We start from the raw sequence: 144179 nt of genomic DNA, 5'->3' as shown, positions 1-144179 counted from the left end.
TCAAATTGTCTTTATGTTCCATCATTATCACATAAACTGCTCTCAATTAGCCATATTACCAAAGAGCTAAATTGCACCGTACTAATGCATCCTACTTTATGCCTTCTACAGGATATCAGGCCGGGTGTGATTATTGGACGTGGTACTGAGTGCCAAGGATTGTACTATGTGGATGAAGTGGCTCAACAGGGTACTGTGATGTTGGCTCATGGAACTGATAACCGGGAAGCCTGGCTATGGCATAGACGTTTGGGACATCCATCCCATGGTTATTCGCACCTTTTGTTTCCAAAACTCTTCCCTTCAAATGGGAAAATAGATTGTGAAACCTGTCTTCGCGCTAAAAGCCATCGACAATCGTTCAAACCTAGCAATACGAAAGTGGCCTCACCTTTCTCACTTATCCATTCCGATGTGTGGGGTCCTGCTCCTGTGATAGGGGGCAGGGTCTTCGGTACTTTATATTATTCGTGGATGATTGCACTCGCATAACATGGGTATATTTTTTAAAAAATAAAGCCGAAGTGTACGAAAAATTTGTCATGTTTTATGCTATGATTCAAACTCAATTTCAAACTCAAATTCAAATTCTTCGATCTGACAATGGGGGGAATTTGTCAATACATCTATGAAACAGTTCTTTAAAACCAAAGGATTAATTCATCAAACCTCTTGTGCTCATACCCTGGAACAAAACGGTGTTTCCGAACGGAAAAACCGTATTATTCTTAAAATGACTCGAGCCCTTTTGATCGAATCTCAGGTCCCTAAATCTTTCTGGCCGGAGGCAGTTGCAACCTCCGTGTATCTGCTGAATCGGCTTCCCACAAAAGCTCTTAAATTTAAGACTCCCTTAGATTGTCTGTCTGAGTCTGCCAGTATTCCTCATCCTCTTACACTTGAACCTCGAATCTTCGGGTGTACCGCATTCGTTCATATACCCAAAACCAATCGAAACAAGCTTGGCCCATGTGCTGAAAAATGTGTATTTGTCGGCTATGGGATCGATCAAATAGGTTACCGATGTTATAATCCAACAACTCGTCAAATATTCACCACAATGAATGTTGACTTTCTTGAAACAAAATACTTTTATAACATCCAACTCAGTGGTCAGGGGGAGAATGACAGTATAGACACTCTGAGCTGGTTAACCCAAATTCCCTCATCTGAAGAAGTCACAACAGAAAACTATCACAGTACTGCGAGTCCTTCAAACACAGACACACAATCCGCGGAGCACAGTAACACTGAAGAAAGTCCATCCAACGTGATGCCTGAGGTAAGAAATACTGAGAACCCTGAATGTTCTACGTCTTATAACTATGAGACAACAGGGGAACACATAGAACCGACAACTACAGAACATGTTGATCAAGTTGTTGAACATGTTGAACCAGTTGCAGCAGAGACTACCGGAAGATACTCTCTTCCACCTAGAGCCAATAGAGGGGTTCCTCCAAAACGGTACTCCCCAGAGAGGGAGACCAGAAATTCAAGATATCCCGTAGCTAATATGGTCAACGGGAACTTATCTAACAGTGCGAAAGCATTTGTTACTTCTCTATACACTAAACAGATACCTAATTCCGTAAAGGAGGCTCAAGGTAAGAAGAACTGGGAAGAAGCAATGGAAGTGGAGATGCGGGCTCTTATGAAAAACAACACATGGGAGAAGTGCATTCTTCCTAAAGGAAAGAAAACAGTTGGATGCCGGTGGGTGTATTCGATTAAGTATAAACCAGATGGCTCTATTGGAAGATACAAGGCCCGGCTTGTAGCCAAAGGGTACACTCAGACGTATGGGATCGATTACTCTGAGACATTTTCTCCGGTTGCAAAAATGGATACCATAAGAGTTCTTTTTTCCGTGACAGCTAATAAGGATTGGCCCCTTCATCAATTTGATGTTACAAATGCATTTCTTCATGGAGACCTAACTGAAGAAGTTTACATGGAAGCACCTCCAGGTTTTTCAGGGGGTTTTAAAGATGGGGAAGTTTGTAGGTTGAAAAAATCTCTATACGGGCTAAAACAGTCTCCTCGGGCATGGTTTGGAAAGTTCACCTTGGCCATGAAAGAATACGGGTATCACCAAAGTAACGCTGATCATACCTTGTTCCTCAAAAGGAGGAACGACCTCGTAACTTGCTTAATCATATATGTGGTGTTGGTGCACTTTCGTCTGTTGACTACGTCTTTCATCGAGTCTTAGGATTGCATAGATTAGTCATGACACAAAATCCTAGAAACATATGTTTATATAGGTTCGCTTATGTGTCAGTGGCTTAGGTCCGCTTATTAGTCAAATGCATAGGTTCGCTTATATGGTTTGATGTAGGTCCGCTTATACGTACATGTACGTATAAGCGGAACCTGTTGGCTATATAAGGGGTCTTTGAAGCGGATCTAGAACACATAGTTAAGGGTGTTTTTCTTCCGGTGAGCCACGAAGTGCTGCCGAGGTGCTGTCAGTACGTGTACTCGTGTTATTGATCAATAAAACAACAATTAATAGTTAATCCAGCCGAAATAGCACCAAATCATTAGTTTCCGCCTCTTGATTTGGATAGGAATTTCTCTGATCGAGTCAAACAGGGCCGAACACGATCCTACAAGTGGTATCAGAGCTCAGGAGGAGGAGTTCTTGCCATTTTAGCTGCATTTCATCTATTTTTCTACATTTTCTTCAAATTCTCAAAATTTTTTATGGTAAAACCAGCTCAAAATCACACACTACACTCGGAATCATGTATTAGTAAACCCTTGAAATTTTCAGATCTAAAATCGACCTAGAAAGTAGATTTTTAGGGGGTTCGCTTATACAGATTTGGGTAAAAAGTGACATCAGCATACTGGTTCGCTTGAAGATACAGGGTTAGTTCCGCTTTTGTTGACATTTTTGAGTAGGTTCGCTTGAAATTAATTGGTAGATCCGCTTATAGGGACCAAATCGTTGAGGTCCGCTTTTCTGAACAAGATAGTTCCGCTTCAAAGGTTCGCTTGAACAGACACTTGGAGGGTTCGCTTATTTGAACATATCTGGTTCTCTCCAAGTTACAACTTAGTGGTTTCGCTTATAAAACACTTGGTTGGTTCGCTTATTTGGACAGTTATAGTCTCATTTGTTGTGACATTTTCGCTTTTGTGAACAATTTGCCTAAGCTTGAAAATTTGTGAACTTTAAATACTGAAAATGGACAACGAATTTTATAACGCCTTTGCTAGCCCAATCTCGATTACTCAGAATGCATTGATTGACAATGAAACCGGAACGTCTCAAAAACCGCCTAAACTCATGGATATTGATGATTATAACGTGTGGTCTGAACGATTTGGAAATTGGGTCGAGGCTTATCACCTAGATGCGTGGGAACACACTGAGGAACAATATGTTAGACCCACAAGAAACAATGTTACAAATGGTGAGCCGTTAACACTTAGAGAAATGAGTTTGGAAGACAAAAAGAAATATCGAGATGAGAAACTCATGGTAAGTCTGCTTCAGCAAGCTATAAAAGAAGATATTTTGATACTGCTTCAACATGATGGAACTGCATATTCAATTTGGACAGAATTGGAAGCAAAGTTTATTGGAAGTGATGATATGCTCAAAAATAAGAAGTCTCTCATAAAAAAGGAATTTGACTTATTCCGTGGTTTGAAATCTGAAAACACCAAGCAAATAATTGATAGATATTGTAACTTGGTGAGAAACATGTCAAAACTTGGAATTAAGAAAGATACTGATGAATTGGTAGAAAAACTTGCAGATGCGCTACCACATGAAACATGGGGAACGTTTCTGATGATGCTGTGATCCAACAGGAAAGATTAAAAGCTGAAGCTAAAGCTGAAATGAAGAGAAGAGCTGAGTTTTTACGATCAAGCAGGACAGTCAAAGAGGTTCCTGAATTTGAAGTAAAAATTGATGCAGAACCAGTCCAAGTTCCAGAAAAGTGCATGAACTGTGATTCTCTAATCAAGCAGAACAATGAGTTGTTGCACAATATAAACAGATTGAAAGAATCCTATGATACAATGAAGAGAGAAATCAACAAATATACGGATTCAGATGGTGAACAAGTTGTGGCAATGAATACTTTGAAGATAGCGTATCTGAGACAGCTTGATGATGCAACTTTTCACATAAAGAAATGTGCTGATCTGGAGTTGGAGTTAGCAACACAAAAGATAGAAACTGAGAAAGTTAAAAAATTATTAGAGAGTTACTCATGTTCTACTTTTGTTGTTGACATGATCTATCCAGTTGTGAAAGATTTGAAGACATTTGAAGAAGTAAAGACATCTGAAGAAGAGAAATTTGTGACAAAAGACGAAGAAAAGTTGAAGACTTCTGGTAAGAAATCAAGTGTGGTCTATAACAGATGTCCGCCTCAGGTCGAAAATGGATATTTACCTCGAAATCCAAATTCCGAAAGAGTCAATAAGGCAATCAATTTACAATGGGAGTCTGGGCCGTCGGATAACTTGCCAGAAAGTATTGATGTCACGTACACGTCATCCGACACTGATCATGAGTCAAAGTTGATAAAAAGTGTGGTCGATCAGGTGTTAGATAAAGATGACAGTGAGGAGTCAAAACCGGAGTCTAAACTCGAGTCAAAGTCTGGGTCCAATACGTCAAAGCCGACATTCAAAAAGGACAAACGGGTTTATGATAAAGAGTTTTTGATGTCAAAATCTAATTTGAATGATGAATCATTCAAAGTAGTATATACTTTGAAAGATTCTGACAAATTATATTCTGATGAAGTTTTTCCAATAAGAAGTGTCAGAATTGAAATGATTCAAAAGGTTTTCAAAATAACAGAAATTAATATTTCTAAAATTAATGATTTGAGTCTTATCGGAAAACCTAAACAATACACTTCAAGAGATCAACAAAGAATCAACAAGAAAATGGGTTACAATTGTGGTTATAGTTTCCAAAAGAAACCAAACCATAGTCGTAATTTCAAAAAGAAAGGTCTTGGTTTTGTTCCACCGAAAAACTATAAAAATGAGAAAATTTATAAACCATATACTATATTTGTTTCAGGAAAAACAACAGAGGCTGAGAAAGAACAATCATTCAGAAAACAGACGAATCAAGAAATCCTTGCGAAGAAGCAAGATGACATGAAGAAGAATGATGTGCCAAAGAAGATTGAAAAGAGAACATGTTTTCAATGCAAGATTGCTGGTCATGTTGGTAAAGATTGTCCGAAGACATTCAGATGAAAACAGGAAGTCTCTGGTAAATTAAAAGAGAAAGTCGTTGAGAAAACTGAACTTTCAAACCGAAAATTCACAGGCTTTGAAAATTCAACTTTTGAAAAAGGAGAATGTTCAAAGAGTGTTTTGAAAAGAAAAGAAAATATGATAAATCAAAAATGGGTTGTGAAAGGTTCAGTTAACAAGCCTGGTGATGAATCTGATTCCATAAAATCAGAGGAGCCACATGTCGAGAAAAAGGTTGAAAGAAAAGTTCCAACTATGAACGATGAAAATTTTCCACCATTGTGTGCTGAAAATTTTATGAAGAAAGTTGGAAAAGTCGAAATTTCAAATCAATTTTATTCTGATAAGAAGAAATTTGATGTTAAAAAGACTTTCAATGGAAATGTGAAAAACATTTTTGGCTTAATGGTAAATGGTAAGGCCAAAGATGTTAAAGCTTTTTATGCTGCCAAAAGAGGAGTTCACAATTCTGTTGAAAGTAAAGATGAACAAGAAAAGGTTTCACCCAAGGCTGGTCAGGCTTGGGTGGACATATTTTTCATTGAATAGACACCTGACTTGCTGGAGATCCCAAGTTGGTAATCGTGGATCATGAATCGGCATTTTTCTGAATCTATATTTGAGTAGTTGCAGGAATTGCCGGAACTCCCAGGTTTGTAAGCGAGGAGTAGGAATCGGCACTTTGAGAATTCAACCAACAAATGGTAATTGGTTGAAAAACATGTTTGAAATGCTTAATTGCTAAACCTACAAGTGGTTGTATGTTTTTGGTTGTTATAAGTGGTTCAGAATGAGAACCAGTTGCTTCTACAAGTGGTTAATCAAGGTCATTAAATTGAACTTGAGTTAACTATCATTCATAAGATTGGTAAACAAAGTGATGATCTTGCCCCAATTTTACAAGTAGTAAAATCAACAAAACATATTTTCCGGAAAAACCATTTTGATTAATACAAACTTGAGTGTTTTGAAATCATTATGGGAAAATAGTTTGTTGTGAGGGGGAGTTCTGATTGTTTAAGCCAGACGGATGTAGAATTGAAGCATTTCGATATCAGTTGTCATGTTCTGTATAGTTTGTTTTTAATGTTCATTAGATGTATTAGAATTTTAGGGGGAGTAAGAAATAGAAATTGTCAGAAAATCAAATCCAAAAACATCAGAAAATTTGAAAAAGCCAAAAACATGATAAAACTGAAAAATGAGTTTCGTTGCATAAAAGAGGAAATGATAGTACATCAGTAAACTATCACAACACGCTAAAGAAATGTAATGTTTAAAAGTGATAAACAATCTTACTGTGGATGTGTCAGTAGATTTTCGCACACTTAGTAAATTGAAACGAGATATAAACCTAAAAGTCAAACTTGACTAATTCGTGGGTAACCATTCCTGGATATATAGGTAACCCCTGAAATCTCGTTTGAAAGGTTTCTTTTTCTGATATACTAGGTTTTTATACTCTGTGATATCTGGGGTATTATCCCGGGACTTCTGCTGAATGGAAGTTCTGACCTAGTCCCCGGATAATACTTGCTGCAAAATGCTTGAAACATAGCATAAAACCCTCAGCTGATTAGACAATAAAATTGATAATCAGTTGTTGTAGCTAAAAGATCTCCTAAAGGGGACACACCGAAAAGTCGAAGCTGATATCTCTCTGCGCATACGGAAGTATCGACCTGAGATCCCTCAGCCCTCGCATATCCCCTAATTTATAGACAGATATCAGTTGTAGTATATTTACCTGTAAATCTGAACATTGAAATCTGGATACGGGAGTATATTCAAGTGGAGTGATACACAATTAAGTTCAAGTCTCTAAAACATTAAATATCATATCTCGAATCAATTGAAATTTGTGTGAAAATTTAGAATGGATCATTATACTGACAATCTAGGTAAATTGTTTTGAACTAAGGATGTTTAAAGCTTAACGGTGTTGGTAATATGTTTCATAACTGATATGATCCTCTTGCATGAACTCACAAAAATATTGTCTTTAAATATTTCTTTTTTTCATTTACTTTTATTAAAAAAAATACAAAAAGATTTTTGGTGTGTTTTAGCATAAATTTTGTAAAATCCAAAAAGATTTTCGACGACTGAATTTGAGAAGCTGATTTTCGAAGTTCTTATTGCTAAACATGAAGAACAGGTTTGGGAGAGAGTATGTGATGTTGTTAAGTGAGTTTGAAAAGAGTCAGTAATTGATCCTGAATGCAAAATCATTTCTGTAGTTTACCAACATAGTTTCTAAAATGGTTGAAAAAAAATATAATTGTTGAAGAAACTTATGTTTGGGTAGAGATTGTGCAGGTTAATGTGTGCCAGGTGATGATCCTGTGCTAGTTTGAAGCCAGGTTACGATCTTGAACCTGATGATAGCCTGTTCACAATTTTAAGATTGAAGATGTGAATTCCAGACTGCGATCCCAGCTATTTGAGAGGGGGAGTCTGAAGACACCGTGTCAACATTCAAAGAGAGAGGATTTTGTTGCTGATTGAAGATAGAGGTTGAGGATTCTTGAAATGAAAAATATTTCAGAGGAAGATTGAAGATTGATAATGAATGAAGATTGGCAATCGAGAAGACTCGAAGACTCTGTCAACATTCGAGGGGGGAGTTTGTTGGTGCACTTTCGTCTGTTGACTACGTCTTTCATCGAGTCTTAGGATTGTATAGATTAGTCATGACACAAAATCCTAGAAACATATGTTTATATAGGTTCGCTTATGTGTCAGTGGCTTAGGTCCGCTTATTAGTCAAATGCATAGGTTCGCTTATATGGTTTGATGTAGGTCCGCTTATACGTACATGTACGTATAAGCGGAACCTGTTGGCTATATAAGGGGTCTTTGAAGCGGATCTAGAACACATAGTTAAGGGTGTTTTTCTTCCGGTGAGCCACGAAGTGCTGCCGAGGTGCTGTCAGTACGTGTACTCGTGTTATTGATCAATAAAACAGCAATTAATAGTGAATCCAGCTGAAATAGCACCAAATCATTAGTTTCCGCCTCTTGATTTGGATAGGAATTTCTCTGATCGACTCAAACAGGGCCGAACACGATCCTACATGTGGACGGCATGATTATCATCGGAGATGATGTAGAAGAAATAGCACAGCTGAAGAGAAATTTGTTTTCAAAGTTTGAAATGAAAGACCTTGGGAATCTCAAGTATTTCCTTGGAATATGTCACAACCCCCGCCCCCTAACTACCTGGGAACGGGCGGCCGTGAGCCAGGTTGAGGTGGGTCTTACGCGGCCCGCCTCAACTTAATATTTATTGTTTTTAATTTATTTTAAATACTATAACGTAATTCGGGCTCGGTTTTAACATACGGGTTGTATTTAAAAACATATAGGAGTATTTCTAAATATATTAGGGATGTCAGAAATATTTTGGGAGTGTTGGCAATATTTTGGGTATAGCTCCTGGATTATTTAATAAAATATATAGTGCATTCACACTTAATTATAGTAACCCAATTCCACTTTATCCCTACGCCATGAGACAGAACCCCAATGAATTTAGGCAGAGCCTTGACATACATTACGGGGCCCTACGTCACTTGGACAGGGTATCAGTGATAGGGGTTACAATACTTAAAACGGGTAGGGCTTTATTATTATTAAAAAATAATAATTAGAATAGAATAATAGAGATGGAAATTTGGCGACACCAGAGGGAAGAAAGAAAGGAATGAAAAGGGCAATTGTAAATGATCTTCTGTGTTCCTATTTATAGTGAATTTCTTCCAAGAGGACACCTATTCCTACATTAATTGAATTCAAGTTCTTATACTTACACGTAGCCATGTAGCTTTAATGTTAGTTTTGATTTATTCAATTATTTTATAATGTACACGTAGAAGTTGAATGTTGTTGGTTTTGGTTTTCAATTTTATAATTATTTTATTATTATAATTAATTTAGTTGCTTCACTTATTTGGCGCACATAACTTCCAAAATATGACGTTTTATAAAACAATGAATATGTTTTTAGAACGAGAATAATCTAATCTACATTTTGAACCAAGTTTCATTAAAATAGAATAGGTTCAAATATAATGTATTTTTATAATTAAATTATTAAATGGTTCCTACGCTTGCCCAGAATACCTCATATTTCCATTGGTCAACTTACCCATGATGCATCCTTTTAATAACATAAGTTTTATATATTTTATATAAATAAAAATTTTGGGAATGTTACATCCTCCCCACCTTGATAGGTATATTCTGGTCTTTATTTTGAATTTCACTTTACTTTGACCAGAACTATTCTCTATGCGATTCTAATCTTTGACTAAAATTTGTTTTGTATTTTAACACTGCTTTTAGTTGCAGGTTTCCTAATGCGTTAATAATTGCAAGTGAAATTTTTATACTTTTGAGGTTTTTTTTTAAAGAGTTCCTGTTGTTCATCTTGTCGCACGAACTATGAAACGGATGATCAAACGAAATAATGTTTGATATCGAAATTATAGACGTATACGAGAGATTCCTAATAAATAAGTCTAAAGTTATCATTGACACACTTGTTCGTGGTTTATTCCTAATTGCCAATCAATATAGTCTTTGGATTTCCTTATAGACATACATGTCTATATAATATTTCATATACTGTAGTATGCACATTATCCATAATGTAAATAGATTCACAAGTCAAACATCAGGTCATGGTACTATTTAGGGAATTCCATTATTATAGCACACACCCCATCTTACCCGGTTTCGCCGGAGAGGTAGTTATCATTGTATTTCCCATAAATAGAATTTTCTCAATTAATGATTTCAGAAGTACATCATTTATCATGGCTTGTATCAAGGAACAAGGAAATTAGTATCCTCAAGATGGATCATATTCTAGAACCGAGTAGTATCAATAAACAAGAAATAACAGTGGCCAGTTGTTATTGCTTATTTATCATACAGGCACTGTTCTAGTCATCATCCTCACGGAATACTAATAACCATCATACTTTATCTACGCAAGTAATTGGCTTATCTCAAAGCTTTATACTAAGGCATTTTTCTTAGATTCAAGTCTAAATACTGTTCTGGTTGTTACCAGTGAATATCAATATCCTAACTCTTTCATTTAAGCATAGATATTATTGGGGTTTTCTTTTTGGAGAATGGAATTTCAAATATATCATTGTCTCCATTGATATTATAGCTAGGTTTAATGTAATAAGTATGCTTACAACTAACTTTGTTTATGCTTATATATTGTTAGATTCCGTCGCAAGGAATATTTTATTGAGATAGATGGTTTTTTAAAATATAATAGGTTTCATGTCTTCATAAGAATTACTAGTGCTATTTTCTCTTATGTTTATCTTTAAAAGATATTTAATTATTATATTGTGTATACCATCAAGAGATTCTATCATGTATATACATGTGTATATTTATTATTTAGAAACAAACGAAATTTTCAAATCTCTAGTTTAATATTTAAACTTATGTAATACACGCATATAAGAATAACTATACATCCGATAGTACCAATCATTAAGCTTATTTCTATGACTTTATTTTATCCTTTTATCAAAGTAGTATATTGAAATAAATTTCTGTCGAATATAAGATTTTGGAATTAAAAGTTTAGGGAAATAAATTACTCAAAATATAAATTTTCTGGATTCATAAGAACAATTTCATTTTTAACTAATGAGTTAAACTATAACAGGCTCACTATTTATATTACCTTAATAATTTCTTCTCAAGTAATCATCTATATATTTATTCTAATTATCACACTCCTACCTTTTTCCTTTTGAATCAATCATAATATACATTTAAGATTGAGGGGCATTATTTAGAAGAATATGTGCATAGGTGATCCATAACATTGTAATTATGGGTTACCAAGATATATATATATATATATACTATACATAAATCACTTTCTGTAATTGAAACTTTAGTTATAAAATATTAATATATAGTATAAGCTTACATAACATTAATTTACGATTTTTACCCTCTGTTCAAAAATGTGATTCTTTTTTTTTTTTTTTTTAGAAATTACACTTGGAAAGGGTAGACAATTAGCTAGAGCAGCGGGTAAACTTTTTGTAGCGTACTTCATCCCATATTATCAAAGTATGTCTATTTTATATTCAAAATATGTTAAGATTAATACTTTATTTCGTACATTTTTTAGATCTATTTTTCAAGTATTTAATTAAATAGATCTTTTATAGATTCACGTAACCGACTTTATTTGTGTCACGGTTACATCACTGGTATTTTATTACTACAGTTATTTTATGAGAACCTTCATCTTTATTATTATTCTTTTAGTATTAAATTTAACCAATCACAATTTAATCTCATTTCTTTTATTATTATCTTTTTAAAGTATGAGAACTTCAAAACTACTTAAGATAAATTTAACATCCAATTTATCAACTCAACCCATTTAAAAGTATTGTATTATTTAACTATTATATATCAACCAACTGATTTGAATACTTTTCTTTATAATTTAGGATACACAATTCTATAACTAATATGACTAGTTAATCTTATAGTTAATTTTATAATCTTATATTAACTATTTTCATGCATAAGACCTAGTCTGGACATACCTTAATATTAAAGAAATGCTTTCAACGTTCAGTTAGGCCTTTCTACGTAGTCCAACCAACCCAAATCTTAAAAAAATTTAAATGATTTTATTAAATCATGAATACCCATCATATTCTTTTAACCATCTATTTTATTACTAAGTATTTTAATAGAAATCTTTAAGTAATCTCAACATTAATTATTTCACAAAATTATGAAAGTATGAAGTCTTATGGTCAACTAGTTATAAACCAAAAAAGATAAAATGGAGTGGTAAATTAGAACACCTGGGCTTCAAAACTTGCTTTGGCTAGATCCACTAACGCAATCTTTTAAAATTTTTATTATTTCTTAAAATCCTTTCGGTTAATTTAAAAGCTTCAGTTTTATTTATTGGAATATAAATTATTTTGAAACAATATTATTAAAACTACAAAGTTTTAAAGCTTTATACCATATATTTCAATATGTATTTTAAACCAAAGTAAATGATTGGTTCCAAAAGAGAGTCATAAACATGACTGTTTTGTTAACAACTAATTTAGTTTGATGAATATTAAAATATTATTTGAGTAGGTGATATTAATTATCATAGACAAATTTCTAGTATAAACATTTTGGTACAATCATAAAATAGATTGATTAGAATGGTGAACATTGCAACTTATATATTTATTACAACTACACTGGAATTTAAAATATATTAGTGATTGTGCCTCAATAACTTATTTTAGTCTATCTAGGTTATAGGAGTATTATGCTCAACATGCCTTTATGTAAGGTTTATTCTATCTCCTGTCTCTACTAAGTTGTTTATTTAATGGGCAAAGTTTCTTTAAAGTTTCTAGCTCATAGGTGGCATGGGTGCTGGTACTGGTTTGGCGGTTCAATTATTTACTATAACTTAGAATTTACTGTTGTAGTGGCTAACATATGGAGATTTACCCATTGTTTATCTAATTCATCTTTCCATAGTAGGTCATAATGAATAATGGTACCTTTGATCATGAGGAGTATTCAACACTGTATCATATAATTATATGCCATAATAAAATTTTGGGTTTACCTACTATAGCTATAATTAAGGGATGTAATTTAATATTAACATCAAGTATCTATATGAGGGATATACCATTTTTATTTTGTATAACTGCAATATAGTGCGCTTAAAATAGTCACAAATAATTAAATAGTTTATATTGAAATAAAACTATATTCCATTTCTGTTTATGTTTTGTGTTAACTATTTATAAATTACAGATAGCTGTAACACTTCTATTTGATATCAAATAATTTAAGTTTGTATTCATTGTCTTATAAAGTTTCAAATCCCTAAACTGTGATATTTGAAATGTGGCTTTGACAGTATATATATATATATATATATATATATATATATTCTAAAATATGGAATAAATGGTTTCTTATTAATTATTATTCCCTTTGGTTGTGACTTTTTTATTTTCTCTTAACTTTTTCTAATAATTCTACTTCTCTTTTTAGTGGCAAACGGTTTCTTAGACTGTGCCTTACTAATGAATATTCCTTTCTCAATCTCTGCTGAGTATCCTGAGGGATTTGGTTGAAATGAGGTTCCCTTATCTTTTGGTGAACTATCTAGATGACGATAGATGTCCAAAATTCTTTGCTTACCCATACTGTAGACTAACAAATAGTCAAATAATATAAAACACATAATCACATAAGTTATTTCCTAACACAGAATCTAAAATTTAAGTGTCAGCAGAACACTTCTTTGGCTTGAACCAGTTGCTAGGCTCTGATACCACCTTCTGTCACAACCCCCGCCCCCTAACTACCTGGGAACGGGCGGCCGTGAGCCAGTGTCGGTGGTATCAATATTAATTAATTATTTTGGCAGTGGAAATTTCATCAGGACCGTAGTTAGGAAATATTTTATCAGAGTAAAACCACCATATTTTATTTTTTTATAATCACACGGGTAAAACCCAAGATTCTTATTACAACATGTTTATAGGGATAACCCTTATTTTATTGAATTTAAAACATCGTCTTTTAGGTAACTTTTATAGCCACATTTTTCCAAGCCGTCAGTGCTCTCGAGCTGGCTTTATTCTAATTGGCTTTCACATTGTGTTACCTGAAACGCGTTTTAAAAACATTTTATCAGCAAGAAATACTGGTGAGTGAATCCCAGTTTAATCAAGAAAAATGTTATCAATTTAAACAGTATTGAGGGCGATTACAATGTTTATATCTACACAATTACTCATTCAGTACTTGCCACTCGACCGTATCTGTGGCTATGGTCATATCACACATTGGCTAACTCTTCGTCCAATTGTGAAGATTATCAAGTAATGTATACAAAACCCCGTAATACCGGCAGTAATTGAAGAATTACAAAGACTCAATCACTGCTAAATTGCATTGTAAAACATTTAAGGTTTTGTAACAACAGTTGTTAAAAAGGAGATTACTCACATTGCTATTATAGGGCTTTCCTTCGTGACTTCCTGGTTATAATCTAGTTAAATAAACAATGCACACGTGTTAGTATAATAACCCATTTTAACATTAGTAATACCCTCCCCGAGACGGCATTCCAACGACTACTTCGGGCAGAACCACGACAGCCGTTACGGAACCCTAGATCAATCGGGCGGCATATCTAATACGTATCCAGGGGTTATGATACTTACAACGAGGCAGAGCTTCGCTAATTAGGGGGTATAATACCCGCTTATTATCTCTACTATCAGAAATTGAGATTGAGAATCGAAGAATGAACGAATTCTAGTTCAACCCGATGGCTCCTTTATATAGTGCTGATACTGGACTCTCTCGCGGCCCGCGTCAAATGAGAGCAGGTCTTACGCGGCCCGCGTTGACCCAAAGTCAACGTATAGCTATGCTGAGTTGATGTGTAGGCTTGACGGGTATTGTGCCACGTGGCGGCCCAGGGCTGTGCCACCTTTCTAACCTCTCGCGGCCCGCGTAAGGTTGAGGTGGGTCTTACGCGGCCCGCCTCAACTTAATATTTATTGTTTTTAATTTATTTTAAATACTATAACGTAATTCGGGCTCGGTTTTAACATACGGGTTGTATTTAAAAACATATAGGAGTATTTCTAAATATATTAGGGATGTCAGAAATATTTTGGGAGTGTTGGCAATATTTTGGGTATAGCTCCTGGATTATTTAATAAAATATATAGTGCATTCACACTTAATTATAGTAACCCAATTCCACTTTATCCCTACGCCATGAGACAGAACCCCAATGAATTTAGGCAGAGCCTTGACATACATTACGGGGCCCTACGTCACTTGGACAGGGTATCAGTGATAGGGGTTACAATACTTAAAACGGGTAGGGCTTTATTATTATTAAAAATAATAATTAAAATAGAATAATAGAGATGGAAATTTGGCGACACCAGAGGGAAGAAAGAAAGGAATGAAAAGGGCAATTGTAAATGATCTTCTGTGTTCCTATTTATAGTGAATTTCTTCCAAGAGGACACCTATCCCTACATTAATTGAATTCAAGTTCTTATACTTACACGTAGCCATGTAGCTTTAATGTTAGTTTTGATTTATTCAATTATTTTATAATGTACACGTAGAAGTTGAATGTTGTTGGTTTTGGTTTTCAATTTTATAATTATTTTATTATTATAATTAATTTAGTTGCTTCACTTATTTGGCGCACATAACTTCCAAAATATAACGTTTTATAAAACAATGAATATGTTTTTAGAACGAGAATAATCTAATCTACATTTTGAACCAAGTTTCATTAAAATAGATAGGTTCAAATATAATGTATTTTTATAATTAAATTATTAAATGGTTCCTACGCTTGCCCAGAATACCTCATATTTCCATTGGTCAACTTACCCATGATGCATCCTTTTAATAACATAAGTTTTATATATTTTATATAAATAAAATTTTTGGGAATGTTACATCCTCCCCACCTTGTTTTTAAATCTCGTCCTCGAACTGCTGGGATCATAGACTGGAATTTACAGCTTCAAGATTCATTCCAAGATCATTACCAGGCTCTCCTCTGGTTTAGGATCATCACCTGGCTCAAATTTTCCTGCACAACCTCTACCCAACACATAAGTTTCTCTTAAAGATTAAACCTTTAAACTTTTAGAAACTATTGTAAGAGATACGCAATTAGTGTCTTATTTACTTAAACTTATTCGTGTGTCCCACCACTTGAATATACTCCCGTATCCAGATCCCAATATTCAGTCTTACAGGTGAGTATACCACAGATGATATCTGTAAAGGGGTTATGTGCGAGGGCCGTGAGAGCTCAGGTTGATACTTCCGTATACGCAGAGAGATGACGGCTTCGACTTTTGGTGTGTCCCCTTTAGAGGATCTTTTTGTTACAACAGTAGTGACTATCAATTTTATTGTTTCATCAACTTGCTGAGGGTGATGCTATTTTTCAAGCATTTGCAGAAAGTATTATACGAGGACTAGGTCAGTATTTCCATACAGCAGAAGTCCTGAGATAATACCCCAGATATCACTGAGTATAAAGACCTAGTATCTCAGAAAGAGGGACCTTTCAAACGAGATTTCAGGGGTTACCTATATATCCAAGAAGTGTTCCCCACAAGATAAGCAAGTTTTGAATTTAGGTTTATATCTCGAAAACAATTTACTAAATGTGTAAAAACCTACTGACACATCCGCAGTGAGATTGTTATCACATTTTTAACTTTACATTTCTTTAGCGTGTTGTGATAGTCCACTGATGTACTATCATTTCCTAACTCATTTTTTTCAATTTTATCATGTTTTTGGCTTTTTTCAAATTTTCTATTGTTTTTGGATTTTCTGAAAATTCTTACTCCCCCTAAAATTCAAAAACATCTAAAGAAAATTGAAAACAAACTGTACCGAATATGACAACTGATATCGAATTGCCTCAATTCTCCATTCTCTTGGCATAAACAATCAGAACTCCCCCTCACAACAAACTATTTTCCCATTAAGATTTCAAAACATTTAAGTTTGTTTTAATCAGAATAGTTTTTTCCGGAAAATAAGTTTGTTTATCAACCATTTGTAGGTTTTGGGGTCATTTCATCACATTGCTTACCAATCTTATGAATGATAGTTAATTCAAGTTCAAATTAATGACCTTGAATAACCACTTGTAGAAACAGTGATTGGACCACTTGTAGGATTATCAATTAAACATTTCAAACCTGTTTTTCAACCAATTACCATCTGTTGGTTGAATTCTCAAGGTGCTGATTCCTACTCCACGCTTGCAAACCTGGGAGTTCCGGCAATTCCTGCTTTTCAAAACAAATTATTCAAACATTACAAATTTTACAAACATGTTAAAGAATGATGCCGATTCATGCTCCGCGATTACCAACTTGGGAGCTCCGGCAAGTCAGGTATCTATTCAACGAAGAATATGTCCACCCAAGCCTGACCAGCCTTGGGTGTAACCTTTTCAGTCTCATTTGGGGTTACATCTTTTCGTTTAGCTCGATAAAACTCTTTCACCCCTTTAGCCTTCTCCTGAATCATTTTTCCAAAAATACTTTTCACAGCAGGGTTAAAGGCTTTTTCAACATCTAATTCTTTCTTTTTAGGAAAGAATTGATTTGAAATTTCAACTTTTCCGATTTTAGATTTAAAGTTTTTAGCATTTAGTAGCGGAAAATTCACATCGTCCACTATCGAAACTTTCTTCTCATCTTTTACAACCACCTGTGGCTCCTCTGTCTTTGTGGAGACAGATTCATCACCAGAACTGTTACCTGAACCTTTAACAACCCATTTTTGATTTTTCAAATTATCTTTCCTTTTTATCACATTCTTTGAACATTCACCTATTTCAAAGGTTGAATTTTCAAAGCCTGTAAAATTCTTGGTTGTTAGTTCAGTTTTCTCAACAATCTTTTCTTTCAGTTTTTGAGAAACTTCATGTTTTGGTCTGAATGATTTCGGACAGTTTCTAGCAATGTGGCCCACATTTTTGCACTGAAAGCAAGTTCTTGATTCAATATTCTTTTGAACAACATTCTTCTTTAAATCTTCTTGCTTCTTGGCAAGGAATTCCTGATTTGTCTGCTTTCTGAATGCTTGTTCTTTCTCGGCTTCTGATGTTTTTCCTGAAACAAACACAGTTTTTGGTTTATAAACTTTTTCATTTTTATAATTTTTCAATTGATTAAAACCAAGACCTTTCTTTTTGAAATTACGATTATGGTTTGGTTTCTTTTGAAAACTATAACCACAATTGTAACCCATTTTCTTGTTAATTCTTTGTTGGTCTCTTGAAGTGTATTGTTTAGGTTTTCCAATAAGATTTAAATCTTTTATTTCAGAAATATTAATTTCTGTAATTTTGAAAACCTTTTGAATCATTTCAAATCTGACACTTCTAATTGGAAAAGTCTCATCAGAATATAATTTGTCAGAACCTTTCAAAGTATATGCAACTTTGACCAATTCATCATTCAAATTAGATTTTGATAGCAAAAACTGTTTGTCATAAACCCGTTTGTCCTTTTTGATTGTTGGCTTTTACGCATCGGAACCAGACTTTGACTCGGGTTTGGACTCCGGTTTTGATTCCTCACTGTCATTTTTATCTAAAACCTGATCGATCACTCTTTTTATCAACTCGGACTCATGATCAGTATCAGATGACGTATACGTGACATCAATATTTTCTGGAAAGTTATCCGATGGCCCAGATTCCCATTGTAAGTTAATTGCCTTTTTGACTCTTTCGGAATTTGGATTTCGAGGCGAATATCCATTTTTGATCGGGGGCGGACATCTATTGTAAGCAACTCTTGGTTTCTTACCAGAAATCTTTTCATCATCAGTGTTTTCTTTTGCAGCAAACTTCTTTTCTTCTGAAGTATTCTTTTCTTCAAAGGTCTTCAAACTCTCCACAATCGGATAGATCCTGTCAACAACAAAAGTAGAACATGAGTAACTTTCTAATAACTGGTTGACCCTTTCAGTTTCGATTCTTTGTGTTTCCAACTTTAATTCCAACTCAGCACACTTCTTTATGTGAAAATTGACATCATCAAGCTGTCTTATATAAGCTCTCTTTAGTGTATCCATTGCCACAGCTTGTTCACAATTCGACTCGGTGTACTTGTTCATCTCTCTGTTCATCGTATCATATGATTCTTTCAATCTATTTATGTTATGCAGTAGCTCATTGTTCTGCTTGATTAAAGAATCATAGTTCATGCACTTTTCTGGAACTTTGACAGGTTCTGTATCAACTTTGATTTCAAATTCAGAAACATCTTTGACTGTTCTGTTTGATCGTAAAAATTCAGCTCTTCTTTTTTTCTTGGCTTCAGCTTCAGCTTTTAATCTTTCTTCTTCTTCTTCCTCTTCTTCAATCTTTCTCTGTCTTTCTTCAGCAGCTTCTCTGACTTTTCTGTATTTTTCTGCCCATTTCAGATCGTAGGCATTTTCAATGAAAGCTTTAACATTTGAAGTTTCTTTGGACATCTCTTTGGCCATGTATTCTTGATCTGGGCAGAAATTGTCCCAACTAAAACCTTCAGCCAACTTTTCATCTTCTTGGTCTGCCAAACACACTTTGCTGTTTGTTGGAAGATATTTATCCCAGCTGAAACTATCATATTTGCCCTGATTAACTAGATATGCTCTTTTTGAATCTTCAATCGCTCCTCTCCCATGTGCAGTTTGTGCCTGATGTTGTGCTTGTTGTTGTGGTGCGATTTGATGATATATAGCCTTTTTGTGATAATCATTGTTTCCGAAGGGATTTTGAGCTCCACTCGCTTCTCGATTTGTGCATTCTCTCTTGAAACGCCCCTTCTCCCTGCAACGAAAACACGTAACTTTAGACTTATCAAAACCTAAAGTTGAAACATGAGCTTCACGAAAATCATCTCGGCCTGTAATTTGTTTAAACTTTTCGGCTCGTCTCAACACACTGGCCATGCACCATTTAATATCCATAAGTTCCATTTCTTCAGCATCGATTTGATCGTAATCCTCTTTCGTAAGCATTGGATTACCGATCTTTCCGGCCACAAAACTACTATAGGATTCCAATACCATTCCCTACAAAGACATTTGATTTTTAGCAACTTCCTCAGAATAATCTTGATCACTCTCAAGATTTAATACAATATTGCACTAAAGTTTTCTCCCATTCTTTGTTGCAGAAATGTTTGGATCGAATGATGAAAATCTTGTGCTGCTTGATCCCTGGGATTTCTTTTCAGAAAGAGTCTTTTGCACTGAAAGCAGTTTCAACTTTTGAAGAATGATTTGTCGTTCCAGTAACACCACTCTTGTAATACAAGCTGATATCCTGTTCTCCATCGTAGTTCTTCATCCTGGCGATCTTCCTCTGCTCCATCTCTTGAGCTTCCAGGTGTTTGATGAAATCTCCCAGTGTCATATTTTTATAATCTTTTCTGTTGGATCTCAGCATCATCAGAAATGTTCCCCAGATTTCATGAGGTAGCGCATCTGCAAGTTTTTCAATCAATTCATCAGTATCCTTTTTAATACCAAGTTTCGACATATTTCTCACCAAGTTACAATATCTCTCGATAATTTGCTTAGTGTTCTCAGATTTCAAACCACGAAACAAATCAAATTCTTTCTTCATGAGAGACATTTTGTTTTTGAGCATATCATCACTTCCAACAAATTTTGCTTCCAATTCTGTCCAAATTGAATAAGCAGTTCCATCATGTTGAAGCAGTATCAAAATATCTTCTTTTATCACTTGCTGAAGCAGACTCACCATCAATTTCTCATCCCTATATTTCTTTTTATCTTCAGTACTCATTTCTCTAATTGTTAACTGCACACCATTTGTTGTGGGTCTAACATATGGTTCTTCAGTGTGTTCCCAAGCATCCAAATGATAAGCTTCAACCCAATTTCCAAACCGTTCGGACCATGCATTGTAATCATCAATATCCATGAGCTTAGGCGGTTTCTGAGATGTCCCGGTTTCATTTTCAAGTAAAGCATTCTGAGTGATTGTAATCGGACTAGCAAAGGCATTATAGAATTCGTTGTCCATTGTTCAAATGTCTAAAAGTTCACAAATTTCCAAGTTTAGGCAAAATTTAATTTTGAGCGATATCTCAAATTGACCTTGGAGCGAAATCAGCAATATTCAGCTTTGGAGCGAAATCAAGATTTGATGTCAGCAGGAGCGAAATCAGACTGAATGACCTGCTGGAGCAAAATCACAATACACCCTTGAAACGAAATCAGATGGTAACTATAAGCGAAATTATATCTTTATGTCAACAAGAGCGAAATTAGCTTGAACTCTGGAGCGAAATACCAACTAATTCGTGATTTCGAGCGAAATCAGGTGTCAATTATGAGCGAAATCACCATGACGTCATCATTTTCACGAGTCACCACGAGCGAAACCTCAAAAATACTAAGTTTTAGGTCGATTTTAGCTTTGAAACTTTCAAGGGTTTATTAATACATGATTACGAGTGCTGTGTGTGAAATTGAACTAGTTTTACTGAGAAAATTTTTCAAAAATGACAAAGAAGATGTAGAAAATCAGAAAATGCAGCTGAAATGGCAAGAACTCTTCCTCCTGAGCTCTGATACCACTTGTAGGATCGTTTTCGGCCCTATTTGAGTCGATAAGAAGAATTCCTATCCAAAACAAGAGGCGGAAACTAATGCTTTGGTGCGATCTTAGCCTTATTCACTTTTAACTTTTGTATTATTGCTAAATTGATCAATTACAAGCTCCGACAACACTTTGGCAGCACTCCGTGACTACCAGAATGACAATGACCTTCACACCTAACTGATTTCGCTCTAAACACAACTATTTATAGCCTCTCTGATTTCGCTCCTATATACCATGTTCACATGGGCGAAATCAGAAAGTTACCATATGAGCGAAATCAGCTCTTATAGACACATATGAGCGAAATCAGCATCATGAGATTTCGCTCCAAATGACCACATGTCATTTGGGGCGAAATCACTTCTAAAACATGTTTCTCGGATTTCGTGTCCTGTTCAATTCTAAACAACGCAAGACTCGATACTGTAGGTCCCGTTTTTTCAGTGGATCGATAACGAAAACCTATCCTTGTTTATCACAAACACGGTAACGGGTGCGGAATCCCCGTGACGGTGCAAACCAAACACAGTTAATAGGAACACATGCGTAACCAAAAGATTCAATATCTATTGATTAGGGATGAGTACAACCATAAACATATACAAACAATGTTTTAACGACTCTCACCAAGTCTCTCTGTGCTCATCTGTTTCACACAGAAACTGTGAGGGGTATTTATACTAGACAGACACAGACTATGACGAAACGCATAAAGGACACGGCGAAACAATAAAGTCGAAGAAACACGTTTTGTTTCGTCGACATACATATTAAACTTATCCTTTGTTTCGTCGATTGTATTTTTGGCCCATATGAAGTTACGACCCAACATCAAAGCCCAATGACGACGAATCACATGCACGTAATGAATCTGTATTCATCAATTTGTGAAGTTTAGTCATCCTAGTGACATCATCATGATGATGTCATGATGATGTGTCATCAGGAATTGGTTCGCGGCTATCCGTGCTTCGCGTGTCGAACTCTGGGGCGCACGACGAAGGAATGTCGTGACGTCGGGCTTGAGCCGGACCTAACCGTGTCGAAACCAAGTCGTACCGATCCGAGTCGAACCGAGCCGAGTCGCGTCCACACAAAGTGTATCAACAAACTCCCCCTTGGACGCTACTCGTGATGGTTCGTCTTCTGTGTCTTTCATGTCGGAGGATCTTCAAAGTCTTCACGCGTCGTAAGAAGAAAGTGTATCAACAAACTCCCCTTTTCATTTAGAAAGTGTGTTAACAAACTCCCCCTTAGAATGAACTCTCCATTGAGTTATGCTCATGAATCTTTTGACTTGTCAATTCTTCAGATCCTTGTGGTGTTGATGAAGGGTCAGCTGCAACTCGATCATTTTTATCTTTTGAGTGCCTTCACGGTGTTAGTGCAGTGATGTCTATCGCCTGCGTCAATCAGAACCGTAGCTGAAACTGTAGTAAAATAGGCTTTATATTGTAATTAATAGAGAAATAGGCAAGGTGGCAAACTTGTAAATAAGGGGAATCCCTTATAACCTTGTGCCTATAAATAGGAGCCTTAGGTTTAGAGTTGAAAACTTTTGCCACATTAGAGCTTGGAGAAGCTAGGTGCTTAGAGAGAGAAACTAGAGAGAGAAAGTGGCAAAACGTGATTCACGGAGCTTGTATTTGTTACATCATCAATAGAATCACGTCATTTGTACGATCTCGTGTGTTCGGTCACACACGTTCACGGATTCCGCACGTTGAACGTGTCGTTACGCAATCGAATCGGAGCGAAACCGGACCTAACAAGTGGTATCAGAGCAGGTGCTCGGTTGCGAAGATCAAACTCACAGATTCGTACAAGTTTTCAGCAGATTCAGATCCAAAAACCTCCAGATTTGTCAAATTCTTCTTAACTTTCTTGTTCTTCACGTTTTTCTATGAATTTTACAAATTTGAACGGGTTTTTACGGTTCAAATTGGCTGAAATTTTGATATGTTGTGCGCATATATCTGATCTATAATCCTACAAATTTTCAGGTCAAAATTCCAAGCCGTTTGGGAGAAATCTGCAATTTTGTGTTCGTTTTTGCTGAAAAAGTTCGTCAAAATTGTTCATCAGTTCTCACTCGTTCGATTAGGATATTCGTTCGGCTAGGCCACTCGAACGGCTAGCAAGGAGCTAACCGTTCGAACAAGAAATTTTCACTCGAACAGAAGGTTGTGTGAATCGAGTAGGTAACTCGATCGAACAGCTACTCGATCGGCTAGAAAGTCGTTTCATCGAACAGCTACTCGAACGGCTAGAATTTCATTCAATCGAACAGCTGTTCGATCGGCTAGAAAGTCATTCAATCGAACAGCTTTTTAACTGACATTCATTAAATGGTTTGACTTTTTGACCCCAACCGATCGGCTAAGAAATCCTACTCGAGTCACCGTTACAATCCTCCAATCGAACAGCAGCCTCATCTGACATTCATTATTGACTTGTTGACCTACTCGAACGACTAGGACTCACCTCCTTAGTCAACCAATCGAACAGAACATATATACTCTAACCGATCTATTAGCAAATAGCTTCACAACACATCATTAATAATCTGAAAAGTTATAATGATATCTTTAATTGTTGCCGCCCACTAATAAACCCACACTGTCACACTTGCACTCTATCTTCTCGAAAATTGTAGATTACACATGCATTAAATGGCACATGTAATGAAAGTGTTTGTCGGCTAATAGATGTTTGAGAGTTGATAAGTCAAGACAATTAAAGCACCGCCCCCATTACTTGTAATACCCAATCACATTTTTTTAAGTCACCGCCCATTAAGAAATCTTTTGCTACACCTAGAGCTTGATCAATAACTGAGAATTCATCTTCATATTTTTTTAACAGATGCAATCCGATTTCTCAATGTAGAAATTCTCAATCACAAATAAACAAAGTTCACCGAATGGCATAGTTTGAATCGACTAGCAAGTCTTGGATCGAACAGAAAAGTTCTTTTGATAGGCTAGGAGCTTGGATCGAGGGAGCCACTCGATCGGCCGGGAATTTTTGAATCAAATAGTTACTTGAATCGAATAGCAATATTCAAACGGTTGGTCAACGCGATTGAACTGTAGCATTTTGAATCGAACAGGAAACTTGCAATCGATCGGCTAGGAAGGTTAAATCAAGAAGAATTTGAAACGAACAGGAATCTTGGATCGAACCACTCACTCGATCGACTGGTGTACTCGATCGAAGAGCAGCGTAAATTGTCACTCGATCGGTTTGTAACATTTCGCTCGATCGGCTAGCAGGACATTCTCATTCGATCGACTAGCACTGTCTTGGTTCGACCAGTTCATTCGATCGGCTAGTAATTTCATCGAATAACAAAGTGCCCAACCGATCGATCAACCAATTTAACAGTACCCCGTCCGAATCAACTAGCATTCTGTTTGAACGATCGATCTCTCGTCAAATTTTAGTTGTTTGATATTTTTAAACTGATTGTTTGGTTGTTGATTTGCAGGTAACACGAGGGAATTTACAAGGTAATTCACAAATATAAGTTCATGGCGAAAAATGAACCTATTCCGTGGAAGGATAATCGTACAGAACAACAAAAGTACGAATATCGAAAAATGGTTGCTGAAGCAAAGATCATCCGACTCTCAGGTGTTTATCAGGAAGCAAAACTTGCAAATCGATGGGATCCAGATAGAGAGTGCTATCTTGATGAATATGGTAACATTGCAATTGATGACAAAACGATAGATATCGAAGCCATCATCCAGGAGTACAAAGAAGAGGATGATTATTGGCAGAAGAAATGGTGGGGAGATGAAGAAGAGAAAAAGAAAAAGAAAGAGTTAATAGATGAAATAGAAAGAAACTCAGGAAAAATAAGTTTGGATGAGTTTATTGAATTAATCAACAGGGTTAGAGAAGGAATAACAAAGATTGAAGAATCTAAGAAGGATGAAACTTCAAGATGTGAAGTTGTATGCTCGAAATGCGAAAAATCAGAAGCCGACAGTGTGAAACTCTTGAAGGATGTGGAGAGTTTGACATTGGAAAACAATACTCTGAAAAACGAGAAGAAAGCTGATGACGAACAGATTCAGGGCTTACGTTCAAACTGTGAAAAATTGAGATCTGATAATGACAAACTCTTAAAGAGTCTTGAGAGTTTGTTATTAGAAAACAACAACTTTAAAAAATTGGAAAATGATTTCAAAAGTCAAATGAAGATTTTACAAGATGAGAGAGATATTTTTGGAAAGAATAATTTGGAAAAACAAAGCGAAATAAACTCTCATCTTGCTAAAATTATTCGACTTGAGCATGAAGCTGTAGATGCTCAAAAGAAAATTGCTGAGTTTGAAAAAGATTTTGAAAGCAAAAGCAAATCTTCAGAATCTGAAGATTTCTGGATTAAACTGGAAAACAAAAATTTAAAAGAGAGTGAAACAAGATTTCAAGAACAGTTAAAAGTCTTGGAAAATGAAAAATCTGTTCTTGAAAATCTTAAAATTGAAAATGAAAAATCAATCAAGTCTTATCTTGAGAGAATATCACAGCTTGAAAATGAAGCTGAGAATTCAAGGATCAAGTGTAACATCCGCCAATTTTAGAGCTGTAGGTTGTAACGCCCCTCCCGTATATACGGGTATTGTTAGGTTTAATCTATTAACTCTATTACCACCCTTTCGAGGGTTAGGCTATGTTAATTGCGTAACTATGGTTTGGACATGTGGATTTCATCGTTACGAGTACAACAGTTAATTAATATCAGTTGTTCACATGGAATAGATTTGATAAACTATTTAACTCTATTATGCTATATTCAAACCTGTATACTCGCCAGCAATTATTTGTTGATTGTATTTTAAATGCATACTGCAGGCTGAGGATTCAAGAAAACAAGAAAAGGCTAGGATGGCTTAGAAACCCATCAACTATTTAAATTTACAATCTATGTTATGTACTTTTTCATTTCCATGTATTGTATGAAACTTATGAATATCAATGAAATAAACTTTAATTATTGTCACCACTAGTGTTATGATGTCTTTGAACAGTTTGTACGTCTCATCTCGATGTTTCCGCCATCGGTTGGGGTGTGACAGATTGGTATCAGAGCCATAACTATAGGGAATTAGGTAGAATTGCCTTTCTTTTCCCCTAGTCTATAGTAGGAGTACTCTGATACCAGATTGGTATCAGAGCCATAACTATAGGGAATTAGGATTGCCTTGCTTTACCTAGTCTATAGTTTAAGAGCTTTCTCATTTACTTGCTGTTAAAGACATTATCCTTTGCTTTCTTCTTTGCTTCTCTCTATTCTTTTGGACTTCTAATATACAAGCCTTTCCTAAGGCTAACACAATACACACTTGGAAGCTTTGAAGACACTCTTATAACACAATCGAAATGATTCATCAAGATAGGGGTGATTCCCACACTTGGTGATGATTTTCACTCAGCTATACTTTGATTTTGCACGAAATCTACCCTCAAGTTAGGAGTGATATCCAAATCTTGATGGGAGTTTTCCATTTCCTAATCTAGTGGACCCTCATCTTTGGATGGGTACTAACCACGTTAGGGTACGATGTTATCAAGTTAGAGGTGAAACTCGCATCTTGTTAACTAGTCCCATTCCTTGATTTTCGATCTCGCCAAAGTTTCGATTTACCCAATCGATTAAGGACGTGTAGTAACTGGAAGGACAAACATCGTTAGTCGCTCCTCGATGAGAATGTTTGTCTATTAGGCCAAAGCACGTTTCCTTAATTCGAAAAGGACTTCGATTCACTTTGGAATAGTCTATGTTACGTTCCGTGACACTCCATATTTATTGATAAAATCTCTTTTTATGCTATCTCAATTATCATGTGATTTATATTTGAGCGTTATCTTCAATTCAAATTTGGGAACACGAAGCACGTTATTATCGCAATCCAAAACAATTAATAACTACTCTCTTTCGTGAACAAACTAAATTTATATTGCTTTCATTATTCTATGTGAAACATCATTCTATGTGTAATACTATGTTAAACTATGTGAAACTATTTGGCGATCCATGTGAGAAACTATGTGCTATGTGATGCATACATGAAGTCAATTTTCCTAAACAAAAACATTATGATTAAAAGTCTCATCCATTTCTTGTTTTGAATTTCTAGATGTCATCATCTCGTCAGTACTCTCACTCTCCCAGAAAATCCAAGTTCCTTTTTATCAGATGTACACTTTATTATCTTCGATCTTTTATGATGAAACTCTTCCTTGTCAATTTTGAACCATTTTTAGGATTTCACTTTTGCGCATACATCATACGATTATACATCATTAGCATGCATAATTTCACTTAATTTTAATTACACTTTCGTAACAACGAGTGAAGACATATCATCGAGATAGGAGTGATTTCCTTACCTTGACGATTAACTTCGCTTCTTTTCTCATCTTACAACGACCTCACCAACGGATTTGGGGTGATTCCCTTACCTAGGTGATCGTTACCAATACTTTCTTTAATAGATTATATTGCGTAAACACGATCATGTTTATACCTAAATCATTTATCATGTATTTCAAAATGCTTCATTTATTTAGACGTATCTCCTATTCTATAATCTATTTTCACATCGCTCGCATACACAAAAATTTTCAATGTTACCAAAAACGCGTATTCCTCGATTTCAAAAATTTCACAAAATACTACTGTCACCCTAATCAGTTTAATAAATCTATTGCCCACAAAATTTCGTATTCCACGTAATTACTAAAACGCACTCATCTCGCATCACTATACGAAAGAATTCTAAATTTCCAATTGAGAATCAAACCAACTTTTCATACAGAATATTACAAATATTATCCGATCAGTTATCAAAACTCTTTTCAAGATCAACAAAAACATTTTATTAAGGACACCTTTCACGATCACCAGGTTCATATACCAAAATTCCTTTTCCTAAGGTTAAACCTTTTCACTAGAATCTGTAAACTTCGAAGTTAGTAATACAAAAAAAAAAAAAAAAAAAAAAAAACTTCTTAAAACGATGCAAACTTTTTAATTCGAAGAACTTTTCAAAACCTCGCTTGATACGTTAATTAAATTCAAAACACGTGGGCAAGGAAACTTTATAAGGACGACAAATTTTCAGCTATGAATTTTTTTTTAAAACCATAATAGCACTTCCATTCTTTTACAAAGTATCCTTTCGCATAATCAAAAGATGTTTTCCTTTATATTCTCTTTACAATTCACAAACTAGATTCTACATTCCTGACAACTCAATCTAATTTAACTTCACGTTTTGCACAAACAACTATATATGTATATCATTTTACACGTTTTAGTCAATATCTCACAACAATCTCACGCGTGTCACTCGTTCTTTTTTTCCTTTCATATTCAAAACTTTAAACCTTTTATGCGCATAAACTCATGTATTTTAATTTTATATTATAAACAAAATCATTAATCCCTACGTCCATACTTATACATTTTATGCTTCCACTTATGTTCACACTTACGCATTTATGTTATACTCACGATTCAAAACTCATACGTTTTACGTTTATACACACACTCACAATTATACATTTACGTGATACTTAAATTCATATTCATACACCTTCGTTTTACTTATAATCATATACACATTCATACGTATGCAATTTGCGTATACGCTTATACCGCTATGTTTATACTTGTATTTATATTCAGACACATTCTCACGTCTGTTATGATCCTCGTATTTATATACTCATAACTACCACGACACGTTTCGTGTCTATACTTTGACTCATATTTACACACGTACTCCCCACAATACGTTCGTATGCTTACACTTGTACTCATATTTATACTCATAGTCGCAACAACATACTTGTACTTGTACTTATACGATCACGTTTACACTCATATATATATATATATATATATATATATATATATATATATATACTCATACATTCCATTCGTACTTAAACATTCATGTTTTACACTTAATTTTCACATTTACAACCATACTCATGCATCTTATGTTTATACTCATATTTATACTCGTATTCACACTCGTACTTGTGTTCATACTCTCATTTATACGATTTATGTTATACTCGTACTTTTGTTGTACTCTCATTTATACGAATTTTGTCCATACTCACGTCATTCGTTTGTGCTCAAATTGTGCTCACATTTATGCTCATTTTAATACACGTTATGCTAATACTTTTGCTCACACTCCTGGCATGCGTTTTATGTTTATGCTCACGTGCGTGTTCAAATTTAAACTTATACTATGCTCATGCTTTTTACTCAAAATTTATACATTCGCACATGTACACGGGCGAAACCCGAAGGATTCGTTTACGTTAGTCTTATACTATTTGGAACGCGAACATGCTTACATGTTACATTTTTATACGCACACAATCTTATTTTCAAAATTTATGTATACCTTGATTCATACGCAAATTAGTACAAGCTATGCGGATCATGCGACGATTGGTATAATCGCGGGTGCACACGGGATTATAGTAATAAGCGCATGAGAACCATAGAGTGTACTACTGTGTATGGTAAGACATGGAACGTAACATGACACGAATAACGAAACGGACGTAACATGGTCAAAACATGGTGGATACACCGCTGGTACATCCTATATATAAGTGTTTTCACCACGTTACCAAACTTTCGTGAAACGTGCCATGAGAAATTCAGTGTTTTGCACACCTTTTTGGACCTAATGCAAACTTTAAACAACTTACAAACGCATTATGTCCGATTATCCAAGACGAAACTCCATTCTTACTACGCAACTTTTGTATATCCAATACTTATGCCATTCTTATACTTGCATCCACTTAGAGTCAATCGTTCACTTCCATACTCCCACTATTCTCTATTATTCCATGTCTTTGATATGACTCCCATTCACAATCAAGTTTCATCTATTCTCTCTGTGGAATCCTTGGATGCCATCTTTTCAACAGTCTTCCTCTTAGATTTCGAGGACGAAATCTCCTAAAGTAGGGGAGACTGTAACATTTCGTATTTTCAAACTTTCCATTTTTGGAAAGTCTACTTGTACTTTCTACTTTTGTAAGTTGTACCTTTGTTGTACTTGATTCAAATTCCAAAATTGTACTCGAGACTTGAAATCATAATGAAATTGCATGATTTTATCCATATTTTGTGTTTGAATACTATGAATCATTGAAACTATGAAACTATGTTAAACACGTTGAAACTATGTTAAACACGTTGAAACTATGTTAAACACGTAAAAACAGAGGAATTCCATCTTAACTTCGACTCTTTAATTCATCGTTGCCAAGAGATTACCCTAAACCGTACAAAATTGGGAATTTATACGCTAATTCGGTAAAAATATTGAAATTTGGGTTAAAAATGATTTTTATATTATTTTATTAATATTTTAGATAAATAAAATAACCAATTAAACTAAATAAATATGTATTTTTCTGAAATTTATTGAGTTTTATTAAATTTCTTAGTCAACATTAGTTAACTAGGTTAGTTCATCCTTGAGAATTGGTGGATAACCTAGTTATAGATAACTAGGTTAGTTTGTATAAAGGGGGTCTCTAACTGGGTTAGGAATCCCAGTTAGTCCTGTTAACTTATAATTAAAAAGGAAAAAAAAAGGTTGAATCCATGCGTGACCCGGGTTTCGAACCCGCGACCTCAAGACCCCAAACAACGCGCACAAACCAACTGGTCTACACCAGAACATGTGTTATACCCCGAGCTCGTAACATATTTAACATGTATTAAATGCGCGAATCTAATTCAAACATAACCGCCGGGAAACTGATCATCTTCTTCGCCGGCCCTTTTGTCTTCTTACCGGAAAACGACCTTTCACTTACCGTAACCGGCGACTTCAATCCCTTATATAAACCCGACCAAGTTACCTATCTCGTTTCCTTTTCACCCGAACTCCGAGACAAAACCGAACCCGATTGAAACCAAACCCGACTCGAAGCTATTCGCCGGAACCGCCACCTGCCACCGTCTTCACCATCTCCGGCCACCGCCTGGTCGTCGTCGAACAGGTAAATCCTTCTGTCCGACTAGTTTTCGTTTTATTTTCCGGTTTATATATTGTTATTACTATTATTATTATTATTATTATTATTATTATTATTATTATTATTATTATTATTATTATTATATAAATCAAAATTTTAAGATATAAATACATATAATCAGGTTTATATATTATAAATATTAATATATAATACTGAAATTTTTATAAAATCAACTATATTTATTTAGGAAACAAATATATTAATTACTAAACATATTTATTTATTTTAAAACTGAAATATATATTTAAAATCGGAAATTTTTATAATCAGATATATTATTTTCTGATTATTAATTAAATCAGAATTTTATTATTTCCGATATACATATTTCAGAATTTTATTTTATTATTTCAGCTTTATAAAATCAGATTTATTAAAAATCAGATTTAGTTATTTTAAAATCAGAAAATATACTTTTTCAGAAATTATATTCAGAATTTGAATAATTAATTAAAATCAGAATTTTTTTGAACATATATATTATTTTCTGATTTATTAATTAAATCAGAAATTTAATAAATCAGTTTTATTATTTCAGAATTTATAATTATTATTCCAGAATTTTTACTTCTTATTTGATTAATTCAGAATTTTTATTATTAAATATATTTCAGAATTATTTTTATTAAATCAGAAATTATTATTAATAAAATCAGATATATTTTCAGAATTTATATTTATTAATTCAGAATTTTATTTCTATTATTTTTCAGAATTAAAATTCAGAATTATTCTTTGTGTTATTTATATAATTCTGATTTATTATTTAAGAATCAGAATTATTTATAATTAGAATTGTTGTTATCATATATACTTATTAAATCAGAATTTTATATTTATTAAAAACAGAAATTTATATTACACATATTTAATTATTTCAGACATTATTATTTAATTTGTTTTTCAGATTTATTATCTTATTTTATATAACTAGAATTTTATAAATAAGTTTATTATTTATAGAATTGTTAATTAATGTTAAATTATTTATTTTAGATTGTTAATCTAAAATAATTATTTACATATTTAAATTTTATTTATCTAATCCAATATTTTGGAAATCCTATTTGTGATATTTGGTAGGATTAATCTTTATTTTATCTATTTATTTGTCATAAATTATTAAACATATAAGGCATATAATTTATATAATTTAGAGATGTTAAATTCTATTTTTTTTTAATTGCCTTGTTAATTAATAATTCCCAAAATTCCCAATAATTGATAAATCCATCCAACTTAATAGGGTAATCTTCTTGTGCACATTTCTTGGGATTCTATCATTCTATTTATTCTATCTTATTCCAAGAAACGCAACGCACTCTAAGGTGAGTATACTTGACCCATTTTCTTTTCACACTTTTGGGTGTAGTATGCATTTCCTTATCAAAAACACAATGCTAAACACTTTCATTGCACAATCTATCCATTTAAACATGAACATTTTCTTATGCAATGCACAAAATAATACATTATATATGAATACTTTGATACATCTTGATGCTTGTTAATACTCATATTCCCAAAAAAAAAAAATGGAAACTTATCATCAAGATAGGGGTGATTCCCAAACCTTGATGATTAGCTCCACTCACTTTCTAACTTCACCAACGAGCTAGAGGTGATTCTCTTACCTCGGAGGTAGTTACCAACTTTTATTCGTTCTCAATGAAATTTTATGATTGAACGTTCCTTTTCAAAAATTTTAGAATTTATTTCACGTGCATGCTAATACGATATACTGGATTCGTGTTACTTGGGTTAAACTTTATGTGATAAACTTGTCATTAACTTCGTAAGAAGCCACACCTTAACATACTCGATGGGTTGACCTGTGTATTCACATGCCAGGGATACGTTAATCTTGTTAACTAAGTATGGCATGTGGATTGTTCTAAATTTTTATGAAATACGTTAATCTTAGATTTCGAGGACGAAATCTCCTAAAGTAGGGGAGACTGTAACATCCGCCAATTTTAGAGCTGTAGGTTGTAACGCCCCTCCCGTATATACGGGTATTGTTAGGTTTAATCTATTAACTCTATTACCACCCTTTCGAGGGTTAGGCTATGTTAATTGCGTAACTATGGTTTGGACATGTGGATTTCATCGTTACGAGTACAACAGTTAATTAATATCAGTTGTTCACATGGAATAGATTTGATAAACTATTTAACTCTATTATGCTATATTCAAACCTGTATACTCGCCAGCAATTATTTGTTGATTGTATTTTAAATGCATACTGCAGGCTGAGGATTCAAGAAAACAAGAAAAGGCTAGGATGGCTTAGAAACCCATCAACTATTTAAATTTACAATCTATGTTATGTACTTTTTCATTTCCATGTATTGTATGAAACTTATGAATATCAATGAAATAAACTTTAATTATTGTCACCACTAGTGTTATGATGTCTTTGAACAGTTTGTACGTCTCATCTCGATGTTTCCGCCATCGGTTGGGGTGTGACATCAAGATTGATGAACTTGAAACGAAATTGAAAGGTTTTGTGACTTCATCAGACAGATTGAATTTTCCTTGTCCAAAACCGATCAATTCTGCTCCAATAAGTGACAAGGTCACAAATTTTGACAAAGTCAAAATTGAGGATTGTGATGACAAATCTGATGATGAAAAAGAAAAGGAAGAAAAAAGAAAAACATTTTTGAAATTAAATGAAATGTTTAAAAATACTGTTTTGCAATCTACTGAGGAAGGTGAATGCTCAACGCAAAAACCTGTAAAGAAGAATGTGGAACAGAAACAAAAAGATAAAAATTTGAAAAATCCTAAAAAGGAAAATAAAAGCTCATCAGATCAATCATCCAATCATTTACAAAAATCACAAAAAGTTAAAAATGAAAACTCACAAAATGTTGTTAATAAGTGGTGCAGGTTTGACCACAGTGCTTCAAAGCCAAATCCAACATTGAGGAGGAGTGCAGATTACTACAAAGCCAGACAGTGTTATGATCTGAGCGTTTGGAGTGAAGGTGATATATGGTATGATAACAGAGTGTGTTACTCTTGTGGAGTTAGAGGTCACATTGCTGTTAACTGCCAGAATTGGAGTTATGAAACGCGAAGATGCTTTAACTGCCAAATTCGAGGACACATTGCCAGAGATTGTCCAAGAAGATCAATGGGAAGATCGAGGGCTGAATCTCAAAGTAAGGCAAAGAAACCAGTCAAAGTCAAGCCCAAAGGACAGAAAGTTCAAGAACCAAAAGTTCAAGAACAGAAAGTTCAGGAAACGAAAGTAAAACTTTCTCAGGGGCAGAAAGACAGACTGCGTAAGAAGAGGAAGAAGGCCAGAGAATATCTGGAAAGGATTTTGTCCCCAGGTTCTTCAGTTGGTAAGAATAAAAGTACTGATGAATCGCTTCAATCGACTGCAAAGTCAAACAAGCCGAGTTCATCAATTACAAATTTGAGGACAACAGAGAAAAAGGAGAAAAAGAAACGTGTCGGCGATGAATCTGACAGGTCAAAGTCAGACAAGCCACACTCAGGCAATGATTCTGGTTCGACAAAACCAGAAGAGCCAGTTGTTGAGGTAAAAACTACCAAACCCAAGGCTGGTCAGGCTTGGGTGAATCTGTTTAAATGAAAAACCCTGACTTGCCGGAGTTCCCAGGTTGGTAAGCGTGGAACATGAATCGGCACATTTCTTGAGAAATTTCACTCTGGTGATTTTTCGTCTTTTAAAAGATAAATCAGGGACATTAAGTTGTACTTGATTCATCTTTCCTAAAAGTGATAATATGAAAAACAATGTGATGAAACCCCGAGTTTATGAAATGTCGCACAAAACTAATTTTCCGGAAAAACCATTTTGATTAAAACAAACTTAAGTGTTTTGAAATCACAATGGGAAAATAGTTTGTTGTGAGGGGGAGTTCTGATTGTTTATGCCAAATGAATGGCGAATTGAAGTGATTTGATATCAGTTTGTCATTTTATTTGTACAGCTTTCAAATTTTCCTTGAAAATCAAAATTCAAACATATTTTGATTTTAGGGGGAGAAAAATTTAAAAAAAAAAAAAATTAGAAAATTTGAAAAATTCCAAAAACATTGAAAAAGAAAAAATGAGTTTTGTTGATAAAAGAGGAAATGATAGTACAACAGTGGACTATCACAGCATGCTAAAGAAATGTATTGTCAAAAGTGATAAACGATTTCACTAATGATGTGACGATAGGTTTTCGTACATTTAGTAGATATATTCGGGATATAAACATAAAATTTCAAACTTGCGAAATTTGTGGGGAACACTACTTGGATATATAGGTAACCCCTGAAATCTCGTTTGAAAGATTTCATATTCTAAAATACTAGGTGTTTCTACTAAAATGATGTCTGGGGTATTATTTCGGGACTTCTGCTGAACGGTAGTTCTGACCTAGTCCCTGGATAATGCTTTGCAATAAATGCTTGAAACACAGCATTCTAGCCCTCAGTGATTAGACAATAAAATTGATAATCATCTGTTGTAGCTAAAAAGATCCTCTAAAGGGGACACACTGCTAAGTCGAAACTGATATCTCTCTGCTGAACGAAAGTTCTGACCTGAGATCTCTCAGTTCTCGCATTTAACCCCTAAATTATGTACAGACATCATTGTAGTATTCTTGCCTGTAAGACTGAATATTGAGATTCTGGATACGGGAGTATATTCAAGAGGTGGGACACATGAATTGAGCTAAGTTCCTAAAACATCTAAATCATATCCTGAATACTTTGAAAAATGTGTGAAAATTTAAGAGGACAATTATATCGTCAATCGAGGTGAATTAGAACTTAAAACGATTAAAAGCTTAACGGTGCTAGTGATTTGTCTCATGAACTGATATGATCCTCTTACACAAACTCACAAAAATATTATTTCTATATATTTGTTTACTACATTTCTTTCAAAAACAAAAATCCAAAAAGATTTTCGGAGTGTTTTAGCATAAATTCTTTGAAAAGTCAAAAAGATTTTCGACAACTGATGTTGAAGAGCTGGTATTCAAAATTTGAGTGCTAATCATGATGAACAGGTTTGGGAGAATATGTTGAAAACTTTGAATGTCATATACAAATATTTTAAAAGATTGTGTATATTGGTTAATCAAGGTCATTTATTTGAACTTGATGTAACTAATGTGTTTGTTGTAAATGATATCTACCAGTAAGTTTACGGGAATTAATTGTTATAAATTTGTGAAACTTATAGTGAGGTAGAGGATATGCAGGTTAACCAGGTTTCAAGTCCTGAGCAGATGTAGAACAAAGCCAGGAATTGATTCTGAACTTGTGAAACGATGAAAGCCAGACTACGATCCCGACAGCTGAGTCTAAGGGGGAGTCTGAAGACGAGCTCAACGCAAACAAAAGCGTGGATTCAAAGAGCCAGGTATCGTTCCTGGAAGAGCTTGTAATCGGAAAGCAGGTGTCGATCCCAAAAGCACGGAAGCTTGACGAAAGGGGGAGCCTGTAGAAAAAGAGTCTAAGCGAGAGGGGGAGCAACGGAAACTCAGAAACAGATCCACGAGGATTTTTGTTCAAGAAAGAGGGAGTCTATGGTTGCTGATACCGTCAAACCTTCAAGAAGACTCAGAGAGAGAGAGAAAGACTAGTCGCTACGAGTTTGACTACAGATTGACTGCGGCAATATCCAAGGGGGAGTCTGTTAGTGCAGTGATGTCTATCGCCTGCGTCAATCAGAACCGTAGCTGAAACTGTAGTAAAATAGGCTTTATATTGTAATTAATAGAGAAATAGGCAAGGTGGCAAACTTGTAAATAAGGGGAATCCCTTATAACCTTGTGCCTATAAATAGGAGCCTTAGGTTTAGAGTTGAAAACTTTTGCCACATTAGAGCTTGGAGAAGCTAGGTGCTTAGAGAGAGAAACTAGAGAGAGAAAGTGGCAAAACGTGATTCACGGAGCTTGTATTTGTTACATCATCAATAGAATCACGTCATTTGTACGATCTCGTGTGTTCGGTCACACACGTTCACGGATTCCGCACGTTGAACGTGTCGTTACGCAATCGAATCGGAGCGAAACCGGACCTAACACACGGTGTGTCTTCATTCCAAAGCTTGTCATCGAACATGTTCTCCTCGCCTTTAGCATCTGCACACGCAAGAAATCTAAACGCATATTGAGAACAACCGCTTGGAATATAGTTTCCATAAACAAACGACACATGTGTGACCATATTTCAATCAACTACCGACCGACAACACTTTGAAAGTTTAAAAATTGATCAATTTTAATCCTTTAACTTTCAAAAGCTGTTAACTTCGACTGTTTATGAAGATGCAATTGATTTCCAGCTTACGATCGGGATTTTGGGTAGGATAGACTCGAGTTCCAACATTGGTCAATCAAAAATAAACTAGAAGCAAATCTTTTTGGCTTTTATAAAGTTTATATTAAAACACACCTAAAATCATTTTGGTATTTTTCATTTTTCAAATGTAAAGACGGAAAACAATAAATAAATATATACAAATATGCAAAAACTAAAAGCAATAAATAAATATTTACAGACATTCTTTTTGCGAGTTTCGAGGGTAAGAGAATCATATCAGTGTATGGTCATGTCAAAACGCTCTTGTTGTTCAATTAGTTAACATTTAGATAAGCATCTTATAACGATTATCGGTATTGTTGTCCACATAAGCTCAACTTATCAGATGTAATCATGGCGGGGGGATACGTTAAGGTATGATTTATACTTACCGACCGGTGTTCATCCACACACGACACATTCCCGTATCAAGGTATGCACGAGAGTTCATCTTACCGGTGAGTATACCGATTATCATCTGTTTGACCGTATAAAAGAATGTGAGAAACTCACTTATTTTGATTTGAAAACAAGCCCTATGTGATAGAATCACTTATTGATGAGGAACTTGATTTTCATTATACATGAGGGCACAGGAGCAAGTCCGTGAACAGGTCAGTACTTTCGTACAGCAGAGGGACGAACTTGACTCCCAGATAAATGTGATATATTATCACTTATTTTGTTTGGACATGTGATTGTTGATCACTTATTGAGGTCGAATGCAATATGTACACGTATTTATAGTATCATGGAAGATCTAGACTTGCGTCCCCGTTATTTTTCGGTAAAAGATACAACCATGATACCCAGATGATAAGCAACATAAAGACCGAATATCTCAGAACCTCGGCAATCTCTCAAACGAAATTTTGGTACTAAGACCATATGCTAATGTGCGGTTCCCACCTCAGTCGATTTAGGTTTATATCACCCTGCACACTTTAAAATGATTGTGAGCCTACCGATACATCTTATATAGAGCTGCTTAAACATTTTTCATTTTGCATTTCAGTTTAAAGAGGTTTAGACAGACTACTGATTTACTATCATTTTCTCTTTTTCCCGCCTGGAAACTCATTTTTGTTTTTCCATGTTTTTGTGTTTTTGAAATTTTTCGATGTTTTTGGATTTTTAAAATTTTGGATTTACCCCCCTAAAATCAACAAATTAAGATAAATTTAAAAACACAAAGGTATTTACAAAAAAAAATGATTTTTCGATGTCGGTTAACTCATGTTTTACCTCAATACTGTTTACCAAAATTTAAGTTAATCAGAAATAATTTATCGAATTTTGGAAAAATCAGTTGGTATGTCGGTAAGCGGTACGGACCATGACAACATTGACGAGTTTCATAGGGAAACAATCACGTGTGAGGTGATATTTGAGATCAACGTGTCTGGCCAAAGAGTGTTGTACGAGATGATATAATTCATAAAGCAACTTAAATATCGACAAGTATAGGAGAGATTTGAAATTCAAAACCGTATCCTGCAACTTCTTCGTGCATTGCAATGAATCTGAGAGCTCTCCCAAACTGGATATCCACCCGGTGTGGATTTCAAAGTTGATTTTTGTAGCTACTTCAATTTGCCGAGAAATCTCTTCACAGCAACAAGATCAGAAACCTCCAGGTCCGGCTGGTCTTCCATATTGCACCAGTGAAGGTCTTTGTCTTTCTCTTTAGAAGTAGTGTGCGGTTGTTCAATCCACGCCAAGGCATCCGCACACCCAGTTGGTTTGTTCAACAAACACATTTTCTTCAATTTCACCGCGAAGAAATGTACACTGCACGTTCATTTTGTTGATTTTGAACATCAGACGTGCTGCAGGTGCGTACATTTTGATTGAATCTATCCTGGGGACCCGATCAAAGCCTTTAACAATCAAACTTTTGAATGATTTTCATTTTGTCGAAGGTTTTCAATTTCTTTCTCATACATTTCTTTCACTTCTTTTTCTTTTTCTCTCCATCAAAGGCAACAATTTCTTCTGTCGCCTATCTTGTGCAAGGACGCTCCACTATCAACAATCTTACGACTATCAATAGTTCCTCCTGGAACATTCTGCACACTCACTCAGAGATTAGTTGGAGAGGGGGACCCAAGCCTTCATAGACTTGGGTTGCCCCTGAGAATCAAGAAATGTAATTTCAATTTCCTGATGATTTTTAAACACAGCACCTCCCCCTGAACTTTCACCCGATTTAGGTTTCCAAGTTTGTTTTTGTTTACCAGATTGAGTTTTGTAAACAAATTTTGAAACTTCTGGTTTTAATGGTTGTGACAAACTAGGTTTCCTTTTAACCGTTTTGACTTCAGATTTTAAAGCCTTTTCAACAGCTTTGATGTTATGACGTCGTTGTTTCGTTTCTTGTTCCTTAACAGTTCTTTTATCATGTTTTGGAGAAACAGGACGACGTTGTGAGTGACCTTGTTCAGAAGGGGTTCTTTCAACAAAATTTGGTTTGGGAGAGTTTGTGCAGTCTTTAATGATGTGCCCAAACTTCCCACATTTAAAACATGTTCTCTTTTCAACAAACTTAGGAGAATTTGATCGACTAGCAGATGTCGAACCTGTAGAACCTGAGGTACTTGATCTTTCATCACACCCGTTTGTGTGTTGGGTGTAATTGTTATCGCTATTACGTTTCAAAATCTTAACTTGTTGTACAAAATCGGTGTTTGATTTGTTTTCAAAAGTCTCAATTTTATCCGTACCCTTTGATGCTACAAATTTGACATTACTGTTTTTCTTCTGATAACGAGCTCCCTTTGTTTCAAATTTTGATTTAGAAACGTTAGGCCTTTGAGGTCGTTGAACTGGTTGTTTGCCCTTAGCAGCAATAGCTTGTTGCTTTGTCGGTGATTTTTGATTTACGAATTGTTTCCTGATTTCAGCTTTTGGAATTGGATCACATTGTGTTACTACAACTTCGGGGATGGTCTTTCCCAAAAATTTATTCGTGTTGTCTTCAAAAACTTTATCAATTAAGGATGGATTGACATTTTTAATTGGAAAATCATTGTCCGAATAAATTTTAGCATCACCGACCAAAGTATACAACACGTTATTGCTCTTAACAGCAAACACACATTCTTTGTCATTCTTAACATCTTTGACAGCTTTGACAGGATCTATCACTTGCTTGGCAACAGGTTGCACTGCAGGAGTAGGAGGATCACACAGAATATGATTCTCAATTGGAATTTCTACTCCTTTCGTCTCATCAAGTGATCCATCCTGGTCACTTACATCTGATTCATCATCTGAAGAATTATAGTCCTCAATGGTTGGAGGACTTTGATTTGAAGCACATGATGACTTTTCTTTGTTATCAGATGAGCCCTCCGATGAATTGTCCGGTTTGAACCCTAGGCCAGTAGTAACTTCCTCATAATCAAGAGGCACACTGGGTTCATACCAAGGCATATCCTCTTCATCGGGCATTTTGGTATAGTTGTGTCTCAAAGGAGGTGGACACACCTTATACCCTACGCCTTTCACGTTCCCTTTCAGTTGTTGAACGTCAATTATGTGATCGAGCACAAATCGGGAGTTAGAATAACTCTCTAATTTTTGCTTGATAGCATCATGCTCGCATTTGGCAATGGCTAACTCCTTTTTGGTTTCATCAACAATGTTAATGTAATCGTTAATAGTAACTTGTTTATGATAAACAACTTTTTTCAATTCGGAAACACTTTTCTTTAGGGTTTCAATTACAGATTTAAAATCCTTTTCGTTTCGAGTTAACGCCATGTTTGCCTCTTTGCACTTAGACAATTCAAAACCAAACTTTGATTGTGACTATGAACCGTTTCCGATTCACGTTCAAATCAGCACATTTAAGTTTCATATCAGCACAATCACTATAGATGCTAGGAGTTTCAGATTTTACCTGACTTGTAGAGGCTGAGACATTTGCCATAAAGGCAGTCTGAGAAGAGAAAGATCCATCTTCAGTGAGAATCTTCTCCATTTCTTCTGATGTAGCATCAGCTTTCTTGATCAAGTCAGATTTCTTGTTAGCATCATTCGGCAAATTATCAGCTTCAGAATCAGTTCTTTCATTCAAATTCGATTCGTCATCCGAACTGCCACTGTATCCCAAACTATCATCTTTTCCTGAAGATTCACCATCATTGACATTCTTGACAATTTCAGCATAAAGCACAGTTCCTGTTTGATCACCGTTTCCCAACTGTATGGGCGGACCACAATCGACACTTGGATCAAATTGAGGTTGTGTTGTGGAAACTTGGGCTTGTGGTGTGGGTATTGATTGTGAAAGATAGGCACTTTGATCGAACTGTGGTTGAGTAGTGGTAACTTGAGGTGGAGGTATGGACTGTGAAAGATAAGCACTTTGATCCCACTGTGGTTGGGCTTGATTGAACTGTGGAAACAGAGAAGAGCTTGTATTGGATACAAACGTCGTTTGAAGCTTCGGTTGCTGAATGGAACTAGAACTAGCTGAAGGACCAAAACCCGGCAAATACATTTCTGTGTTTTGAGTAGGTGCAATCCTTTTAGCTTTCCGAATTTCCCCTTCGTTCTTGTGCTCCAACTTCTGAATGAACTCATAGATATTAACATTGACAGCATCTAGAACGCCCGTATGCTTTAAAAGCTCAATGAATGGGCTCCACTTTGGAGGTAGGCATCAGCAAACCGTGCTACCATTTTCTGTTGAGATGCAAGAACACAAAAATAATACATTTCACACATCAACTGATAATAACGAGTAGTTATATCATTTAGTGTTTCATTCTCTAAGAAATGAAATGATTCGAATTTCTTCTTCAACAGATCATGACGTGTCTTTCTAGTAGCTGCATTTCCTTCTCCTCTCGCTACAAAAAGATTCTGTATGTTTTGATTTTGATTCGACACCAAAGCCCATTGACTTGCACTTATTGACTGTTGTTGTCGAGGTATGGTATTCGCTAAATATTCGGCCATTGAAGTCGGATTTTGACTAGGTCGTTGGTCCGTACTCCAATCTCATGGGCTTGTGCAACTCATGATTGGTGTATAGAACTGAAAAATCTGGTCACACACTTGAAAACATGCTGTTATCACACTTTTGCAAGTCTTCTGTTTAAAAACTGAACAAGTTTCGACGAAACCCAAATTTTGATGAAGCCGTTATATTTAGAAGCGCGATTCAAATCAACTCCGCGAATATCCGACCCCTTTTTTCAAATCACTTAGAATTCTTTGCCCATATAATAAACTGGTCAACTAATGAATTTGGGCTCAAACTGTTTAGCCCAAGATGAAATCCAACGAACATTTGTGCCACAAACACTAGTGGGCCATGAAGACTTATGACTGAAAATAGATTGGTTATCCACAAAGACTTGGGTTCATTAGTCAAAACCCACAACCACTTACTACCTGCCAAGAAAAGAAATCCACGTGAACATGCTCCAACAAATATGTGAATGGCCCAAATAAAATTTGTTAACAAGCATTTACGGCCCACTTCATTTGATGGCAATTAATAAAACCCAAAAGTAAAAAAAAAAAAAACCTAATCTTGTTTCTCTGTTTGTCTCGATACAAAACAAAACCCCACTAATTTCTTTCAAGCCGCCTTCATCTTCTTCGATACCCAACAACAAACATCCAAAACCCTGTTCTTCTCCTCTGCTATTATCAAACATCAAAACCTCAAAGCCCTAAATCACATAGAAAAACAGCCGACATCTCACTGATTCACCGGCGATTTGTTGACGAAGATGGTGTCCGGTCAAAAACCCCCAACCGCCAACATCTCCACCTTTGTGCGGTTGAGCAGTCGACGAAATTGATCTGATTAAAGTTGGATGACGAAACTGATTTGATTAAAGGTGCGACGAAGCTGGATGATGATGTATCGACGAAACAGAAAGCTCTAGTTCGATGAAACAGATTGAAGTGTTGATAATCGACGAAACTGAAACAATTGAAGGTCCGACGAAACTGGTTGATGATTCAAACGACGAAACAGCTTGTCGAAATCGGTTTGTTTGTTTGTTTTTTTTTTATTTGTCGAAACCTTGTGTTATGTTGTGATCGACGAAACTGATGTATTTATATATATATATATATATATTGGCGACGAAACAACTTTGAATGAGTGAAATGACGAAACAGATTATCAAAGATGTGACGAAAACCTATCCTTGTTTATCACAAACACAGTAACGGGTGCGGAATCCCCGTGACGGTGCAAACCAAACACAGTTAATAGGAACACACGCGTAACCAAAAGATTCAATATCTATTGATTAGGGATGAGTACAACCATAAACATATACAAACAATGTTTTAACGACTCTCACCAAGTCTCTCTGTGCTCATCTGTTTCACACAGAAACTGTGAGGGGTATTTATACTAGACAGACACAGACTATGACGAAACGCATAGAGGACACGACGAAACAATAAAGTCGACGAAACACTTTCTGTTTCGTCGACCAACATATTAAACTTATCCTTTGTTTCGTCGATTGTAGTTTTGGCCCAGATGAAGTTACGGCCCAACATCAAAGCCCAATGACGACGAATCACATGCACGTAATGAATCTGTATTCATCAATTTGTGAAGTTTAGTCATCCTAGTTACATCATCATAACATCATCATGATGATGTGTCATCAGGAATTGGTTCGCGGCTATCCGTGCTTCGCGTGTCGAACTCTGGGGCGCACGATGGAGGAATGTCGTGACGTCGGGCTTGAGCCGGACCGAACCGTGTCGAAACCAAGTCGTACCAAGCCGAGTCGAACCGAGCCGAGTCGCGTCCACACAAAGTGTATCAACATATACAAGACGTAGCTGACAGACAGATGCACCAGCAAAGCATAGTTGTACAGATATAGGTATAAGTAGGATGTATGAGTGTAAACATGAATATGAATATTAGTGTAGACGTAATTGTATAAATGTGAGTGTAAGTATAATTGGATGAATATGAATATAAACCTGAATATATGTGTAACATATGAGTATAATGTAAAATGTACGAATATGAATGTTAGTGTAAGAGATAAGGATTTTGTATACGGTATTAATTGTAGTATATGAATTTAAGTACGTAAAAAATAAGAAATTTTGAGTATAAAAGAAAACAAAAATGAGCAGTATTTGCGAAATTGACGCGAGATATAAACTAAAACACATAAGATAGTATGCATGTATAGTTGTTTGAGCAAAGCGTGAAGTTTAATTTAAATCAAAATAGATTGAGTTGACATGAAATATAGAATCTAGTTTGTAAATGTAAAGAGAGTATAAAATATCTATTGGTTATGTGTGTTGTACTTTGTGAAAGAAAGGAAATGCTACTCTTGTTTTAAAAAGGATTTACATACGTTGAAAATGGTTGGTTCTTATGAAGTGTCCTTGCCCACACATTTTAAATTAAATTAACGTATTGAATAATGGTTGAAAAGGTTCTAGAAGTAAATAAGTTTGCAGCGTTTTAAATGATCTTGCATTAAAGAAGAAATTCGAAGTTTAGATATTTTTTTGACAACGTTGATTCTTAAGAAAGAGGATTTTGGTATACGATCTTAGTGATTGTTGAAAAAGCGTCTTTAATAAAACATTTTATTGATTTTGAAAGAAATTTTAGTAAATGATTGAATAACATTGGTAGTATTTTATAGGTGTGCGTGAGAAAGTTGGTTTGATTCCCAATTGAAAATAGAAAATCTCTGGTTTAAGGATATAAGATGAACCTTTTTCAATAGTTACGTTGAATACAAAATTCCGTGGGCAATGGATTTATTAGACTAACTAGGTTGTTAAGTAGCATTTCGTGAATTTTGAAAATCGAGGAATAAGCGTTTATGGTAAAGGTTAAGAATTTTGTGTGTGTGAGCTATATGAAAATAGATTGTAGAATAAGTAATTCGTTCATATAAACAATGCATGTTGAAATAATTAGAGATTTGACTAATGATAAACGATTTACATATAAACATGATCGTGTTTACGTAATATAGTCTATTAAAGAAAGTATTGGTAATGATCACCTAGGTAAGGGAATCACCCCTAATCCGTTGGCGAGGTCGTTGTAAGATGAGAAAAAGAAGTGGAGTTAATCGTCAAGGTAAGGAAATCACTCCTATCTCGATGATATGTCTCCACTTGTTGTTACAAAAAGTGTAAATAAAATTACGTGAAATTATGCATGCTAATAGTGTAAAATCGTATGAAAGGTAATAGTATGATGTATGCGCAAAAGTGAAATCTAAAAAATGGTTCAAAATTGAGGAAAGAGAATTGCATCATAAGAGATCGAAAATACTAAAGTGTAGGTTCGATTAAAACTTGGATGGTTCCAAAATGGAACTTTGACTAACCAAAGTGGTCGAAATGTCTTTTGAATTCGAGAAGCATGCTTTGGCTTAATAGGTGGTATACTCTCACCGACACGTCGGTTAACGGTATTCACCCTTCCGGTTACTACATGTCCCAATTCAATTGAAACTTTGAGACTTGGCGGGATTTATGAAAAAAAATCAAGGAGTGGGACTAGTCGACAAGATGCGGGTTTCACCCCTAACTTGACGATTTTGTGCCTTAAGTGTGGTTGGTACTCGTCGGGTCAAAATTTAATTTTGACACGTTGACGAGGGTCCACTAGAAAGTTGAAATTGAAATTCTTCATCAAGGTGAGGACTTCACTCCTAACTTGATGACGAATCTCATGTAAAAAGAATAGATGGATTGAGAGTCGTTCACCAAATTGTGGGTTTCACGCCTATTTTGGTGAAGTTGTCTCGTTTATATGATACGATTGTTTGCGGATTTAGAATAGTCGAGTGAAATGTATGAGGAAAAGCGTATGTTGAAGATTAAACAAACAAGTACAAACATGTTAAGAATGGCATATAAAGAACGAAATATTAAAACAAATATTAACACCTAATAAAACAAGTATTAACACATAAGAATAGCATATCAAGTATTAACACATAAGTGGCATATATGTTTAAAAGATAAAAGAGGATAAATAAGAAATAATTAAGGTAGCATGCAAGTAGTCTCGAGCAAAACGTAGAAATAAGGCTCTAAACTATAGACTAGGTAAAAGCATTCCTACTTTTCCTAATTCCCTATAGTTATGGCCCTGATACCAATCTGTCACACCCCAGCCGATGGCGCCAAACATCGGGATGAGACGAACAAATTGCTCAAAACATCATAACACTATGTGACAATATAAATTAAAATTGGATTTCATAAATTACTAAAGTATAATACAAGAAATCAACATAAACAACATTGTTTCAAATGTACAACAACAAAATAGTTTAATCTAGGTGTGTTTCTAAGTCCACTTAAATCTTGTTTCATCTTGTAACATCACTTCATCAATTAACCTGCAACATGTATTAAAATAGAGTTCAATGCAAAAGCAAAGGCGAGTATACAAGTTTTGTTACATAGCATAAATAGAATAAAAAGTGCTCATATCCAACATGATTCATAATATGTGAGTACTAGTATGCAAATATTGCGTACAATATGTTCAAACCCAAGTATACAACGCGTTAAAATAGTCTAATCCCAATAGAGTAGCGGGAGGTAACATGTTTAACTTAACAATACCCCAAGTGTTACGCGCGGTGCGTTAATCCTATAGCGCTATAATTGTTAAGGGAGGCTAGCAAAGTTAATGAGCATATAACGACCAAATAGTTTACATAGCATACGAGAATAACAAGTATCACACATTGTTTCATGTTAAGCATGGATAGAGTATGTTTAAAATAGTTTAAGTGTCATTTTGTATAATATACATGTTGCATCCCAAAGTAGTAAAGAGTAAAAGGGATCGAGTATACTCACAAAATTGCATATGCTCTTCGATTATCCAAAGTGACGAAGTTGTTGAGACTAGAAAGTTGCATGTGTTCAATTTGGAGTTTAAGAAGTGTTTACATATGATTCTAGAGATTTGGAGTTTAAATAGCATGAAAATAAACATATGAAAATAATCATCTAACACCTATGACACTTGTTCTTGACACTATGAAACTCTAAAAGAGTTTAAATGTTTTCATGGAACAAGGTTCCATTAGAATCGTGACAAGTTGTCAAGGCCTAAGATGATGCAATCTACTAGCTTGACGAATGTCCATTAGTTCATCACCAAGAGTTCGATTATTTGGTTGTCACTTAAGTATTACATAGTGTATATTACATCATATATGTCAAGCATGAGGCAGAAGATTAAAGTCTTCATTTAGGCACCTCTAAGTATCATAGATTTCATACATGAGGTAGGAAGAACAAGCTTCCATTTAGGTACCTCTATTGTTCACCACTTCACTTGTTGTTATGAACAACAAGGAGGGTCATGAACCTACAAGAATAATGAAATATAACAACTAATCTATGAGAAAACATCAAGGAGTGTGTGGATTTTTTTATGAAAGATAGACCAAGCTAGTCTAACAATCACACATTCATCAAGCTTCAAGCTTGAACACTTCTTGTGGGTAAAACCCTAACTAAAACAAAAGTTTGTGAGGTTTTAACCTCTGATTTAACATGTCTCAATCTTATTTTTAAGCCTAACCATAGATGAGGTTATAAGCATTAGGACATAGGTTTGAGATGAGTTAGACTCAAGTTCAACTAAGATTAACAAGTTTAAACGAAATCAGAAACAAACAGTCCACTTTGGAGCCTTTTTGGCGACATTCCAGGGCTTGGTATTCCATGGAAAACCTCTAGAAATGTTCCTAAGGTTGTTCCAAGCAAGTGGGAAAAAGAATGGATGAAAAACGTTAAGAAATAAGAAAGTTATGCATACTTTTGTGAAAGGTGCTGAATCTGCTCGAACTCCTGAATTCAGCAACGATTTAGAGAGTTTGTGAGTGAATGGAGAGTGTTTAGAAAATGAAAAATGCTTGGAGAAGGCTTGGGTTTTATAGGGGATGAATTAGGGTTGCTTGGTTGGCTTTAAATGCAATTAGTTGGTGGCTGAACTACTAAAAAAACAATTGAATTCAGCCATTAAAGGGCTGCGGTCGCCAAGGCTGATAACAGCCATGAATATCTTCCCCTTTTGTTGTTTGAGACATAATAGATTTAAGTATATTATAACATGTGACTAACTAACTTATTATATCAAATGTAATATCATGGTGGGTAGAAACATTTAAATTAAAACACCCAAACAAACTGCCTTGGCAGTTCTGGTCGCAAGAAGGGGGGCTGCCCTCTTTTATTAATATATATTTTTTAACATACATCCATTTGATATAATATAATGAATACTAGCCTAAAATGATATTAGTATTGTTGTCGTTGGATTGTATTGGTGTGCATGGATTCAACTTTCCTTTTTTTTCTAATAGGTTTGATATAATAATGCACATTATGTGAGATTAGGTATATATATTAAACCTATTAAGCATACATTACATAGACTACTTTGATTCTAATTTAAACACTAAAATAGCATATTCTAGTATTAATATTAGGTAATTTATTAAGCTTAATTTATATAAAAATCTACTAATAAGTTTGTATAAAAATAAAAGTATAGGTTGTGTATATTGTAAATGTATAATCAAGTGTTTGCACGTATAGGATATCTAGCATCACGTATTGATTGTAAGTTACGCATGTGTTTACAAGGGTACGGGCACATAAGGCTTAAATGTTTAAGCATGTAAAAATCAACGGAGTATAATTCGTATGAAATAACGAATTTTATTATGATAAGTCTCGGATTTTACAACGATATAACGAACGACGATTACAAGAACTCAAGACTTCCAAAAATAGAATTTCAAGCAAGGGTTTCCAAATATAGAAAGTATGAAATAGCAGGGCGTTACAGTCTCCCCTCCTTTAGAAAATTTCGTCCCGAAATTTAGGAAGAAGTAACGAAAAGAAAACGGCAACTATTACATTACTGGCTTTTATTTTCTTTTGGCGGCAAAAGAAAAGGAAATTAAAGGTATGGAGCTTATAAATGTTATAAGTTACAATTTAAACCCTTGACTAAGAGAACTTGATTAACTTAGAATGGTTAACTTGGTTAGTTACATAACCTTAAAAACTCATTTCTAACTAACTCGGTTATATATATAAATCTTTAAATTAATTAAATTAATTAATTAATTAAAGAATTAGATAACTTAATTAACTAGTTTAAATAAAATAAATAAAAAAATTAAACTTTGTAATTGTAAATTTAATTAATTTTAATTAATTACACTAATGAATAAATAAATAAATATACTTATAAATGGATCAAATTAACGATAAAAAAAATCTTTCAACCATTAAAACTTCGAGTTTCAAGGGTTAGGATCAAAATTTTAAAACGAGTCTGATTTTGGTGTCACAACCCCCGATCCCTAGTTCCCGGGAACGGGCGGCCGCGGGCCAGTTTCGGTGGTATCACGTTATTAACTTATTTGATTGATTTGGCAGCAGAAATTTTCATCAGGACCGTAGTTAGGAAATAGTAAATCAGAGTAAACCACCACTTTTTATAATATAAACATATGAGTAAAACCCAAGTTTTTATTACAACTGATTTACATGGATAAATCCCACTTTATTGAAATAAACGCTTTCTTTTATTTAGGTAACTTTTATAGCCACTTTTCCAAGCCTTCAGTGCTGTCCAACTGGCTTCTAATTGGCTTTCACATTGTGTTACCTGAAACGCGTTTTAAAAAGGTTTTGTCAGTGGAAAATACTGGTGAGTGAATCTCAGTTTAATCAAGAATTATTAATTTAATTTAAACAGTATAGAGGGCGATTACAATGTTTATATCTACCCAATTACTCATTCAGTAGTGTCAAGTCTGACTAGAGGGTCATATTACGCATTGGCTAACTCTTTGTCCAGTGGTAACGTTATTCACATTTTGTATACAAAACCCCAACATACCGGCAGTAATTGTAGAATTACAAAGACTCAATCACTGCTAAATTGCATTGTAAAAAGGTTAAGGTTTTGTAAAAACTGTTAACAAAAGGAGATTACTCACATTGCTATTTTAGGGTTTTCAGTAGTGATTTCCTGGGAATAATCTATAATTTACACAAATGCACGTGTGTTAGTATAATAACCCATTTTAACATTAGTAATACCCTCCCCGAGACGGCATTCCAACGACTACGTCGGGCAGAACCACGACAGCCGTTACGGAACCCTAGATCGATCGGGCAGCGTATCTAATACGTATCCAGGGGTTATAATACTTACAACAGAGCAGAACCTCGTTATTTAGGGGGGTATAATGCCCGGGTATAATGTATACTACTTCAGAAATTAAGAGAAAGAAAGAAATTTGAACGATCGGACTGAAGGCCCGTTGCCTTCTATTTATAGGGTTGTAATCGGACTTCCAGGCAGCCCGCGTAAGGTAAGGCTAATCCTTACGCGGCCCGCGTCCTCCTCCGGTCAACGTATAGCTTGGCCCGGTCACTATATAGACTTGCCGTGTGTTGGGCCAGGTGGCGGCCCAGGGCTGCGCCACATTCTAGGTCGCTCGCGGCCCGCATGAACTTAAACAAGATCATACGCGGCCCGCCTAAACTAAAGGTTTCAGCGGAGTCCGGTTATACCCTAATGCGGCCCGCGTTAAAGGTTGGGGTGGGTCTATGCGGCCCGCCTCAACTTGATTTTTATGGTTTTTATTTTATTTTATATATTATGGTCTACTTTAGGCTCGGTTTTCACATACGGGGTGCATATAAAGACATATTGAGACATTTTGAGATATATTAGGGTGTTGAAAAATTTATGAGGGTGTCGGTTTACATTAGGGTTGTTATATCCTCCCCACCTTGTTTTAGAGCTCGTCATCGAGATCTATTGGAACAAGTGTGGATATTTCTTTTGCATTTCTGACTCAAGCTCCCATGTATATTCAGGTCCTCTTTTGGAATCCCACTTCACTTTGACCAGAAATAGTCTCTTGTGCTTGAGATTCTTAATTTTTCTATCTTCAATCTGTAGAGGCCTCTCTACAAACTTGAGTTGTTCATTTACCTCTATATCCTTAAGAGGTACTACGAGTGATTCATCAGCTAGGCACTTCTTGAGATTAGATACATGAAATACATCATGTATTCCTGCCATTTCCTCTGGCAGTTGTAGATGATAGGCTACAGGTCCTATTCTTTTAATAATCTCAAAGGGTCCAATATACCTGGGACTTAGCTTTCCTCTTTTGATGAATCTTACCACTCCTTTCCAAGGTGAAACTTTTAACAATACTTTGTCTCCCTCCTGAAATTCTAACGGCTTACGTCTGTTGTCAGCGTAGCTTTTTTGTCGATCACGTGCTGCTTTCAGTCGTTCCTTGACTTGAATAATTTTGTCAGTTGTTTCTTGGACTATCTCAGGTCCAGATAGTTGCTTTTCCCCAATTTCTGCCCAACAGACTGGGGTTCTGCACTTTCGTCCATAAAGTGCTTCGAATGGTGCAGCATTGATACTTGTGTGACAACTGTTATTATAAGAAAATTCTATCAAAGGTAAGTGATCATCCCAATTACCTCCAAAATCAATTACACAAGCTCTGAGCATGTCCTCCATTGTCTGAATTGTCCTTTCACTTTGCCCGTCCATTTGAGGATGATAAGCGGTGCTTAAATTCAGCTTGGTTCCCATTGCTTTTTGGAAACTTGACAAAAAATGAGAAGTAAAACGGCTATCCCTATCAAAAACAATTGATAAAGGTGTTCCATGTAATGAAACAATTTCATTTACATACAATTTGGCTAATTGTTCCATACTAAAAGTTTCTTTCATTGGTAGAAAATGAGCTGACTTCGTTAGCCTATCTACAATCACCCAGATTGTATCATTACCTTTTCTCGTTTTGGGTAATTTGGTAACAAAATCCTTTGTTATCAATTCCCATTTCCAAACTGGCATTTCTAATTGTTGTAACAAGCCTGAGGGTTTCTGATGTTCAGCTTTAACTTGTGAGCAAGTTAAACATTTAGAAACATAAGCTGCTATGTCCTTTTTCATTCCTATCCACCAGAAATTCTTCCTTAAATCCTGTTACATCTTATCACTTCCTGGGTGCATCGTATATTTAGATTTGTGAGCTTCTTCTAATATACGGTGACGTAAATTCCCTAACTTAGGTATCCACATTCTCTTTTCATGGAATCTCCAAATTCCATCTGATCCTTGTTCTAGTTCCTTAATCATTCCTTTTAATTTTTCAGTATCTTCCTTGATTACTGATTCTTGTGCTTTTCTAATCTGTTCGTCTAAATCTACTTGTAGATTTAATTTAAGAGAACGTACCCTTTTTGGCTTTTCGTGATATTTCCGACTTAAAGCATCAGCCACTACATTGGCTTTTCCTGCATGATACTGGATATTACAGTCATAATCGCTAAGCAATTCCATCCAGCGTCTTTGTCTCATATTCAACTCTTTTTGCCCAAAAACATATCTTAAACTTTTATGATCTGTAAATATGGTAAACTTACTACCATAAAGATAATGTCTCCAAATTTTAAGGGCAAAAATTATAGTTCCTAATTCCAAATCATGGGTTGAATAATTCTCTTCATGGCTCTTAAGCTGTCTAGAGGCGTAAGCTATAACCTTTTGACGTTGCATCAACACACATCCATAACCTAATTTAGAAGCATCACAATAAACTACAAAATCTTCAGTTCCTTCTGGTAATGCTAATATAGGTGCATGGGTCAATCTTTGCTTAAGGATTCTAAAGGCTTCTTCTTGTTTTGGTCCCCATTCAAACTTAACAGATTTACAGGTTAACTTAGTTAACGGAATGGCTATTCTAGAAAAATCTCGAATAAATCTTCTATAATATCCGGCCAATCCTAAGAAACTTCTAACCTCAGTTGGTGACTCAGGGGTTTTCCATTTGGTAATTGCCTCTATCTTTATTGGATCCACATGAATTCCTTTATGGTCAACTAAATGTCCAAGAAATTGTACCTGTTCTAACCAAAACTCGCACTTTGAAAATTTTGCGTAAAGCTTTTCCTTTCTTAACAAACTTAAAAGTAAGTGCAAGTGCTTTGCATGCTCCTCTTTACTTTTAGAGTAAATTAGAATATCATCTATGAAGACAATTATGAATTTATCCAAATATGGCTTACATATTCGGTTCATCATGTCCATAAATGCGGCTGGGGCATTGGTTAAACCAAATGGCATGACAGTAAATTCATAATGACCATACCTTGTCCTAAATGCGGTTTAGGAATGTCCTCTTCCTGTACCTTTAATTGGTGATATCCTGATCTTAAATCGATTTTAGAGAAAAATCGAGCTCCTTGAAGTTGATCGAACAGGTAATCGATCCTTGGGAATGGATACCGATTTTTAATCGTGACTTTGTTCAATTCACGGTAGTCAATGCACATACGCATTGATCCGTCTTTCTTTTTGACAAACAATATCGGTGCTCCCCATGGCGATGAGCTTGGTTGTATGAATCCTTTTTCTAACAATTCGTCTAATTGTCTCTTTAATTCCTGCATTTCGGCGGGTGCCAAACGGTAAGGTGCTTTGGCAATCGGTGCTGTTCCTGGTAGCAGATGGATTCTAAATTCGACTTCCCTGTCTGGCGGTAGTCCTGGCAATTCCTCTGGAAAAACATCTGAAAACTGGGACACTACTGTAATGTCTTTTAATTCTTTTCCTTTAGTGTTACTGATTATAGAAATCAAGTACACTATAGATCCTTTTCTTATATAACTTGCAGTTTTCATCACAGAGATGAATTTAGTGGATTTAGATGATTTATTTCCTTTAATTGTGATCTTTTCACCCCTTGGTGAATTTACTTGAATTGACTTTTGATCACATAAAATATTGGCTTTATTGGCTATTAACCAATCCATTCCTAACACAACATCGAATCCAGCCAGATTCATTGGGTAAAGGTTTGCAGTAAATTTTTGATTAAAAATTTCTATTCTTGCTCCTTGCAAGATTTCAAAAATCCTAATGGTTTCTCCGTTTGCGGTTTCTACTAGACATTCGTGTGGTAGTTTAGTTATTGATTGATTTAGGAGTTTGCAAAACAAAGTATTAATAAAACTTTGGTTTGCACCAGAGTCAAATAATACTTTAGCAAAAATATCATTAACTAAAAACGTACCAGCAATGACGTTTGGGATCATCTTGGCCTCCTCAGCAGTTAGAACAAATGATCTAGCATTTTTAGGGTTCTTGTTGTTTGCAGCTGGAGTCAATTTTGGGCAGTTTGGCTTGATATGACCTTGTTCCCCACAGTTGAAGCATACCCTGCTATTGGCTTTCTTCCTGCAATCTTCTTCCTTGTGACCTGATATTTTGCAGAAATTGCAGTACATAGGGCATTTTCCAGAATGCTTCCTTTTGCAATACTTGCAATAAGGTGCAGACGTAGAACCTACATTCCTACGGTTGTAATTTCCAGAACGAAATTCTTGAGTAAGCCTTTGGGATAAGTTTCTCTTCTGGTCTTCTTCTCTAGTACGGATTAACTCATCGGTCAAGGTATTGGCTAGTTCTACAGCTTCTTCTATGGTTTGGGGTCTAGCTGCCTTGACTACATGCCTAATCTCTCCAATTAAAAGAATGTGGTAGTGTAACCCTTACTGTCTACTCCGGTCATTCTAAGGTTCAGAAACTTATTTGCTATCTGCTCTTTTTCATTGGGAGGGCAGAATTTCCTTTCTACCATGTTTTTAAATTCCTCCCATTCCATGTTATAAACCCTATCACTTCCTCTTGACTGGAGGATAGTGTTCCACCATTCTAGGGCTGCATTCTTGAACAGATTTGAAGCAAACATTATCTTATCTTCTTCAGCACATTTGCTTATTTTCAGAACTGTCTCAGTTTTCTCTATCCAGCGTAAAGCTGCAATGGGTCCTTCATTGCCCGAGAATTCTATTGGTTTGCAGGACCAGAATTCTTTATAAGAACAACCATATGGCATGGTTCTTCTTCTTTTACGAATGGGCGTTTGAAGTACGAGTCCATTGTTCACGCTGTGTTCAGGTTCAGTTGGTCGCTTACTGCTATGCTTACTTTTATTTTCAGCTTCTTTAACAGTTTGGATAATAAATGGCATTGCATCTATGATTCCTTGTGCTACTATATGTTGGATAGCACTATTATCCATTTGGTTTCCATTGTTATTGTTGTTCGGATTCTCATTAACCATGTTAATGTTGCTCTGATTATCGTTATTCAGATGATCTTGATTTCCTTCGTTAGCCACCTGAATTTTAAACATTTACCACATATTAATATTACAGATAATATTTGAATATAGCCAATCACATGACACGCACTTTTGGTCAAAAGCGTCGAGCATAGCGACTTTTACTCTATTCATATAGTATGCATCATTACACACCAGTACTAAATTTAAAATTACAATACCGACTGAAAAGTAAAGCTACAATACTAGTAGTATGCATCCGTAGTTTTTTTTCTAACACATACACACATATATTATTATTATATTATATTATTATTACTATTTCTACCATTTCTGCCATCACATTCATGATATGGATTCATCCAGAAATCCATATTGCGCTCGTCATACTTCCAGACGAGGCGCTCTCCTACCTGTCGCATTCTTTCACTACTTTCTAAAATTTCTTCTCCGAAAGTCCTAAGTTCTTGCACATTTTCTGCACTCATTGGGGGTGCAGGTTCTAGGACTGGGTTTGGAATCTGAGGTGCGGGTTCCTGGTACGGGGCTTGGTACGGGTACGGATTCTCTAAGATTTCCCTGATGTATATATCATTATCGTGGTAGGGATCTTGAAGATCTAACCCTGGGTAGCCTCCTAGATTGGGCATTGGCACATTTTCCGGAATCGGGTAGCGTTGCACATAGTCCCTAACTTCATCCCACCAGGGGTCATAATTGTTTGGGTCTAGGGGATTTGGTGCAGGTACCCTAGGGATCTCCTCCGGGTTATAATCAGGCATTTCCACTTGATTCTCGGGGTTTTCTACTTCCATGGGTTGATCAGGATTTGGTAATTGTGGTTGGGGTTGGGGTGCTATCATTTGCTCCAGATTTGGGTCAGCTGCAGTGGTTGCTAAAATATGGATATTGATTATACCCCTATTGAGCATATCTTGGGCATAGGCATCAGTTTCTCTCTTAGCTGTGGCTAACACTCGCTGTTCCTGCAACTTTTTCATGCGCTTCCTACGTTCGTGTGCTCCCCTACTGAATCATCCCCTCTTTTTCTGAGGAAATGGCTCTTCAGACTGAGCCTTAAACACAAAGATTCCTTCTTCAGTATCAGCAGAATACCCTGAGAGGGCAGGCTGAGAAGAGGAGGTGCCTTCGCTCCTAGGCGAACCAGACAGTTGACGATAGGCGTCAGAAGGTCCTTGGTCACTCATCTTGTAAACTAACAAATAGTCAGATAACACATAACAAGAAAATACAATTATGCACGTATTTCCGTAATTTATTTCCTAACACTTTGAATTTTGATGTCAGCGGAACACTTCTGTGGCTGGATCAGTGGCATAGCTCTGATACCACCTTCTGTCACAACCCCCGATCCCTAGTTCCCGGGAACGGGCGGCCGCGAGCCAGTTTCGATGGTATCACGTTATTAACTTATTTGATTGATTTGGCAGCGGAAATTTTCATCAGGACCGTAGTTAGGAAATAGTAAATCAGAGTAAACCACCACTTTTTATAATATTAAACATATGAGTAAAACCCAAGTTTTTATTACAACTGATTTACAGGGATAAATCCTACTTTATTGAAATAAACGCTTTCTTTTATTTAGGTAACTTTTATAGCCACTTTTCCAAGCCTTCAGTGATGTCCAGCTGGCTTCTAATTGGCTTTCACATTGTGTTACCTGAAACGCGTTTTAAAAAGGTTTTGTCAGTGGAAAATACTGGTGAGTGAATCTCAGTTTAATCAAGAATTATTAATTTAATTTAAACAGTATTGAGGGCGATTACAATGTTTATATCTACCCAATTATTCATTCAGTAGTGTCAAGTCTGACTAGATGGTCATATTACGCATTGGCTAACTCTTTGTCCAAAGGTAACTGTCACGGCCCTTGACCCGGTTTGACCCGTTTCAGGAGCCGCGGGACAAAAATCTCGTGATATTTATTTATGTGAGTTTAGCAGCGGAAATTTCTATTGTCAGGATCGTTTAAAGCTAAAAACTTTTCCCGATTATTTTATTTCACAACTCGGGATAAAACCCCGATAATTTACAATAATAAGATTTTCTTGATAAAAACATATTTCTTTATTTTATACTGAGCCACTATCTTAAGCTTGAAATGCTTCCCCTGCATTTTCCTGAATTACAATAGATCACCTGAAACATGTTTGAAAAAGATTTTGTCAGCGGGGAAATACTGAGTGAATCATTCTATTTACTGAAAACGACACATTTGCTATAATTCACAGTGTTAAGATCTTTTACAATGTTTCTGATATCACTCCAACTACCCACGGTACTTTACCACTCGACCCATTGGCCCACCTGTCCAATGGTGTCTGTGATTATGATCATATCACCCAATGGCTGCCCCAATGATGACAATTATCAAGTAAAGTGCACAATACCCCACATACCGGCTGTAAGTTGGTGATTACATAAACTTAATCACTGTAATTTATAATTCTGAAAATAATTTTGGAGTATTGTAAAACGGTTGATAAAAAAAGAATGACTCACAAACTGTGAGAAAAGAGTTTATAAAAGGGGAATGACTCACATTGCAGATTTAACACGGACAGGATATGATTTAGCCTTGTTAACCTAATTTCAATAATAATGCACACAAAACCGGGTTAGTGATCAATACAGCAGTTACGATAACTCACGAGATCAAATTCTCACAATGAACGACAAAGTGCAATACTTAAACATTCATCGATTTAACGACGAACGACAAAGTATAACCCAATGTGGGCGCACATAAACATTCTTTAGATATATTGATCTCGGAAAATGAATCGTAATAGCGATCGAGTGATTACCCTGTTTTGCGGCAGCAATTCGAAAGCAGTGTGTGTTTAATTGTAGTAATTTCGTGATATCTCGACGTCCACAGAGAATTTTCACGTCGAAGTAATTTCAGAAATCGAATGCCAATGTCGGCTATTTATAGTGAATTTTGAGCCTCGCTTACGGACCGTATGCCTGATCCCTTACGGTCCGTAAGGTAATTAGCCTGGCTTACGGACCGTAAGCCATAACCCTTACGGTCCGTAAGGGTGCAGTCTAATTTGTTAGAGTAGCCTAGTCAGTGGTATAGGCTTGGTGAATCAGCTTATAAATCGAATTTTAGTATATACAACGCAACTTTGTTGATTATTATCAACTAGGGTTCACCCCCCCTGAGTTTTAGGGGCCCTGATCCTGATTCCGATTATTCCGAAAATTTTAGGGTTAGTGTGGAATTACTTGGGTGTCTCAATTAGGGTTTCCTTATTGACTAATTATCATCCTAATTATTAATTTTAATGAGAGTTGTTAAATCCTCCCCACCTTAAGAAAAATCTCGTCCTCGAGATTCATGGAAATAGATGAGGGTATTTCCGCTTCATTTCTGACTCCAGTTCCCAAGTGTATTCTGGTCCTCTCTTGGATTCCCATTTGACTTTTACTAGTACTAGTCGCTTGTGTTTGAGAAACTTGATCTTTCGGTCTTCTATTTGTAAAGGTTTCTCTATGAATTTCAGCTTTTCATTTACCTCTATGTCTTGAAGAGGTACTACCAAGGATTCGTCTGCTAGGCATTTCTTAAGATTGGACACATGAAATACATCATGTACTCCAGCTAGTTCCTCTGGTAATTGTAAGCGATAAGCTACTGGTCCTATTCGTTGAATCACTGGAAATGGTCCAACATATCTTGGACTCAGTTTTCCTTTCTTACCGAATCGTACTACTCCTTTCCAAGGAGATACTTTCAAAAGTACTTTGTCTCCTATCTGGAATTCGAGTGGCTTGCGACGATTGTCTGCATAGCTTTTCTGGCGATCTCTGGATGTTTTCAATCTTTCCTTGATTTGAGTTATCTTGGCTGTGGTTTCTTGCACGATTTCTGGACCTGATAATTGACTTTCTCCTATTTCCGCCCAACATACGGGAGTTCTGCACTTGCGTCCATACAGTGCTTCGAATGGAGCGGCTTCGATGCTTGAATGATAACTATTATTATAGGAGAATTCGATTAATGGTAAGTGGTTATCCCAATTACCACCAAAGTCAATTACACATGCTCGGAGCATGTCTTCTAGAATTTGGATTGTCCTTTCACTTTGTCCGTCTGTCTGTGGATGATATGCAGTACTTAGATTGAGTCGGGTTCCCATTGATTCTTGGAAACTTGTCCAGAACCGGGAAGTGAAACGACTATCTCTATCCGATACAATGGAGAGTGGAACTCCATGTAAGGCTACTATTTCATCTGCGTACAATTTGGCTAACCTTTCCATGCTAAAGGTTTCTTTGATTGGTAGAAAATGAGCAGATTTGGTTAATCGATCCACAATTACCCAAATTGCATCATTACCTTTTCTGGTTTTGGGTAACTTAGTAACAAAGTCCATTGTTATGAGTTCCCATTTCCATACAGGCATTTCTAACTGTTGTAATAGACCTGAAGGTTTCTGGTGTTCGGCTTTAACTTGTGAACAAGTTAAACACTTAGATACGTATTCGGCTATATCCTTTTTCATTCCTATCCACCAGAAATTCTTTCTTAAATCTTGGTACATCTTATTGTTTCCTGGGTGTATAGTATACCTAGATTTATGAGCTTCTTCTAAAATCTTTGATCTTAAATTTCCCTGCTTAGGCACCCAAATTCTGCTTTTGTGGAATTTGCAAATTCCATCATTTCCTTGTTCTAGTTCTTTTAGGTAACCTTTCAATCCTTCGGCATCGTCCTTGATTGCCGTTTCCTGGATTTCCTTCAATTGTTCCATTAAATCTACGTGTAGATTTATTCTAAGAGCACGGACTCGCCTTTGCTTCTCATGATACTTACGACTTAAGGCGTCTGCGACTACGTTTGCCTTTCCTTCGTGATATTGAATATCACAGTCGTAATCACTCAGGATCTCCATCCATCTCCTTTGCCTCATGTTTAACTCTTTTTGCCCAAATATATATCTTAAACTTTTATGATCTGTATAGATAGTAAACTTACTTCCATACAGATAATGTCTCCATATCTTAAGGGCAAAAACTATAGCTCCTAATTCTAAATCATGAGTCGTATAGTTTTCTTCGTGCTTTTTCAATTGTCTGGAAGCATACGCAATTACCTTCTTGCGTTGCATCAACACACATCCGTATCCTAATTTTGAAGCATCACAATATACCTCAAAAGCTTCTGTTCCTTCTGGTAAGGCTAAGATTGGAGCATTGGTTAATTTTTGTTTTAAGATTCTGAAGGCCTCTTCTTGTTTGGTCCCCACTCAAACTTAGTGGCTTTACAGGTTAGCTTAGTTAATGGTATAGCTATCTTGGAAAAATCCTTAATAAACCGTCTATAATATCCAGCTAATCCTATAAAACTTCTAATTTCCATTGCGGTTTGCGGAACCTTCCAATTGGTGATTGCTTCTATCTTAGAAGGATCTACGTGAATACCTTCGTGATTCACCATGTGTCCTTAAAAATTGCACTTCTTGTAACCAAAATTCACACTTCGAGAATTTGGCGTACAACTTTTCTTTTCTTAACAAAGTTAAGAGTGCATGCAAGTGCTGACAATGTTCGATCTGACTTTTTGAATAAATAAGTATATCGTCTATAAAAACAATTACAAATTTATCCAAATATGGTTTACAGATCCTGTTCATCATGTCCATAAATGCTGCAGGTGCATTCGTTAGTCCAAAGGGCATAACTGTAAACTCATAATGACCATACCTAGTTCTGAAGACAGTTTTAGGTATGTCTTCTTCTTGTACTTTCAGCTGGTGATATCCTGATCTTAAATCTATCTTAGAAAAATATCTAGCACCTTGAATTTGATCGAAAAGATCGTCAATCCTAGGTAACGGATATCGATTCTTAATTGTAACCTTATTCAATTCTCTATAATCGATACACATTCTCATTGATCCATCTTTCTTTTTCACAAACAACACTGGTGCACCCCAAGGGGATGAACTAGGTTGTATAAATCCTTTGTTTAGTAATTCATCTAATTGTTTTTTGCAATTCTAGCATTTCGGTTGGAGCTAATCGATAGGGTGCCTTGGCTATCGGTGTAGTTCCTGGAATTAGATGAATCCTAAATTCTACCTCCCTGTCTGGTGGTAACCCAGGTAAATCTTCCGGAAATACATTTGGGTATTCTGAGACTACAGGAATTTCCTTGAGTTCTTTTCCTTTAGTACAAATGATTACTGAAATCATATATACTATTTCTTGTTTCCGTTCATAATTAGCAACTTTCATTACTGATATGAACTTCAGCGGCTTTCGAGGTTTATCTCCTGTAATCATGATTACTTCTCCAGTAGGTGCTTGAATTTCTATAGAGTTTCTATCACAAATGATTTGAGCATGGTTGGCTATTAACCAATCCATTCCTAACACAACATCAAACTCAGCTAATTTCATAGGCAATAGGTTTGCAACAAATTTATGACCTGAGAGTTCTATTTCTACTTTTTGCAAAACCTGATTGATTTTTACTGAATTCCCATCTGCAGTTTCAACTGTGAAAATCTGCCTAACGGTAGTTAAGGGTAACTAAAGAGCTTAACAAATGAAGTATTTATAAAACTTTGGTTTGCACCAGAGTCAAATAATACTTTTGCATAAACGTTGTGAACTAAAAACGTACCGGCTATCACATCCGGAATGAGCTCTGCTTCTTGAGTAGTTAGCTGGAATGCTCTAGCATTCTTTTTAGTAGTTCCTTCAGCTGGTTTGCCCTTGTTATCGGTGATTTTGTTCAGTTTGGGGCATTCAGTTTTGTAATGCCTTGTTTCCCCACAGTGAAAACAGACTATAGTTTTCTTTTTACAGTTTTCTTCACTATGGCCTACAGATTTGCAGAAATTACAAATTGCATTGCATCTTCCAAAATGTTTCCTTCTGCAATTCCTGCAGAATGGCGGGATTGAAGATTGTCTTGCTCCTCTTTTCTTGAAATTACTACTATTACCCACCCTAAATCCTTGGGTAATTTTCTGAGCTAGTTCCTTTTTCCTATCTTCATCTCTTGTGCGTATCAGTTCATCAGTTAAGGTGTTAGCTAATTCTACTGCATCGTCAATAGTGCGAGGTCTCGCAGCCTTAACGATATTTTGAATTTCGCTAATTAATCCCCAAATATAGCGAGAAATGAGTACCGATTCTGGCGAAGCCAGTGTTGGTACCACTCTAGCATATTCAAAGAATGTCGAAGTATAACCACGACAATCCACACCTAACATCCGATGGTTTAGGAACTTATTTGCCATTTGGTCCTTTTCATACTCAGGACAGAATTTTCTTTCTACCAGACTCTTAAATTCCTCCCAAGTCATAGCATAAGCCCTATTTCTTCCTTTAGCTTGTAACACAGTGTTCCACCATTCGAGTGCTCCTTCTTTAAACAGATTTGATGCGTACATGACCTGATCATCTTTGGCACACTTACTAATTGCAATTACTGCTTCGGTTTTCTCTAACCAACGCAGCGATGCAGTTGCCCCTTCATTGCCTGCAAATTCAGTGGGTTTACAAGCAAGGAATTCTTTGAAAGTGCAACCAGGTATTGCAGCCTTTCGTTTCTTAGGCGTGTGCTAGGATTCATTATCATGATTAACATGATCATTGTCCCCGTTGATACTATTACTGAAGTTATCTTCAGAAGTACGTTTACTAGGAATGATATGTTGTGGTTCGATTGGACTTTTTACAGCAGCAACAAATGCTGGAATAGCATTGGCTATCCCTTGTGCAACTATATTTTCAATATCTCGTCTAGTCATATATTGATCCCCTGGATGTTGTTCCGATTGATTAACCTCATTTACTGGTTCATTACCACTATTTGCCATCTGATAATATATAATAATTGTTATTAGTATCTTGATAGATAGCAATTTATATAAGCAATCAGACAATTTACAATACACGTAAAGTCAAAACTATCGATTTCTCGATTTCATGTTATACTGGTTATAGTATGCATCAATACACACCACTATTTTACAACGTTTTATTTGTTATGTTACAACTGGTTTCACTATTTACTTTTACTATTACACAACTATAGTTTTACCATCCTCCTATCTTTCTTCACTCGACATCCTAAAAACGAAGTTCCCTTTCGTCATACTTCCAGGCAATCTGTCCCCCTATCTCCCTGATTCTATTTCCTGCATCCATCAATTCTTCACCGAAATGGCGAAGTTCAGCCATATTCTCAGTGCTCATTGGTGGATTAAGTAGGGGTTCTGGATCGAATTGTGGAAGGAAAGAATAAGGGTCGTAACAATATTTTGAAATTGCCAATCATTCGTCCACCACTCTTCCATTTCTACAGGTTGGGAGTGTTTTATTGGTTCTGGGATTGCTGGTGCAAAGGTCATAGGGAGTGGATTTTCAATAGGATAGGTAAAAATATTCGTATTGACAGGCTGAATAGTTTCACAGTTTGCCAATAGAATATCTATCTCCTCCTGAAAAGTTATTCTCTGGCTTTGGTTGGAGCTTTCTCCGATTTCTACCTGAGTTGGTCTAGAACCTTGTCCTACTTCCATTTCTATTTCTTGAGAATATTCCTCAAACTGTCTCTCCATTTGCCTAGAATCTCTCTTGGTTTCATTTTCCATCTCTTGCTGGGTAGAGTTTTCCTTGATTACAATTTCTTTTCCTTTTTCTAAAGGGTTGTTTATTTTAGGAAGTTTTGTAGTTGGCTTTTTCCTACGTATATGACTCCCCCATACGTAATTCTTCTTTTTCTTTCGTTTTGGTTTTGTCAAAGGTGGAGTATGGAATTTTACAGGTTGGTCCACATCAGCAAAATATCCAGTAAATTCGTGGGAAACTTCTATATTCACCGGGTAAAGATTGAGGTTCTGAAAAGCTTCAGACATCTCGTTCATGCTGTATAGCATATATGCAACATGCACAAAAATGCCAAGTTAAAACTTTGAAACAAAGCTTAACAAATAAACATGGAAGTTTTATTGCACACTATTTGTACAAAATACAGGAAAACAGACTCAGATTTATTTATTTATGTTACTTATTGGGAAGTACTGTTGCGAGATTTAGGGTATCTAAAGATTTGCATGTTCTGCTACAGTGGCTAGCATATACAAATTTGCCCATTTTTAATCTAGTTTATCTTCCCAAGGTGATTTATTAATTAACTCCTGGGTTTCATTTTTAATCTTCTTTTCTCTGATTTGCTCCTTACTTTTCTTAATAATCATACTCCTTTTTCTAGGAGAAAGCGGATACTCATATTGTGCTTTTTGCACAAATATTCCTTCTTCAGGAATTGTAGGGAGCTTTGAAATTTTAGTTTTTGATGAACTTCCTTCTTCATAGACTGACCTATCTAATTTAAGATAGATATCTTGCAGCTTTTGCTTACCCATACTGTAACTAACAAATAATCAGTTTGATTAAACACATAATCACATAATAGTAATCAGGAAAAATTAAGTATCTTTAAATACTTAATTAGCTTAACTCAGTGGCTCTGATACCACCTTATTTCTATCACGGCCCTTGACCCGGTTTGACCCGTTTCAGGAGTCGCGGGACAGAAATCCCGTGATATTTATTTATGTGAGTTTAGCAGCGGAAATTTCTATTGTCAGGATCGTTTAAAGCTAAAAACTTTTCCCGATTATTTTATTTCACAACTCGGGATAAAACCCCGATAATTTACAATAATAAGATTTTCTTGATAAAAACATATTTCTTTATTTTATACTGAGCCACTATCTTAAGCTTGAAATGCTTCCCCTGCATTTTCCTGAATTACAATAGATCACCTGAAACATGTTTGAAAAAGATTTTGTCAGCGGGGAAATACTGAGTGAGTCATTCTATTTACTGAAAATGACACATTTGTTATAATTCACAGTGTTAAGATCTTTTACAATGTTTCTGATATCACTCCAACTACCCACGGTACTTTACCACTCGACCCATTGGCCCACATGTCCAATGGTGTCTGTGATTATGGTCATATCACCCAATGGCTGCCCCAATGATGACGATTATCAAGTAAAGTGCACAATACCCCACATACCGGCTGTAACTTGGTGATTACATAAACTTAATCACAGTAATTTATAATTCTGAAAATAATTTTGGAGTATTGTAAAACGGTTGATAAAAAGAGAATGACTCACAAACTGTAAGAAAAGAGTTTATAAAAGGGGAATGACTCACATTGCAGATTTACGCGGACAGAATATGATTTAGCCTTGTTAACCTAATTTCAATAATAATGCACACAAAACCGGGTTAGTGATCAATACAGCAGTTACGATAACTCACGAGATCAAATTCTCACAATGAACGACAAAGTGCAATACTTAAACATTCATCGATTTAACGACGAACGACAAAGTATAACCCAATGTGGGTGGCACTTAAACATTCTTTGGATATATTGATCTCGGAAAGTGAATCGTAATAGCGATCGAGTGATTACCCTGTTTTGCGGCAGCAATTCGCAAGCAGTGTGTGTTTAATTGTGGTAATTTCGTGATATCTCGACGTCCACAGAGAATTTTCACGTCGAAGTAATTTCAAAAATCGAATGCCAATTTCGGCTATTTATAGTGAATTTTGAGCCTCGCTTACGGACCGTATGCCTGATCCCTTACGGTCCGTAAGGTAATTAGCCTGGCTTACGGACCGTAAGCCATAACCCTTACGGTCCGTAAGGGTGCAGTCTAATTTGTTAGAGTAGCCTAATCAGTGGTATAGGCTTGGTGAATCAGCTTATAAATCGAATTTCAGTATATACAATGCAACTTTGTTGATTATTATCAACTAGGGTTTACCCCTCCTGATTTTAGGGGCCCTGATCCTGATTCCGATTATTCCGAAAATTTTAGGGTTAGTGTGGAATTACTTGGGTGTCTCAATTAGGGTTTACTTATTGACTAATTATCATCCTAATTATTAATTTTAATGAGAGTTGTTACAGTAAGTTACTCACAATTTGTATACAAAACCCCAACATACCGGCAGTAATTGTAGAATTACAAAGACTCAATCACTGCTAAATTGCATTGTAAAAAGGTTAAGGTTTTGTAAAAACTGTTAACAAAAAGGAGATTACTCACATTGCTATTTTAGGGTTTTCAGTAGTGATTTCCTGGGAATAATCTATAATTTACACAAATGCACGTGTGTTAGTATAATAACCCATTTTAACATTAGTAATACCCTCCCCGAGACGGCATTCCAACGACTACGTCGAGCAGAACCACGACAGCCGTTACGGAACCCTAGATCGATCGGGCAGCGTATCTAATACGTATCCAGGGGTTATAATACTTACAACAGAGCAGAACCTCGTTATTTAGGGGGGTATAATGCCCGGGTATAGTGTATACTACTTCAGAAATTAAGAGAAAGAAAGAAATTTGAACGATCGGACTGAAGGCCCGTTGCCTTCTATTTATAGGGTTGTAATCGGACTTCCAGGCGGCCCGCGTAAGGTAAGGCTAATCCTTACGCGGCCCGCGTCCTCCTCCGGTCAACGTATAGCTTGGCCCGGTCACTATATAGACTTGCCGTGTGTTGGGCCAGGTGGCGGCCCAGGGCTGCGCCACATTCTAGGTCGCTCGCGGCCCGCATGAACTTAAACAAGATCATACGCGGCCCACCTAAACTAAAGGTTTCAGCGGAGTCCGGTTATACCCTAATGCGGCCCGCGTTAAAGGTTGGGGTGGGTCTATGCGGCCCGCCTCAACTTGATTTTTATGGTTTTTATTTTATTTTATATATTATAGTCTACTTTAGGCTCGGTTTTCACATACGGGGTGCATATAAAGACATATTGAGACATTTTGAGATATATTAGGGTGTTGAAAAATTTATGAGGGTGTCGGTTTACGTTAGGGTTGTTATATTTGGAAACCCATTTTGACGGATGTTACACTTGCGGAGATACTTGCAAGCTTGGACACACGACATGAGCTTGAGACCTTTCAAAGCAGTTTCACCATACACACATAATAAATCACCATTCGCGAGCAAGAATCGAATCATCTTATCGAAGCACACAACTTCAGCATGGTTTTCGCGAAGAAAGTCCATGCCTACTATGACGTCAAAACTTCCGAGTTGCATTGGAATAAGGTCGATTGGGAAGATGTGATTGTTGAGCTCAAGAGTACAATCACGAAGAACAGAATTAACGGCGACAGTTCTTCCAGTGGCGACTTCTACATCGAATGTCGAGGAGAGTTGGGAGCGCTTACGACTAAGGAGCTTCTCGAATTCGAATGACACAAAGCAATTATCGGCTCCAGTATCAAACAAACATGAAGCATAAATACCATTCACAAGGAACGTACCATTGACCACGTTGTTGTCAGCCTGGTTTTGGCGCACGTTGATGTTGAAGGTTCTGGCGCTTGCGGCTTGTTGCTGTTGCCGAGGCTGCTGCTGTTGGTGTTGTTGCTGCTGATGGGGCTCTTGTTTCACCACCCTATTCGGGCACATGTTCGCAAAGTGGTTGGGATCACCACATTCGAAGCAGACTCGGGCGTTGATCGTGGGTGCCTGAGTTGCTTGTTGGCCTTGCGGGGCTGGGAGCAGAGCTTGATGAGTAGTGGCTTGAGCTGGGGCTTGACGAGGACTCGGAAAGCGAAATGCCTATATCTAAGACATGTAATGGAGTATATATAAAACTTAAACGTTCGGTTAAATCTAATTTTTGTGATGTTGTGCAGTGTCACAACGGACACACAATTTGCTCCACCTGTAAGACGCGTGTACACAAAAGGTGTCCAACTTGTCGACAAGAACTCAGGGATATAAGGTGCCTTGCGTTGGAAAAAGTGGCCGAATCACTCGAGTTTCCATGCAAATACAGCTCCCTTGGGTGCCTTGGGATCTTCCCATGCTATCATAAGCTGAAACATGAGGCCTTCTGTAATTTTAGGTTGTACAGTTGTCCGTATGCTGGATCAGAGTGCTCGGTTGTTGGGGATATCCCGTATCTCGTTTCCCATTTGAGGGATGACCATAAAGTAGATATGCACTCTCGATACACTTTCAACCATCGCTATGTTAAGTCCAATCCACGCGAAGTTGAAAATGCCACATGGATGCTTACGATTAGTATACATGAATTGAGATTATTATTATGAAGTTTAAGGTAGCTGTCAGCGTATTCTTGTTATGGTGGTGCATATATATTGAAGGTTGGGGTTACGTCATAACGACCCCCTACTTTTAAACAACCGTTTGTCACACCCTGTCTTTGCGGAAGCGTGGTTAATTTTGGTGTGACTTCTTAATACCATAGCTTAATCATAACAAGCTATATGAATTAAAAATATGCAAGATCATCCATTAAAATAAAAATACCATAACATTGTCTTAACGGGATAACACCCTAACAACCATAAACTTGTCCAAACATTGCAAACCCGAACATAACATAAACACGATTTAAGGACTGTGACTTGTCCAGGAAAGAGTCACATTCCTCAAACCGCGGATGACCTTGGTGACTAATGCAGCGGAAAACATGCCATACCGTGCCAGACCTTTAATTTCCTGAAATACATGTAAGTTGAAAAATCAACAATAATGTTGAGCGAGTTCATGCGAAAGTGAGTAAATAAACCTTTGTATTTATCAAAAACCCTGGTATGTAGCAAATAAGGAAAAAGAGATCACCAATGGTTTGCAAGGCCATTGATATGTGTGAAGTGCAAGTAGGAAGACTCAAACCTAGCGGATTTATGCGTCGGGCACTAAGTCACCCCAAGGTCCGTTATGCTGGACCTGGGGCTGGGCTCGCTACACCCAGATAGATCTACCGCTCCTGTCCCTCGGTCCTACCCTGAGGATTAATGGCCTCAAGTTTCCGCCTACCCACTCACATGATCTAAGTAACAAACCTCCTTACGCTAACCATACCATGTATAAAGTAGTCATAATCAATATAACATGTATTTCACCCCCGCAGTTTAGAAAACTGAACACAGTTAAGAGAAAAGGGGGACATGAACTCACAGTCAGTGCGTCGCTATACCAAGTACTCCGAATGTCAGGCAGCTGTGCAACGACCTACATGTGCTAATTCTATTAGACGGATGGTCGTGCCTTAGCTTCATAGTTTAAGTTTTGGGGAAATAGTTAGACAACTATTTCGTGTTTATATTTTGCATGTACTTGGTAATTAATCTCCTTCCCAAGGATGGGGGATTTAATACATGTGTATATGTATCATCTCATTGAGTCCCACTTAATATATTTTTAATTCTCATTCCAAAATATAGATATTTTTCTCAAAAATATTATATTTTCTCTTCACATAATACTTCCAAAAATAATACGTTGATAAAATACGCGTTCATGAATATTTCCGTATAATGCGTAAGTTACGTTTTAGTAATCGTGTGGTAATAGTAATTACCGTTGTAACTTATATGTTTGTCGTGTAAGCGTTTGTATTATTTTGGGTTCGTCAACGTTTGTAAATATTATTTTTACTCTAAAAATAATATTTATATATTTTCACAAAATAATCATAAACAGTGTGGTGAAAAATATATTTACTAGGTATATATTTATCACGTTTGGCTTTGTGAAAATCCCACCTCCGATTATTTAGTAAATAATGTCATGGAGAAATATATTTTGAAAAATATCTCAAAAATAGTTCTAACACTTGTAAATAATTCTAAGTGTTAGATTTTAGAAAAATTTCGCCAGAGTTTCCCCTGTAACTGGAGGTGGCCACGCTCTCAAGCGTATCATTTTCTTTTACAAAATCATTTCAACAACTTCTTGATTCAATCAAACAATTTCCGACACTTCAAACTAGTCGACAAGTATGTAAATCGCATTATTACATGAACTTGTAGTTTTTCCGAAAACTATAGCGTAGATCCCGTTATATTTGGTGGATCTTTATATGAAGTAGCTTAATCTTGTAAAAACCTCGTTTTTAGAATAAATCATCCTTTACAACTTCCCGTCATCTTTCTCAAAGATTGTTATTTTGTCGAAACTTTCCATTTCACAAGTGTTTATACACTTGTGGTTTGTAAAATCATATTTGTTAGTGTGTCATCCGACTTTTATAAAACATGATTTTCTCGACACTTGGTTCTACGAAAATACCACTTGTACATACGTAGATCCGTTAGTTTTAAATACTATTTTACTAGTAAAACTACTTTTACACAAGTTCATGTTTCTCGTGTGGTAGAGTTTCACCTTTTAACCCTCGTACCGTTCAAGACAAGCTTATGTCAAGATCCATGATCTTAACAAAGTCGGGTTAAACGATGATCCGAGCCACCACAACGTAGATCGGGCCTAAATAATCACACAAAATGAATACTACAACTTTTACACCACTTATGATTTTTTAACCAACAAGATTCATGTTTTAGTGGACTTTAAAGATTCAAAAGATAAGTTTCCGCATTTTAACCGTTATAAATCTTATTAACCACCTTAGATATGTTCGAAAATGAGTTTTAAGCATTATACCTCTAGCTCGAGGCTAGGGAAGATTCTAGGCAAAAAGGTGGTGGATAAAAGCGAGATAACGAGGTCCTTACGCTTCCGTTTGCTCCAAGACTCCTAATACGTGACCTTGAACACTTGTATGATGTTGGAATGGATGGATCAAAAGCCGAAAATGGTGGTAGAAGGGGGAGGGGGTTCGGCCGAGAGCTAGGTAGAGGGAGAGAGAGTTGAGTTTTGGTGAAATGTGGTGTGAGAAATCTCATGTGCCATCTCTAGGTTTTATAGACAAAAATTATGATTATCGACCAATGGATTACATGTCCCCTTGATATTAGGCATAAACAATTAAATAATCAAACTTGTACTCTTGTGGTTCCCCTCTAGTTGGCCGATTTCCAATGGGGGGGGGGGGTCTTGGTTTGATTTCAAGTGTATAGCTAGAGTTTAGTTATGATAAACCAAGTTAGATTAGGGGTTAACTCGGTTAGTTACATGTTGCGCTTTAACGCGGGTGTTAGGGTAATCAGGGACCCTAACTGGCTCAGAAAAAGACTAATAATATTTCTGGCAATATTTTTATGTTCCGGGTATAGTCCGGTTGTTCGGTTGGATAGTAATCCGTTAAAGTGCTTAAATAGCTTTTAAGCGTCGTTAATAATATTTTTAGCGACACAATTTATTTCCAAAAGTGTCAGGAATATTTCCTCATGTTTTGGCACTTTATTAGTTAGCTAGAAGCTGGTATGTTAAATAAAGTGCTGTGTTTTGTGCTTAGAGTACGTTTTAGGCACATCCAATCATTATATCTTATTCCTAGAGACGCAGTTCTACAACCCTTGTATCCCTACACACGCTATGGGTGTAGTAAAATATTTCTGGCTCATACAGGCCTTAGAGGCAGTGTCTGCCTGATGCTGGCTTTATCAGCATGTTCAATAGGTTATCCGCTCAAATGCTACTGTGCTTTTGTGCATTATGTTTGTCACTAGAGTACAGCAAGTAAATAATGTAGTGACGGAAATCAAAGTATGATGCAGATATGTACAAGTGTCAACAGTCAAGTAGCAGTTCATCAGTAATCTCAGTTAAGCACAGTAATTAAGCAGCAATTAATAGTTAATTAAGTCGTACGGAAACCTGGTTTAGTGAGGGTTGTCACACCGTTTGAGGCTTTTTCGGTTAACTGTCTGATGGTTAAGGTTTACGCATCATGATAGCCTCCTCATAACCATAAATGGAGGTCTGAATGCGAAACTTAAAAAAAAGTACCTGGATCCTGTTTCTCAAACCTTCAACCATAAACAATAGTTTTCCCTTCTTAATATTACAGGAGGGTGTTGGGCGTTTTCGACAGTGGTTTCAATTGAAGGAATAAACGCGATCAAAACCGGGGAACTGGTCTCATTGTCGGAACAACAACTTATTGACTGTGCTGATGGTATCAACCAAGGGTGTCGTGGAGGGATAATGGAACCAACATTTATTTCATCCAACTACATGGAGGTATAACTACAGAAAAGAACTATCCTTGGACATTTAAAGACAGAATTTGTGATCCTGCAAAGGTATAAAACATCTATAACTCAATCAACCAATTGAATATGTTTGCTCTAGCTATTATTTAGCTACTAGTTTGTTTCTCTTTTTGATCCAGATCCGCCATCCACTCATAACGATTGACGGATTTGAGGATGTGTCTGAATGCAACGAAGAAGCATTAATCAAAGCAGTCGCAAACCAACCAATATCGGCTGCCGTTGAGACTAACGATCATGATTTTCAATTCTATAACAAGGTAACTTAGCCAAAAAAACAAAGCCCAAACTGCAAATGAACAAACATAACCGAACTCGCTTATTAATGTTTCCATGGATCTACATGGAGTTTTTACAGGACAATGAGTGAATGTTAATCATGCTATAGCAAATGTAGGATACGGTGAGACACCTGAGGGAATGAAGTACTGGATAGTGAAGAATTCTTGGGGACCCGATTGGGGAGAAGACGAATACATTCCTGATCCGATGGGGCTATGCGGTATTAATATACATGTTTCTTATCCAGTTAAGAACTCTAATAATGCACCCACCTATCATGAACTCTAGAGTAACTCTTGAACTAAATTGAATACCTTGATCTTTTTATAGAAATATGTTACCACTATGGTGAGAAGAAAAATTCCAGTTAGAAAAGAGTTAGGTGTTTATATTTTTTTTAGATCAAGTGATTCTTTTTAAATGATGTTTAGTTATCATTTTTTTGGGCGGAAATTAAGTTTTAGTGACATTGTTGGAACAAGACATGCGTATTATTGTTGAGGTGATGGGTATCTATTTATATTTTGTTTTATAGATTTCTATATTTTGCTTGATGGTGTTTAGGGCTGTAAACGAGCCGAGTCGAGCCGAGCTAGACCCAGCTCGAGCTCGGCTCGAACTCGATTCGAGCTGGTTCGGCTCGAGCTCGAATTTCATATCGAGCTGAGATTTGAGGCTCGAGCTCGGCTCGATTAGAATTCGAGCTAGCTCGGCTCGATTAGAATTCGAGCTAGCTCGGCTCGGCTCGATCTAGCTCAAACTAACATAGAACCGCAAAATTTATTACTTAAAAAACACTTAAAAATGAATTTCTTCATAGCCTAAGAGCCATAATTGCCATTTAATTTAACCATATGGCTAAATATCCAAGTATAAATAGTTAATTTACTTTCTCCATTGTCTTTACCTTCTTATATAAGGGAGATACTCCCTTAGTTTTTGTTTTCTAAGCGATGTGAGACAAAAAAAATGAAGGATGTAAACCTTATCGAGCCAGCTTACGAGCCGAGGTAGGCCAATGTAACGCCCTAAAAATGTTAGTAAGACAATAAATATACAAAATAAATAAAGAATGTAACTTGGTTAATGAAACATGACTAAATGGTAGCTAATTAAGTGATAAAGCCTAACTTAAAACACTTTCTCAAAGTAGGAGGGACTAAAGTGCAAATAGTAAACAAAAAGGGGTTTAATTAGGAAATGGAAAAGAAAACACCATGTCTGGTGTTGGGATCGATCGAACAAGGGCAGGGAAGAGGGTGAATAACCCTAAACTCAAGAAATCAAGAATTGAAGCTTAAATCTCAAGAAAATTCGATGCATGAGCACCTTTTTGCGAAAATCTGACCCTAATTAGTGAAGTGGTAAGTTTAATTTGCTGAAATTGTGAATTGTTGAATAAGGGGTAAAACCCAATCTCGATTCCTTGTATCAATTGTAATAAATCTGAGTTAAAATTTGCTTTTTAGAACAAGAGTCATACTTGAATTTAGGTTGTATGAAAAGTGTAGTGAAAACCCACTTTGTAAAGATTATGTTACTAATAGGAGGTTCATAAGGATTATGATCATGTTTTAGTTGATATGTGAAATGGTTGTGATGCTTGAATGCTAGATAAACTGATTTTAGAATGGAAATTATGTGAATTTAGAGGAAGGTGAGTCTTGTGTTGTGATGAGTTAGTAGGAACATGCTTAATAGACTTGTACCTTGTACCTTAAATATGATGCCTACCAAGTGTTCGATGAAATGCATAAAAGATGAATGTATATGAAAATAGTAGAAAGAATTGATAAACTAAGTGAAAGAATGAATGTTCTAATGTAGGCGTAAAAGAAGAAGGTACAAGCACTAAGCAAGCGGAAGGAGCACAAGATCGAGGTATGTTTCCTTGCATACAAGTCCTTGTTATATTTTCTATTTATATAAATTTTGATGTAAAATTATCCTTGTATGAAAAATGCGACAAGTAGTAAGTAAGCGACAAATCCCTTGCGGGTTTGGGTATGCTAATGAAAGTGGTATTAAGTTATGCAATTGATCGATTGAGATTCAATCGTGTCAAGTAAAGATGTACGCCATCCGTTCTAACGGATAGCTTGAATGCCATAACAAAGATGAAAGTTACAATCCGTTTTACGGATTGAAGTAAGAGTAATGTTGAAAGCAAATAAACCCAATAAAACGGGTCGAATATGAATGCTTAACTCTCTATGAGAGTGTTTATGCTAAACCCAATTAAACGGGTCGAATGTGTATGCCTAACTCTCGAAGAGAGTGTTTATGCCTAACCCAACAATTGGGGTAGTCGAATGCGTAAAAGTAAAAGTGTCTTGTATGGATAAAGTTAAAACGAAAGGTTATAGTTTACTATGGTGGTAACTAACTTTTTTAAAATTTTGTTTATGAATGTAGGTAAAGCACCTCTATAGGCGACTTGGAGATGTGGAGCGAGCACACGTTCAAGCATTACTTTACCAAGCGCTTCCGCAAGTTATATGCATGTTTTTGGGCTCACGTTTTGTTACTTAGATTAAATCATGTTAGAAGTTTACACTTGAAAACTTATGGTATGTTTGGGTAGTTTTAAACTAGTAAGGTCGTAGATGAATATTGTCTTTTATGTTAAAACAGGGGGCATGTCCGTTTTTACAAACGGGTCATGCCCAAATTTTGTAAAAATTTTTAGTTTGTGTCAATGTTGGTATTTTGATGTCCGAAAATTTACCCTTTTCTAAGTGATCTAACGTTAATGAAAAGCGGACCTAACAGCCAAGCTCGAGCTCGGCTCGTTTACAATCGAGCCACTTTCGAGCCGAGCTTTCTTCGAGCTTTTTTCGAGCGAGCTGCGAGCCACGAGTTTTTTGAACACCCCTAATGGTGTTGGTGGAGAGGAAGAGGGAATGGAAAGTGTGGCTTGCGTGAATCTGTCTCTTAAAGACATATAATTAAATTTTTGTACAAATGTGCATGTGGCATAAGGTCGAAATTTCAATTCTATTTATGATTGGGTTGATTATGGTTGTCTTTTGTCTCTTAACTGGTTAAATCTTTAATCTATATATACAACTTACATAAAAGTTATGTTCCCACCCCGTCTTGTCGACTCCGCCGCAACACGCGGGTTTCTCACTACTTAAAACATAACTATTTTCCTTGAGAGGTTTCTTTAAACAGAGAAATGACGGTCAAAAATTTACACAAAACATGTAAAACCATTTGGTATTTCATCCACAAGATCCATCTCAAACCACGAATTCTACGATTTGGAGAACCTAATAAAAAAAGGAATAAAAAGCAGCCCGAAAATAGTTGATGGCTAGACCTAGATGTGAAAAAAAAAAGAGAAGCATAGTGGTTGGCTTTATAGGGGAACAACGTAGGGTTTAAAGGAATTTAATTACTATAATACCCCTGGAGGACTCTAAAATAACCTTACATGACATGCTATATGATGCCAAAATTTCTGTTGATAAAAATTTATTATATTTTGTGAAGAAATATTAAAACACATAACTTGTTTGATATGTAAATGCTTTCCAAAACCATAGGAAAAATGTACTATTTTAGAAGATTATAAAATCTAAGCCGTTTAACACAAGATGAAAAACTTTACCTAGCACGACATTGATAATTAGGTTTTAAGTTTTCAAATTCTACTCGTTTAATAAATAAGTCATGTTTAGATTAACATGTTTAGGTGTTAAACGCATTAACTAAACATATATACATATATTACACAAAAGTGGACATGAATCACGTTGGGGTTCAACAATTCAACACGTGAACTTGAAACTGTTAACCTTATACGATTGACGTCCTAAAAAAATTATATTATTTATATCCAGAACAATATAAGTTGCACGTTTATTATAAACCAATTTAAGTTGCAAGACCACATTAAGCGCTTCTATGTTACAAAAACTTTAATTATGAGATTTTATTTTTGAAATAACCGTATTCGTACCGATTTTGACTATTTAGTCTATGTATCGGTGCCAACTACCAAGTATTATTGATTTCGGTATTCAGTACTTTTGGTATCGGTATCGGCACGGGTACGAGGAAAAACGGTATTGCTACCAAATTTTATATAAAACTTCAAGACTTCCTTTTTTGGTATTATGATACTCGTATTGATTTTTCCTATCTGGTATCCGTACGAATACTCAAAAGATTAAAAAACAAACTGGTACCAAAGCGGGTATCGTACCGAAATACGGGTACCCATACCTGTACCGTACATTGATATATATGCAGTATGGTATTCTGTACTCAGGGGCTGTTTGGCAATATCTGAATGGTTAAGTGCTAAACCAGTAATAGGTCTGAACCATTAAGTGCTGAATCAGTAAGAGGTCTGAATCATTAAGCGTCTGTATAATGCTTAACCGTTCAGAGGCAAATGTCTGATCAATTCAGATTAGAGGTCTTAACCATTCAGACTTTGTATAAATCTTAACCATTCAGAGGCAAATGTCTGAACCATTCAGACGTCTGATTGTGAAACAAATAGTCTGAAGAGGTATGGTCCCAATTCCCTGCCTACATGGCAGAGACCACACCACTTTTGTGCACACAAGGCATCCACGTCACCAAAATGCTCTAGAAGTTTCCAGAAGACTTCTGGGCGATTCACAGCTGGCATCAAAGATGCTTTGTCCGACATAAAGGACAACACGTGTCACCATTAACAGAAGGCCACAATAGGCCTGCGACAATCCAGGGAGCAGGGCTGACACGACCAGTACGAGGTACCCAGCACAGGCGAATGCGGGGACGCCACGTGTACCACTACACCCATCGTGGCAGAGCAGACCAAGGGGATATTCCCCTTGGTCGGACAGCTGGCGCGCGCCCACAGCTGGCACAGCTGCTTCCTCCTTCTTCACCCTCCGGCTATAAATAGGACCCTTCGTCATTCAGGTTCAGGATCTTTTACTCTCTTTACTCACTCCATACACACACTGTTTTCTTTCTCTCGGAACAGTACTTATTCTCACGCCGAGACTAACGGTGTTACTGTTTTGCAGATCTAGTGACAGCGATACGAGCAAGGGAAGAGGTTGAACCCCATAAGTGAAACGACCCTATTGGTTATCCTCGTGTTAACCTTTGTTTCAACATTGGCGCCATCCGCTTTTTTGCAAAACCACTCTCACCTCTTTTCTCTTCTAAAAAACACTCGTGAAAATGGCAGAACAAAATCAGTCACACCCAGTCGATGGAGAAGTTTCTTCCTTTGAACTCGTTTCGGACACGGCACACGTCCAAAGGAGTCAGAGGAACGAAACCATCCAAGAAGGTCAGCTGAACAACGATTTCCCACCCATCTTTGGAAGTGCATCCAGGGCTGTTAGCCATACAACAACTGGACCCACTTTTCAAACACCAGCAAGAATCATCACTCAAACCACAAACGGAGCTGTTTTCCAAACTCCAACGGGGATATTACAACAAACACCTCCCCGATGCCGACTCTAAGCCATGGAGCAGGCCCTTCTGCTCCATCGGAACAAACACAGCTCAACTACTCTGCACTTTTACGGCTACCCGAAGAAAAACTCTGGCTTCCTGGTATGCCGAACAAATGGCGTCCATAAACTTAGTTTATACGCAGCTCAGCGCACAACAAGCCCTGCTCCAAGCACAGGCTAACCAATCCACATTTGTAACCCCACAGCCGAGGTCTCTGAGTACACACACGGCTCAGCAGACTAACGCGTGGAACTTACGTCCAGAAAGAGGACCAATGCAAAACGTAAGAAGACCCAGCGTGCACGACACACGTGACGCTTATGCTGAAACAGAAAGCAACTTCGTGCAAAACTCCAATCTGCAACGAAGACCAATCCAAACTCGCCTGGGCGCACGCAACATGAACACAGAATGGGATGAAGAAGAAGACGACCCAACGTACAAGGAAGAATCCACAGTATTCAGTAGACTACATCCTGAACATGAAGCATACAAACCAACCAAGCGTGCGGGGTACGACCCAAAAGCAGAGCACGACTACAGCTTGAGCTATCGTCCTGAAGACATGGCTGAAAATTCAAAATTCATTCGAGAAATCGCGTGCGCGGCCATCGACAAAACGAAATTACCGCACAACGTAGGAAAATACAACGGGTTGACTGACCCAGACGATCACCTCCAGGTGTTTAAGGGCGCCGGAGCAACAGGCGGTTGGAACTTACCAACATGGTGCCACCTGTTTGCTCAGACATTCGTCAGCGCGGCGCGCATATGGTTCGACAACTTACCAGCTGGCAAAATCAAATCATGGGTCGATTTCCGAGAGAAGTTCCTAGCACACTTCTCTCAGCAGCGAAGACAAGCCAGAGATCCAGGTGACTGTTTGAACATATGGAGAAAAGACTACGAAAGTGTAGAAGATTTCATTACAAGGTACAACAAAGAATGTTTAGAGATCGGAGACATACCAGAAAAGATGATGCGCGCGCATGAAGTGCGCGCGGTCAAGTGTGATGACCTGGTTAAAAGAATCAAAGGGCGAGATGGAGGACCCAAAGACTGGGAAACCTTCATTGAAGCAGCCAAGACTATTGCGCAGACAGACAGGCAGCTGACCGGTGACGATCACCGTCAGCGCGCACACAACCATAACGATAGAAACAACAGAAGCGGCAGAAATCAACCCTGGAAAGCTTCCGGGCACAGAGAAAGAAGCCCTCCACGGGAAGACGCACGCCATACAATCAATCAAATAGCTCATCGAAAGGAAGTAAAGCGAGAAAACAGAGAAAAGCAGTGGACTCCACTGACCAAAACGCCTTCTGAGGTCCTAGCTACAGAAAACCACCAATTCAAACCACCCTTGCAGATGCGCAACAAAAGGGGTCAAGACCCAAATCTCTTCTGTGAATTCCATAAAGATACGGGCCATTTAACCAATGATTGCTTTAGCTTAAAGCAAGAAATTGAAAGAGCCCTAAGAGACGGAAAGCTCACTCACTTAGTCAAGGGCGGAAAGCGCGATTACCACCAGATACAAAGAAGAGACGAAGGGCCAGACAATAAGAAACTCAGAAAGCTAGAAACACACATGGTGCAAGGAGGTCCACGAAGACCAAGGAAAAACTACAACAAGCGCGCGCAGGATGATTCATGGCGCGAGAAACAAGTCATTTTCCCAGTTGTCAGAGGGGGTCCAAGAGAAAAGCGACCAATAGTCATTCCAGGAGTAATTGGCCACTACCAGACAGATTACATCTTCATTGATCCCGGGAGTACCGCGGATATCATATATGAACAGTGCTTCAACCAATTTGATCAAGAGGACAAGGCGCGCCTAGAACCAGTCATTATCCATTAACTGGGTTCTGCAACGAAGCCGTCTTTCCCCTAGGACAAATATCATTCCCGGTATTACTTTCAGATGGGAGAAATTCAAGAACTGAAGAAGTCACATTCATGGTACTACCGGCATACTCAAGGCATAACATCCTCCTAGGAAGAGAATCGCAAGGAGATTTCAACATGATCTGTTCTGCACCACATTCCGCCGTAGGCTTTCCAACCGAAACAGGCATTGCATTGATATATGCAAGCAAAGAAGTACTGGCAACAGACGACATCAGGCCAGCAAAATCAAGCAAACAAGCACCGCGCATAGAAGCAGAGAAATGGGTGTTGAACAGCGCGTACCCAGAACAAACAGTCACTCTGGGCCCGCCATGTCTGATCTAACGCGCGCGGCGCTAAAAAAATTACTGCACGAAAACATGGACGTGTTCGCCTGGACACCGGCTAATATGGTTGGTGTTCCACGGCACATAGCAGAACACCGCTTAAATGTCTCAGAGGACGCAAAGCCAGTGGTGCATGCCAAACGACACCTGGGTGATATCAAACATGATGCCATGAAGGAACAAGTGTTAGAGCTGTTAAACGCAGGAATCATCAGAGAAGTCCGGTACCAAACATGGGTAGCAAGCCCAGTAATGGTAAAGAAACCGAATGGCAGTTGGAGAATGTGTGTCGACTATAAGGATCTGAACAAAGCATGTCCCCGTGACTGCTACGCTTTACCAGACATAGATGAGAAAATCGATTCTTTGGCAACATTCCGGTGGAAATGTTTCTTGGATTGCTACAAAGGATACCACCAGGTCCAAATGGCCGTTCAAGACGAGGACAAAACCGCATTCCGCACAACAACAGGGCTGTATTGTTACACCAAGATGCCGTTCGGCTTAAAGAATGCGGGTGCAACATACCAAAGGTTGATGAATGAAACATTCAGTGACGCCATTGGTAAATACATAGAAGTGTACATGGATGATCTGGTAATCATGAGCAAGGAGGAGAGCGCGATGTTGGCAAATATCCAGAAGACTTTCAACACGCTGCGCAATGTAAGCATCAAGCTGAATCCAGCAAAATGCTCATTCGGAATGGAAGAAGGAAAGTTTTTGGGCTTCATAGTCACTAAAGATGGTTTTAAGGTGAATCCAGAAAAGGTCCAGGCCATAGAAAGAATGCCTTCACCAGCAAACGTCAAAGACATGCAAAAGCTTGCAGGACGATTAGCAGCACTCAATCGGTTCCTAGCTAACCACGCTGCAAAATCCTTCCCATTCATCAAGACCTTGCGCAACTGCATGAAGAAAAACCAGTTCCAATGGACTCCGGAAGCAGAAAATGCGTTTCGCGAGATGAAAGACTGTCTAATCAAGCTACCAACTTTAACCGCACCAAACAAAGGAGAACCTTTGGTCCTGTATCTCTCAGCTTCCGACAAGGCAGTCGGAGCCGTACTGCTCGTTGATCGTCAAGGTGTACAAACACCTGTATACTATGTGTCTCGAACCTTGACCGACCCAGAAACCAGATACGCAATCATGGAAAAGCTTGTCCTTGCACTGATTCACGCGTCAAGAAGGCTGCACAGATATTTCGCCAATCACGTCATCCACGTACTAACAAACTACAATATTGGAAATATCCTAGCAAGGCCAGAAGTATCAGGAAGGTTGGCCAAATGGGCAATAGAGCTAGGGGGACACAACGTAGTTTTCAGACCACGTCCATCGATCAAGGGCCTAGTTTTGGCAGATTTCATGACGGAAGTCCCAGATGACAAAGACAGAGAGTGTAAGGCGATGGAGAAAGCCGAGAAAAAGCAAACCGAAGAGCCATGGCTATTGTACACAGATGGTGCATCTAACGAGGCGCAGGGCTAAGGCTAGTAAGCCCTGACAAACACGAGTTCACTTACGCCATACGCCTAGACTTCAAGAGCACAAATAATGAAGCAGAGTACGAAGCCTTTCTGGCTGGCTTGCGTTTGGCAATCAAAATGGGGGTCCGACACATCGAAGCGCATGTGGACTCCATGTTAGTAGCAGGCCAAATCAACGGCCAGTATGAAGCCAAGGGCGACATAATGGCACTCTATCTCAACCAAGCGAAGACGTTGTTACAAACCTTCTATTCCTACAAGGTGCATCACATAAACCGCAGTGAAAATAAGCCGGCAGACGCTTTAAGCAAGCTTGCGTCAACAAGTTTCCAGCACCTAGCCAAGGATGTGCGCATAGAGGTTTTGAGCAACCCATCTGTCCCACTCAGAGAAGTAAGCGTCATCCAGACAGGAACCACGTCCTGGATGACACCCATAATCATGTACTTACAGTCCGGGATACTTCCAGAAAACAAAGCTGAGGCGCGAAAGATCCAATACAAATCAGAACATTATCAGATGGCAGACAGGATACTGTATCGAAAGTCATATCTCGGCCCGCTGCTAAGATGTGTTGACGCCGACGACGCGAATTATCTGATCCGGGAAGTACATGAAGGCATTTGTGGTATTCATGCCGGGCCGCGAATGGTAGTGGCAAAAGTAATGAATGCTGGATACTACTGGCCCGGGATGCATCTCGACGCCGTGAAAGAATTAAGAAAATGCAGTGGCTGCCAAAGGCACGCGCCAAAGACCATGCGCCCCAAGAACGAACTGGTACCGGTAACAACCGCATGGCCTTTTCAACAATGGGGCATAGACATGGTAGGCCCTTTCCCAGAAGCTCCGGGAGCAGTGAGGTTCATAATAGTCGCGGTCGACTACTTCACCAAGTGGGTAGAAGCAAAAGCACTCGCATCAACTACATCGGCAGTCGTTAAACGATTCATATGGGAACAAATCATATGCCGGTTCGGCCTACCACTCAGAATCATCACCGATAATGGAACAAACTTTGCAGCAGATGATCTCGAACGATGGTTCAAGGAACTAAACATCGAACATACCTTCTCTTCGGTTGCACATCCGCAAGGGAATGGTCAAGTTGAAGCGGTCAACAAGAGCATCGTTGATGGCATAAAGGCAAGGCTCGGAGAAAAACGACGAGGGTGGGTCGATGAATTACCCAGCATATTATGGGCCCATAGAACAATGCCAAAAACAAGCAATGGAGAAACACCTTTCAGCTTGGTATATGGGTCCGAAGCTGTGATCCCAGCAGAAATCGGGCTTCCATCTCCGAGAATGCTCTCCATGAACCTGATCAACAACGAAGAAGAAAGGAGGATCGACCTAGACCTCCTAGAAGAACGGAGGGAGATGGCAGCAATCAATGAAGCCAAATACAAATCAAAGCTTGAAAAGTATTACAACTCCCGAGTCCGGATCTGCACCTTCAACCCAGGAGATTATGTCTTAAGGGACAATGAAGCTTCCAACGCAGAAAAACCGGGGAAGCTGGCTCCCAAATGGGAAGGCCCGTACATCATCGATAAGGTACTCGGCAAGGGGGCATACAAGCTACGCACCATGAACGACAAAGAGGTTCCACGAACCTGGAATGCCCAACAGTTACGAAGGTGCTACATATAATCATGTAATAGTAAAAGGCGAATCGCCAACACATTTACTTAATACAAGAAGTGTTTGGCTACTTTCATTTAATGCAAATTTCTTGTCACAACTGCATTTATTACTTCGGGCGTGCACGAAAACATCAATGGCTCGACCATAGGAAACGTTGTAGACCTCCAAGGCTCGTCACAACCAAGTGAACAGCCGGGTCAGAAACACAACCAAAGCCTACAAAACGCCAAAATATAACTTCGTGCCCACATAAACACGAAAATATCGATAGCAGGATCATTAAACATTGTAATGCTCCCAAGGCTGAACACAGCTGAGCCCACACAATAACCTGCAACTCGATCACTTCGTATGTCACATGAAAAGCGCACATACTCAAACGACAGAATAAAAACGTTGTAGTAACACAACATCACCTGTCAGCGCCATCATTCATTCGTGACACCTAATCAAAGTAATTATACATGCACATATTATGACGATATCAAAATTTGCATAGCCATAAGCAAAGCGGTTAAACATTCGTCAGAATAGCAAATACATAGAACCAAAGTTAAACAAATTAAAAATTGTCTTAAACCATACGATATTACAAGCCTAGTTACGGCTGTACACGGCACACAGGCCGGAGATTCACCCATCAGGTCTGACTCGGGCCAGCACCTCCTGAGGCATTCCCATCCTCTCCCAAGGCTTTCTTCAACAACGCCACTCCATCCGCTTTTCGAGCCAACTTTTCAGCGGCCCGAACAACAGCAAAATCAAGCGTTGCAAACTCTTTACGCTTGGCAGCATACGCACCATCACAATCCTCTTTATATAACTCAAAGTGATACTCCTTCTCATTATTGACAGCCGCGAACCTGCCTTCAGCATACCCAAATTAACGACCGCTGTTATACCCTGCCCTACCCAATTCAAACATGTATCTGGCAAGCTCATTCGAGTGCAGAATACGGTCAGCAAGCTGCACAAAACAAGGCAATCAAACGAAATTCGCAAAAACAACAACCGCGCAAGAAAGAACAAAAGGAAATTACCAATGGCACCCCTCGAGAAAGCAACCACCGAGTGTCAGCAGACGTCTCTTCTGCAAGGAGTTCTGCCGCTCGGATTTCAACAGTTTTTTCAGCAAGAAGGCCTCGTGCAGCTTCACTCTCAGCCACCTGCTGCTGAACAAGAAGTTCCAGTTTATCAACTCGAGCAACATACTCCTTTTCCTTTTTCTCAGCAACAACACGCGCCTGCTACGCCTCTTCCGCAAGGGCCGTCTTCTCGCCAGATAGCCGCACGATAGCATCACGCTGCGACTGCATCTCCAAATTCATACGCGCACACGCAGACTCCCAATCTTTCTGTTTTTGCTTGTTTAACTGTTTCTGCTCTTCAAGCTTCCGCTCAGCTTCAGCAACCCTCCACTGCAAACCCTTCTTCTCAGCATTAAACTTTTCCCTCTCTTCAGCAAACATCTTCTTCGCCTCCTCAAATTCAAGAGTCTCTTCACCCATAGACCGCCACTCGCGAAGAATTTCTTGCGAGGTGGCAAAGAAATGAACCCCAACACTAACACGATCATCCATAAGAGCAAAGCGGTTGCGATTCTTCTGAAACATCCTCTCCGCAGGCGGAAGCGACAAAGAGAAAAACTCGTGACAATTCTTAACATCATCCATCCGAGAGCCCTGAGTAAGGCTCCAACGAGGGACGTGAGGCAAATCATCACAGGCTGGGTTACCCCATGAATCATCAGGATTATGCTCAAAATGCGGGCTTCGCACAAGGCCAGAAGTGGCCCCACCTCCACCAGGAGGACGCTTAGTGTAGATGGTTTGTTGTGGGGTAGTCTCACTAGACTCCATCTGTACTTCAACACCCTTACCCCTATCACCCCCAGCAACACCACCTCTACCATCACCTCCAGCAACACCACCTCTACCATCACCTCCAGCAGCATCGCCTCCACCATCACCTCCAGCAGCATCGCCTCCACCATCACCTCCAGCAGCATCACCCCCTTCAAACGTACCTTCAACAAACCCTTCACCACCTTCAACGTTCGCATCAACACCACCACGAGGAGGGGTCAGACCAACAGTCCTCGACGGAGGAGAAGTGGGTGGAGTAATTTGAGAAATATCCACTGCCCGGGGTTTCTTGCTCGTCTTGAGCACTGCAATAAAACAACAATTAACGAACAATCCAAGGAAAGATACTACAAACATACAATAAAAATAATTTACCAGGGCGGGGAGCAGAGGCAGCCCATATTTCCTCCAACAAATTCCCTCGACCCCCACTAAACACACCCAAATCAACTTCAGATTCCGAAGGTGCTGGGGGGCATCCTTTTGAAGCTTAGCTCTCTTGGCTGCAAGAAGGGCAGCAGCTTGCTCATCAAGTTGACGCTTGTGATCATCAAGAGCTTTTTTCTTCATATGCTCGGTTAAAGTGGCCTTATCGTCAGGATCCGATCCTCGACGCCCCTCACCAACCCCTAAGCCAGGCAACGTATCAGACACTACCACATAATCTAGATAAGGAAGAGTAGAGGGTCGCTTACGAGAAGAACCAACAGTCTCGCCTTCAGTTTTCTCCTCTCTCCTTCCAGATCTATCAGTCCGCGCCTTCTTTCTCGTCTCCAACTGGGCAGACGGATCAGCAGATGCCTCCGCATCATCCTCATCCCCAACAATTTCATGCACGGGCTCATCAACACCAACAGGCGCGGTACCTGCACGCGCGCAATGAGAAGTTAGATCTTCAACATTTCGGTCAGAACTTCCACTAGAAAGGATGATGACTTCCTCTCGACCCGAGTCGACAGAGTCATCCCAAACATCTTCACCTAGAACTTCATTAGCATATCTGCTCAAGCTATCCCCGGTGGGATGCAAAAAACGACCCGATATCTGATCCAACCACGTTGGATTCCATCAGCCTGGATAGCTTCAACCATGGCACCTGCTGCTTTAGGGTCCAAGGCATTCAACAAACTGTAACCAACTGCAAAATGACAACAAAAATAAGGACATATAATAAACATAAAGGGAAATAATGAAGAGATAAGTTACGAAAGAACCATACATTTGCCCTTATGGCTGTATACAGGTTGACCCAGCTGATGTTTGGGGACCCATAACAAACTCATCCCAGCTCCAACTAAAGCCAGTTCATCCAGTTGAGAGATAGCAGTCGCCTTCGCAGTTATCTTCCTATACCACTCTTGAGCAGCAAAGTTTTGCAGCACATCCACCTTAGGGATCCCCTGACTAACATGCCTATATGACATATCTATTGGAATCACACCGCGGCAGATGTAAAAAAACTTTTGTTTCCAGTCATGAATGCCCTTTAACGGCACAGAGCACACCGGAGCAACTCCCGTCCTCGCTTGAAAAGAATAGAACCCACTGGTGTATGAAACGCTGTAGAAAACGTTAAACATCTCGAAGGTAGGCTCAACACGGTATGACCTACAGACGAATTCGAAATGGGTAATACGAGGAAACCCAATCACATTCACTTGAGAAATATGGAGTCTGTAACCCCTCAACACGGCAGCAGTGAACTTCGTAATCGGCAACCTAAAATTGCCTTCCCGAAAATAAGCAACATATAACGTGATAAAACCCGGATGGGCATCCAATGCAGTAGATCCAGGAGGAGGGTACTGAGCCCCCCACTCGGAACGAAAATTCATCCCCCTCACAAGATTCTGAAATTCCTCCTCCTTCCAGTTAATAACGGCCTGATCTGGACCAGGAGGAGCCTTACCTCTATGCTTCCTTTTCTTCTGAGTTGGATTCTTTTTAGCCATGATAAACGTCAAGAAGAAGATGATTTGAACTCAAGAAAATGTGAAAGATGGGAAAACACAGGAGGAGGATAGAGAGAAAATCACACTTAGAATTCGAGAATGAAGGAAGAAAAGGATAACCGCCCCCTATTTATACCCATCGCATTTAATGCGATGGGTAGTGGAATGGCAGAGCACAGAAAAAGCACCCAATAGATGACTGACACGTCAGAAGAGAGAGAAGACGTCGGCTCGTTTTTCGGGAAGCATGGGCGACAGGGTCTGCTGACGTGACAGAAAGTCACTGCAAAAGCAACTGTTCACCTCCGATAAGACAGGGACGTCAGACGGTCACACCAAACACTTCCCCATAACCACCAAACTTCCAACAGAAGGAAACACTTTTTCCAAAAGGCCAAAACCCGTGCGGCATGCGTCCATTTGGCTCACTTTTTTCAAAGGGCCAAAACCCATGCGGCATGCGTCCATTTGGCTCACCTTTTTCAAAGGACCAAAACCCATGCGGCATGCGTCCATTTGGCTCACTTTTTTCAAAGTGCCAAAACCCATGCGGCATGCGTCCATTTGGCTCACTTTTTCCAAAAGGCCAAAACCCATGCGGCATGCGTCCATTTGGCTCACTTTTTTCAAAGGGCCAAAACCCATGCGGCATGCGTCCATTTGGCTCACCTTTTTCAAAAGGCCAAAACCCATGCGGCATGCGTCTATTTGGCTCACTTTTTTCAAAGGGCCAAAACCCATGCGGCATGCGTCCATTTGGCTCACCTTTTTCAAAGGGCCAACACCCCATACGGCATGAGTCCATTCGGCTCACTTTATATGCACCAACCTCAACGCGATGCATAGAGATCACAACTCTCATAAGTCTAGAATCCCTCCTAGACGATCAACTCAACTAGAAGGCACACTGGACTGAGGGGACTTGAAGAGGTATGGTCCCAATTCCCTGCCTACATGGCAGAGACCACACCACTTTTGTGCACACAAGGCATCCACGTCACCAAAATGCTCTAGAAGTTTCCAGAAGACTTCTGGGCGATTCACAGCTGGCATCAAAGATGCTTTGTCCGACATAAAGGACAACACGTGTCACCATTAACAGAAGGCCACATAGGCCTGCGACAATCCAGGGAGCAGGGCTGACACGACCAGTACGAGGTACCCAGCACAGGCGAATGCGGGGACGCCACGTGTACCACTACACCCATCGTGGCAGAGCAGACCAAGGGGATATTCCCCTTGGTCGGACAGCTGGCGCGCGCCCACAGCTGGCACAGCTGCTTCCTCCTTCTTCACCCTCCGGCTATAAATAGGACCCTTCGTCATTCAGGTTCAGGATCTTTTACTCTCTTTACTCACTCCATACACACACTGTTTTCTTTCTCTCGGAACAGTACTTATTCTCACGCCAGAGCCTGGTTAAGAGGGAAAATCCCTTTCCCCCCTCTTAACGAGACTAACGGTGTTACTGTTTTGCAGATCTAGTGCCAGCGATACGAGCAAGGGAAGAGGTTGAACCCCATAAGTGAAACGACCCTATTGGTTATCCTCGTGTTAACCTTTGTTTCAACACAGTCTGAACCATTAAGTGTTAAACTAGTAAGAGGTCTGAACCATTAAGAGGTAAACAAACAGCCCCTTAATTTTGTTCAAATTCTCTATTAGGGAGGTCGGGGCGTCTTCGGTAAAGCAAATCGGGGAGGAGGGAAGCCGAGCGGTAAGACACCGCCAACACCTCGGGGACCAAGAGAGATGGAGGGAAACCGGTGGCGGCTCACCGAAGAGAGAGGGAGGAGAGAGAGAGGGAGTGACCAATCAATGATTTTCTTTCTTTTTTTTTTTTCTTTTTTTTAAAAAAAAAAAAACCAATTCACCTAAGAGGGGAGTGACGCCATCAAATTGGGGTGTTAGGGGAGTTTAAGAGGGGAGTTGACGTGGCACACGGGGATTGGTTTGGCGTAAGAGAGGGGACTCACCTATTAGGTGAGCACCCCCTTCACCCTTAGTATTTTTGGTATAGGCACGGATGTTATATTAATCTCATTCCTAACTTTAATTCTTGTAAGTTACTTTACCTTTAATTAGTTTAAATGGTTCAAATATCACAACATAACAGCCTTTCTATTTCATTTGTGAATTTCTAACTTAAGTAGAACAAAATGACTTATTATCTTAGATTCTCGTGTAGATACATACATTGGTGATCAAATGGCTATGCAATGGAAGACTCATCAAACCAAGTTTAATATTGATTATGGTAATATTTCTTAATCATTCATCTTAGAAAGCGTTATTTTCTATATTTTATAACTTTGTATGAAGATTAATTTATTTAACCTACATAATAAGCAAATGCATGTGCACACCACCTATAGAAATTAGTGAATCAAGAGTTATACCACCAATACCAAATACTAACCATATGCAATCTTAGTTCATTCAAGTTGTTGGATAGTCATCTAAAACTCAGGGTTGGTACGGTAGTAACTATTATTATTTACCATACCAAGAGAGGCGTTTCTGAGAATTCACATGCCATGTTCGAGCTCGAAAAAATGTGCCCTTCCGTAATGTTTTATTATTATTTAAAAAAATCAAATTAGTATTGAGCTCAATAAACTAATGCCAAGTGGGCTAAATTCTAAACCATAAAAAATATTTGTAAATAGGCCTGTATTAGAATTGGTATGTGTTTACTATTTAAAAAAACATGTATATATCAGATTTTTTTTTTTTTAAAATCGCGTGCCCCTAAAAATCACAGGACTTGTGCAGAGATCCTCCCTGCACACCATCATAGCCGCCACTGGGTACCAACACAGATCATAGACCATATGCAATCTTGGTTTATCAACAACAAAGTTAACTAAAGGTCAAGATGGTATTGAAGTGTTCAATCGCAACTACCTAGAATAATGGGTAGCAATTGGTAATGAGAAGAGTTAGTGCCGAGACGAGAGGGACTATTGTAGCCTAATTCTAATATATAGTTCAGGGGTATGAGTTAACAATTATCTTTTGTGTTAAGATTTATGTTAGAAACCGTTTATTATCCAAGAGAGGTGGGTTGCCAATCTAGGGCTAGCCCACTTAGTAGAGACACACACTTGCCTCGAAAATGTTTTGACAAGCTCTTTATTGTCCATATCATACAATTGATTAGATCAGTAAAGAAATTTTTTTATTCATTCTCTCATATCCTTTGAAGAATTTGGCTAAGTGTTGTCTTTGTAGATTTTGAGTTGGTTTATCATTGACTTCTAATACACACTTTAGAGTGCATTATTCTCTTTGGATTTTCTTCAATACTCTTTACAAGTTAAAAAAAAAAAACAAATTGATACTTTACCCAAAAACTTGATAATATGTATCTTATCAGGTCTTGTAAAATTCCGTAAGATATTCGTTACAGTTTGATGTTCTTAAAGCTTCAAGATAAGGTGGCAATAAGGCTTGTTAGTGATTATAGGTTCGTGTAAATTGTCGAGACTCGTTTTGTCATGAGGTGGTGTGGAACGACTCGTAGTGAACTCTTTCGACTACATTATATGTTATTTCTTTATTTATATGTATCCTTTTTATTTGTTTATTATAAGTTTATTTTGATCTCTTGTTGAAATTATCTAATCTTTATTTCTTCTAAATTTTGCATCTTATTTAATTTAATATGTCTTAGTTTTCAAATTTAGTTAACAACTAGAAGGAATACCCGCGCTACGCTGCGGGGTTTCGGTTGATATCTATTTTGGTTCAGTATACCAATCGAAAGAAATATGCTCAAAAGGATATCGACACATGTTTTACATCGACCAAAAACCATAAAAATAAATTTCAATTGGACACCAGGACGAATTGATTTTAAATTAATTGTATATGGAAACGTAAATGTTATCTTAAATATAGCTTTAATGAAAAAAACGTAAAACTAAAACACTAAACATAAGAAAACTAAAAATAAAAATAATAAAGTCCAGAAAAAATCCAAGAAAGAAACAAAAAAGTTAATAGGATAAAAGCACTATCCACATAATTTGCTAATTGGAATTTGCGTTAAAGTGTAGACCAACTGAAAACATACATAAAAATAAGAATGAAAACGAATTATATTTGACACATATTTCTGAAGAAAATTTACGTCGAATCATAAACCAACTTAAATTTATACCGACGTGTGCATAAAAATAAATACGTAAGAAAATAGTTACGGCGTGTTGTGACGTGTCGAAACGTAGAGTGATTCGAATTTATAGCATTTAATGAAAACGTATTATATTTTACTCGACGTGTTTCCGAACAAAATTTCGTCGAAACGTAGACCATTTGAACACGTACTAAAAATAAGCATGAAAACATATTATATATTAACCGGCTCATTTATAGAAAAAAATTACATCAAAACATAAACAAACAGAAAATGTACATAATAATAAGCATAAGGAATATATTATATTTGACCAAACTTATTAACGGGAAAAATATACGTCTAAACGTAAATCAATATAAATTTATAGAAACGTGTACATAAAAATAAATACGTAAAACTTGATTACAAAATTTATAGAAAGTTAAGAGGTTGAAATTGTTAACATTGAAAGTTAAGGGGTAAAAGTTTAAAGAGAAATAATAAAGACAAAAAAGAAGTCAAAATGTAAAAAAAAAAACTAATACTACTGTACATCCCCTTTGAATTTGTAAGGTTATAGAATAGAATGGTTAAAGTTAAATTAACTTCAAATATTTTATTTTTTACTTATTTTAAATACACCATGCTTTAGGGATGAGCAATCGGTACTGGGTACTGAAAAATACCGGTATCAGTACCAAACCGTACCGATAGAATTTCTGTTCCAATTTTGTATATGTTTTTTATGTTTTTAAGGATCGGTTGTTTTCGACTTAGGGGTCATTTGGTAGCCTCTGAATGGTCATTAAGATGCTACCTCTTAATGGAACCATTAAGAATTTTACCAATGAGAAGTTAGAAGAATGTGACATGTGATGGTTTACCATTCAGAGGTTACCTCTTAACCCTTCAGACTTGAGGTTACCTCTTATTTATTCAGATGTTTTAAACCATTAAAAGGTAGCGTCTAAATGGTTATTAAGAGGTTACCAAACAACCCCTTAGTACTGTTTGGTATTTGATCTACTTTTACCATCGAATACTATGCCAAACACTTTCAGTACTAGTACAGGTACTCATTTTTAGCGTTTTTCAAAATCAATACTTTTAGTACGATACGAACAGTGGCGGAGCCACACTTTGAACAACGGTGTCGTCCGACACCATTGAATTTTGTGTAGCAAATACAACGTATAATAGGAAAAATTCGAACGACACCGTTGTTTTTTTACGAGCGACACCATTGTCTTTTTACAAACGACACCATTGTTTTGTTTTCTTCTAAAAGAATTACATAATAAACAAATTTATATTTAAAAAATTAAGCCCAGTTACTTAAATTTAATTAGTATACTTTAAATCATTAAAGGTCCATGCTAAATTTTTATTTTTTCTAATCCAGCATTATAGCCCCGTGTCTAATTGGTTTTGTTTCAATTGTTTAACCTAACAGGATTTTTGATGATCATTTGAATAAAGAAAAAGAGTTTTTTTTTTTTGCAAGTTGCCATTGAAAACGTTATGAATCGTTTTCAAAACATGAAAATGCGTATAAAGCAACTATTAAATACATTTTTTTCAAATGACTTTGTAATTTTATTATGTGTTTTTATTCAATAACATTGTACTTTTACTATGATATTTGTTTTTATTATGTGATTTGACCCGATTAGATCCGAACCGATCCATAAAGTTCGACTCCGGGTTACTATAAACTGGGGTATCCATAAAAAATGACACCATAAGAAAAAATTTCTGGCTCCGCCACTAGATACGAAGCTCATTCATATCAATGTATCATGCGTTCCTTTTTACTTTATTTTATTTTTTTAAGTTTTTACATACATCAAAAACATAATTTACATATCTTAATTACAGGGGTTCTTTGTCATTGTTAAATAATCCAGGACCGTTAATGTATAATTGCATATTTATCATCTTATAAGCCTACCAATCGATAGAAGAAGCAGCAGTCCGTCGTTTTACAAACCCTAATTTTGGAAATCGTCAATCGACTCAAGATCATGGCACAAAACGATCTGAAACCTAATCATTCATCATCTTCAGAGGAAGAAGAAATCTCCGGTTCAGAAGACGAACAAGCATCCGGTTCAGATTCTGAAGATTCCGGTTCCGATACAGATTCCGGCAAGAAAGTAAAACCAACACAACCGGAGCCTAAAAAAGCCCTAACCACAACTCCTCAATCCGTCACCAAACCTCAACCAGATCTATCTTCATCAGAATCAGAAGAATCCGGTTCCGATTCCGACACTGATTCCGATTTACCGCCAAAAAAGTCAATCGCTGGTGATTCTGCCGTCAAACGGACCGGTACTGTACCAATGGAACGGGACGAATCAAAAACAGTCAAAAAAACTGGATCTAAAACGGTTGTAACGCCGCCTCCGGCAAAGAGTAAGCGGCCACTGCCGTCTCCGGCGGCGATTGAAAAAGATGCGAAGAAGTTGAAGCAGATTCCGGCGAATGGAGAGATGAAGATGAAGATGCAGGTTAACAAATCGAAAGCTCCAGATCTAGATAGATCCGAATCGGAAGAGTCCGGATCTGAATCCGGCTCCGAAACCGATACCGATTCCGATTCACCGCCTAAAAAGTCCGTTGTTTCAGATCCGAATGTCAAACCGATCTCTTCGAAACCCATGGATTCAAAATCAGTCAAAAAAACCGGATCTAAAACGGTCCGCAGGCCGGCAGGGTCCGGATCTGGATCCGATTCGGATTCCGATTCCGATTTACCGCCTAAAAAGTCCGTTGTTGCAGAACCGAACGTCAAACCGGTCTCTTCAAAGCCAATAGATTCAAAACTAGTAAAAAAATCCGGATCTAAACCGGTTTCTACCCCGGCAGAGTCCGGATCCGAAAGCGATACGGATTCCGATTTACCGCCTAAAATGTCCATTGTTGCTAATCCGAACGTCAAGCCGGTCCCTTTAAAGCCAATAGAATCAAAATCAGTTAAAAAAGCGGGATCTAAAACGGTTACTACGCCGTCTCCAGCAAAAAGTAAGTCTGCGGTGGCTCCGCTGAAGAATGAGAAGTTGTTTCAGAGGCTGTGGAGTGAGGATGATGAGATTGTGGTATTGGAAGGTATGATAGGTTATAAGAAGGAGAACGGTGAGGATCCGATAGCGGATATGGGCGCGTTTCATGAGTATATTAAGAAGTCGTTACATGTGGATGTTAGTAGATCACAGTTGGTTGATAAGATTAGGCGGTTGAAGAAGAAGTATGTGAATAATGTGAGTCGGGTGAAGGATGGGAAGGATAGGAGTTTTTCGAAGAGTCATGAACAGAAAGGTTACGAATTGTCGAAAATAATATGGGGCGGCGGCAACGGTAATAGTAATAATAACAATAGTAATGTTGGATTAGAGAGTAAGAAGAAGAAGAATCCAATTCAAAAGAATGGTAAGTTAAAGGGCAATGCTGCTAGTGCTGGTACGAGTGCTAGTTTGTTGGAATCGAATGGGGTGGATGATAAGGATAAGGATAAGGATAAGGTGATGATGGATGTTGAGAAGAATGTGGATGTATCGCGGTTCGTTTCTTATGTTGGGATGAATGTTTCTCCGGTTGTGTCGGAGGAGATTGTGAAGGCGGGATTGGAATTGGTTGAGGGGTCTAAACGGGCGGAGTTGGAGGCGAAGTGGATGAAGTTGAAGGAGGAGGAGCTTGAGCTTTATGTGAAGCGGATGGAGTTGTTGAAAGAGCAAGCATTGATAGTTCTTGAGGCTGTCAGATCATCAGGAAATTGAGGTAATTTATGGCTTCCTGTTGATGAATGATGATATTGATTATAATGCCTCATTTTTGTTTTTAATAATGACATGTAGTTAACTTATTATTTTGAAGTTATGAGCTTGGTCCTAGTATTTTAAGTTAAAAGTAGCATGGGTTATTTAATTCTTTGCTTTGATGATTTTTGTTTGATCTTGTTACCCTGCAAAATGATTGTCAGAGACTGTTTTTTGCACAGATGGTAGTTTTCTGGTACATTTTTTGAGTATCATGCTACAAATAGCAACTATTTATTGGTTATTCTCTTTCTCATGGTTACATGTGTTGTATACTTATTTCAAACTTGGTTTTAAAAGGCGTGTTAAGGCCCTAGACGGGGAGGCGTCCTACGCCTCATGAGTTTGAGGCGGCATCTAAGTACTTTTGGGTCAAAATTAGGGTATGTAGGAGGGCGGAGATGTAAAGCAACCAAAAGTATGAAAGTTTACTTGATAAAAAGGTTGATATGTAAAATAGACGAGAGGGACAATTTCTGGTCATAAATAAAGCTTATCTGGTTGTACATTGAGCGGTGTTTGCGTACATCATGCTCAGGCTAGAGGGTATGGTGATGGTCCTCCAAGGGAGGATGATCCGCCACGTAGGCGCCACGTCATAGTCCTCCCAAGGATGGTCCATCCCACAAAACTAGAGGGTATGGAGGATGGTCCTAGATGATCCTACCCCATCCCACTATGTACAAGTAACCATGCCTTTAGTACAAACACAAACAAAGGGGGCCCACCATATTTGGTCCGTCGCAAACGGCGACTTCTCGACGATGAGGACGGGACGGATGGGGGGCAGCATGGAGAGGGGGATGGCGACGGATGGAGGACGACGCTGGACGGTCCCCATACCGTCCAGCCTCATGCCTCACATCTATATAAGCTTTTGGGAGTGGGGCCGTAAACATCTTGGTGCCCCGCACTTTTAAATCGAGGTCTCATGTCACCTTACTTTCCCCCTCATGAAGTATTTTTGTTTGAATGAAAGACTTGTTTACAAGGAAATCTGTATAACCATAGCTACAAGTAAAAAAGTGTTCTTTTTGTAGTGTGTTGGCAATGTACTCCTAAACATAAGATCAATGATTTATACGATTTGCTCGTTAAATTTTCTTTCTAGCAATATGTTATTCGCTAATTATGATTTTGTTGAAGTAATAATTTGTGTTCCTTTTGTTCTATCCTGTTTTTTTAAGTAACGTAAGGACAATGGTACCCATGGGGTTCGTCTTTTACATGACATGAAGACGTATTTTATTAGCTTTGCCTTCTGCAAACGTCTGTTTGAATGAATGGTATAGTTTTCGAAGATTAAGCCAAGGTATTTAGTATTCGTTGATGACCGCTATCACACAAATTATTATATGGAAAATCATAGCAGGACTTGAGCAGAAATGCAGAATGTCATGGACTTCGCTGTCAATCTTTAGCCCGAGCGAATGGCATAACCTTCACACAAAAGGTTTCGGTCCTAACTTCCACCTATTATGGTGTCGAGATGAGTATATACCAGTGGCACATACTTCACGTAATCACTAGGATACTCCAAAAGACAATAAAAACAATAGAAACAAGCTCATGTAATGTATGTTGGTATGTACATATATGCTTCCTCAATTAATGCTTGTGATTATGTAAGAATCAAGAGAATCACATAAGCACGTATATCTTGTGCTTCAATGGTAATGGTTATTATTTAATAATTTAATTTACACGAAAAGAATCATCATCATTATCATACTCAGTAAATTACACCAATAGCAAAACTAAGGTAGGGTCTGAGGTGGGTAGATGTAGACAGCCTTACCTCTACACCGTAGAAATAGAGAAGCTGCTTCCAGTGAGACCCTCGACTTGATATACGAAAAGAATGATAGTAAAAATATTTCCTCTCTTCACTCTCATCTATTCTTTTTCTTCTCCTTTGATCTGATATTTTCATCATGCGTATTTGGGCTGTCACACAACTCAATGAATAAATTATTTTAAGAAAACCAAAGGCATAGATATGTTGACGTTATTTGGTTCAACACAAAACATGTAAAAAACTATTTATACAACTGTTCCAAAGCCCTAACCATACTACCATAGTGATATAGTTTATCGTACATTATTGTATGCATATTATCCAAACATAACCCTAAGACTATAGGGTGTGGAGGAGGGTAGTCCTTTGGGTATGACCCGTCACGTAGACGGCCACGTCATCGGGTGTGGTGTTGAGCCCTTTTATATATACATATGTATGTGTGTGTGTTGGATAAGGAAGATAAGACCGTCGACCCGTCGAGGGGAAGACGGGACGGGGCTGTGAGGGGCTGTGAGGGGCGGTGTGGACGGGCCTCCATGGGGCTCGACGTCCCACCGATGACCCCCCCCCCCCCCCCACCCGATATCCTAATTACCTTAGGCACACATGCATGTGTGTGTGTATATATATATATATATATATATATTTCAAAATGCATACATATGTACGTATAATGTTTTATGAATTTGTGTCTTCTGCACCAAACCTTCATAGTAGTGAACATAGTTTCATATCTTCAAAACATGAATGCTATGCTATGAGGATTTCCACGTTAGATTCGTTGTTTAAATGAATTTGTGTCTTCTGCACCAAACCTTCATAGTAGTGAACATAGTTTCATATCTTCAAAACATGAATGCTATGCTATGAGGATTTCCACGTTAGATTCGTTGTTTAAATATTTTGATGAGACAACAATTTATCATAAGCTGAGAAGCTCAATATCCATAGTTTCACTAGCGACCAGTGCATCAAGAATATGAAGCTTACTTTCATTGCCATTGGTTGATCTTTATGGTTTTAGCTCTATATGTTGATTGTGATTGACGGACACTGGGTGTGTGGATGTTGGTTAAGAGTGGTGGTGGTGGTTATTGAGAGAGAAAAGGGTTTGCGGTGGTGGAGGTGGTGTTAGGGGTGTTGCAGGTGGTGATGGCCAGAGTGGTGGCTTCTGGATGGTGAAGGTAGGTTGTGGATGGTGAAGGTGGGTTAGGCGGTGGTGGGAGGTGGTGTTAGGGGTGTTGTAGGTGCATTGATGTTGAAGATAGGAAGAGTTATAAATTATTTTGTTTTATTTTTTAAAAGGGTGAATTACACTTTTCGTCCTTTATGTTTGTAGCGGGTTGCAATGGATAACCTTTAACTTCAATAATTACAGACACAATACTTTATTTGGAAAATACATTACACTTTTCGTCCTTTATCTCTAACCATATTAAAATTTTAAGTTAAGTCAGATGACATAAGGGCAATATTGTCTTTTCTCTTTCTTTTTTTCTTCCCCTTCATTTAATATATGAAAACAAATATGGAAACTAATAAGGGCATGTTTGGCTAATCTTTTTGAAAAGTGCTTATTGACTTATTGGCTTTTTGAAAAGTCAGTATGGAGTGACTTTTTGGAAAAGTCACTTTTCCCACTCACATACACCCTCATTGCCAAACACCATTTTAGAGCTTATGACTTTTCAAAAAGCCAACAACTCAATAAGTTGTTTCAAAAAGCTTAGCCAAACATGCCCTAAATTCTGAAAAATCACTCTCTCTCTCACACACACTGTATTTGTCTCTCTATAAACTCTTCAAATCACCACCCACCATCAACAAGTTTCCATCACCACCACCGACCTCCTCACCACCATCAATCACCACCGGCCTTCGCTGCACCACATCCACCATTCACCCCCGATTCTAAAGTCCCCATCACGACCAAGATCAAACAGAACCCAAATCCACAAAATGGTAATCGGAGACATCGAGAAGACGGTAACCGTAGGCCTTATCTGTGGCGCAACAAATGCCTTAATGCGTCGAGGCGCACTTATCTCCGACCAACAACTTCATAACAAACAATCATCAACAAAAAACCCAATTCTCAAAACCCTAATTGACTGGTTCAGGCTTATATTACTCTGGCAATACTCTCTTCCATTCATCATTAATCTCTCTGCTACCACTACCTTTTTCGACATTTTAAGTCACATTCCGATCTCTCGTGCGGTTCCGGTCACAAATGCGACGACATTTGCTGCTACTGCTGTGTTTGGTATGCTTTTGGGTGAAGAAACACCTGTTGGGTTGACTTTGTTTGGTATTTTTTTTTAATTATTCTTAGTGTTTATGTTTGTGTTGTTTGATTTTAATGTATTGTTGTTGAATCTTGTATGTTGGTTAGGAATAAATTTGGAATTTTGATTAGGGTTTTGTGGTGTTTGTGTTATTCCCGCTGACATGAACAAATGTTTTTTTTAGGGTTTAAATTGTAAAGCTATATGCAGTTCATGTTCTTTGAATTGTTGCGACAGGGTGGTATGAGGGTGGGTAGTGGTGTGGTATATACAGGTGAAGGTTTAAATGAGAACACTAAATATTGTGAGAACTGGGAGAACAAATGAAAAAACCGCAAGAACTTGGTCAAAAACAATTCAAATTCAAAAATTTTTTCTACACTTATCATTATTATTCGAATACAATATTAGAAATTTAATTTACACGTTTAAATTTACGTGAATTCGTAAATAAAGAAAATTTACACATGTGTAAGTTTGCTATTTACACATGTGTAAATCTGTTATATTTACACATGTGTAAAAAATTTAAAAAGAATGATTTTGAAAGGAGAAATGAATTATTTGATGTTGTAAATTCTTTTTTTGATGTTGTATCTTAATTACAATGAGTTTTGTATTAAAAAAATTGGTTTCGATTGGTTTTTTCATTCGTTCTCACGGTTCTCGCAATATTTAGCGTTCTCAAGATAACCCTCCCCTATATATATATTTAAAATACTTTTAAAATTACTAAAGTACCCTCATGTGCAATGCACATGCCATATTTAACTGAAATTTATAACTTGGTTAGAGACAAAGGACGTAGAGTGTAATGAATTTTCCAAATAAAGGACTCTGCCTGTAATTATTGAAGTTAAATGCTATGCATTGCAACCCGCTACAAACATAAAGGATGAAAACTGTAATTTACCTTTTTTAAAATGATATTGAATAAATGGGGTAATAAGACTAAAATACCCCTGGGTGACCAGATTTAACAAAATAAATAAATAAATAAACTTGGTTAGGCTCAAAGGACATACCGTGCAAGATTTTGAAACATTAAGTACAAGACCCATCAATTTTAAAGGCAAAGAACACCATCTGCAATTTGATGTAAACATAAAGGATAGTTTACTCTTTATTTTACTTGAAACTTACTTTTTATAGGAACCTTTTATTATAAGTCATCTACTAGATTTTAGCCAGTGCCGCGCGTTGCGGCGGTAACGTCACGTCTGTAACTTCGTTACATGGGATACGATAATGACATTAACGTGTGATGCTCACACGTGATGTGACGCGTTTTTTACTTTGTTATACATATTGCGTTAGTAACATTAACTTGGTTAGAAATAAATAAAAAAATATGTAAGAACTGCTGAATTTACTTCAAATATAATTGTTATCATTCATGACAAAGATGATATATAAGAATTGCTCTAGTTTCGTAATGATTGTAAAGTATTTTGATTAATGTTGTTTTATTTTTCTAAACAAAAGATTATGAGAATGTAAATGATTATTATTACACTTCATATAAATCATTATGAGAATATTAATGATTATTATTAGGCTTCATATAAATTACTGTATTATTACAATATATGAAGGTTGTCATATATTGAAGGTTAAAAAAGAAAGATTGTTAAAGGTGGGTTAGTATGCATATGTATTAAAAGGTGAAGGTTTAAAGAGAAAGGTCCACATATATAAGGTTGTCATACATTGAAGGTTAAAAAAGAAAGGTTGTTAAAGATTGAGGGTTAGCATGTATATGTATTAAAAAGTGAAGGTTTAAAGAGAAAGGTCCACCGACCTTTCTCTTTAAGATATAGATAATTTCTACCAATGTAAATACCATATAACAGTTTTCGCCGTGTAGAGATGTTTTGTTATCGAAATTAGTATATGATAAAATTAAAACAGAATGAGCAGTGATTTGTCATATGAGATTTTTAGTGTTTGTGATTTTTTTAATTCTTTATTATGAGACTTTTTTTATATTGTTTAATACCTTATATTTATTTATTAGCCTATAGGGTATGGGGAGATGGTTGGGGCGTGGGTTGGGTACAAATGCCCAAGTTACCAACCCGGGTGGGCTTGGGTTTCGGTGTGGCCCTTTGGGCGGGAGTTTTAGCCCGGGCGTTGGGCATGCCTAGCGGTCCTCCGTGGCTAGCTCTCATTGGCTGGGTTGGCTAGGCCATAGCGGCTAGGTTTAAATTTTAAAAAATAACTGTTTGGCCAAGTCAAACGGTTCACCCAAGTCACTATAAAACCCCCCAACCCCACCGCCTGTCCACATCGCTACCTCAACCCTTCACTCCACCTACCCGAACCCGCTACCCACACTTGATACCGGCACAACGCGATGAAGGGCTGCCAACCCGGTGAGACCCGTTACTGGCCGGAAGCTTTTGTTAGCTACCAGCACAATTTAAACGTGTGCCAACACAAGTGGCGCGAGCTACAACCGAAGCTCGACCGTTTTAAAGCCTACTACGATAGCGTCCCGGGCGGTGATATAAGTCACGAAGACCGGGTGGCGGTGGCCAACATCGAGTTCCGGGCAAGGAGCGGAAGCCGTTTGACAAGATTGCCCTGTTCGAAATCTACCAAACACTTTAGGCTTTTTTTTTTTAATTTTGTAATCCTTTTTTTTTAGAATTTTGTAATTTTTAGGAAGTTTTAATAATAATTTTAGGTTTTTTTTTTTTAATTATGTGTGTATTTTTTAATTTTAGGTTTCTTTTTTAATTTTTATAAAACTGGCCAACCCACGCGGGCTAGCTACGCCCCGCCATACCGACCCAACACGTCACTCACCAGCGGGAGGGCTCGAAGTCCACGTGTCAACCCATGCCCCAAACCCCCGTCCCATCATACCTCACGGTCGAAAACACCAATGCCTTTCGCGCAACGCGCGTTATTATAAAACACTAGTTATTTATTAATAAAAAACTCAAAACACTTTACAAATATATTAAATTAAAGTTCGCGACGAATATTTAGTACATATCAGAAAGTATAAAAACTTTTGTTAGGACCCGACCTGAACCAAGCTGAAAAGTTTTATGTTCGCTTGTATGAAATTGAAGAATCTAAAATCAAAGACTTTGTACAAATAAAATCATGGATCCGCCACTGAACGTACGATAAAAAAATTGTTCTGTTTTATAAACATACGGTAAAAAAAAATCGTATACCCCTGAATCTTTCTTCTAGATACGTCATTCCTTAATACTAGTTTAGATAAAACAGAAATATACTTGTAGGAATGGGATCAAATACAAACACTTATGTTTGTAAGAACCAACACATAATTGACAAGTGTCCTCAATGAAAAATTAGTTTAGAGGTAATTTAGACCTTTTCACCATATTTATTCATAACTAATTAAAAATAATTATTAAAATATCCCTAAATCCATGCAAGTTTAATTCAAATCAAAGCTTGAATTTTTTTAACATATCCATGATCTAATAACTCTTCATGATCGAACCAACCTGTAGGAACCAGCACAAAAAAATATAATCAGCACAACACTATATAATTAACATAACATCCTTAATCGTTCTCCATTATCAGCAAATCGTCCTCAATCGTTCTCCATTATCAACATAAACGACATTTGTACAACATCCTCAATCGTTCTCCATTATCAGCACATCAGATGTGCTGATTATATCTACTTTTGGTGTTTGTTTGTATTATATTGTAATTAACACATAATCAGCACAATTATAAAACAACTTTTGGTAACTTTTTTAAAAGTTACTTTTATAAATAAAAAAGGTATAGCAATATGGTACTAATATTAAAGTTAAAAAAATACTTGATTTTATGGTATATATTTTTTTTTAAAAATAATGAAGTATATAAAAGTTATTTTAGTTTAAAAAACCTTGATGGAATTTACATTTAATTAAAAATAGTCAAATGACTAGCAATTTTACGAAATTACCCCTAACTTGTTAGTACTAATTTTTAATTATAAGAGTTTTATTTATAATCAACCCCAATCCTTGATTTAAACTATCAATGGTTCAGATCTGTTCTTACGGTTTTTACAGTTAGCACTGTTTGTACATGATCTCAACCCTATACTTGTATTTAAGCTATTATATATTAGATATTTTATCGAATCTAGTGACATAGATTCACTACGAATTTCAACCACAATTTTTCAAGATCTTTTAAGCATATAACAAGCTTTATAACATTTCAACCACAATTTTTCAAGATCTTTTATAAGCATATAAGAAGCTTTATAAAATGACATTCAGCAATATTTGAGGGACCAGAAAGTAAAATATTTATCCACAACCGTAGAAGATTTCCCCCGCTCATTCTCACACACACAATTTCACACACTATGCTCGTCTCCGATCAATCTCTATACTCCGGCCACCGTAATCACCACCTCTCCACCACCGTCAACCTCCACCACTCTTCATCCTCCAAACCTCACCGGAAAATCAATCAAATCAACAACATTAACCGTACAACAACAACAACTCGCTCGTTCAACTTCTCAATTTTAACTTCAAACACCACCACCAGCAGTTACAATTTCAGTAAATCTATTCGTAACAATGCGATTAACGGGAGTATAAATGGAATAAGTGCTGAGGAAGTTGTGTTGTATGAGGAAGGTGGACGGAAGAAGAGGAAGGTTAAGTGTGAAGTGGAGGTTGTTTCGTGGCGAGAGCGGCGAGTCAAATCGGAAGTTGTTGTCGATGCGGATGTAGATTCGGTTTGGAATGCTCTTACGGATTATGAACGGCTTGCTGATTTCATTCCGAATTTGATTTTTAGGTATTGTGTTTGTTGTTTATGTTGTTGTGGTTTGTGATTGATTAGTGTGAGTAGAAATGTTATTAGCGTTGTAAAAATTGCTAGGCGCTAGTCTAGGTACCGATTAGTGATTAATTGGAGTGGAATTTTATATGTAGTTTTTTAAACTTATATATACACAAAATTTTTCATTAGCGGATAATTTGACCAATTTTGGCTGCCTTGACCGATTACCGATTTTAGGTCCGACTAGGTGAAAATTAATCGGTAAACTACCAATTACCGATTAATCCCGATTTTTACAACACTGTTATTACTTATTAGCTTCGAAAACACGATAACATATAGAATTCTCAAATAAAGTAGTATATCGTTCAACTAGGTTAGAAACTAATGTATTGAAGATTTAGGGTTAAGTTATTGTACAAATTGGTCCTAACATATATGGTTTTAAAAAGGCTGCGCCTTAGGGGTTTCTGATATTTGTTTTTGATGTTTTTGACTTTTTGTGTCAATTTCAAGCAATCGATGTCATCTTTATGTGTGTTTTTGATGAATTTGATGATGAATTTAGTTAGTATTATTTTTTTTATAAGATATATAATTTTATATTTATTGTTTAATTCTGCCTCGGGCTTACGCCTCGGTTTGCCTCGAGGCTTACGCCTCGTGAGGCGAAGGGAAAACGCCTCAAAACTCGTTTCCGTTTTTTTTAAACCTTGCTAACATACAAAATATCCTTAACGTAATAAGTGAAGGAGGGAATTTTTTTTTTTAAATTTTTTTTCCCTACTTATTAAGCACGTATTTTAGTCCCAGAATCCAAAAAAAATTGTGATTTTACACTAGTAGAGTAATTATGTAATTTTGTAGAGTAATTCTACTACTGTAAAATCACAATTTTTTTAAACATTTTGCAATTAAACATCATTCTTAAGTAGTAGGGACTAGGGAAAAAAATTTCCTCCTTCACTTCTTACGTTAAGGGTATTTTGTATGTTAAGACCCATTTGTATTTGATCTTTACACTGAAGATTTAAGAATTATAAAACGATATTTTGAGATATGATATATTTACAAAAGTAAGCATAGAATAGGAAGGGGTGACATAAGAGAAGCAGGGAGCGGGAAAACGAATCTTAGCTCACAGAATTGTGACACGTGACGCAACGAGTTAATTTGTTATTAGTTATAGATAGATTGGTAAATATTTATAGAGAATTCTAAATTTGCTAGACAGTGCCAAATCTTCGAAACTGAAAAAAGCAATTACAGAAATTAAAGACTTTAATGAACACGTAAGTTATTTACACAAAAAAAGGAATGATTTAGAAATCACTATGGAAAATATATAGTGACGAAATAGGAGCTAATAGATGGAATTCGGGTCCAACAGCTAGGCCAAACCACCCATGGCTGTTTGCCACCTGATCCTGCTTGTCGAGGCCTTTCCATCCGCTGCTTATGATCCGGCTAAGTTATGCTCTTTTTATGTTTGGGCATTTTCTGCCATGTTTTCTTGTGTGTAACTGGTCGGTATGAATCTGCAACTCTTGGATCAGCTCCGTATCATTGGTGCTGACAGATTTTGTTCTCTTGATATTGTTGTATCATTGTTGTTGACTACTGTTGATTCAAATCATATCCTGATACATGGTATTCTTATCATTAGTGCAAGAATTCCCTGCGCTCGTCCAGGACGAATATGGTTGGAACAGAGAGGTTTGCAGAGGGCACTGTATTGGCATATCGAAGCTCGCGTTGTATTAGATCTCCAAGAATTTCCAAACTCAGTAAGTATCTATTCAACATCTTATCAATTTAATATAATTATGTTATATAATTCTAATGGATAGCTGTAAAGAATGGTTGACACAAACACATGAAGTAAATTGGATAACAGAAGTACATTTAAAGAATAACATATGCACCATTAGAGTACAACATGTTGATAAAGTGGACTGTGAGTAGATCTGATATCTGGAAACTACATAATTATACAGGCATCCATATGATTCAAATGCTAACTGTAAAAATTTTTCATAGTTCAGGCTAATGGTCGTGAACTCCACTTCTCTATGGTTGATGGAGATTTCAAGAAATTTGAAGGCAAATGGTCTGTCAAATCAGGGAAAAGGTAAATCATATTATAGTCACAACCAAACCATATACCGTATCTGTTAAGATACCGTTTTCTATGTAGTGGTGGTATTTTTTTCACTTTTCTGCTGTGTGTTTAGCTAGTGGAGTGTTATTGCGTATTGGACTGAAACCGATTTCTACGTTAAATTCCATGTATGCAGTTAAATCGGTCCCCGTGTTAAATATCGGTACTGATATTATCGGCGATATTGACAGGGGCGGATGTATGTGTATACAAGGGGGAGCGCCCGCTACCGCTTGGCGTTTCGGCGGTAGTGTAAAATTAGTGTAAATTTTGGAAAAATTTGACGTTTTTCCGATTTCGTTACCGCTTATTTATAAAACGTTACCGCTTGGCGTGAATCCTAGATCCGCCACTGGATATTGACCGATATATCACCGATTTTCCCAATATCAGTACCTTTCTTCTTAGTTCTACCATTCATCTTTCTTCTTATTGCTGCTATTATTGTTATAAGTCTTAACTGTTAATTTTTTTTGGCGTTAAATGTTGGTGTTTTAAGTCTTAATGAGTTTCGACTTGCTACAATTGTTAGTGTTGTGCAAGTTGCAAAAGGTTAATTTGTTAATGGTAGGAGAGTATACTGAATTGTTAGTGTTAAATTGCTATATATATATAAAGTATAATGTACTTCACGGCTTAACCTACATTAACGTACGCGACCAAATACATAACGTGCGTGATTACATTTTCGAGCATCTTAACGTGCGTGATTATACTCCCCATGCGTGATTATCACCTCCCATGCGTGATTATCACCAAATAACTGATCCCGTGCGTTATTATATGTTCCATGCGTGATTATAGCCCTGATCTGATGGTTACCATTGTCGCGTACGTGAAGTATGATAAGCGCTTTTGTATGTTAACCTTTCTCTCTCTCTCTCTCTCTATATATATATATATATATATATATAGTGGAGAGTTCAAATGAGAAGAAATTTTTTGTAAGAAGAAGAAAGAAGTTTCAACCAATAAGAATGCTTAATTTTACTTCATTTAATATTTGCATTTAATTTTAATATAAGGGTATATTGGTAAACTTTACATAGATCATTAATTTGTAATCTTCCCCTTTAATAATTAACTAACTTAAATTTGTAACTCCTTTTCAAAATATATAGTTTTTCAAATTAAAAAACAACTTAATTTAAAGTGTAAAATAAATTAAAAGGTGTGTAAGATAAATTACGAGTTGTGTAGGATATATTTCGACGTGTGTAGGATAAAATTCTATAATGTGTAAGGTATATGTAGGAAAATTTTGATATGTGTAGGTTTTGTAGATTATATGTAGGATAATTAATGATTAGTTGGCTAATTAATTAAAGTGAGAAAAATTAATGAGATAAGTTATAAATGAATTAGTATTTTACCCATATGTCATTTCTTCTTTTTCTTCTTTCAATAATTTTCTTCTCAAATGAACCTCCCCATATATATATATATATATATATTCTGCATGATATTAAAATTACCGATATCCCACCACGATAACCGATTTTTTAGCATATTAAGGTCTTTCCAACTAGCCAACAAAGTCGATAAAACAAAATTTTGTCGGTTGCAGGTCATCAACAGCAATTCTGTCTTATGAAGTTAATGTAATACCGAACTTCAACCTTCCTGCAATATTTATGGAGAGAATTATCCGATCTGACCTCCCTGTGAATCTTCAAGCTATAGCGCGTAGATCCGAGAGAAATTTTGAAGGAAATGAGAGCACATGTACAGATGTTCGTTCGGCTACACAATCTGTAGCTTCCACCACCATAGATATCGATGGTACCGTCGATAAGAATATCCCGACTGTAGCTTCCAAACAAACCATTGAAGTAAACAATAACTGGGGTGTGTTTGGCAAAACTTGCCAGATTGATAGCCCTTGCAAGGTGGATGAAGTTCATCTTCGAAGATTTGATGGCCTATTGGTAATTTACTAGCTATTATTAATGGATGTGGAAAAATGTTCAGGTTCGGTAACGGGTCAAAACGGGTAATTGTGCGGTTAGGTTTGAAACAGGTAGTGTTGGTGGGGTTGACCCAAAACACTCTCTTTCCGAAAAGAGTAAAGTGCCATTTTCGTCCCTGAGGTTTGGCCAGTTTTGCGACTTTCGTCCAAAGGTTTGTTTTATTCGCATCTGGATCCAAAAGGGTTGAAATCTTGCCATTTTCATCCGTCTCGTTAGCTCCATCCATTTTCTCCGTTAAGTCAGGGGTATCGTCTTTTTTGTTAACTTAAAAGAGCAATTCGGTTTTTTCAGGGGTGTTTGGTCTTTTTTACATAAAGTGAAAAAAACCGAATTGCCCTTTAAGTTAGCAAAAAAGACGAAAATACCCCTGACTTAACGGAGAAAATGGATGGAGTTAACAAGCCGGATGAAAATGGCAAGATTTCAAACCTTTTGGATCTAGATGCGGAAAAACAAACCTTTGGACGAAAGTCGCAAAACTGGCCAAACCTCAGGGACGAAATGACATTTTACTTTTCCGAAAATGTTAACTTGTTTGTAAATCATATGATTAGAATAGTTAATACTTTTCAAGGATCTTTGAGATATTTTAACAAAATGATTTACAAAATTTATCCATTAACTATACACTTTAGGTGACTTTTTATCCGTTTGACTGTTTTTTTTTTCTAGCTAATTTCGTATTTTACTTATTTGACTCGTTCGAGATAAATCGTAAACGTAACCTGTGTCAACCCATTCATAAATACATGATCAAACTTTCCACCTCTTTGTTTATTTTGTTATTGTGCTCCGTGTAGAAGCTACACTATGTATGCTATTTTTATTAATAACTTTGCATTGAAGGAAAATGGAGGTGTTCACCGATGTGTTTTTGCTAGCATAACTGTGAAAGCTCCTGTTCGTGAAGTGTGGAATGTTTTGACTTCCTATGAGACCCTTCCTGAGTAAGTCGCACATCTTGTACTTCTGCAAGTTTCTGTAATGTTAACGTTGAAACCACTATGTTTTTGTAGTTCGCTATCACCGCCACTAATTTTTTTACTCTATTTTGTGTTGTTAATGGGTGTTTTCAATAGATAGGAAGATAATTTTATTATCGACATCATGTTGATCTATATTACAATCAGTTAAAAAGTTCAGTTGAGGAATGGGTAATTTCTGGTAGGTGGAAGAGAAAAGACAGACACCATCTTTACTATGGTTGATAGATATAATGCTAGAGTTTTTTTTTTTTTTTATATAAAATTATATTCACTTAAAATTTTTAAACGCAAATTGGATTTTGATAATCCCAACTTTTCTAAGTTGGCCAATAATAATCTGAACTGAGAATATTCTTACCACGAGTCCTTACTTCCTAACTATTTTTTTTTCAATGCACCCCGTTAAAAAAAACTTAACTTAGTTTTTTGCTGACGTGGCATTATGAGGTGGAAAAAAAACTTTTCTTGTTTTTTGCTGACGTGGACATAAAAAAAAATATTTTTTCCCACCTCGTATGTCCACGTCAGCAAACAACTAACTGGGTTAGGTTTTTTTTAACGGGGGCCATTGAAAAAAAAGCAGTTAGAAAGTAGGGACGGGTGGTAAGAATATTCTCAGTTGGGATTATTATTAGCAAACAAAGAAAATGTGGGATTGTTAAAATCCAATTTGCCAATTGTTATATGGTTGCCGTTTCTTAAATGCTATTTTTATCTTTCTGATGTCTGTTCGGGAAAAACTATTTGGCAGGATAGTTCCAAATTTAGCTATTAGCAAGGTTTTAGCGCGAGAAAACAACAAAGTTCGCATTCTTCAGGTATCTTTGGTTTTCTTTCATAGGATCGCATATATATTCATGGCGTTTCTATGAATTTTTGCGCTACCTGTTTGATCTTGTTTTATTTACTTAAGCCGATACAGTCAGAAACGATTTTTTTTTGGTTAATGGTAGATAAATATTAAATACTAATGCACAAATAATAATAATAATAATAATAATAATAATAATAATAATAATAATAATAATAATAATAATAATAACAACAATAATAAATAATTTTTGTTTCTATTATTTCATCACGCAGGAAGGATGCAAGGGGTTACTATACATGGTACTTCATGCACGCGTTGTTCTAGATTTGTGCGAATACCTTGAGCAGGAAATAACCTTTGAGCAAGTCGAAGGCGATTTTGACTCCTTTAAGGGGAGATGGCTACTTGAACAACTCGGAAATCACCACACACTATTAAAGTACAGCGTGGAGTCAAAGATGCATGCGGGTTCTTTGCTTTCTGAGGCCATCATGGAAGAGGTGAACTATCTTGTTTGTTGAAGCTTCTTTGACTCAGTGTAGTTGTTAATAGAAGTGGCGAGATGAGCGGGTCGGTCAACAGGTTGAAACTGGACATATTCTAGCTAAAGGTTAAACGAGCTTGGTTCGGTTGACATGCAAACACTTTTTAGCAAGGTTTTCAGGACTAGACCGGACGTCGAACCGGTCTCCTTACTGGTCCACTGGTCGGGCCGATCGAACCGGTCAGATTGGATGTAAGAACCAGGTTATGCCGTAAATATTATAAAAGAAATAAGGGAAAAATGAAAAAAAGTTAATAAAAATCCGGTTCAACCCCTTAAAAAATCTGGTTCGACCACCCGATTTTCCAGTTCAACCGGCTGGTTCGACTCAAAACCGGTCCGATAGGGTGAACCGGACCGCTCAGACCCTGGTTCCCGGTCCGACCGGCCGGTCCGGTTTTTAAAACATTGCTTTTTAGTCCACTTTTTTAGATTGCTTATAAATAATCGCCATGTTAAATACAATTTAGGAGGTGGTATACATCAAAAATAGACTTTGGATTAATGTCAACCCTTTTGACCTCTTTTCTCAGCTAGTTTTTTAATTTGACTAATTTGATCCGTCTGACACAAAACACAATCCGAATTCGAGTTCCATATTTCCATTCATGTTCATTGTATTAATCGAGATTCCATTTGATAATTAGGTTATCTATGAAGACCTCCCATCAAACATGTGTGCGATCCGTGATTATATCGAGAAAAACGAAGCACAGCCTTATGTTGAAGTATGTAATAATGCATTGCACACACAAGATAATGATACTAGATACAATAATAGTCATACTAGTGATGATGGGAACGATGATCCATCAAAACGCAATGATGAAAATCTTTCTAGAAGAAGACACCGGGTTGTCGGGTTGCATAAGGATCTTGAAGTACTCAAAACCGAGCTCCTGAAATTCATATCGGAACACGGGCAAGAAGGGTTTATGCCGATGAGAAGCCAGTTACGGAAGCATGGAAGATTCGACATGGAGAAAGCGATCTCACGGAGGGGAGGCTTCAGAAAATTCGCTTCGTTGATGAATCTTTCCCTTGCTTATAAGGACCCCAAACCGAAAGGGTATTGGGATCACCTTGAGAATTTAAAAGAAGAGGTTAGTTAGTGTACTTTTACCATTTTCTCCGTTATGGGATTCAAAAACTGTTCGTTATAATCGTTTTTACTTCCTTTTTTTTTTCAAAAAACAGATTAGTCGTTTCCAGAAGAGTTGGGGGATGGATCCAGCCTATATGCCCAGCAGAAAATCGTTCGAGCGTGGAGGTATATCCGCTTCATTTTCGGTCCACTATTTATTTTAATCCTTTTTCTCATTACTTTGTTATATTCACAAATGCATGGAAATCTTTATAAAGTAACGGTATGTTTTTTGTAGGTCGGTATGACATAGCCCGAGCTTTGGAGAAATGGGGCGGGCTGCATGAGGTTTCACGTCTTTTGTCACTTAAGGTCAGACATCCGAACAGAATGAGAAACAACACGAATGATGGAGAGAAAGCACCATCGAAACCCGATGTTTCACAGGATACAGAGAAGTGGATGGTGAAAATTAAAGATTTAGATATAAATTGGGTAGAATAGCAAGTGTTTATTAGATCATTAACTTGGTTCTTACTTCAGTTTTTCAATCTGATATATAGATTAGTGGTTATAGTGTGGACTTGTGTATGTTGGGTCGGGGTGCAACATGAAAAGTTGAAAACACAACTTGAACTTAACATGCAATACGCGGGTTTGGGTTGACCAGCAAACACGTTAGGTAAACGAGTCGTTTGAGTCAATCCAATGGGTTTGCGGGGTGATCTGTTTAGCCCTTTTATTTACCCTTTTTTTAAATGTGTTTTATGAACTAAATTAAACTATTGACTATTTCTATGCCAAAATTTAGAAGTTTAAAAATAAGCTTGCATAGTTCAAATATAATTTTGCTAAAATAAAAATAGAAATAATATGTAAATTCAATATTTTAAAGTATCGATATGCAACAAATAAATAAAATAAATTAATAAAACAAAATAAGTTAAATAGTTTTTTTTTTGGGTTAAATAGGCTATATTTGTGTCAACCCATGAATTCAGGTGTGTGTCTTTAGGTTTGTGTGAGTTTCAACCTCGAGGACATGGTACTTTTAGCAACTCAAATGCTGAGGTATAAACCAATCGGGCCGCTTGTAAACTATTTAATATCAGCTCGTCTATCATTGAAAGCTCAAAACGAGTCTAACTAGCTAAGCTTAAACGAGCTTGAATCAACTTAAACAAGTGCTCATTAAAAAGTAGTTCAAAAGTTGGGGAAAATTTCAAAATATATACAATTTTAGTGGTGTAGTCAATTTTGGGTGGTGTTATGAAGAAGAGAAGCAACTTTTGTGAGTTGTACTTGCTTGAATAATTGTGAACTTTCTTGTTTGGTACACGCCTATTTGATTTAGAGGGCAGTTGACTCGAACCATTGCCAATGTTGGAAAAAGTAGTTAAATCGGTTGGCTCCCTTATGGAGAGATAGAACCGTACACATGGTGTGGTAGTTATGACACGGTTTGATGCAAATCGGTAACAAGAAAATACAAAGGAGATAATTCTTAAAGCGAAAATGATATAATATTCAAATGGAAAAGAAATTACATCTTTTCTTTTGTGGTTAGTGCTAGAATGTGTATCCAATAGGTAATGAGGTAATGGTAGAGTGGTAAGGGAGAGACTTGGTGTTTTAAGGGACTCAGGTTCGATTCTTGCCCTCCCCGTTATTACTGCGTCTCCAGTAGCCTATTTGGAGGATTCGTTGGCTGTTAAAAAAAAGAATTTGGATCCAACAACCGAGTCAAACTTCCTATGGCTTTTGGCACATGATCCCGGCCGTTGAGACGAATCCATGTCTTTTACAAAATAATAAGATGTGTGTAATTTGATCGCACCATGACACCATGGGGCGTGGTTCCAACCTTCGCTTCACTTCATCAGTGTCATATCGGTTTACACTAATTTCCACTCCACTGAATTTCCACTGTCATATCATTTTTATTTTTTAGTATTAGTTAAATGAAAATATTACTAAAAAGTTAAACTTAAATTTACATTTCTTCTTCTCCGTGGAGTTTCTTGCGCTCGCCCTTCACACCTTGTCTATCTCATCTCATCTCATGTGTCACGATAGTGAACCACGAGGGAGGGGCGCGGTGTGCCTCCATAGACACGGTGTCACATTGTAACCTCAGCTCCACACCCATGTTTTCTCCTCCGTACCGCATGGTGTCATGGATCACATTAGAGACGTGTGCTCAAGGAATGGAGTATAAAACTAATTTGTATAAGAAGGCATATATTCTTTTCTTATCTTTTCATTTACTTTATTCTTTTCATTTTCTAATTTGTTGTGTATCTTCCTTTTCTTTCTATTGTATTTTCTGGATGTGTTTTAACTAGGGCTGTTCAAATTGCTTGACGCTCGACGCTCGTTCGATGCTCGCTCGAAAAATGCTCGGAATTTGCTCGTTCGATTCAGCTCGATTGAAAAAATGCTTGGTTCGGATCAGTTCGGTTTGTAAACAAACCAAGCACGAGCAAAGGTCCGCTCAGTTCGGTTCGGATCGGTTGGCTCGATTTACTTTATATATATATATACACACATATTTGTGTGTGTATCATTTTTAATGAAATGACTAGAGGTCAACATCAACCATGTTTGGTCCAAGATCCAAATAGAGCTCATTTAAGTAATTAGAATTGAAATCTAATACCAATAGTCCATTGTCTAATACTTAAATGTTCATTTGAGTAGTTGTTCAAATACTAAAATGTGAAGCGTCGATCAATACTCAAGTCTCAACCCGTCATTCGATTCAGAAGTACAAGACCCTAATCAAAACCCCCCATTGGCCATCGTTATTCGATTTTTCCATCGCCACTCGCCAAGACGACAACTTGCCAGGGTTTTGCTTCAATCGGTTCATTCAATTTCAAACTTCCAATAAAACAAGGGTATGTTTCAATCGGTCGACAATTTATCTTCCCGCTTAGCTAATCTTGATAGAACTAGTTGAGTGTTTTTGTATTCCTTATTATTTGATAAATTTTTACTTGTGTTCTATTGGACGAAACATCAAGGACGAAAACTGCACTTTATTCTAATAACTAGCACTCCCATTGTCACTTTCCTTGTTTGTTCTGCGCGGCTCGATACTTGCTCGACATTCATTCGAAAAATGCTCGAATCGAAAGACGCTCGCTCGAGTTTGGCTCGGTTGAAAAAATGCTCGGTTTGGTTCGGATCAGTTTGTAAACGAACCGAGCATAAGCAAAGGTCTGATCGGTTCGGTTCGGCTCGTGAACAGCCTAGTTTTAACTTATCTTTCCTATTAACATATATTTAGTTGAAGTTTTATGCACTTATTTTTCTTAAATAAAATTCCATTTGGTACTATAAATTTTTATGAATGTTTAAGTGTTCTCGGTGTGATTGTTTGATATGTGGAGGGGTAAAGTCCGAAACCCTGCCTAAGGTATTACAAGATATGTGCGCAAAGGGTCATACCCAAACATAACAAAACAACACTAAACATAACTAGAGCTAACGCTTTGAAACTCATCTGCGCACGCAATGCAGTGATAGCTAATACAAATAGTATAGATGGCAGGTGCTGCAACCAATCAGCGTACGCCAGGCTCTGCCTTCACAGCTCCCAAGATAATCAATCGTGCAGGAGGCAAGAAGCACAAAAAGACAGTGATGTGGAACCTATCAGCTTGCACCATTCACTGCTCCATGATCTCCACTCACAACTGGTGGCAAACCCGACAACAAGTACAATCGACAGGCCACGTGGCACCAATCATCGTGCGCCAACGTCTCAACCCTCTGCAAGCACTAACGGTCGTGTCAGAGAAGACAGACTGGATATTCCTTGTCGGCGACGTTCGGACCGAGGCCCACCAGCCTATTTCTTTCTCCACACTTTTCGGCTATAAATACCAACCTTCAACCATAGGTTTAAGAATCGACTATTTCACTCTATCATTCTTAACACACACTTGTTTATTGTTCTTAAATGATATTTATTCTCACGTCGTAGGCCCCCCACATTTACTCCTTGTAACGAGCTTCACGGTGTTGTAGTTTTACAGATTATACTCCAATCGTTGATCGAGAAAAGATTAAGGATTAACCTTCTTGACAAGACCATTCCCTCAAGGATAAACCCTACGGTTTAGACTTGGTGTTTCTTAATTGGTGCCCACCGTGGGGTCTACTACTTGCTATCCTTTTCTTTTCTGAGTTAATCACATAGTTGATCAGGGAATTCCATTTCCAACCTTTGGTTCACACTCTCAGCATGCGGCAGGGGCAGACAACGCGCACGTCCAACCCCCCCCATGTTGACGAGTACAAAGAAGGGAATTTCATTGAGGGTGGGATCATACACGCCCATGGTAGTGTTGTGCGTACCAATTAGCTCACTACGCCAACTATCCAAAATACGGGTCCCACCACTCAACTGTCTTCGTTACTACCAGAGGGGGAGACTCCCGCCTCCTGGTACATGAAGTCTAAGGCTGCACTTAACGCAGTTCACGCGCAACTATGTGCACAAGCACAGACTACCATGCAACAACAACCGTTTGAGCAAACAACTCCAAGAACCCTGGAATACAACTCCCCTCCACGCGACCGCGCACTAGGGATGAGCAAATTAGACCCGGTACCGATACCGAATTTACCGAACCGGGTACTTTTTCGGTACCGACTTTTGACATTTTCGGTACCGGTTCGGTACCGGTATTTACCGGTTTTTACCCTCAAATACCGGTACCGGTACCGAATCGGGTATATTCGGTACCGGTACCGGTACCCACTTTTGGAGATTTTCGGTACCGGTACCGGTTCGGTACCGGATGGTACCGAGCTCATCCCTACCGCGCACCATCCTAGGTGACAACCAGCTGGGCAGGCGGAAATCATTCGTCATCATAATGACCCCTATTACGATGTGAGCACTACGCGCGATACACGAACAGACACATGCATACATGATGACACTCAGTATGGGCATCTGCGTACGAGAACTCCAGTTTATGATTGTCTAGGCCTATGTCGTAATATCCATGATGACTGGGACACACATACGAGAGAGTCTGATCCCACATACCGGGAGGGAAATAGATCAAGGTTATTCAACCGAAAATAAGGGAACCATGTGACGTACGAACCACGCACGCGCGCGGTTTACAACTCAGCCCCGGAGCATGAGTATAGTCTAATCTACAAGCCGGATGCAGCTGAAGAAGAATCTAAGTTCATTTCGGATATCGTCTTGGCCCCGCTGGAGAAGGCGAAACTCCTACCTAATGTTGGAAAGTTTAGTGGTTCACCTGATCTAGACGACCACATTCGGCTGTTTACCAGCTCCAGGGACGTCAGTTGCTAGACACACCCTATGTGGTGTCATCTTTTCGTCCAATCTCTCACGGGCGCAACACACAGATGGTTCGACAGCTTGCCTACCGGCAAGATTAAGTCATTCACAGAGCTACAACCGAAATTTTTGCAACACTTCAGCTAGCAAAGGTGCCATGTAAGGGATTCTACCGATGTCATGAACATATGGCACAAAGAGAATGAAGGAATTGAAGACTTCATCATAAGATACAACAAGGAGTGCCTCAAGATCGGCGACATTAACGAAGATTTGATGTGCGCACACTTTACTAAGGCGATACGTTGTGATGACCTCATCAGAACCATATCAGGCAGAGATGGTATGCCCAAGGATTGGCACAAAGTTATGTCAGCAGCGAAGGTTTTCGCACAAACCGAGCGAAACCTAAGTGTGGAAAAAATAATCAATACAAAAGTAACAGCAACCATGACCAAGGTCGGTGTGGCAAGAAATGCAAGAACTCTACTTGGAAGTGCACCTAACCTAACACTTACGATGCTCATTCACCAGATGATGCACACGTCACGATATCCGGGCTCAGTTATCGAAGCACAACTAAGTAGGAAAACCGAGAAAAGAATTGGACTCCTCTCACGAAAACTCTAATGGAAATTCTAAGAACGAAGAACTACCAATTCAAACCTACACAACCAATGTGCAAAACTAAGGTCAAGATGCTAACCTGTACTACGAGTATCACAAGGATATGGGTCATTTGACAAACAATTGCATTAGTTTGCGGACAGAGATAGAGAGCCCTAAAAGCGAAAAGCTTACGCGCTAGTTGCTAAATGTCCGAAAAGAAACACGTCACATAGAGCATAAAGACGAAGGCCCAAGCAACAAGAAAATTTGGCATGAACAAAAATAAGCGACAACACCAACATGGAGACAGCTGGCGTGAAAAACCCCAATGGTGCATGGGGGACCACGTGACAGGCTTCCCGTCGTCATTGGCGTGAGCACCCCAGAGATAATCTACGGACAATGCTTCAATCAATTTGACCCCGAGGACAAGGCACACCTTGAGCTGATACATTACCCGCTCACAGGTTTTTATAACGAAGTTGTCTTTCCCTTTAGGCCAATTTCTTTCCTGGTCTCCCTAACGAATGGAAGACATTCAAGAACAGAAGACGTGAATTTCATGGTTTTACCTGCAAACTCTCGCCACGACATTTCATTATGGTGAGAGTCGCAAGGAGACTTCAGCATGATCACATCCACACCTCATTCCGCAATTGGGTTCCCGGTGGAAACAAATGTGGCAATAATCTATGCTAAAAAGGAAGTCATGGTGGCGGAAGAACCACACCCGACAAAATCAACAAAGTCTGCACCGCGGACAGAGCTGGAGCAGCGGGTCCTAACCGAAAATAACCCGAACAAACGACTACAGTCGGCCCTGCAACATCTGAAATCATCCGCGCACACTTGAAACAACACCTGTTAAAAAACAGATATTTTTGTGTGCACCCTCGCAGACATGGCAGTGGGGGTCCGCGCGACATTGCTGAACATTGTTTGAAAACCTTCTCTTCCGTGGAGCCAGTAGTTCAGAGGAAAAGAAGCCTTGGCCTAGAGAAGACCTGTGCCATGAACGAGCAGGTTAACGACCTCCTTCAAGCAAGTATTCTTCGAGAAGTCCGATACCAAACGTGGGTTGCCAACCCAGTGACGGTACAAAAGACAAATGGTGGCTGACGCATGTGCGTCGATTACAAGGATCTTAACAAGACTTGCCCAACGGATTGCTATTCATTACCAGAGATTGATTAAAAGGCGGATTCCATTGCGCCTTTCAGGTGGAAATGTTTTCTAGATTGCTATAAGGGCTACCATCAAGTACCGATGGCCCATGAAGATGAAGACAAAACCGTCTTCCGCACATAGATGGGAAATTTTTGCTACATGGAGATGCCTTTTGGTTTGCACAATGCAGGGGGCACATACCAAAGACTTATGGATAAAACTTTCGACGACAACATAGGCAAGCATGTCAAATCTACATTGATGACCTCGTCATTATGTGCATGGAGGAAGATATTATGCTGAAGGATATTGAAAAGACTTTCAATACCTTGTGCGACATCAATGTGAAGCGCCATCCGAGTAAGTGCTCATTTGGAATGGAAGAGGGTAAATTATTGGGTTTCATTGTTACAATGGACGATTTCCAAGTCAACCCGGAAAAAGTCTAAGCTATCAAGCGCATGGCCTCTCCCTCAACGATCAAAGAGATGCAAACATTGGTTGTACGCCTTGCCAAGCTTAACAGATTCCTAGCCAACCATGCTGCAAAATCATTCTCGTTTATCAACACGCTAAAAATTTTTGTCAAAAAGAATCAGTCCAGTGGACGTTAAAAGCTGAATGCGCGTTCAATGAAATTAAAAACCACAGGGACTAACTATGTAATTAACTATGTAACTAACACCCCCCACATGTTAAAAAAATGGAAAGTTAGTATCCCAGGAAGTGATTTTAAACTATTAGTACCTTAGATTGTTAGTTTCTGTAAACCAGAGGGACTAACTATGTAATTAACTCGGGTTATTTAAAAAAAACCACATTTTGGTTCCAAATTAACAGGTGTAATGACTTTTATGTATAAAAATTTGATGAGTGATTTTTATAAGAAACAATAAAAAGTATAGTGTTTTTTATATGCAAAAGATTGTGGAGTGATTTTTATGAGGAAAAAAAGTATGATGTATTTTTTTGCGATATTTACCCTTTTATAATCACTAGTAGTGATACCCATGTGCAAACACGGGTGGTTTTTAGAAATTCATGCATTCTACATTTTAATAGAAAGTATACATAGGTGTATAGATATTGTAATTTTTAGTTTAGTTTTTCATTTGATTAATATTAAAATAGTCACGAGTTATTCTTACAAATCTTCCATGTTGATGCATTTGAACTCTGATTTACAACTAAAGAAATAATCAGCCTAAACAAATAATCAAAAGTAGTCACTACCTTTCATCATGAAAAACGAGAACTACTATTTTAAATAGTGATATCTGGTTGAAAGTATGTGCAAACACAGGTAGTTTTTAGAAAAGCATTTATACCACATTTTAGTAAACAACGAATCACTATATATTTTTTAGAAGGTAAGTACTTTCCCGAATGTTCATAACTGTTAGAAATGTGCTTATTAAACTTCGATACAAAAGCTGTAAAACATCAAATGAATATACTAACAAATTTAAAATCTTTACTATGAAAAAAATCAATACATGCAATACAATTGACTTTCAACAAACATTAACTACGATCACACGATCACCTACCTCAACGACTTTCACCAAAGCACAATCAAGAGTCTCTTACCCAGTAACATCTCCTTTGCTACATGTTGTGTCCTGGCTACATATGCTGCTGGAAACAATGTCGCAGCTGCTGATCCAGCAACATCTCCACCCATAACTGCTGTTGGAACTTTCACCAAAGCCCAATCAGACTTTGTCTTCTTCAGCAGAGGGTGATCAGACATCTGCTATCAGCACACTTTGTCTTCATAAGTTGTTCACTTTGGCAGACCTTTGAATCAACAAACTTTGTCTTCATCAGTTGTTCACTTTGGCAGACCTTTGAATCAACAAACTTTGTCTTCATCAGTTGTTCACTTTGGCAGACCTTTGAATCAGCAGACTTTGTCTTCAACAGACTTTAGCATTAGCAGACTTCAGCTTTAGCAGACCTTTGAGTGTAGCAGTTGTTGATGCCTTTACCATTGGGAGAAGTATGTTCTTCTAAGCACTGTTATTATTGATCAGGTGATACAGAACATTTTGGCTTTCAATCATCTGTTCTTTTTGTGGGGTCCACATGATCCAACAATCCCCCCCAGAACAGATGATGCCAAAGCCTTTCTTTATTGCTGATCTTTTATTCTTCATCGAGAACTCCCTAATTTGCCCTTTGAATTGTAGTTCAAAGTTTAGGCAATACATGTCTTCAAAATCCCTTTCAAGTTCAAGGTCCAACAGATCTTGGAGATCATATGCATCCAGACCATATGCAGTCTCCATATTAAGCTTTTGAACACTACCATCTGATCTGAATACAGTCAATTCGTGGGTATCTGAGGATGACTTCCACTTTACAATTTTTGGATCAATTGGTTTTCTGGGTTGAAGTTTTATTGATGATGAGTTTGGTGATTGTGGCCTGCTGACAAGCTTTGCAAGTGTTTCTCTTAGTTTATCAACAGCATCATCTATGTGAAAATCAAGCTGGTATCTAATTCCCTCTTTTCTGATGCTTTCAAACTTCTTCTCATCATCCTCATCGGTCTGTTTTTGCCTTTTTACTTGTCTTAAGGCAGCTATGAATAAAGCAGATGCTGAGGGAAGCTTTTGGAAGTTTGGGTCTGTTGAGGGATGGAAGCTGTTGGAGGATATGCTGGCTTTTGGGGAACTTAAGGATCTTTGGCTCTGAGTTCTTCTAGCCTTTTGTAGGTCTCAAATATCTTGACTTCAGACCATCTGGAAATGGATCTAACAGTACCATAACTTGCAGCCACAAGCTCTGCTCTCATTCTTTTAAACTTCAGTGCCTTATCTGGATTAACTTGTTTGTCTTTCTTCCAATCAGGTGGAGTAGGCTTCACTGAAGGATCATTGAGCATTTTGGTGATTCTTTCAATCTCTTCTCTAAGAGCATCTAATGACCAGTCTTTAAATTGAGCTCTGGTTGCCTTGTATGATTTATGAGTCATGATGTGTTCAATGTAATCTGCCCTTAGTTCCTTGTCAAGCTCAGCAGTGACTGGATTATCTGACACGGATTTGCTTGGATCCTTAGCATAGTCTTCAAGTTTGCTAACTTTGCTAAGCTCATGTGACAAGACACCCTGATACTTCCTGTTATCCATCCCTTTGTTGTTCTCTTTCGCAATGTACTCAGCCTCTTTGTGATGCATCCTCTATTGTGAAAAATGATTCAATTTCACCTTTGAAAGTGTGGACTTCTGGTGGATACTGAGTAGCCCATGGAATGATTGATGGTTGTGTACCAGGTGGTAGAGGTGTAGTGGATTTTGATGGAAATGATGAGAGTGGTGTGGCTTGAATGGGAACATATGATAAGGGGATTGGTGATTTAATCTCCTCACCATCTTCTTGCACTACAAAAGGTTTTCTTTTGCGTGTGAACTTGACTTTTGGTGATGGTGAACGTCTTGGTGGTGAAGGTGGATGTGTGGGAAATCTTTCTAGTGTAACACCCCGTGTTTTCAAAGTCAAAGTATAAGTCAAAGTCAAAGTTAAAGGAAGAAAAGATTACTAATTGCAATCTGTCACTCCTTACTTAATTATTGACTGTACTTACTTGACTTGTAATCGAATCTTTTAATTTGTTTGCTTTAGTTGTATTATGTGGAGTATCTATAATAATCGAGGTTTAATCGCATGTTAATCGCTAATTTATTTATCGCTAAATCGCTAATCGCATCGTGATCGCATTCACAACTTGATTTATAGGTTCTGTATATTGTTTTACGTGTGTGTGCTACTTATGTGTTACTTGTGCATGATTATTATATGTTGTGGTGAATAATCGAAACACAATCGCAACTCTATCGCAACGTAATCTCATCGCGAACGCTAAACGCAAGATATTTATGTTGATTGTATGTTAGATATAGTATTCGTGTGGTTATTATTTAAATCTATCGCATCGCTTAATCGACACTCGCTTAAACGCATCACAATGCTTAACGCACGAAACGAAAACTCGAAAACCCACTCGCGGCAAACCTTCGATCGAATGACCATTCGATCGAATGGTCATCCCTACGGATGACCATCCGATCGAATGGTCATCCGATCCGACACATGCACGCACCTTTCCTCTTTTGGAAACCTATAAATACCCACTGTCACATCACAAACAGTGATGTGACAGCTCTCTCGTTCGACCAGCGCCTCCAGCCCTCTTTTCTCTCGATTGCTCGCGATTCTTGTAAGTTTCTTCCTCAAATCTTGTACATTTATCATCTACACACACTTCTTCATCATATCCACCTTTGAATCTTCACTTTTAACCATGAAATCGCCTGATTTGAGGTGTTCTAGGATGATGTCATCATGGGGTTCTTATGAACTTCAAGATTTGGCCTCATTCCACCGAGAACAACTCAGATCTGAAGGATTTCAACATGATTTAACACTGATTTCATCTAGATCCAAACGTTTTCAAAGATTAGAAGGATTGAAGAATGTTTTCATAACTTTCTTTCAACTCTTTTACACTTAATGCACTCAAAACCGATAGAATCGGAACTCATTCAGGCCTTCTACTCGTTTTCTAGTGAAGTGTCGGTCTGAGATCTGATTCCTACCAAAGAAACAACCGATTCCGGGTTGAACATGAACAAACCGTCACGAACAGTTAACTAATCGGACTGGGGTGATTCCCGTCCGATCAGATAATGTGTGCTATGTGATGTTACTTGTTACGTGGTTAATAAGTAAACAACACTGACTAGAGTTGATAACCATGTTAGGACGTGGTTGGTAGATCAATTGTGAACAAGTAAATTTCATTACCGAGCAATCCAAGGTGAGTTCACTGCTCTTTTTCCAAGCATGCGTCCCGGGGAGGGACATCGGGTAAACGTTCCGGGGAGGAATGCTGGGTTATTGGGATGTTTGTTAATACTCTCATATCTATCACCTAAGTCCCATCTACCGATCGTTGCCGGGGAGGCAACGGGATATTAGTTAATAGCGCTATTTAGGTTTGGCAACCTCACACCGTACCGGGGAGGTCGGGAGTGAACTAATGATCCCAGTCTTGACCATTGCTTTGATAGAGGCAATGGGGTTTGGGCAAAACAACTTTAAGCCATCAGCGGTAAACGAGTTATTACATCATCAAATCATTGAATCGTCTTATACTTATATCTGGTAACTAATACGTGTAACAAACTTTGAACTCACCAGCGTCGTCTGACACACTTGTCTGCATGCTTGCAGGTCGTTTGATTTCTGATTATGGACTTGCTATCTGGGAGTGCTAGAGTGGTCATGGATCGAGACTCTTGGATATATTTGATACATTGGTTTTGAAGACTTATTTTGGAAACAGTTGTTTAACTATTTACTATATGCTTCCGCTGAATGTTTTCTTTGGTTTAAACTTATGACTTGGCTTTATCTTATGAAATGAATCAAATGTTTTATTTAAATATTTATTATGGGTTCAATGTGATTGGTGGTTTGGATCCTGGTACGTCACACGTCCCGCGGTGATTTCGCATGTGGTATTTTGGGGGTGTGACAGTTTGGTATCAGAGCCACTGGTTATAGTGAACTAGGTTTTAAAACATTTTTATAAAACCAGACTATAACCGAACAGCTTCGAAAATCGACTATGCCACTTAGCTCCAGATTGCAAGGTTCGTCTCCTGTTTATTTTATGCATTACTTGTTTAGCAGTCACACACTCACAACTTGCATGAAACGACATACTAGATACTATGATGATTCGATAGTGTGACACTACTCTTTGACTTTTGTGATTCATAACCCTGTAATACCTTCTGTTTTGCTACTTGAATGCGGGGGAAACTTTTAGTGCAAGTTAAGAGGCACCGAGACGAGCATGCAAATTGCCTTATTATTGTGGGTGCACACATAATAATGACGTGAGGTGCATGCAAGTCCCAGTGAGGCTTAACGAGTGTGAGAAGGGTTCTGCCCTATTGTGTGTGAACTTGGAAGTTTGTAGATTCCAACGTGATACTTGACTCTTACCCCATCTCGACTCTTAAATCTGTTCCTTCTCCTTATATAGAATCATGAGTGGACGAGGTCACGGACGTGGTCACATCGCGATGACCCAAGCTGAGCTGACAAACTTAATCAGCACACGTGTGGCTGAGGCTTTGGCAGCCTACCAAGCTGGTCAGCAAGCGCAAAACCAAAACAATCCACCTACTTGTACGTTCAAGATGTTCATGGATTGTAAACCACAGACCTTCAGTGGGACTGAAGGGGCTGTAGGACTCCTGTGATGGTTTGAGAAGGCAGAATCGGTATTTGCTATGTGTAACTGTCCTGCTGGGGACAAAGTGAAGTATGCTACGGGCACACTCGAGGATGGTGCCCTGACATGGTGGAATGCCCAGGTTCAGATGTTGGGCATCGAGGAGGCAAATGCCATTACTTGGGACGATTTTATGGAGTTGATAAGGGAGGAGTATTGTCCTCGTGATGAGATTCAGAAACTGGAGAATGAGTATTACGATCTTAAGATGGTGGGATCCGAGATTGAGGCATACGTGAAGCGGTCTCATGAGCTGGCTATCATGTGCCTGAACTTGTCCCGACCTCCGCATCGGAGGATAGAACTGTTCATCAAAGGATTAGCTGCACGGGTGAAGGGTCTGGTTACTGCAGCTAACCTTAACAACTTACCTCAGATTGTCCGTTTGGCTCACAAGATCACCGATCAGGAGGTGGAGAGTGGTTCGCTACCACTGCGTGTTTCTGCCACAACTGCTGCTACAACCACAGCTACTATACCTGCTAGTGATAACAAGCGCAAGTGGAACGATACTGACAAAGCAACTAGTGCGAGTCAATCTCAGAAAAGGCCTGACAACAGCAACAACCGCAGTTTCAGTCAGTCGTCCTCAGTTAACCAAGGCCAGGGCAGCAATCAGAATTAAGGCACCTACGCTGGTAAGAAGCCAAAGTGTAACAAGTGTGGTTATCATCATCATGGATAGTGTGTCCGGGTTTGTCGTAGATGCGACAAGTTGGGCCATGAGGCAAAAGACTGCAGAGCCCCGTACCCAAAGCAGCAAAATCAGCAGCAACAACATCAGCAAAGGCAGCAACCCCATCAGAATCAGGGCTTTAAGAAGGGGTGTTTCCAGTGTGGGGACGAGGGCCACATCAAGCGGGATTGCCCTTAGCTGAATCAGAATGCCAACGACAACAACCGCCAGAACAACAACAATGCTGGGAGCAATAATAACGGCAATAATGGGGGCAACGGAGCTCGTGGAAGGGTATTTACTATTGGAGCTGGTGATGCTAGGAACGACGGAAATGTCATGACTGGTACATTTTCTGTGAACAATCTTATTGCTTCTGTGTTATTTGATTAGGGTGCCGATTGGAGTTATGTGTCCCTAGAGTTTAGTCAGCGATTAGGGTTAACTCCAACGCCATTAGAAGTTAAGCATGTGGTAGAATTAGCTGATGGCAAAATGATTGAAGCCCCGCATGTCCTTTTTGGGTGTAAGTTAGATCTTGTAGGTCAAGTGTTTGATATTGATCTCCTTCCTGTTACCCTCGGTAGTTTTGATATAGTGGTTGGTATGGATTGGCTGTCTAAACACCAAGCTGAGATTCTGTGTAAAGAGAAGATTGTGCGTATTCCTCTCTCTGGTGGAGAGTCATTATCAGTTCAGGGGCATCGTAGTGGTGCGATGGTTGGAATCATCTCAGCTATGCAAGCGCAGAAATGTCTACGAAAGGTGTATCCTGCTATTCTAGCACTTGTTACTGATACTCCCTCAGGGGAAAGAAAGATCGAGGATCTGCCAATTGTACGCAAATTTGCCGATGTGTTTCCTGAGGAACTCCCTGGTTTACCTCCTTACCGTCAAGTGGAATTTAAGATTGATCTTGCACCAGGAGTAGCCCCGATAGCTCGTGCTCTTTATCGTCTAGCACCTGGTGAGTTGCAGGAGCTGTCCAATCAACTGCAAGAGTTATTGGACAGAGGCTTTATTCGACCCAGTTCTTCGCCTTGGGGAGCCCCAGTTCTGTTCGTAAAGAAGAAAGACGGGTCCTGTCACACCCCCAAGTTACCACCTAGGGAGTGTCCCTGTTAGGCGTGTGACGACTAGCAATGAGCCACCAATTACATTGAATCACCAGTTTGAAATAAAGTTTCATCATTTAATAATACTGAAATCCCAAACATAAGTTGTTCAAAAACCATAAGTTCAGCGGAAGCATTAACGTATCACAAAGTATATGTTTCACACAACCAAAGTAAATAAATGTTTGTGAAATAACTCAGCAAAGCAACCATGACCACTCGCGCCCTCCAGCCAGCAAGTTCCTGCGTTCCAAGTACCTAAGGACCTGCGAGCATGTAACACGTGTATCAGACAAAGCTGGCGAGTTCACAGTTTTAGAAAACGTTTGTTATCCGTTGTATGTAAAACAGTTCAATAACCAATGCAAGTAATATTGTTAATATCTCAATTCCGAACAATGACGGCTCCTGGAATACACGACTGCCCTTCCCACGTACTCCTATCTAGTACTGGGCCAGACTGGGTCATTAGTTCACCTCCGTCCTCTACAAGAGCGGTGTGAGGGTGCCAAACCTAAGTAGCGCTACTAACTAATACCCGATGAGGGACTTACAAAAGATGATAGGTGAGAATATTAACCAATATACCCGTTTTTACCCAAAGACTTATTCCCCCATGGAATACCCACTGACTGTCCCCAACCACTGGGACGCATGCTCGAATGTAGTGAACTCACCTTTGATTTGCTCGGTATGTTTATATACGTTACACTACTTGTTCCAGGTGGATCAACCACGTCCTAGCATGAGTACCAATATCAATCAGTCATAAGCACAAAGAGCACGTATTCTACACACATACTGCACTCGTAGCGTACGCATATTGCACATATCATTAAACAAGTTGCAACGGTAATTCATATGACATTCAGTTAACCTCTCATCATTAGTTTCATATTCGGATTTTGACATATAATTCCTCACACCTATATGAAAGTAATGCGCAAAAGTACATGAAATCACATTTGACATCCTACTCATAAAGTCTAGTCTCACATAATTGCTTAACATAACCCGAGGGGCCCAAACGGTTGAGCGATTCCCATGATCCCCGGCCCAACACCCCGTGTGCCACCCGATATGGTGTGTAGCCCTTTAAGGGCATGTGGCCTTGCATATAGCCAGCCCATATTATCCGAATGTAATCACATTCGGCTCCTTATACTTCGGTCCACTTAAAACAACAAACATAGCCGACTGAACCAGCAATTCATTTACATCAAGTATATATATATTATAATAATTCAACATTTATGACATGCCTAGATCCCTCTAATTGGACCAATTAATACCACTTTTGGAGTGGCATGCACACATCAAAACAACCCAGTTATCTCATGCAAAAAGGTGTTAATTAGTGAAGAAAAATATGAATCAAATAACCCCATGGCCGCCATTTTCCCTTTCATCCTTACCCACCTTTGACTTTATACTACCCATCCATTGGACCAACATAGTTATCAAACATGTGCCATATTCAATTACACTATTTAACCACAGTCACATTCGGCCCTACACATAATCTATTTCCATGATTTATTATTTGTCAACATTTCATTTGTCACATAATTGGTCCAACCCCATTTGTTTTGAGAGCACATGGCCGCCCAGCACATGGCCGCCCCTTCCTTTCTCATATTTCAACCACATGCTGCCAAATTAATTTATGGGTCACATGCATATACTCCTTTATGTCAGTCAACAATTATTCAATTCCATTGACTTAATGCCACATCTATTTTCACAATACCCTAATTCACATATTATCATATTCAATGATGTTTTGTTTCAGATTATCCAAGCTTATGCAATCACATCAAGATATTATAATAACAATATTTCACCTACACAATTTTCATCACAATTCATAATACATTTTAACCTACTGATCAACATCCTAATCGAACAGCCTTACACATTCAACATATAAGCAACTTGATCGGTTAAATCATCAAATTAGCAATCAGTAACATGCGAACAGAGAATGAATAAATGAGACTTACAATCCGACAATTCTCCTAATTCACGTAATATTGAACTCATAATTTCTATTACTCAATAAATCGCAGACAACAAATCACAGTCATCAACAACATACGGTGTGGGGGTGTTTACCGAGAATTGGATGGTCACGAGTGATGCAGCAAACTTCGAGAGGCTGCAGAAGTTGCCGGCGGTTGTTAGAGTGTAGCTAGGGTTTGCAAACTTGTTACGATGAGGGGATTATGGAACATTACGTATACATAAGGGATAAGTGGGCTCAGGTTGTAACTAAAGTGATATGGGCCGAAACTAATCACTTCATTCAGTGGGTTGGGCTGTAAGTGCTATGAGTGGTTACTTGTAACTCTTACTAATAAGCAATTAACGATCAATATACAAATAACGGATGCATGATCAAACCATAGCATGATTATCCAACATACTAAATAACACATATCTCGTGAGTTCATGTATAAGGGATTTCATGGATAATCATTCGCACACACACAAACATATAATGGACGAACGTAAGAGCACATGCTAGAGGTTGTGGGATTTAAGAAATGCTAACCTTGAAAGTTCGGGTTGTCACATCATCCCCAACTTGAAAGAAATTTCGTCCCGAAATTTGACGAGTAAGTACGAATGAATGGAGTGAGAAATCAAGATTGTTGCGAATTTTGTTCAGGTGTTACATCATCCCCAACTTGAAGGGGAATCTCGTCCCGAGATTCACTAGTTTTGCTTGACTCTGCCTTGTCATTGGGAAAGAGGTGAGGGTACTTTAGTTTCATCTGATCCTCGCGTTCCCACGTGAACTCCGGTCCACGCCTTGAATTCTAACGGACCCTAACAATCGGAATTCGACTGTGTTTACTCACCTTGACCTCCCGATCCATGATTTCAATAGGCTCTTCAACAAACTGTAGCTTGTCATCAATCTTGAGCTCTTGAAATGGCACAACTAGCGTCTCATCAACCAGACACTTCTTTAGCTGAGAAACGTGAAAAACATCGTGAACATTACCCAACTCCGCAGGTAATTCAAGTTTGTAAGCGACTTTACCGATCCGCTCCGGGTTTTCGAATGGTCCAACGTATCGCGAATTAAGCTTGCCGCGCTTCCCAAAGCGTACAACGCCCTTCAACGGTGAAACCTTCAACATAACCCGATCATTAACTTCGAACTCTAAAGGCTTTCGACGCTTGTCAGCGTAGCTTTTCTGGCGATCACACGCTGCTGCCATACGATCCCTGATCCGAGCTATATTTTGTGAAGTTTCAAGGATGAGTTCAGGACCTGTGAGTTGACTGTCACCTACTTCAGCCCAACAGAGAGGGGAGCGACATTTTCGCCCATTCAATGCTTCGAACGGAGCTGCCTGAATACTTGTGTGATAGCTGTTGTTATAGGAGAACTCTATCAATGGCAAGTGTCTCTCCCATCCTTTCCCAAAATCGATCACACATGCCCGCAGCATGTCTTCGAGCGTCTGAATAGTGCGCTCACCCGGGTGAATAGAATATCGTGACTTGTGTGCTTCATCCATCACAAGTTCTCTTAGATCACCAAGCAGAGGAACCCATACTCTTTCCATGATGTAGTAGATGCCATCAGATCTCTGCTCAAGCTGCTTTTCCATACCACGTAAACCCTCAGCTTCGATGTTCTCTTCCTTCAATGCCTCAGTCTGGGCCGTACGAATCTTATTAGGAAAGTTGGAATGAATAGTGAGTTGTAATGCGCGAACACGTCTAGGCTTTGTCTCTTTCCGGCTGAGTGCATCAGCTACTACGTTAGCTTTACCTGGGTGGTATTTGATGGCACACTCGTAATCATTGAACAACTCCACCCAACGACGCTGACGCATATTTGATTCTTTTTGGTCAAAGATATGCTGAAGGCTCTTGTGGTCGGTATAGATAGTGCATTTCGTACCGTATAAATAGTGCCTCCAAATCTTCAGCGCAAACACCACTGCTCCTAACTCCAAGTCATGTGTCGTATAGTTCTTCTCGTGAACTTTCAACTGTCGAGAAGCGTAAGCTATCACCTTCTCGCGTTGCATCAGCACGCAACCGAGACCCTGAATCGAAGCATCACAATAAACCACAAAATCCTCAGTACCATCCGGTAGAGATAGAATCGGCGCGCTGCATAATTTTTGTTTCAAAAGTTGGAATGCATCCTCCTGTTTCGTTCCCCATGAGTAAACGACCTTCTTCTGTGTTAATGAGGTGAGTGGCTGAGCAATCTTCGAGAAATTCTGAATAAAACGACGATAGTACCCTGCTAGACCGAGAAATTGCCGCACTTCCGAAGGATTCTTTGGTGCCGCCCAATTTCTAATGGCGTCAATCTTGGCAGGATCCACATGTATGCCCACCTCATTGACTATATGCCCCAGAAAATGTACCTCCCGTATCCAAAAATCGCACTTCGAAAATTTCGCGTACAACTGCTCCCTCCTCAGGAGTTCTAGGATAAGGCGTAGATGCCGTTCGTGATCCTCCTTGTTCTTGGAGTAAATTAGGATGTCGTCAATAAAAACGATAACGAAGTCATCAAGGTATGGCTTGCACACGCGGTTCATGAGGTCCATGAAGACCGTTGGTGCGTTGGTCAACCCGAATGGCATAACCAAGAACTCATAGTGACCGTATCGCGTCCGAAACGCTGTTTTGGGAACGTCTTCCTCTCTGACTCGCACCTGATGATAACCCGACCTTAAGTCGATCTTGGAGTAGAAACTTGACCCTTGCAGCTGGTCGAACAAGTCGTCGATACGAGGTAAAGGATAACGGTCTTTGATTGTCATCTTGTTGAGCTCGCGATAATCTATACACATTCGTAAGGACCCATCCTTCTCCTTCACAAATAAGACTGGAGCTCCCCAGGGGGGAAGAGCTAGGTCGGATGAAACCCCTATCCAACAGCTCTTGGAGTTGGTTTGATAATTCCTGCAATTCTCCTGGTGCAAGACGATAAGGAGCACGAGCAACTGGGGCTGCCGCTGGGGCGAGGTCAATCTGGAATTCCACCTGACGATGTGGAGGTAAACCCGGAAGTTCCTCAGGAAATACGTCAGCATAGTCACGAACAACTGGAAGATCCTCAATCTTTCTTTCGTTAGACGGCGAATTAGTGACAAGAGCCAGTATAGCAGGATAGCTTTTACGCAATTACTTCTGAGCTTTCATTGCCGAAACAATACTAACTGGGGTCCCGCTGCGATGACCCTGAACTGATAGAAATTCCCCACTAGGAAGGGGAACACGTATGATCTTCTCCTTACAGAGAATCTCCGCTTGATACTTGGACAACCAGTCCATACCAACGATCACGTCGAAGCTTCCAAGAGTAATAGGAATTAAGTCAATGTCAAAGACTTGACCCAGAAGATCGATTTTACACCCAAATAGAACATGTGTAGCTTCGTTTGTTTTACCATTTGCGATTTCTACTATGTGTTTCATTACGAGAAGTGTAGGACTTAACCCTAACTGAGAACTAAACTATAAAGACACGTAACTCCAGTCGGCACCAGAATCAAATAAAATAGAAGCAATAACACCGTTCACTGAAAACGTACCAGTAACCACGTTGCCGTCGTTCCGCGCTTCCCCAGCTCCCAGCACAAACCCGCGCCCACGCGCAACATTACCCCCGTTATTCCCCGCATTATTGTTCCCGTTACCACCCCCTGTGTTCTGCCTCAGCTGAGGGCAGTCTCGCTTGAAGTGCCTCTCGGCCCCACACTGATAACACCCTCTCTGAGTACCCTGATTTTGTTGAGATTGTTGCCTACCCATCTGCTGTGACGGCTGCTGCTGAGCTGGAAAAGTGGCCCTACAATCCCTAGCCATATGCCCTGGTCGATTACATCGATGACAAACCCGAGCACACTGTCCCTTGTGATGATAATTACACTTGCTGCACAAGGGTAGCTTCCCCGCATATGATCCCTGCCCTGATCTGTTACTCGAGTTCTGATTCACTGATGCCGTCTGACTGAAACTGCGGGTGCTGCCAGTATCCGTCTTCTTCTGAGGCTGTGCAGAGTTGGACCCCTTATCCGTATCGTTCCACTTACGTTTGCTATCAACAGCAGATGCAGTGGAAGTAGTGGCAGCTGTGGTAGTGCTAGAAATACGAGGTGGCAATGAGCCGCTCTCCACCTCCTGGTCAACAATCTTATGTGCCAACCTAACAATCTGAGTTAGGTTATTGAGATTCGCTGCTGTAACTAAACCCTTCACCCGTGGAGGTAACCCCTTAATAAACAACTCGATTCTTCGGGACATGGGTCGGGACAAGTTTGGACACAAATCAGCTAACTCATACGACCGCTTCACATACGCCTCGATTTCAGACCCCACCATTGTCAGATGATAGTACTCATTCTCTAACTTCTGTATTTCATCTCGAGGACAGTATTCCTCTCTCATCAGTTCTTTAAAATCATCCCACGTAGTGGCGTTCGCCGCCTCAATACCTAGCAGTTGGACCTGGGCATTCCACCAGGTCAAGGCACCATCCTCAAGTGTGCCTGCTGCAAACTTTACTCTATCCCCAACTGGGCAGTTACATATCGCAAACACTGACTCCACCTTTTCGAACCAGCGTATAAGTCCCACAGCCCCTTCAGTGCCACTGAAGGTCTGTGGCTTGCTATCCATGAAAGTTTTAAAAGTGCAGACCGGTGGGTGAGGCTGGTTTTGTGGCACCGGCTGACCTATTAACGAGAGAGAATAAACCAACAAGTAAGACTCAAGTTCACGATTCAAAGGAAGGAATGTCTGGTACATGTCACACCAGCCTGATAAGCTGCCAAGGCTGCAGCCATCTGGGCGTTGAGTAATTCCTCTAGCTCAGCTTGGGTCATATGGATCTCGCCACGTCCACCACCGCGGCCTCCACCACGTCCACCTCGTCCACCACGACGACCTCCACCACGTCCGTTCATGATTCTATAAGTATGGGAAGAAGTAACAAATTAACAGACCATTTCAAGCGGATGCCAAGTATTGCTATAGTATTCACAGTTTTCGAGGCTCTAATACAACATTGACTAACAACGCGGGATTCCTTTTTCACACTAGTCGAGATTTACTGGGACTCACATGCACCTCACGTTGTTATTATGTGTGCACCCATAATAATAACCTGATTTGCATGCTTATCTCAGTTCCTCCCTGCTCATGTTAAAAGGTTTCCCCATATTCATACAGTACGACCGTCGACATCACAACATAGAGCATGTAAGTCCAGGAAGAGTCCTACTCTTAAAACACGTAGTATAGACAGATAGCATAGTAATTCATATTGTAATATCATGTGTGCGTTCGAGTGTGATACTAATCATGAGTATGTACTAACTATGCTAAGCAATAGTAAACAAGAGACGAACCTTGCTGCCTGGAGCTGAGTGTCATGGTCCATGTCGTATCAGTTCAGTTATAGTCTGGTTTTATAAAACATTTTTAAAACCAATTCACTATAACCGGTGGCTCTGATACCAAACTGTCACACCCCCAAGTTACCACCTAGGGAGTGTCCCTGTTAGGCGTGTGACGACTAGCAATGAGCCACCAATTACATTGAATCACCAGTTTGAAATAAAGTTTCATCATTTAATAATACTGAAATCCCAAACATAAGTTGTTCAAAAACCATAAGTTCAGCGGAAGCATTAACGTATCACAAAGTATATGTTTCACACAACCAAAGTAAATAAATGTTTGTGAAATAACTCAGCAAAGCAACCATGACCACTCGCGCCCTCCAGCCAGCAAGTTCCTGCGTTCCAAGTACCTAAGGACCTGCGAGCATGTAACACGTGTATCAGACAAAGCTGGCGAGTTCACAGTTTTAGAAAACGTTTGTTATCCGTTGTATGTAAAACAGTTCAATAACCAATGCAAGTAATATTGTTAATATCTCAATTCCGAACAATGACGGCTCCTGGAATACACGACTGCCCTTCCCACGTACTCCTATCTAGTACTGGGCCAGACTGGGTCATTAGTTCACCTCCGTCCTCTACAGGAGCGGTGTGAGGGTGCCAAACCTAAGTAGCGCTACTAACTAATACCCGATGAGGGACTTACAAAAGATGATAGGTGAGAATATTAACCAATATACCCGTTTTTACCCAAAGACTTATTCCCCCATGGAATACCCACTGACTGTCCCCAACCACTGGGACGCATGCTCGAATGTAGTGAACTCACCTTTGATTTGCTCGGTATGTTTATATACGTTACACTACTTGTTCCAGGTGGATCAACCACGTCCTAGCATGAGTACCAATATCAATCAGTCATAAGCACAAAGAGCACGTATTCTACACACATACTGCACTCGTAGCGTACGCATATTGCACATATCATTAAACAAGTTGCAACGGTAATTCATATGACATTCAGTTAACCTCTCATCATTAGTTTCATATTCGGATTTTGACATATAATTCCTCACACCTATATGAAAGTAATGCGCAAAAGTACATGAAATCACATTTGACATCCTACTCATAAAGTCTAGTCTCACATAATTGCTTAACATAACCCGAGGGGCCCAAACGGTTGAGCGATTCCCATGATCCCCGGCCCAACACCCCGTGTGCGACCCGATATGGTGTGTAGCCCTTTAAGGGCATGTGGCCTTGCATATAGCCAGCCCATATTATCCGAATGTAATCACATTCGGCTCCTTATACTTCGGTCCACTTAAAACAACAAACATAGCCGACTGAACCAGCAATTCATTTACATCAAGTATATATATATTATAATAATTCAACATTTATGACATGCCTAGATCCCTCTAATTGGACCAATTAATACCACTTTTGGAGTGGCATGCACACATCAAAACAACCCAGTTATCTCATGCAAAAAGGTGTTAATTAGTGAAGAAAAATATGAATCAAATAACCCCATGGCCGCCATTTTCCCTTTCATCCTTACCCACCTTTGACTTTATACTACCCATCCATTGGACCAACATAGTTATCAAACATGTGCCATATTCAATTACACTATTTAACCACAGTCACATTCGGCCCTACACATAATCTATTTCCATGATTTATTATTTGTCAACATTTCATTTGTCACATAATTGGTCCAACCCCATTTGTTTTGAGAGCACATGGCCGCCCAGCACATGGCCGCCCAGCACATGGCCGCCCCTTCCTTTCTCATATTTCAACCACATGCTGCCAAATTAATTTATGGGTCACATGCATATACTCCTTTATGTCAGTCAACAATTATTCAATTCCATTGACTTAATGCCACATCTATTTTCACAATACCCTAATTCACATATTATCATATTCAATGATGTTTTGTTTCAGATTATCCAAGCTTATGCAATCACATCAAGATATTATAATAACAATATTTCACCTACACAATTTTCATCACAATTCATAATACATTTTAACCTACTGATCAACATCCTAATCGAACAGCCTTACACATTCAACATATAAGCAACTTGATCGGTTAAATCATCAAATTAGCAATCAGTAACATGCGAACAGAGAATGAATAAATGAGACTTACAATCCGACAATTCTCCTAATTCACGTAATATTGAACTCATAATTTCTATTACTCAATAAATCGCAGACAACAAATCACAGTCATCAACAACATACGGTGTGGGGGTGTTTACCGAGAATTGGATGGTCACGAGTGATGCAGCAAACTTCGAGAGGCTGCAGAAGTTGCCGGCGGTTGTTAGAGTGTAGCTAGGGTTTGCAAACTTGTTACGATGAGGGGATTATGGAACATTACGTATACATAAGGGATAAGTGGGCTCAGGTTGTAACTAAAGTGATATGGGCCGAAACTAATCACTTCATTCAGTGGGTTGGGCTGTAAGTGCTATGAGTGGTTACTTGTAACTCTTACTAATAAGCAATTAACGATCAATATACAAATAACGGATGCATGATCAAACCATAGCATGATTATCCAACATACTAAATAACACATATCTCGTGAGTTCATGTATAAGGGATTTCATGGATAATCATTCGCACACACACAAACATATAATGGACGAACGTAAGAGCACATGCTAGAGGTTGTGGGATTTAAGAAATGCTAACCTTGAAAGTTCGGGTTGTCACAGGTCCTTTCGCATGTGTATTGATTATCGGGAATGTCACACCCCCAAAATCCACCCGCGGGTAACACCCGCTTCGAGGGCGTGACTTACCAGGATCCAGCCACCAATTATACTGACAACTTATATTAATAACAAAAGTAATACTTACTAACCATAAGATTAGCAAATATCAAGTTCAGTGTTCAAAGTCTTAAGTTCAGAGTAAATGTAGCGGAAGCATAATTAACAGTTTTAAACAACGTTCATAAAGCAAGCATAATAAATGCCCAACACACGGGCAGACGACCACTACACATCCCAAGTAGCTGCTCCAGTCACTGGCCACCTGCAAAGCATGCAGTAAAGGGGTCAACAATAATGCTGAGTGAGTTCACTAGTTGTCCAGTTTTAATTACCAAAAACTTGTTTCACCAGTTAATTTATCCGTTTATACATGCCATGGGGAGCTACCCCAAAAGTTAGCGACTAAACTGTTTTTCCAATACCGAACACTAGGTAACCGTTTGCGTTTCCGCAGGATGCCCCGATGTCAATGTTCTATCATCATTGACGGATGCCTGAGTACATTAGTTCACGACCGATCCCATACCATGGCACGGTGTGAGGCTGGTAAGACCTAAATAGCGCTATCAACTAATAACCCGTTCGCCTGGCACCGGCGACTAATCGGTATTATGTAGTAGGGACTTGAGTGATAGAGTTGCGTTTAGTGCCGTTGGTTGCATTCCGTATAAACAGTAATTAACTAAAAAGGTTTCCCAATACAAGGGAAGATAAAGTACGTTTGTTCCCAGTAACTAGGGAAGGAATGTAAATGGTATCCCTTTTACAAGGGGATAGGGTTGTTTTAGTCTCGTGTCCCAAACCACCGGGACGCATGCTTTTAAGTTGTGAACTCACCTTGGGTTGCTCGGTATGATACGTTACTTGGTTAAGTATGTTGGTCACCACGTCCTAGCATGGTTACCAAGTATGGGTCAAGTTGGGTACAAGTAAACACGTATAAAAACACACTTAACATAAATGCAAACAACTACAGTAACAGGTATACATGCAGCCCAGTCAACAGAAAGTCCAACATACAAACAGTGGGGTTATTGGGCCTAAACAGTAACAGATACACAAGCAGTCCAGTTAGCAGATAATCCAACAAGTTCTTTGGCCCAATAACAGCCCAGTCGAGACAAGGGTGACTCGCAACCAAGGTTGCGACTCGCAACCGAGGTCTCGGTTCGTCATGCTTTGGTTACGACTCGCAATCAGAGATTCCGACTCGCAACCGGCGGTTCCGACAAAGCAGTTGTGGTTACGACTCGCAATCGGATCGATAAGCGTTGATTACGACTCGCAACCGGGAGGTCTCGACAAATCCTGCTGTGGTTTCGAGTAGCAACCAAAGGTTGCGACTCGCAACCGTGATTACGTGCACATGAAGACCTTCTAGAACCTGTCTTGTACTAACCAATAGAATTGCATTTTCATGAAACAAATATGTACTATCCACTAATATTGCATAAACATGTTTTCTTGTCTAAAATGGGCATAAATCGGATCAAACTAAGCATATTTGAAATATTCAAGTGACATTCATCAAGTTCATCATTTATTCAAACCACATTCAATCAACATTCAAACCCAAATACTATGCATAAAACCCTCCAACCAAACCCTTATATTTCTCGGACAACATCAATGCACACAAACAAGTTATCAAAACATCATTTTATCATGAAGGTCCTAAAAATCAATTCTAACCCAAACCGATTCACATGGTGTCACACATATGCAAACCGGTTAACACAGTCGTTTCATATTCAAGACCCTCAATCATCACATAAGCATTATTTGGTATTTAGTAGTCACTTTCTTTATCAATCAAGTGCTAGATCACTAAGTTTTTGCTTAAACAACAATAGTAGCATCATTATACAAGATAAGGCACATTTGTCATGCATAACATTTAACAAGTAAACACAAACAATATCATCTTTACTAACCGGTTAGATGTAAGGGTGTGAAGATCCGATGAACCGATTGTCGGGTGGTGATCTTGAGCTCGATCCGAGGGTCTTGGTGTCTCCGGTTGGTTCCGAGTAGGAAGAGAAGGTGAGAGGGGGTTGATGATCTTGGTTTGCTAGGGTTTTAGGGCTTAAGTGTGAGAGGAGAGTGTGAGAGTGTGGTGAGATGAGTGTTGTAAAAATGGTTAAGGGAGGGGTGGGTTGGTTTATATAAGGTTCCGAATAGGGCTAGTGGGGATTCCGGCTTGGGTTTCTCGGTCACAAGGCCCAAACCGGCCCATTACTACTGTTCACTCGAGACCGTGGTCTCGAGTCGGGTTCTCGGGTTTGCTTGTGGTTTCGGGTTCCGGTTCATCTCACATACACACCCACTCTCTTATATCTATATATATATATATATATATATATATAATACATACACATTTATATCTATATACACATTTACATGGATAGCATGTAACACAATAGTTCAAATTTTCATTTTAATAGAATCTATGTACACACAAGTTACATCGTAAGATTGTCCGGGAAATTCCGAAGTGTCACATTATCCCCAAGTTTTAGGAACTTTCGTCCCGAAAGTTAAGGCAGCCACTGTCAAGCTAGTGTAAGTGAAAGCGTTTCAACGGGGTGTCACATCATCCCCCCGTTAGTTTGGAATTTCGTCCCGAAATTCGGCTGTAGCTTCAGTGCTGGGGTTTTCGTTAGGGAACAGCTGGGGATACTTGTGCTTCATCTGGTCTTCCCGCTCCCAGGTATACTCTGGGCCACGTCGCGAGTTCCAACGGACTCGTACAAGAGGTATCTGGCTACGTTTGAGGGTTTTGATCACTCGATCCGTGATCTCGATCGGGTCCTCAGTAAAGTGTAGCTGTTCATCAATCGTTAGTTCCTTAAAAGGGATCACAAGTGTTTCATCCGACAAACACTTCTTCAGGTTAGATACGTGAAAAACGTTGTGTACCGCGCTCAGCTCTTCAGGTAGGTTCAATCTGTAAGCAACCTTACCGATCTTCTCGGTAATTTCAAATGGTCCGATATATCGTGGATTAAGCTTGCCCCGTTTACCAAAGCGAACCACACCCTTCCAGGGTGAGACTTTAAGTAGAACCCGGTCACCGACCTGAAATTCCAATGGTTTCCTACGCTTATCAGCGTAGCTCTTCTGACGGTCACGAGCTGCCGCCATGCGTTGTCTGATCTGGGCAATCTTTTCCGTTGTATCTACCACCATCTCTGGGCCTGTGATTTGACTATCACCGATTTCTGCCCAGCAGAGAGGTGACCGGCATTTACGACCGTACAATGCCTCAAAAGGTGCTGCCTGAATACTAGTGTGGTAGCTGTTGTTGTAAGAGAACTCCACTAGCGGTAGATGCTTCTCCCAATTCTTGCCAAAGTCGATCACACACGCTCTAAGCATGTCTTCTAGGGTTTGGATGGTACGTTCGGACTGTCCATCCGTTTGCGGGTGATAAGCAGTGCTCATGTCCAAACGTGAGCCAAAGCATTTGTGCATAGCTTGCCACAATTCCGAAGTAAATCGAGCGTCTCGGTCTGAAATAATTGAGGTTGGCACTCCGTGCCTCGACACTACTTCCTTTAAGTAAACCTCCGCCAAGGTAGAAAACTTGTCTGTTTCCTTAATAGCCAGAAAGTGCGCGGACTTGGTCAGTCGATCCACTATTACCCAAATAGTATCATTTCCGCGTTGAGACCTAGGTAGTCCGGTAACAAAATCCATGGAAATTTGCTCCCATTTCCATTTCGGGATTTCTGGTTGTTGGAGTAGACCTGCTGGCTTCTGGTATTCTGTCTTGACTCTCGCGCAAGTCAAACATTTGCTGACGTATGTTGCTATGTGGGCCTTCATACCAGGCCACCAATAGGTAGTCTTCAAGTCGTGGTACATCTTGTCCGAACCAGGATGTACTGAGTAGCGGGACTTGTGGGCTTCGTCCATCACGAGTTCACGTAAATCTCCATAGAATGGAACCCAAATGCGCCCTGTTACATAGTAAGCACCATCTTCTTTCTGTTCTAGTTGCTGTCTCGACCCTCGCAGAGACTCAGCCCAGATGTTTTCCGGCTTCAATGCTTCAACTTGAGCATTTCGAATCTGGGTAGGGAGGTTAGACTGGATGGTAAGTTGTAGTGCTCGCACGCGCTTCGGTACGGTGTCCTTTCGGCTGAGGGCGTCTGCCACGACATTGGCTTTGCCCGGATGGTATTTGATGGCGCATTCGTAGTCATTCAAGAGTTCGACCCATCGACGTTGTCTCATGTTCAACTCCTTTTGCCTAAAGATATGCTCGAGACTCCTATGATCGGTGTAAATGGTGCACCTGGTACTGTACAGGTAATGTCTCCATATCTTAAGAGCAAAAACCACTGCTCCTAGTTCCAAATCGTGCGTCGTGTAGTTCTTTTCATGCGTCTTGAGTTGTCGTGAGGCGTAGGCAATAACTTTCTCGCGTTGCATTAACACGCAACCGAGTCCATGAATAGACGCATCGCAGTAAACCACAAAGTCGTCAGTGCCTTCAGGTAACGAGAGAATAGGAGCGCTACAGAGGTTATCCTTAAGCCTCTGAAAAGCAGATTCCTGTGCTGCATTCCACTTGTAGGCGACGCCTTTCTGAGTAAGTATAGTGAGGGGTTGTGCAATCTTTGAGAATCCCCGAATGAATCTGCGGTAGTAGCCTGCCAAACCCAAAAATTGGCGAACTTCAGTGGGAGTCTTAGGTGTAGGCCAGTTCTTTATCGATTCGATCTTGGCGGGGTCGACGTGAATTCCGTTCTTATTAACCACATGGCCGAGGAAATGGACTTCTCGAAGCCAGAAGTCACATTTAGAGAATTTGGCGTACAGTTGCTCGTTGCGAAGGAGTTCCAGAATAAGGCGTAGGTGCTGTTCATGCTCTTCTTGACTTTTCGAATAAATCAGGATGTCGTCGATAAACACAATCACAAATTTGTCGAGGTAAGGCTTACATACGCGGTTCATAAGATCCATGAACACTGCCGGCGCGTTGGTCATTCCAAAAGGCATGACGAGGAACTCGTAATGACCATAACGAGTCCTGAATGCAGTCTTGGAAATATCTTCATTACGAACTCTCAGCTGATGATAGCCTGATCGCAGGTCAATCTTTGAATAGTAGCTCGATCCTTGCAACTGATCGAATAGGTCGTCGATGCGCGGGAGAGGGTAACGATTCTTGATGGTAACCTTGTTCAACTCACGATAGTCGATGCACATTCGGAATGTGCCATCCTTCTTCTTGACAAAGAGTACTGGGGCTCCCCAGGGTGATGAACTAGGACGGATAAATCCTTTATCCAATAGTTCCTGTAGTTGGGTAGAGAGTTCCTTCAGTTCTGCAGGGGCTAAACGGTACGGTGCACGAGCTATGGGTGCTGCTCCGGGAGCTAGCTCGATTTGGAATTCGACCTGACGGTGGGGAGGGAGTCCAGGTAGTTCCTCAGGAAATACCTCGGGATAATCGCGTACTACAGGAAAATCTTCAATCCTCTTTTCCTTTTCGTGAGTATTGGTGACGAGTGCTAAGATAGCGGTGTGCCCTTTCTGCAAACACTTCTGGGCTTTTAAAAGCGAGATAATGCCTGTGACTTCTCCACCTTTGTTGCCTTTGACGATGAGGGGTTGACTAGAACGGCGAGGTATACGAACTGCTTTCTCTTGACAGAGGATCTCAGCGCGATGTTTGGATAACCAATCCATACCAATGACGACGTCGAAGCTCCCAAGTTTGACAGGGAAAAGATCGATACTAAACGTGTGGCCAGACAATTCTAGGGTGCAGTCGTGGATCATGTGCGTGGCCTCGATGTTCTTACCATTAGCTATCTCGACGGTATGCTTAGAACTTAATAATGCAGGCGGGTGCTTAAGTTTCTTACTAATGCGAAGGGATACATAACTGGCATCGGCACCGGAATCAAATAACACAGAAACATAACGATCATCAAGTAGGAACTTACCCGCCACGACGTTGGGGTCGTTCCTTGCTTCTCCAGCTCCAATCACGAAAGCTCTTCCCCTTGCATTCCCAGCATTGTTGTTTTGCTCATTGTTCCCAGCTCCCTGGTTGTTGTTGCGATTCTGATTCAGTTCAGGGCAATCCTTTCGCATGTGCCCTGTTGCCCCACATTTAAAACATGCTCTGTTGTTTCCCTGCTGCTGTTGCTGTTGGGGTTGTTGCTGATTCTGCCTTGCCGGGAACTGACTTCTACAATCCTTTGCTTCGTGCCCCATCTTGTGGCATCGCTGACACTGACCCTTGTTG

General features: G+C 38.4%; 3 protein-coding genes and 2 long non-coding RNA genes across 10 annotated transcripts; 4 read left to right on the top strand and 1 right to left on the bottom strand.

The window, feature by feature from the left end:
- Positions 1 to 13744: 13744 nt before the first annotated feature.
- Positions 13745 to 15260, bottom strand: LOC118483706. The gene is made up of 3 exons (XR_004871128.1): positions 14514 to 15260; positions 14296 to 14338; positions 13745 to 13951 (listed from the first exon to the last, which is right to left on the bottom strand). It is a non-coding gene; the product is annotated as an uncharacterized LOC118483706 (long non-coding RNA).
- Positions 15261 to 25020: 9760 nt separating this feature from the next.
- LOC110932503 (thiol protease SEN102-like) lies at positions 25021 to 73547 on the top strand. Its single transcript, XM_022175832.1, has 4 exons — positions 25021 to 25192; positions 72973 to 73145; positions 73297 to 73437; positions 73536 to 73547. Exons 1-4 carry the CDS (start codon positions 25021 to 25023, stop codon positions 73545 to 73547), a joined length of 498 nt encoding a protein of 165 aa, XP_022031524.1.
- A 1141-nt stretch (positions 73548 to 74688) lies between these two features.
- On the top strand, positions 74689 to 76138 carry LOC118483705. Its single transcript, XR_004871127.1, has 3 exons — positions 74689 to 74823; positions 75287 to 75340; positions 75875 to 76138. It is a non-coding gene; the product is annotated as an uncharacterized LOC118483705 (long non-coding RNA).
- Positions 76139 to 94206: 18068 nt separating this feature from the next.
- Positions 94207 to 97774, top strand: LOC110930560 (probable transcription factor At1g61730). Of its 5 annotated transcripts, none has more exons than XM_035979202.1 (2): positions 94207 to 96037; positions 97448 to 97774. In XM_035979202.1, the coding sequence occupies exon 1, from the start codon at positions 94282 to 94284 to the stop codon at positions 96034 to 96036; it is 1755 nt and encodes a 584-aa protein (XP_035835095.1). In that variant the 5' UTR covers positions 94207 to 94281; the 3' UTR covers position 96037; positions 97448 to 97774. The 5 variants fall into 5 exon arrangements, with proteins under 5 accessions (XP_035835095.1, XP_035835096.1, XP_022029564.1 ...); XM_035979203.1 differs by having other exon boundaries at positions 97445 to 97774; XM_022173872.2 differs by having other exon boundaries at positions 97368 to 97774.
- Positions 97775 to 104383: 6609 nt separating this feature from the next.
- LOC110930559 lies at positions 104384 to 113138 on the top strand. Of its 2 annotated transcripts, none has more exons than XM_022173870.2 (10): positions 104384 to 104967; positions 106619 to 106739; positions 106998 to 107083; positions 108681 to 109041; positions 109930 to 110030; positions 110821 to 110887; positions 111156 to 111383; positions 112075 to 112530; positions 112625 to 112697; positions 112810 to 113138. In XM_022173870.2, the coding sequence occupies exons 1-10, from the start codon at positions 104525 to 104527 to the stop codon at positions 113013 to 113015; spliced, it is 2142 nt and encodes a 713-aa protein (XP_022029562.1). In that variant the 5' UTR covers positions 104384 to 104524; the 3' UTR covers positions 113016 to 113138. The 2 variants fall into 2 exon arrangements, with proteins under 2 accessions (XP_022029562.1, XP_022029563.1); XM_022173871.2 differs by having other exon boundaries at positions 106993 to 107083.
- The last annotated feature ends 31041 nt before the right edge of the window (positions 113139 to 144179 follow it).

This window comes from Helianthus annuus, chromosome 11, assembly GCF_002127325.2.
Source record: "Helianthus annuus cultivar XRQ/B chromosome 11, HanXRQr2.0-SUNRISE, whole genome shotgun sequence".
Classification (NCBI taxonomy): domain Eukaryota; kingdom Viridiplantae; phylum Streptophyta; class Magnoliopsida; order Asterales; family Asteraceae; genus Helianthus; species Helianthus annuus.
Note: the sequence above shows the minus strand (reverse complement) of the source record. Positions and strands in the feature narration are given on the sequence as shown.

What these genes read in the sequence shown, in the direction of transcription:
- LOC110932503 (XM_022175832.1), top strand. Translation starts at nt 25,021, where the DNA reads ATGGCGAAAAATGAACCTATTCCGTGGAAGGATAATCGTACAGAACAA. An exon ending in GTGCTATCTTGATGAATATG is followed by an intron (nt 25,193 to 72,972) that starts GTAACATTGCAA and finishes TTAATATTACAG; the next exon opens with GAGGGTGTTGGGCGTTTTCG. An exon ending in TTTCATCCAACTACATGGAG is followed by an intron (nt 73,146 to 73,296) that starts GTATAACTACAG and finishes TTTTTGATCCAG; the next exon opens with ATCCGCCATCCACTCATAAC.
- LOC110930559 (XM_022173870.2), top strand. Translation starts at nt 104,525, where the DNA reads ATGCTCGTCTCCGATCAATCTCTATACTCCGGCCACCGTAATCACCAC. An exon ending in TCTGTCAAATCAGGGAAAAG is followed by an intron (nt 107,084 to 108,680) that starts GTAAATCATATT and finishes TGTCGGTTGCAG; the next exon opens with GTCATCAACAGCAATTCTGT. An exon ending in AAAATCGTTCGAGCGTGGAG is followed by an intron (nt 112,698 to 112,809) that starts GTATATCCGCTT and finishes TGTTTTTTGTAG; the next exon opens with GTCGGTATGACATAGCCCGA.
- LOC110930560 (XM_035979202.1), top strand. Translation starts at nt 94,282, where the DNA reads ATGGCACAAAACGATCTGAAACCTAATCATTCATCATCTTCAGAGGAA.